At 45.2% G+C, this 144,179-nt stretch overlaps 2 protein-coding genes across 6 annotated transcripts; both read right to left on the reverse strand.

The window, feature by feature from the left end:
- Positions 1-245: 245 nt before the first annotated feature.
- LOC141917859 (E3 ubiquitin-protein ligase KCMF1) lies at positions 246-80,912 on the reverse strand. 3 transcript variants are annotated; one of them, XM_074811470.1, is made up of 7 exons: positions 80,593-80,912; positions 48,464-48,631; positions 25,025-25,161; positions 12,455-12,556; positions 9,016-9,190; positions 2,211-2,490; positions 246-866 (listed from the first exon to the last, which is right to left on the reverse strand). In XM_074811470.1, the coding sequence occupies exons 1-7, from the start codon at positions 80,606-80,608 to the stop codon at positions 614-616; spliced, it is 1,131 nt and encodes a 376-aa protein (XP_074667571.1). In that variant the 5' UTR covers positions 80,609-80,912; the 3' UTR covers positions 246-613. The 3 variants fall into 3 exon arrangements, with proteins under 3 accessions (XP_074667571.1, XP_074667570.1, XP_074667572.1); XM_074811469.1 differs by having other exon boundaries at positions 25,022-25,161; positions 80,593-80,910; XM_074811471.1 differs by lacking the exon at positions 80,593-80,912 and adding an exon at positions 46,172-46,314 and having other exon boundaries at positions 25,022-25,161; positions 48,464-48,544.
- A 4,480-nt stretch (positions 80,913-85,392) lies between these two features.
- Positions 85,393-91,283, reverse strand: LOC141917744 (endogenous retrovirus group K member 5 Gag polyprotein-like). 3 transcript variants are annotated; one of them, XM_074811162.1, is made up of 2 exons: positions 89,091-91,283; positions 85,393-86,272 (listed from the first exon to the last, which is right to left on the reverse strand). In XM_074811162.1, the coding sequence occupies exon 1, from the start codon at positions 90,767-90,769 to the stop codon at positions 89,474-89,476; it is 1,296 nt and encodes a 431-aa protein (XP_074667263.1). In that variant the 5' UTR covers positions 90,770-91,283; the 3' UTR covers positions 85,393-86,272; positions 89,091-89,473. The 3 variants fall into 3 exon arrangements, with proteins under 3 accessions (XP_074667263.1, XP_074667260.1, XP_074667262.1); XM_074811159.1 differs by having other exon boundaries at positions 85,393-86,381; XM_074811161.1 differs by lacking the exon at positions 85,393-86,272 and adding an exon at positions 86,763-87,179.
- Between the last annotated feature and the right edge of the window lie 52,896 nt (positions 91,284-144,179).

Raw genomic sequence — 144,179 nt, forward strand, 5'->3', positions numbered from 1 at the left:
CCACTGCAGAGTTTGCATTAACACGCAGGGAGAGCACATAAAAAGGTCATTGGTCATGTGTTACTCAAAGGCTACTTCACAGCCACAAACTGCTAGTGAGCATTAATCTTCTTTTTTTTTTTTTTTTTGTCACATTACCTTTGAATAATGGGAAAGCTTTGGGGTTTTACAGTTTTACTCCTTGTACGTACATTTTTTAAATGACACTAAAACCCATGCATGCTGCAAAAAAAATCATGCAGTAGTTAAGGTAAACCATCCAAGCAATTTTTATTCATTAATATTCATAAATACACACAGCAGCTTCATTAGATTTTTCATTTTTTCCTCTTCAGTTTGAATGTGGAGTATTAGAAGAGCTTTTTGCATGTCAAGCTACAGGATGCCGAGCTTTTTTCTCCGCACTGCAACTTATATTTACCTGCTAAAAGTAAAAATTGGTTAAGTGGAAATGATTATCGTATATATCTTTTCTCTCTTCCTTTGAATGTACACAATGTAACAAGAGTGACAGACCTGAAATTACAATCACCAAAACAAACCCAAGATAGTTGTTGTCCACTTTCATTGGCAAATACAGCACAGAGGACATTGTCTGCAAAGTGGGATGCCATCAAAGAGGAGGCTCATTTCCTTTATTATTCTCTTTTAAATTTAGGTTTTCTAAAGCAACATCTAGAGGCATAATATCTACACAGCCCATAGCACCAAAATCAGCAATCTCTCCCCGTTCATCCTCATCTGAGGAGGAACTTTCTTCCCGCATCAAAGTGGACAGTAGAAGCTCTTGAACAAACAAGCTGCGGTCTGCCCGCTCACTTTCCTTTGACTGACGTTCTGCTTCTGACATCTTAGGATCATTCAACCTGCATAGCATCACAGAAAGAGAAAAGACATGCTTAGTAGTATCATCAACAAAATGGGCTTTCACTAATTGCCTAAACAGCTGGACTGACACATGCTGAATAACATCTGAAAGCCATTCCTTTAAGAAACAACCTAGGTACTGCTGCACTTCTTTTGAGATGTACAGATCTGACGACACCTGATGCAAGAACACAGACATTTAACAAACTTGTTCCTAGATGCTTCAAAAAACTTTATAGAAGTAGATTCTAAGGCTGAAGGAAAAAAACAGCTATCTCTGAAGTTTCTTTCCCTTCAGAGGGGTTTTGTTTTAAGGGGTGTTAAAATTCTCTAGTCATCCCTTAAGTGCTCATTTTGTCCCCAGGACAACTTCTAAATGCAAGCATGACACAAAATACATTACTACACACATAATGCCCAGGGATTCCCAAAGCACAGTACATGATTCACTTATCAGTGCATGCACCATCAACAGAAGCAAGGAAATTACTTGCTCCAGTTCTATCCTAGCTCACAAGATAAGTGACTGACATTTGCAGATACTTTCATTAAAGTTATTCTTTTCAAAAAGTTTTGGATTGAGATATTATCACAAGTTTTGATAAAAATCAGCATGACAGCAATAACTTGTCCCAACCCAGGTTTCTAGACACAGAAACTGTTTAAATGCCTGTGCTCTTTCTCAACATGTAATTGAAAAACACCCCCCCCTTGAATCCAGAAAAATCAATATTCTAAACCTCCTAAAAGAGATGGAATGAGAGTGGGCAACTCTTCTATAGCAGAATGGACTAGATGATCATTGTAGGTCCCTTCCAACTGAACTATTCTATTCTACAGAACTCTAGGATCTAACTATACTTTCTGAAGCAGATATGTATTCTGCTTATTAATAGGACATTCCTTATTTGCTTTTTTCATCCAAAATACTTTATATATAAACCTCTATTCAACCTTCAGCCTTCATTAAAGATCCATTTCCTATTAAATAAAACCACCTTTTAAGTTCTCTCCTCTCACATTATCAGCATAAAAGTTTGAAACATATTATTGTAAAAGCTCTTGTTTTATCAGAAGTGGTAGGGTAAATAAGCACAGTTTACCAAAGTAATATCCCTTATGTTTCTCTTCAAATTGAGAAACAGCAAGTAATATTTATTCATTGCCGAGGAACAAGCACACAGCAGGGTTGAAAAGGAGATGTTACAAATGCAAACAAAAGCATTTTATCTCAACTACAAACTTCATTAGGGATCTGGCAGAAGTTTCACTGAACTCTATGTCCATAACAGGACCAAGGAAAACAGAAATGGCAGAAGAATTAAAACCACAGAACAAGTTACCTCGTAAGAAGAAACTGGAAATTCTGTATAGTCTGCTGATTGTTTTCTGTGTTAGATGTATTGTTTGCTGTTATAGATTGTGTAAGAGTGGTGGGGATGCTGCTTGTGTTAGCACGTCTAGTTGCATTGCGTGCAGATTCCAGTTGTTGTCTTGCTGCCTGTGCATGCTGTCGCTCTAACTGCAGTTGCATCTGCAGCTGCTGTAACTGAGAAGCAGAAGGGCCAGAAGAATTGAGCTGCCCTGCAGAACGTCTCACGCCTGATAACTGAGATAAAAGCTCTGCCAGAAAAGAGAGAAGTTTCTACAGTGAAATCTGCTTAAATACATATCACACAACAGCATAAGTACGTCCTGAATACCAGTATATCAATTCCTTTGCTTTCTAAAATCTTTCATCAATTAAAATAATGAACAAATTGTATTGATTTGAAAAGCTTCACGGGCTATCCATTAACAAGCATCCCATGTCTCAAAGCCCATAGGGTAAGGAAGATTAAGAATCATCTAGAGTAAAGAACTGTGCGTAAAGAAGAGTCAAAGCTTAAAGCTTTTTAAACCAATAAGAATCAGCCTATGGGGAATACCATATAAGCAATATCCTGTGCAACAATTCTCTAAAATGTTATCTGCAAGTCAAAATAGTTATTGACTAAGAAACTACTTAAATTCTGACTTCAGTTGGTGGCTTTATATCCCCCCCATGCACCTTCAATGCATATTCCAGAGGGAAGCTGTGCTGCAATAAAGACAAATATTACAGCATCATTTCAGACATTTTTAGAAAATATTCAGTTCAGAAAGGTTTTTCAAATGTTGTATTATATGAAAAATATTTGACCACAGTAGGGCTTTTCTGTGCAACTTTTGACCTCTGCTAGAAAAAAGAGACATTCTAACAATAAAAATAACTAAGTCTAGCCTGGATTCCTTTCCTCCATAGTTCAAGACTGTGACAAATTCTGTCCACGCTAAGCATTTCCCAAAATAAATGTTAATAATAAGTTATTGCTCAGTGATATACTACAAGTTATATTCCACACAAAATTTTGAGTACTACTTTGTTGTGTTTGATGCAAGGAGGGCAGAAGATTATTTTTCCCTTATCCATCCAACCCTCATTAAAGCTGCAAGTTGTTATTACAGGTCATAAAAATTTTTCTTGCATCTTACTTTCAAGATATAATCCTTTGAAACTAGGCTTTTCTTAGGGGAATAAAGAACAATGCAGTATCTTTTTGCATCAGGAACACTTGGGATGCCAACAGTAAATGCTCAAGTCACTTTTAATCAGCACACTTAATCATATCAAGATTAACTACCAATAATATTTTATTTCACTAATTACTGATAACCAACATAAGGAGAAAAATAAATAACGTTTACAGGTCTGTTACAAGCACAAGTTCTAACTTCTGGTAGTATATATTAATTATTACTCCAATACAAAGGAAAACTTATAACACTGCCAGGTAAGACAGATTCATTTATCCTCACTGTCTGTAAGTTCACTTTGAGTACAGTTTAACAGAACCCTGGTAGCAGATGTGAATTTGAGACACAGGCTTGGCATGACACAGACACCCAGCCAGGTTGCACTATGCTCTCTGAATGCAACAAACATATTACTTTCACCAAAAAAAACAAGACTCAAAGCAATACCATTTTATTACACATGCTCCTAAATGTTAAGGCCTTGTGAGGCTGAAACAAACCAAGGCAGCCACTTCACCTTTAACTCAGCTGAACTAACACCCACTGTAACAGTAAGAGTAAGTCTTCCACTCCAGGACACACAAACATCCTCCCTTCTTGCTCCAACTCTAGTGCTTTACAGACCGACAATCTAACTTAACTCATTAAGGTGACAAATTTTTTCAACTTCTTTTGCTGGGATATTTTTAGTAGTAGGAGTGCAGCCAGCAGGTCCCGGGAAGTGATTCTTCCCCTCTATTTGGCACTGGCAAAGCCACATCCAGAGTGCTGTGTCCAGTTTTAGGCTCCCCAGGACAAGAGATACATGGACATAATGGAGCAAGTCCAGTGGAGGGCCACCAAGATGATCAGGAGGCTGGAACACAGTACATGAGGAAAGAGTGGGAGAACTGGGTTTGTTCAGCCTGGAAAAGAATACTTTGGAAGATATCTTATTGCTGTCTGAATCTACTTGATTGGAAGATACAGAGAAGACGTAAGCTAGACTCTTCTCAGATGCATACAGCAATAGGATAAGAATCAGACAAGGGAACATGAGAAATTCCAATTACATCCAAAGGGTTTTGGTTTTTGTATCCCTCCCACTCCCCCCCTTTTAAAACATGAAGGTTCTTAAATACTGGAACAGGTTGCCCAGAGAGGTTGTAGGAGCTCTGTCCTTGGAGGCATTCAAAACTCAACTGAACGAGGCCTTGAGCAACACGATCAAGCTAATCTAAATAGACCTCCTTTGAGAAAGGGGTTGGAAATAGACAACCTGCAGAGGCCAATTCCAAACTAAGTTTTTATATTATTTCTCTGCCATTTCAATAAGTTAAATCAGCTCACAGGGGGCCTGAAAAGCAGCCAACACAACAGAGGCAAAGGAACTATGCCTATGGAAAGGGGATGGGTGGGTGGGGGGTGGAGCTGCAGTTTCCTCTTTCAAAAGCAATGCACTCTGAAGTTGGTTCACTGCCTCTCAAGTAATCATAGCCTCTCAAGTAATTGAAGCTCCAGTTCAAACATTCATGCCCTTCCAGGATGTGAAGCAAAGGCAGATAATAACAGGAACTTATCTAAATGCAGGAAGTTCTGAATTTTCCCTAACACTTATCATCTTTCACGATATGAGTGTAAAAATTAATGTCTTAAGATTTTAGATTAGGACAAATTATAGCTCTTTTAAAAATAAACTTCTTGGTCAATTTTTATTTTTACCTCTTTATAGAGAACTTAATTCTTGAAAATCACAAAGTTGAAAAAATACTTACAGATTATATCTGTAAATCCTAAAAACACGCCTGTGTGATAGAAGTTAAAAATGAGAGATTTTCCCTTGAAAATTCTCCTAAACCTGACCAAAATATGACAGAAATCAAAGAATGATTGGGGTTGGAAGGGACCTTTAAAGATCATCTAGTCCAAGCCCCCTGCCATGGGCAGGGACATCTTTCACTAGACCAGGTTGCTCAAAGCCCTGTTCAACCTGGCCTTGAACACTTCCAGGGAAGAGGCAGCCACAACTTGTCTGGGCAACCTGTCCCAGTGTCTCACCACCCCCATCATACAAAAATTTCTTCCTTATGTCCAATCTAAACCTACCCTCTTTCAGTTTAAAACCACTGCCCCTTGTCCTGTCACTACAGACCCTGATAAAAAGTCTCTCTTTGTCTTTCTTATAAGCCCCCTTTATATATTGAAAGGCTGCAATAAGGTCTCCCCAGAGCCTTCTCTTCTCCAGGCTGAACAACCCCAACTCTCAGACTTTCTTCATTGGAGAGGTGTTCCAGCCCTCTGATCATTTTTGTGGCCCTCCTTCAGACCTGTTCCAACAGGTCCATGTCTTTCTTGTGCTGGTGACCCCAGAGCTGGATGCACACTGGATGCAGGACCTCGCACTTGGCCTTGTTGAACTTCATGAGGTTCACATGGGCCCAGTCCTCAAACCTGTCAAGGTCCCTCTGGATGGCACATCCCTTCCCTCTAGGGAATCAACTGCACCACTCAGCTTGGTGTTGTCTGCAAACTTGCTGAGGGTGCACTCAGTCCCACTGTCTATGTCACTGATGACGATATTAAACAGTATTGGTTCCAGTATGGACCCTTGAGGGATACTGCTTGTTACTGGTTTCCACTTGGACATTGAGCCATTGACTGAAATTGTTTGGATGCAGTCATCCAGCCAATTCCTTATCCACCTAACAGTACTTCCATCAAACCCATCTCTCTCCAATTTTGAGGCAAGAACGTTGTGGGGGGACCATATCAAAGGCCTTACAGAAGTTCAGGTAAATGGGTAAATGACATCCGTAGCTCTTCCCTTCTCCACTGACGCAGTCCCTCCATCCTAGAATGCCACTAGATTAGTCAGGCACAATCTGCCCTTGCTGAAGCCATGTTGACTGTCTCTAATCACCTCCCTGCCTTTCATATGCCTTGACATAGCTTCCAGGAGGACCTGTTCCATGATTTTACCAGGCACAGAGGTGAGGCTGACTGGTCAGGAGTTCCTAGGGTCCTCCTTTTTACCCTTTCTAAATTAGGTCTGATGTTTCCCTTTTTCCAGTCACTGGGGACTTCACCTGACTGCCATGACTTTTCAAATATGATTAAGAGTGGCTTGGCAACTACATCAGTCAATTCCCCCAGGACCCTGGGATGTATCTTGTTGGGTCCCATGGACTTGTGTATGTTCAGGTCCCTCAGGTGGTCTCAAACCTGATCTTCTCCTATGATGGGAGGGACTTTGCTCCCCCTGTCCCTGCCCTGAGGTTCAGGGGCTTGAGAGATGTGGGATGAGAGAGTGCCAGTGAAAACTGAGGCAAAAAATTGTTGAGCACCTCAGCCTTCTCCACATCCCCCAGCAGGATCAGAGCCTGCAAGTATGATGCTTCCTGCAGTTGAAGAATGCTTCATCACCAGACTACCCTTGATCAGGCAGCCTGTATTTCAAAGGCAGCTCTGTGCAGTCAGTTCTGGTTTTTGTGGTGGTTTTGTTTGGTTGGTTTTTTTTACCTAGAGGGCAACTCCACCCCGCTCCTTCCTTACCTGCCCCTTCTGAACAGTTTACAGCCATCCATTGCAGCGCTCCAGTTGTGCAATTCATCCCACCATGTTTCAGCGATAGCTTTCTAGCTGCACAGTGGCTTCCAGCTCCTCCTCTTTGTTACCCATACTGCGTGCACTTCAGCTGGGCTATCAGTCTTGTTACCTCTTTAGAGGAACATGCCCTGGCTCTTGTCTGGTGCTCAAAACTCCACCCCTTTCCCCCACTAAATCTAGTTTAAAGCCCTCCTTATAAGTCTGGCCAGCTCGTTGGTGAAGACCCTCTTGCCCCACTTGGTCAGCTGAATCCCATCAGCTCCCAACAGACCTGGCTTCTCAAAGGTAGATCCATGATCATAGAAGCCAAAACCTTGAGTATGGCATCAGCCACACATCCAGGCATTCACCTGTTCAATTCGGCTCCTCCTTCCTGAACCCCTTCCTTTGACTGGGAGAATAGAGGAGAACACCACCTGTGCTCCAGATCCTTTTAACATTGCTCTGAGGGACATATAGTCTCTTTTGATGGTTCCAGGTTGCCTTGTCACAGTATCATTGGGCCCTACGTGGAATAGTAGGAGTGGATGATAATCCATAGGGTTCACCAGGCTCAGCAGCCTCTCAGTGACATTGTGAATGTGAGCTTCTGGTAGGCAGCAAACTTCTCTAGAGAAACTGTCTAGACAGCAAATGGGTGCTTCGGTGCCTCTCAGTAAGGAGTCTCCAATTACTAATACTTTATGCGCTTTTCTGGTGGCACTGGTTCTAATGTGGGTGGGTGGTTGGATCAAGTTTGTGTGGTCAGCTTTTCCTGGATCCTGTCCATCACTCATATGCTATTTGTTCTCCAACCCCAGAGTGTTGTATCTGTTACGTAGGGGCAATTTAGGGGAAGGTTCCTCCTTCTGCCCCGAGCAGAGACAAGGGTCCAGTGTCCTTCATCTTCTGAGTTTCTTGTGTCAGTCAACTCGAGGTTGAATTCAGGCTTACATTCCCCTTGTACCTTAAGGCAGGGCTGCTGCTCAGCTCTATATAAAATGCTTACTGAAATACAGTTATTTAAGAATTTTAAAAGAGTTACAAGACCTCCTAAAAATCAACAAGCCTGTCATCCAAACTGTAATCTGAAAGTAAACTGAGCATATTTTAAATGTCTATCAATAATATTCCAATATTCCAATTGAACCAATTTCATCTTGATGAACTCAAGTACAGCACTTTGTTTGCGCTAAAAAAGTTAAGATTAATCTCTAACACCTCTATGCACACGGCAAATTAAAGCTAGATGCATTGAAGTAGGTAATGGCGGTTAGAAACAATTACCTTTAAAAATACATACATATATATTATATGAGGAGAGGATAAAAGACCTGGGACTCTTCAGCCTGGAAAACAGAAGGCTCAAGGGGGAGGAATCTTATCAGTGTATATAAATACCTGATGGGAGGGAATGAAGGAAAGGGAAACAGACTCTTCTCTGTACTGCCTACTGACAGGGCAAGAGGCAATGGGCACAAATTAAAACAAATTAAATCCATCTGAACACAAGAAAACACTTTTTACTGTGAGGGTGGTCAAACACTGTAACAGGTTGCCCAGAGAAGTTGTGGAGTCCATCCATGGAGATATTCAAAACCTGACTGGACATGGTCCTGGGCAACCTGCTCCAGGTGGCCCTGCTTGGGGGAGTGGTGGTGGTGTGTTTGGACTAGATGATCTTGAAAGGTCCTTTCCAACCTCAACCATTCTTTGATACCACCTGTGGACAGGTCAGTCATGGGAATGAGCCTAGAAGTCTCTAAATTTAAAAGCACAAGCTAAAGGGGCAGTGTTTTTCATTTCAGAAGTTCCAGCTTCAATCCCTGTAGACGATCCAATTAAGGATACTTTTCATCAGTAAACACCCATCAATTACAACACTGGGAAGTGTTTTTTGGGGTTTTTTTTGTTGGTTTTTTTTTTTTTTTTTCAAAACACAGAAAAACAAGGCAACTATTATCAACCTGAATTTTCTTTCAAAGTCTATTTAAGGACTCAGCTAAAATCAGTGGTTACAGCTCTTACCAGCTATAGGATCCATGGTTTCTCTATTGCTTGGAGAATATGAACTCTGAGAAGATGAAAGCCCACCAGTGGAACTGCTAGTAAAGTGCATGTTTGATCTACGTGCACGGGGGCCTCCCAAACCCCGGCCTGGGTGAAACATTCTACGTACATGCCGAACACCGCTAGATTCATCATAACCAAGCAGTTAAGAAAAGTCTTTTGCTATCAAGTGTTAAACAGCAAGAACATTTACTAGGTGGAATAATCAGGCAACACCCTATTCCTCATTCATAAAACAATGATTCAACTTTATAAGCTTAACGCAATCATAGCTATGGCACCAGTCAGACCTACAGATCTGAATCCAAGGCACCCAGGGTTGCTTGCACTAAATTCATCTTTCCCAGGCTTTTTATCATGTCTAAAAAAATGTCATGATGGATTTCCTACCTTCTGGATTAAAGTTTTCTACTAGGTAATTTAAACTAATGATGCATATTTAGCAGAACACATTACTCAACAGACATAAGAATTTTAATATCAAAATTAGCAAAGAAAGGTATTTAAATACTGTAAATAATCTACAAAGTTTTATTGCCATTCTTACCAAGAGCACACAGTATTTATTGCATTTTATACTTTTATCCAAGGAATTTCAACCACTCCATTCTTCAAAGAATTGCAGGTCAACAGAGGATTCAGCACTTCTCTCATACCCCTTTGCTTCATCTTCCCTCTCTTTCTCCACACAAATTCCATTTGCTCCAATTATGAAAACAAGCCCTTTCACTTCCTTTATTTCCCACATTTCTTAGCAGATGTCTATAAAAGCTGTGACTTGAAATACAGGCTTTTTCATACATACTAAGAGACTATCAGCAAATCATTTAAAGATGATCTTGCCCAGAACAGTGTTAACATATGAGTTCTCCCAAGACAGTCTAGCTAAAGCTTTCTTTTATCTTAAGAAGCACTAGTGCAAGTGACTACTAAGATAGGAAATATACTTGGACATATCTTATTTTTCCAATTTCTAAATTAGTAGCTTTAGATCACCTTATCTTCAATTTTCTTATTTTCAAAAATAGCATGTTTATCACTTTTATAAAATCTATTTGTATCAGACATTGTGCCCAATGTACTTATCCCACAATGTACAATTATGGTGTAGAATTCATTTCCTCACGATATCGCTGCGTTGAGAAATTTAAGACTGAAAAATTACTGAACTTCGTTTGGCAAGTAAGAATATCCAGTTACTAATAATAAATACTTTCAGGAAGAATTGACTCTTTCAAATCTATTATACTATAGAGCATAAAACATTTCACTTCTATGGTTTAGGAAGGGGGAAAAAAATCTCCCTTGGGACAGAATACAGTTGTCTAGCACAGACTGGTTTGTTCCTCCTTTGAATCTGTTGATACTGGATACTGGTAGTGACAGAATATTGTCACTAGTATTTTACTGATTGACTACTGCTCTCATACAGTTTGGGAAGCTTTCCATAACTATATCTGACAGAAAAATGCCCCCATTCTGCGATTTTTTAAAAGTAAGCTTGGGAAATATGATAACTAGAACATCCTTAATATAAACCCTTTGAAAAATTCCAGGCTTGGTCGCATTTAGAAAAAGATCTTAGTAGCTTACTAACTGCACATTTCAAAGTGTTTTTAAGATAAACAATATTATTTAAATACTAGTTAAGAGTATATTGATGTCTCACCCAACTATGCTGGGGTTAAAAAAGCATTTGGAACTCTTAACTCATTGCAAACATACTGAAAACAACTAAGCTAGAACCATTTACATGGTCAAGACTAAAGTCATGTTTTAAACAGTAGAACAGTTGAAAATTGTTGGAATTTAAAGAGCTGTCCAGAGTCTCCAGGGATAAAGGTGATATCTTGCAGTGGCTGCGCAGGATTCTTCACAAGAAATATGTGCAGCCATTTAAAACAGCTTAAAAAACCCTTTTAACTGCTACACAGAACACAATATCCTTTCCTAAACTGCTAGCAACTGGATGGGGGGAAATCTCTCCCCCTTTTTCTTCCTTTTAGTCTTAGCTGTCAGAAGACATGAAATAGCACCCAACATGGAACAGCTAGTCCAGAAAAATTTTCTCTATCAAGTTTTGTGGACTTGGCAACACTAATTGCTAAGACAACACTGTACAGAAACTTCCACATGCGTTTTCTACAATTATTTATAACATGGTCCAATTTATAAAGCTCCCCCCCATCAGTTTTGTGATGACTGACACTGAGGCCTTACTCAGCAACTGAAAAGATTATTCTGATTTCTCTAGCTCTTATTGTAGCTAGTAATAAACACACATTTCCCAATTAAAAGTTATCTGACATCACTGATGTGGGAGGGGGAGGAAAAGCTCCGGAAGCGTGAATTCTAATCCAACCCCTCATCCACTTCAATAGGAAGTTAATTTCACTGTGTAATTGGGACTGACTATTTAAGTGCTAACAGATTTAAATGTAAATACAGATCACAACCAAAGTGAAACCATTTCCTCTAATGTTGCTAGCAGTAGATATCATGAACTTAACTTTAGACCTTTTTTTTTTTCTTTTAAGAAGCCCTGAACAAAAAAGGCACAATCAAATTACACTAGGAATGCATTTTTTTTTTAAATGAGATACAGAAAGTTAAATAATTTATAGAGATCACTTAACGAGAGTTTTTCATGATGGCCTGCACTTCCATGAAGTACCTTCTGAAATTACGTTGTAGGCATTTGTACAGCAAAAAACAAGCCACATTCCTATTCCTAAAACCAAGCAACACAAAAGAAAATTCTACTTAAAGTGTGAAGAAACTGACAGTTTGAGCTCTTCAGTCATTGAGAGTAGTTATGTCACTACAATCTGCAGATAACTGAAAGACAGCCCTAATCCCTAGAAAGTCTCCTGATAGCTCTTCTAGGTATATCTTAAAAAAAGTCAATAAATAACTACTCTATTGAAATACAGTGATAAAATGAATCAAACACTTAAAATCACTCAATTTCAAAGTTCTAAGCATTCTCTAACATATTTGCTTTTGGTGAAATTTACTGCTTTCAGTCTTGTAATTATCTATAATACGCTATTGCATCTGGATTGCTGCTTTCCCATACACAAAATGGCATCAGAACTAATGACCAAGAAGGATAAAAACTGCAGTGCAAAAAGAAGCAGCTAGGTGTGAAAAACATCTTTAAAAGGTTTTGCTATCAGGAATAAAACAAAAGCACACACCCACATTGTCAAACTATACCTAAAGCTCATTCACAGTCTGATAGATACAAATATATATAAAATATATAAAAAATTCAGACATACAGATCCCCTATAACTAAACACCAATTCTAAAAAATAAGCAAAACTGATGCAGCCACTTGAATACAGAAGTCAAAACAATCATATCCCTTTTCCCTCAACTTCAGAAAGGATATTAAATCTCTAGGAGCTCTGTGTTCCAGTGTAAGATGAGCTGCAAAGTCATCTGTGACATGATTAGGATCCCCTCCAGGTAATGCTGCACATATTGGACAGATCTGAAACAACAAAGTGAGAAAAAAACCAAACACAACCAACTTTACACAAATCACATAATTCTGAGTTGATCACTTGACATGGATTCTCATACTTTAAATATCACATTCTAATCCTATATCTAAACAGCCACAGGTTTAAAACAGTAAATGTGTTCAAATGCAACTGTTAATTTTAGTATCTTTTTAAGACCCACTTTTCCTTGTAATTATGCTTTTAATAATACCATGGAAACCAAAAAGTAAAATTTTCAAATCCTATCTGCAATGTTTCATCTTTCAAACTTGTCTTTATACATCAATTCCAGCATAGACAGTAGGTCTGGTTACACAGGGTTACTGCTTGCATGTACCTGCATGCGACATTATCAAGTTCATTTACTGCACTTTGAATCCCCAAGCAACTTCTCATTCATCTCACAAGAGAAGTGTGGGAAGGAGAATGAAATCAGATGTGAATATTTATTAAAGTATCACCACTGAGACCACCCACTGAAGTAACATGCAAGTATAGATCTGGTAGAGAAGAGAAACTCTTTATTCCTACCAAGTATTTTGTATTTTGGGAGATGGTATTACAGTTTTCTTTTTTCCTTAAGTCTAAGCACACATTTAAAAAATGTCTAGAGACACTTACTGCCATAGCAACCTTCATTTATTATTTTTATTTTTCCTCCCAATGATTTGGCATCCACCTGAGAGAAAAGTGTGCCTTAAAAGTCCTTTGCAACAGTTTTGCAGGCCAGCCTTAAAGTTTGACAGATCACAGGTTAATAAGCCAGAAAGAAGAAACTTCCACACAGTATGTTAGGTCTTAACTACTCTTCCAGGGAAATCAACCTGGACTTTGCAACTGATAAGACTGTAAACTAGGGGGGAGACTCGAGACTGGGAGGGGTGAGGGAATCAATAGAACCATACAAACTGATGCAGGGGGAAGGGGGAACAGGGAGGAACAAAGGGGAGGGTAGACAGAAAGGGGTATAAAAGGGGCTGGTTGCATGTAAAACAGAGCTGGTCAGTATGCTTGTCTGGCTGAGCCCTGAGCCTGATCACCGCAGTCTGTCCTGTCTTCACAGAATCATCTAGGTTGGAAAGGACCTTGAAGATCATCTAGTCCAACCTTTTATCTTCTTATTAAATCTTAAAAATCTCTCTGCATAATCTCACTCTCTATCCCACGTGTATGCATGCTGCAAGGACTAAGTACCAGCTACTGGTGGGACCTGTGTATGTGTGAATGAAATTTGGTGTCAGCTACTGAAGTCAGACTGGGGCTGTAGGTGCCCCTGTAGCCTGTGGTGTCAGCTACTGGAACAAGTGAGGGTCCTAGCAATAGTAGTCGGAGGGGCCATAGCTCTCTAAACCTAAGGCGGGTACTACAATCTTTATGCCTGGAGCGCTAGCTACTAGGGGAGGCTGTCATGAGTGGATTTGGTGCCAGCTACTCCAGTTGGTCCAGGAGTGCAGGCACCCCTGGCCTGTAGTGTTAGCTACTGGACTGAGTGGGGTCTTAACATCAGCTACTGGAGCAAGTCGTGGTCTCTGCCTCCAGCTACTGGGGTGGGAATGGTGCGTGTCCCAAAAAACAGCTAATGGGAGAGGACCAGCATGAGTGAGAGGTCCAGCACTGGTGGCTGGAGCAGGACCCCAGTCACAGCCCATGTGGTGCCTGGTGCCAGCTGCTGGAGGAAAGGGGGGGTGGGGCACATGTGAGAGACGAGAAACCAGGCCTGCAAGAATCTAAGAAAAACAGCCTGAGAAAGCAAAAGTTGAGGCTGATCAAAGAAATGCCTCAAACACTCGCAAGACAAAACTATGAGTCACAGGGTGCATTCTGTGGAGGTCGAAGCTGATAAGGCTGCCTGAATAACACAAGATGGGACTGGAGGAGGGAGCCCTGTGGAGACAGGACAGCTCTGCTCTGGTGCACCTGGCCAAATTTCAAGGGCCATCTGTCCGGTGAATGACCTTTGCTTCATTATCCACAAAATGCATATTAAAGTTAACACCCCCCAATATGCTAACGAGGGCTAACATGATCATGCTAATTACATCATCCCATGAAACACCTTACCCCTCCCCGTACATGGGATACGTAGGTATGTGGGTCGACCTAGGGGATGGACCCAAGGAAAGTGGGTATAAATTGAAGGTGGGGGGGGCCCGGGGGCCAGAGGGAGAGTGCAGTGAAGCGAAGAAGACGGATGCCAGCGAAAAAGACGGATGTCTCCTGTGCCTCCTGGAACCCTCGTCGGCAGGATCAGCGCAGAAACCCAGACCGGTGATCTGTATTTCCCCATTCCCTCTATCTCCCTCTTTTCCCTTTCCCATTAAGAAATGCAAGGCATATTGTATTGCTTGCCACAACTTGCTATATACTTAGCCAACTATCGCGTGTTAAATTAGTACATTGTGGGTAGTTAATAAATGTTTGGACTTGGAGACTTGTTGTCCGCTCCATTGGGGATTTGCGAATCTGAGTCACTTGTCTCCCTCGTCTGAGCGGGACGTGACATTAAAATTGGCGTAGTTGGCAGGATCCCCTTCGGTGTCGGAAAGTCTTATGAGATACTGGTTCTCTATCCGACCAACTCGGACAGGGAGAACTGGGAATTGGCCCCTCAGCTATACGCTGGGAAAGGGTCGGAGGGATACCGATTCTTTATCCGATAAGGACAGGGAGAATCGGGAAGTGACCTCTCAGCTCTAAGCCAGGAGAGGTTCGAGCAGTGGCAAGCCATGACTGGCCAGGAAATGTCGGTGCTTGACTGCTCCCCTGTTTTTGAGAAACTGAAGGAGTATAAGGCTTGTCCTCCTCCTTTAGTAGAGGTTTGGGCCCACGATAATTGGCATAATCCAGAAGCAGTGGCAAGCTATATCAGTGCGCTTGCGGGGGTGCAAGGGTCGCGACCAGGCAAAGGAAAAGCTGTAGTGTGCGCTGTATTGGGGGCAGCACTGACTGCAGCCCAAAAAGATAAACATGTTAAGAAACAATTAGAAGGGGAAATGATCAAATCCTTACAAGATCTGGTAAAAGCTCTCCAGGATCAATTGGTCGAGGAACATAAAGTTACTGAACAAAAAGCTAAACTCTGGCAAGAGCAAACTGAAGTTCTGAAAAGCCAATTAGCTGATGAGCATAACACCTCTCAGCGATTTCACATGGCTCTGTTAGATGCCTTGGACCGAGCAAAAATCTCACGGTCCGAAAAAGAGGGGAATGAACAAGAAACTTGCAACCGGACAGATCTCGGCTCTGTTCCGGATAGTGAACAGGGAGTTACGAGTCTGGCAAAAGCAGCAGCCAGACCCTTGTATCCAACAAAGGAGTTAGAGATAAGCTGAGAAACTTTTTACCCCAAAAATGAAGGGGCAAATTTAAGACCATGAATTAAAACGGAGACCACCGAGGGTCAGGGTGGAAGAGCTCCGCAGGTCACCATTCGAACTACACCATATCCAGCGACTGAGCTTGTGAAAATTCAGGAGAAATATACCAGACGAGCTCAGGAAACTGAGACTGAATACGTGTGGAGGGTATCTTTGACTGGTGGCGACCGAATCTTGTTATCAGAAGATGAGGCCCAGGGGTACTGGGGGCCAGGGGTTTTCTTAGTTACTGACGACCAGAGAGAGCCGTGGTCGTTAACTCAACGAGCTGCTTATTGGGCTGGGGGTCTGGACCCCTTGGAAAGGGGGGATCCAGTATGTATTGAGACCCCAACCATAAATCATTTGACTGAAAGTCTGCAGAAGGCTGTTTGTCTCCAATTAATGCATGACAGGCGCTTGGTTCCGCAGCAGCCTTCCCCGATGCTATTAATTGCTAACCCTGATCAAATGACTCCCCTGATTCGGGGCTTGCCGGACTCTTTGAAATCACATGCAGTACAATTACAAGATCGTTTGCGGAATGCATTAGCCCCACGAGGGGGGAGACGGGCGGGGGGAGAAGCCATGACCTGGGGAGAGATAGCTCAGGACTTAATAAATTATGGCCGGAGAATGGGCCTTACCGGGGGAACGGGTAAACCTAAGCCCTCGGTACGCAGAGTGGAACAGCAGGAAAATCCGCCTCCTTCCCCTCCGCAAGTTTTAAGAGCAAAGAGAAACCTCTTGTGGACTGAGGGAATTGGACAGGGGATTCCCCGAGAGTTAATGGACGGTATGCCTGCTACAGTTTTAGAAAAGCTCATTCGAGCCTGGAAAGACAAAAGGAAGCTGCCCCCCCCAACCGAGCGGACCTTTCGGGCAAAGGGAGGGACAGAACTGAAAACTAATGAGATGGTGGTAATTGCTTCTCAAACACCGACTGCCCCTGAAGAGGACTTGATTGATTTAGAGTCAGGAAACTGGATGCGCCATCCCCAGTAAGTGAGCCGGGGGATGGCGGGTGGGTCCACTTAAGGAGGCTCACAGAGAATACTGAAGGAGACTTGTTGATTACCTTTCCGCTCGGTCCCTTTAAAACTCCAGTTACATTTCTAGTAGATACGGGTGCTCAGATCTCAGCACTCCAAGCTGAGGTTGCCAAGCGCAATGGCATAATTGCTGACAAAAAGCAGATCTGGGTTACAGATGTTTTCGGGGACTCTAAGCCACAGCCGACTGCTCGGGTGAAATGCTGGTTACCTGGGAATGAAACTGCAACAGAGGCTATGATGATCCTGGGAAATTTCCCCACAAATATCCTGGGACTTGACCTATTGAAGGGACAAGCTTGGGTGGATTCAAAAGGAAGGGAATGGAAATTTGGGTCCCCAACTGCCTCTATAAGACTTCTACAGCAAGCGCCTGCGCTTCCTCCTTCTAAAACTGTTAATGTGAAACCTTACGCCTTACCGTTAGGTGCCAGGGAGGGGATCACTCCGGTAATAGCAGAGCTGCAGGAGCAAGGGATAATCGTTCCAACTCACTCACCCTATAATTCCCCAGTGTGGCCAGTCCGTAAACCTAACGGAAAGTGGCGTCTGACAATTGACTATCGGCGATTAAATGCCAATACAGGTCCTCTAACAGCTGCAGTGCCTAACATAGCTGAACTGATTGCAACCATACAGGAACAAGCCCACCAGATCTTAGCAACTATTGATGTGAAAGATATGTTCTTTATGGTCCCCATACAGGAGGCAGACAGAGATCGCTTTGCCTTTACATGGGAAGGCGTGCAATTTACTTTTACACGTCTCCCCCAGGGATACTGCCATTCGCCGACCATCGCTCATTATGCACTAGCACAGGAGCTTGCTCAAATCCCTCCCTCATACATAAAACCTGCTCCCCCATTTGAAACCCACCTAAAGAATGTATGGTTCACCGATGCATCTTCTAGAAGAGAGGGAAAGGTATGGAAATACCGAGCAGTAGCACTGCATGTTGACTCGGGGGACCGAATCATAACAGAGGGTGAGGGAAGTGCTCAGGTGGGAGAGTTAACAGCAGTATGGAGCGTGATTGTTAAAGAAGCTGAGACTACAGAACCAGGATTTATTTACACAGACTCCTATGCCGTATTCAAGGGGTGTACCGAACGGCTCACATTTTGGGAACAAAACCACTGGGAAGTAAATCGGGTACCGGTGTGGCAGCGTGAGAAGTGGGAGGAAATCTTAAACATTGCAAAACGGAAGTCCTTTTTAGTAGGATGGGTTGCTGCACACCAGTCAGGAAATCACCCTGCCCACCTGCTAAACAACCAGGTGGATTCAATGACTCGTTTGATGAGAACTGCTACAGAAGGTGAGGAGGAGAAATGGGAACACTTACTGGAATGGCTGCATGTAAAGCGGGGTCATTCAGGAAGCAAAGATTTGTTTAAAGAGGCAATAAGCAGGGGATGGTCCGTAACCAGGGAATTGTGCAATACCATTATTTCAGCTGTAGTCTATGTCGTACTGGGCTGGGAGAGCACAACCCTCTTAAGGACCAACCCCTACACCTAAGGGACAACAAGGGACTATGGGACACCTGGCAGGTGGATTATATTGGCCCTTTCCGGCTCTCTGAGGGAAAACACTATGTATTGGTGGGGGTGGAAATAGTGTCGGGCCTAACCCAAGCAGAAGCTGTATCTCGAGCAACTGCAGAAAATACGGTGAAGGGGTTAAAACGTTGGTTTAGCTGCTTGCCTAAGCCCAAATCGATCCAATCAGACAATGGGAGTCACTTTACTGCCGGGGTGGTTCAGGAGTGGGCTCAAGATGAAGGAATTCAGTGGATTTTCCATACTCCATACTATCCCCAAGCAAATGGGATTGTGGAACGCACCAATGGACTGTTAAAGCAGGCCCTAAAACCCCTCGAACCAGGATGGCCACAACGGGTGCCAGACGCAGTAATGAAGATAAACAGCCGGTGGGGAATTAATGGGTGCCCACGACTTACCGCATTCTGTCCTAAGCCTCTGTCCATACTCGCCAGGAAAAAAGAGACTAAAGACCCTGCAAACCCGCTCCATTATCCTGGACAACCTGTTCTAGTAGACTTGCCCACCGTGGGGCAAGTACCCCTAACCCTAAAAACTCCCATCAATATTTGTTCATGGGTGGCTGCTGATGCCCATGGGAAAGAATACTGCATCAATACCAGGTGGATTGTCCCTTCTTTCTAACCATCATTGTTTTGTCATGTATATATGTGTTTTACAGAGCATTGATCCTGGACAACAGGAGACCTATGTTACTTTTAGCACTTTCAGTGGTTGTAGGCATTATTGGCTAGTTATTATTTGTAATCTGCTTACATTATTATATAATTTGTGGAATCATACCTGCTGAGTGTGGAATAAATCATTGCCAATCAATTACAATCAACAATCCAGGAAATTTTACAGGTACATTTAATGAGTTCACCTATTGGAAGGCTAACCTGGAGTTGTGCCTTAAGTTACCTTATTGGGAATCACCTCCAAAATAAAGGAAGCCTGTGAGTCACCTGTGACTGCACACTGGTGCTTGCAAATACCAAACAGATTACAGTGCTAGCTCATATAACTGGGTGTGGTCCTTACAACATCACATCCACCAACAGCAAGATGAAGTAATCAAAGACTAGTTGAAGGGGTCTGATCCCACAAATTAAGCATTAATGAATTGTACCTGAATATTAAATTGTATTCCCATTTAAATCCTTATAGACCTGCTAATGTGATTGTGTAACCTCAAATAGCTTTAGAAAATTTAACTTAGCAATTATATGTACTAACAAGGTATGCCTTTAAGGAATTAAAGGTGCAGACCCAACAAGCATCTAAGATGGCGTTGCAGAATCCGGCTAGCATTGCTGAAGGAACATGGACTGTGCAGTGTGCTGAATCTAACTGAGGGAGAATGCTGCATCACCATCCACAATGCCACCACCTCTATAGAGGAGACCGTGCCATGATGAAGATATCACCAACGGGAACAGAGAACCTTTTTTTTTTGACTGATGGACTAGTTTGATGGATGGAACCCTGGGTCATGGGTCACATCACTGGGATCCTCAGGACTCACGGGGTGGGGAAGATGGCTTGTAAATATTAGTATTGTGATATTATGCAAATTTTTGCTTTTAATAGTATGCCTTGCAGCAATTAGCTATATGCTCTCTCACCTTCTGTCTTCCTTTTCCCTATACCTTCTGAGATCACAACGGTCAAAGAAGAACTTGGAGTGTTTGAGTCATGGGGTGGGATGTGAGAGACGAGAAACCAGGCCTGCGAGAATCTAAGAAAAACAGCCTGAGAAAGCAAAAGTTGAGGCTGATCGAAGAAATGCCTCAAACACTCGCAAGACAAAACTATGAGTCACAGGGTGCATTCTGTGGAGGTCGAAGCTGATAAGGCTGCCCCAATAACACAAGATGGGACTGGAGGAGGGAGCCCTGTGGAGACAGGACAGCTCTGCTCTGGTGCACCTGGCCAAATTTCAAGGGCCATCTGTCCGGTGAATGACCTTTGCTTCATTATCCACAAAATGCATATTAAAGTTAACACCCCTCAATATGCTAACGAGGGCTAACATGATCATGCTAATTACATCATCCCATGAAACACCTTACCCCTCCCCGTACATGGGATACGTAGGTATGTGGGTCGACCTAGGGGATGGACCCAAGGAAAGTGGGTATAAATCAAGAAGGGGGGGGGCCCGGGGCCGGAGAGAGAGTGCAGTGAAGCGAAGAAGACGGATGCCAGCGAAAAAGACGGCTGCCTCCTGTGCCTCCTGGAACCCTCGTCGGCAGGATCAGCGCAGAAACCCAGACCGGTGATCTGTATTTCCCCATTCCCTCTATCTCCCTCTTTTCCCTTTCCCATTAAGCAATGCAAGGCATATTGTATTGCTTGCCACAACTTGCTATATACTTAGCCAACTATCGTGTGTTCAATTAGTACATTGTGAGTAGTTAATAAATGTTTAGACTTGGAGACTTGTTGTCCGCTCCATTGGGGATTTGCGAATCTGAGTCACTTGTCCCCCTCGTCTGAGCGGGACGTGACAGCATACCTGCATCTTCCCCAAACCTGGTGTGTGCACGTATTGGCTAGCAAACTTCAAGCTGGACTAGCTAATGACTAAGGAGGAACCTTGAGTCTAGGCAGGAGTATGAAGCAGGCACGGGTCTGCACTGATATGCCCAGAGGGACTCGCAAATGTGGAGTGCCTGTGAGATGAGCAAATGAGTGTTTGCTAGTGAGCATCAAGCTGGACTAGCTGGCAAGTAGGAGATCTGTGAAACAGGTAAGAGTGCCTGGCATCCAGGCAGAGGTATTGGACAAAGGAGGCCATGCCCGTACTCAAGGGATCACAGTAAATGTGCATGTGCTTGTGAACCTAAAGAGTATCATGTATGTACCTTCACTAGTGACCTTCTATCTCTACCAGCTAAAGAGGAAGAAGGGAAGTTGGCTGCCCATACTTTTTTTATGCAAGTCCTTAACATCCCTTAAAATTAACAGATCGCCATATTACTTTGAATGAAATCCAGAAGATGATTAAAAAGCCTTAAGCCAGTTAGGCTCCAAACATCACAGTTGACTCAACAGTTTCTAGATCTGTTCTCTTATTACCACCACCTCCCTGTTTATACAAGTATACTGGTTTTGGCTGGGATAGAGTTAAATTTCTTCATAGTAGCCCATATAGTGCTAATGCTTTGGCTTTGTGACCAAGTGTTGATAATACACCAATGTTTTAGCTATTGCTGAACAGCTCTCACACAGCATCAAGACCTTTTCTGTCTCTCACACTGCTCCAACAGCAGGTAGACTGAGGATGTACAAGAAGTTGGGAGGGGACACAGCTGGGACAGCTGATCCCAACTTACCAAAGTGATATTCCACACCATATGCTATAGTGCACAGCAATAAAAACCACAGGGAAGACAGGAGGATGTTCAGAGTTATGGTGTGTGTCTTCCCAAGTAACCATTACACATGATGGAGCCCTGCTTTCCTGGAGATGGCTGAACATGGGAAGGAGTGAATGAATTCCTTGTTTTGCTTTGCTTGTGCATGCAGCTTTTGCTTTCCCTATTAAACTGTCTTTACCTCAACCCACAAGTTTTTGCACTTTTACCCTTCTTATTCTCCCCCCATCCCACCGGGGCAGAGGGGAAGTGAGCAAGCAGCTGTGTGGTATTTAGTTGCCAGCTGGGGTTAAACCATGACCAGCATTTTTGGCACCCAACATGGGACTCAAAGGGTTTGAGATGATGACAGATTTGACCAGAGCACATTAGAGGGAACATGTAATTATTATAGCTGTTTAACCATTGCTGACCACAATATTAAACTTATCTGTTCTTGATATTAGTTATCTGATCTGTGCCATGCTCCCTTTTTTGCTGTACATGTTGAAGACTCTTTTTAGCTTGAGAAGACACCAGAAGCAGCCCCCATGGCCAACAGAGCCAGTTCCAATCAGCTCCAAGACAGACCCGCCCCCGGCCAAAGCTGAGCCAATCAGTGATGGTGGTAGCACCTCTGTGACAACATATTTAAGATAGGGTAAAAAAGCTGCACAACAGCAGCTGTGAGAGAAGAGTGAGGAAATGCAAGAGAAACAACCCTGCAGACACCAAGGTCAGTGAAGGAGAGGGAGGAGGTGCTCCAGGTGCCAGAGCAGAGATTCCCCTGCAACCCTTGGTAAAGACCATGGTGAGGCAGGCTGCGCCCCTGCAGCCCATGGAGGACTACATCAGAGCACATATCCACACTGCAGCCTGTGGAGGACCCCATGATAGAGGAGGAAGATGTGTCCTGAAGGAAGCTGCAGCCCATGGAGAGGAGCCCACCCAGGAGCAGATTTTCTGTCAGGAACTGTGACCCTGTGGGAGACCCACGCAGGAGCAGTCTGTTCCTGAAAAACTGCAGCCTGTGGGAAGGACCCATGCTGGAGCAGTTCATGAAGGACTTGTATCCCATGGGAGGGACTCCACACTGGAGCAGGGGAAGAGCATGAAGAGGAAAGAGAAGCAGAGATGAAGCGCTATGAACTGACCGCAACCCCCATTCCCTGTCCCCCTATGCCACTGAGGGAGGGAAAAGGGAGGTAGAAGAATTGGGAGTGAAGTTGAGCCTGGGAAGAAGGGAGGGGTGGGGGAGAAGATGATTTTAGATTTTTTCTTATTTCTCATTGTCCTACTCTGTTTAACTGGCAATAAATTAAACTAATTTCCCCACGTTGAGTCTGGTTTTGCCCATGACGGTAATTGCCAAGTAATGTCCCTGTCCTTATCTTGACCCATGAGCTTTTCGCCATATTTTCTACCCATCTTGTTGCTAGGGAGGGAGGTGAGATAGAGCAGCTTGGTGGGCACCTGTCAGATAGCCAAGGTCAACCCACCCCACCTGGTCCTTTCACTTCAGTCCAATTGCTGCGTTACTAAATACAGAATGAATCCACTAAGTGTGACTGAGTAGCAGAAAACTAATGTCTTCATTCTGAAACTTGATTCAAAGATGATATCTGATGGCATTTCTTACAATTTTCAGAGCTGCAACCCTAAAAAACTTCTACCTGAATGCTGTGTTTTATTTGTTAATCAATCCACTCTACTGAAACCCAATAGCAACAGTAACAATCATCATAATGCCAGCCATGTCCATCTGCATTTGCCCTGTATTGCTGACCGTTATCCTTGATTATTTAATGGAGAAACAATAATTACTGAGGTTTTAGTTCTAAAAATAAAGAAATATATGCTAATAGTTCATATGTTCTTAGGAAAGACCAGGACACCTTTGAGTCTCAGAACAGGTTGACCAAAATTTTACCTCCTCTACTACTCATTCACATAAGGCCCTTAGTAGGCTCTAAGGAAAGAGATTCTCCTTCTCCCACATAATTTCTCAAAAAATGAAGAGAGCTTAGAGGTCAGAACAAACAAGTTCAAAATCACGAGTCATTTCTCCACAACTTATTAAGATTTTAGTAATTTTCCTCAAGCATGCACATTTTTATAGGAATCTACAGCAAAAATAACTAGACAACAGTTCCCTGAATGTCCTTCTATAATCATACATTCCTCAGGCATAAACAGTATTCACACACAAACATGAATATATCCCCCACTACTGGACAGATACCCAAACTTCTTGGTCAAAAATTTAACCTAGGATTGCTAAACACACATAACTGTTGAATTAGTGAAGTGAGCTTTAAAAATAAATACAAAACATACCCCTGCACCATAAAGGGAAATCTAAAAACAGGGCTATCTAAAAACAGGGCTACAGACTTTCCTAAAAAGAAAGTAGTCTGAACACTAAGCAGTGCAAACATGTAGTTTCTCAACACTGTAATGAAGGTTGAGAACAAACCATTTGTAATAGCATCAAAACCCAAGTTATTTATTATTTTATTGTTTACATAGCAAGAAGTCACCTCACATTTTGGAAAAATTTCAGACCTTCTGACACAAGCAACAGTAACATCTAGATATAAAAACTTGAGATCAGAACGCTTATTGACAAAAACAGAAGCAAAACAATTGTTCCAGTAGTCTATTATACAGTGTATAATTGCTCTGCACCAATTACTACTGTTGAAATCATCAGGAAAATCAAGTGGTAAAGGGGAACAGCAAGGGCCACTTTATAAAAAGTCAGTATATTTAAAAGCTATTTATTTTTACAAGGGTTTAACCCTCTCTGTAACACCAGGATTTAGTGACCTGCGTACCAATGATCCAAGGACTCAGCTGCATAACCTTGATTCAGACTGCTGAGAGCACGCTGTGAGAAAGTCTGTAGAGAGGTAAAGGTGATGATGTGGGCAGATATAGAATTGTTGAGTTGGGGACTGTTAGTAGCTCAAGAAGTCCAGAGGGAAAACACCAGCACAGTGTGTATGTATGTATGGTACATACTTTCCTAGTCAGCATTTAAATGAACACATACTTCAAGAACAAAAAATATACTAATTTTCTGGAAATTTTCATATACTTTCATTGTAATTGAAAACCAACGCTGAATTGGCTTACCACCTCTGTTGATGTTTCTGCATGTTCAGAAGCAACATGTTCTTGAAGAGATGTTTCTGTATAACCCATCTTTCCACAATAAGGACAAGTAAAGGATTGTGGCTGCTCTACAGAGAAAGCTTCTCCACCATAATACAAATCTGGGAAAAGATGATGTTTTAGGAGGGGTTATTTTCAAGCAGCATAGCTCATTATTTTATTTATATAACCTCTTTATATATACACCTATATGCATGTAATCACTGTCAAATCAATTCATTATTTAATAAAAATCAACATTTTAATTCTGCACAAAGTGCATAAGCCAATATTATAAAGCTGTTCAATGACTCAACTTCCAAAAGAATAGACAGACTACACAATTTTCACTAGCAAACAACATAACTTTCTAATATTCAGGAAGAGCAAAGTCTGATAATACTGCCAAATCATCGCTTTTCCCCCATCCTTGTTTTTACCATAGGTGAGCTTGTACTACAGATAAGATCACTGTAGATGCACTGTGCTCTCACAGCCTTACTTGCAGCAAATCTATGTTAAATATCATAATTTAAAATGCCTCAGTGACACCAGCATTCCATATGTTGATATTGGTTCCATAGCTGAACCAGCGTTTAACAATAAGGGGAAATTTTAGTGAAGCAAAAGGAGTGAGATGTTACATACCAGTTTCAATACTTCAGCACTTCTTGACTACCAAAGCAGCTGCCCCCCTTAAGCTGCTAATTTAGCAATTAACATGAGCCAAACTGATCATGAAAATTTAACAAACCATGCTAAATTCATACTAAATTGCATCGCTCCAGGAAAAGTTTCCTTCACTACTTATAGAGGAAGAGCACCAAGATGATGCTTAGGCTCAGAACCCTCTCTAAAGGGGACTTGATGGCATACCAAATTAGATTTCAAGCCAAAGGGTATTTGGAAACTATAGTGTTTCTTAAAGGAAGTGGCTTTAGGACATCTGACAATCTCAGTGAAAAAGAAAAAGAACAGTTTTGCTTCATCAACCACAGAGCTAGCACATTCTTCTCTCTGGTTGCAAACCTCCTGGCACTCATTCAGAAATACACTAGCATTCCTCAGACAAAACCAGTATTTCAAGGAGCTGATACAGAACTAAGTGTAACAATTTGTCCTTGTAGACCAAGGAGACATATTACTTTAAGAAGTTACACAGAAGACAGAGGAATTTTAATAACACTTACTTTCATACAAGTACAACTTCATTTCAATTTAATATATGTAAACTAAAAATGGTAACATCATACAAGTAATATGCTGATTTCATATTAATATTCAAACTAAGAAGCTGAAGAAACTGAATGCCGACAAGCTTTTTGCCCTCCCCTCCCCCTTTTTTTTTTTTGAGGTGGTACTTTAACACTGATCAATAAGCTTCATTAATGAGAATAGTATTACCCTTAAAGCTACTGCATCTTCTGTTTTGCTTCACATTTTCTAGCTAAAAAGCTTCCCAAGCCCTCTGGTTAGGTACCCTGCCAAAAGCATAAAGAAACAATGTATACCTCTTTATATCTCCCCCCCTTTGTAAATACTCAGATAAAGACATATAATAATATAGCTACATCATTCATATAGACTCTAACATTTTGTCAAACATCATTTTTTGTCCTGCTTTACTGAATGATGTAATCCTAACAATTAGAATTTCTATTCATCTTATTTAGAACTCTTTAAAAGAAACCTCCTTTAAAAAAAAAAAAAATGCAGCACAAGAGCCACGTTTGCTAGAGTAAAACGTTAAGTTTGGCAGAGTCTGAGAAAAGTTGCCAATTGCTTCCATATATCACATCAATATTTTAACCTTTCTGAAATATCTCAGAGCATAGCCATGTCCAGTAGCAAGAAACAGTGTGTTCTCTGTTTTAGTTCATACAAATACATCATTTTCTCAGTGTTCAGCTACAGAGCTAAGTAGTGCTTGCTGGGCTAACTACTTGAGAATTGGAAACACTGCTGGGTCTGACAGAGACCCCATGGCAGGGATTCAGTTAATTCATCCAGCAGTAGCTGGACATTCTGTTGTTGATACCACATACCAAAGTGATACCAACACACACAGGCAATGATGCAGATTACAAAGGATTTGATTTGATGCCCAGTTGTCAACACCTAATGCAGCTGTCACTACTTGACTTAGCAAGACAATGGATCATCTCCTAATAGTTTAAGACTGGTAAAGCCTCAAGCTGAATTCTAGTCAATCTATCCAGACCTCAGACTTGGCATTTTGAAGCTTAACTTCATGGAAGCAGCTCACATTTTTGCAAAAGGTAGCTGGAGGGTTTTGATCTTGTAATCTATAAGCACTTGAGCTGAACTTACACTGGGGACTTAAACAGAAGTAACACAATGTAAGTTCTTATGATTTTTCTGGAAAATGGTATTATTACTTTCTTTGTCTAGTCTAACCCCTTGAAAATGGCAGGGACAGTGAGGAAAACATGCTGCCAGATAATACAAATCATAAAGCATCCTAACAGGTTAGAATGTAGAATGTGTGGCTCGCTGCCAGCAATTCTTTTTCAGGAACAACAAAAGTGGGAAGTTTGCTCTGAACTTCTATGCTGCTCTAGCAAAAAGTATAATTTCTACAGAGACTACTAGATATGCATGTCCCTATTCTTTAAATAGACCTATTGCAATGCTTTCTGTCCTTTTCTATGGCAGCATACCAATGTTTGCGCCCATTCAGCATTTTAAAGTTTATGTCTAACAAGCATCTTTTCCCAGCATCACTCTAGGAACTGAAGAACAATACAATTGCCACTGTTCAGAATTCCACCTCCCTCATTCAGAAGAAATACTAGATTGTGCATTGACTCACAGAAGAAGTGAGCCAACTAGGCTCATAAACACAAACATGGGTGAAGCTGGAAGTCACTAGTGCTTCTTATTCATTTCCAACAGTCTCACATGAGTTCAATACTGGTCCAAGTCTCTGGAAATTCAAGGCCATGATTAAAGCCCCTCCAGGAACTTCTCATTGGTATATATTTCACAGCATTTTAAGGCTCCTAAGCACTATAATAATTGACCAGGTGTGGCAGGTTGATTTTGGCTGGTTGCCAAGTGCTCACCAAGCTACTCTCACTCTCCCCCTCTTCAACAGAACATGGGGAAGAGATAAGATGGAAAAGCTCATGGGTCGAGATAAAGACAGGGAGATTGCTTACCAGTTATTGTCATGGGCGAAACAGATTCTTACATGGGGAAAATTATTTTATTGCCAATTAAAAATAGAACAGGATGGTAAGGAACAAAGACATAACTAAAAACACATTCCCCCCACCCTCCTCCTCTTCCCAGGCTCAACTTCAATCATGATTCCTGTACCTCCTTCCCCCTGAGCAGCACAAGGGGATGGGGAATGGGGGGTTGCAATCAGTTCATAACACTTCATCTCTGCTGCTAATTCCTCCTCACGCTCTTTCCCTGCTCCAGCGTAGGGGTCCCTCCCACAGGATTCAGTCTTTCACAAACTGCTCCAACATGGGTCCTTTTCCACAGAGTACAGTCCTTCAGGAACAGACTGCTCCAGCCATGGGCCCCCCATGGGCCACAGACCCTTCCAGAAAAACCTGCTCCTACATAGGCTCTTCTCCACAGGCAGCAGTTCCTGCCAGAAGCCTGCTCTGGTGTGTGGTCCTCCACAGGCTGCAGTGTGGATATCTGCTCTGATGTGATCCTCCATGGGCTGCAGGGGAACCTCTGCTCCAGAGCCTGGAGTACCTCATTCCCCTCCTTCTTCATCGACCTTGGTGTCTGCAGGGTTGTTTCTCTCACATTTTTCTCACTCTTCTTCCACAGCTGCTGCACAGTGGTTTTTACCCTTTCTTATCACAGAGGCACCACTGGCACTGCTGACTGATCAGCTTTGGCCAGTGGTGGGTCTGTCTTGGAGCCAGCTGGAATTGACTCTATCCTACATGGGGGCAGCTTCTGGTGTCTTGTCACAGAAGGCACCCCCCTACAGCCCCCACCCCACCCTGCTACCAAATCCTGGTGTACTGGGTTTACATGGCAAGTATTCTTACAGAGTTATACAACTGCATGCTAATTTCATTAGAAGTCCAAGCTATCTCTGACACCTAGGAGAATCTACTTGGTTCATTGCCCCATCACAACCCAAAACTTGAACAAGGTTTATTCCCATTATAAAAGTCTTCACACATGCACAGCCTTGCACCTTTTATTCAACTCTGACTGCAAGCATTGCATGTGTGAAGACACATGCATTGCAATGTGTTAATTTTGTCAATGGAAATGTATTCTAGTCATCACACATCTACCTCCATTAACAGTCTTCCATTCTATGTTTTTACTTCAGATGTTTTCCTCCCAATGTTCTTTAATCTTATTTCCCACTCATACTTCCGTAGATGGCAAATGAGATCGCCATCTAGTTCTATATTTTTTCCATTTAGTTTTACACTGCTGTTTCCCTTTAACCTTCTTGTACATTTTTGTTTCATGATTTTTAGTTTCACTAGAACAGCTAACCTGACAAGTCTGAAACAAGTTTAGACTAAATTTCAGCATTAATTATATTTTTTCCTTATCTACTAAATTCCGCTATGTTCCTCTAAGTCATGTTATCTCTTTATTTATAAAATGCCCTTTAAAAAGTTACTACACCTACTCTAGACATCTGATTTTTAACCACACTGTACATACTCTTTCTTACCTTACATTCCATACAGGATTGTAATACAAGGCATAAATATTTTCAGAATGAAGTCATAAACCTTCCTAAAGCCTAAGAAGACATTTATAAACGTTCTTTATTTTACTCTGCTGCATAAATCAACAAGGTGACTTGTACTTTGGTCTTCTCTGCCATTAGCCCTTATTACAGTTCAGAATACAGTCATGTGCTTTCCTCTCATACTGTTCCAGATTTAACAAAACAAAAAGTCTTGTTGAAGGGCCAAGCTTCACCATTTTCTTCTCTTACTAACATTGGTTCTAAGGGAACAGTGTTCAAGTATTAAGCCACATGAAAATGCTAGAAGAATATATTTTTTAATTCTTCTTCCTTAAAGAAGCTATAGATACAAAAACATCTCCAATACTCCAAAGAAACCAATTTGGAAGTAGTTGTAAAATCTTTTGGATCAGCCCCCCTCCCTACTTCACTACATAGTTTCTTCCACTGTCCTGGCTTGATTCTTCAAGCAGATTGAGAATAGAATAGACAATTTCAGTTGGAGGGGACCTACAACAATCATCTAGTACAACTGCCTAAGCAATTCAGAGCTGACCAAGTTAAAGCACGTGATGCCTGCTAGCTGATGCCTGCAAGCAGTTGGTGCTAATTGCTGTAAGGGGCCTCAGACAAGAATGCACCCAAGGACATAATTTTTGCAACTGTAATGGGTACATCCTGGGGAGGGCAGAGAAACCAACAGACACCTGTGGAAACCAAAGATAAGGAAGCTGAGAATGAAAGAAAGACTCAGAGTTCATGGAAAGGACACCAAGACACACCTCTTCAGCAACCACTAGGGACCACCACTGAAAACCCCCATGGAAGCCCCTCAGAGACCCTTCCCCAAATTTTAGTATGCTTGCACAATGTATTAACATATGCATTAGATCCTCTGGAAATAGGTGTGTACTTCTCAGAAATGACATGAATATTCATTTCTTTTACTGTATATAATAAGTGTGCCCTTGTCTTTCGGCATGCACTTTGGGTGGACTGATCCCCTGTGCATCCAGTGCTGCAATAAAGAGAATGCCTGCCTTCTAAAACTTGAAATGAGGTTGTACAGGGTTCTTTTGAGACCAGATTTACAGTAACACATGTTGTTAAGGGCACTGTCCAAATGCCTCTTAAACACTGACAGGCATGGGGCATTGACCACCTCTCTAGGAAGCTTGTTCCAGTGTTTGACCACCCTCTCGGTAAAGAAATGCTTCCTGTCCTGGTTTTGGTGAGATAGAGCTAATTTTCCTTATTAGTAGCTAGAATACTGCTGTGTTTTAGATTCAGTATGAGATTTGGTATGAGAAGAATGTTGATAATACACTGATGTGTTCAGCTGTTGCTAAGAGATCAAGGACTCTCCAACTCCCCATATCCTGCCCATGTGCAGGTGTACAAGAAGCTGGGAGGGAGCACGGCCAGAGCATGGGACCCAAATTGGCCAACGGAATATTCCAGATCATCTAACATCATGCTCACTATATAGAGAAGGGTTGGCCAGGAAGCTCACTTGCTCTCTTCCAGGATTGTGGTTTTGGGATTTTCTCTCTTCTATGATCACTAGCCAGGAACATGCTGGGCATCAGTCAGTGGGTGGTGAGCAATTGCACTGTGCATTACTGTCCTGGTTTAGCCAGGATAGGGTTAAGTTTCCCCAGCAGTGGGGGGATCTCTAGCCGGGTTATTCAATACCATGCGGATGTCACATCCTGGCGCCCAAGCGCGGGAGAGTCGGTGATCGCGTGTGTTAGGCGATCTTTCTGCTCTCACTGCTGTATTGGCATATACCTTGCTCTGTTCATTGTTATTACTGTTATTGTTATTGTTATTGTTTGTGTGTTGCTATTGCACTGTTGTATTAAACCTTTCCTTATCTCAGTCTCGGGGCTTTGTATTTCACTCCCTTTGTGGGGGAGGGGCAGCGGCCGCGTGGTCTCAGACCCCAGCAGGGGCTAAACCACCACAACTTTTGGCGCCCAACGTGGGGCACGAGAGGGCTGAGATAAGGACAAAAGGAGAAGGTGTGTTAGAGCAATCTGTTAGGTGCAATTTTTCTGTCTTCATTTGTATTGTTTGATAAGGAACGATGCAATGCTGGCCAACTTGCTTGCGTGGTGGGGCTGGATTAATCCTTATATCCATTGTGCATTCCCAGTGCTGGTGTTTGTTCTCGGTGGAAAATGTATCAAGGGTCTTGTTCTGCTCTACTGGTTACTGTCTGCTTATAATGGGCTTGCATTACTGCTTGTGGGGGTGAACTGGTACCTGTTTGCTGCCTGGGCTTTTGTTAGGGGTCTCACCCCCTCTATGGGTGAGCCAGGGGAAGAGATTCTCTCGGTTTTTGAGAGTTTCAGCTATCCCTGGAGCACCCAGGCCAGTGTGTTTGCGGCACAATGCTTTCTGAATGTCTGCCAGATCTTGTTTTGGGCCATGCGGTACTTCTCCAACAATAGCACCACCCGGAAACCTGCCCCGGGGGCAGATAGTTATAAATGGCAAGGTGTGTGGGAGAAGATGAGCAAGTGCCTGAGTCAGTGGTCACCCCTAATGCTTTAGGATCTCACTGTCGAACAAGTGCAGAGTCCTGATAAACTGGTGGAGTGTTTGGAAAAGGTGTGCTGCCAATCTGACAAATCCCGGGAGACACAAATCCTTGCAATGTGCTGGGGGCTTGCCCATGCTTACCGCATCGCCCTTAATACTGATCACTGCCCTCAAGGGGGAGAAGGGGCTGCAGGGTCTGAAAGTGAGCCTGCTGGTACAGCAGCTGGGCCAGGGGGACAGGCAGTGCCAGTACCAGTCGCCCCAATACAGAAAACCAAATATACCAAAAAATCCCCTCGCAATGTACAGGGTGATGATGAACCAGGCCCATCACAAGAGCAGGAGGAAGAGCCGGAAGTAACCATCCGATCTCTATCCCTGAGTGAGTTGCGAGATATGCGGAAGGATTTCAGCCACCTTCCAGGCGAGCAAATTTGCACCTGGCTGCTCCGATGCTGGGATAGTGGAGCTGGTGTTTTGGAACTGGAGGGGAGAGAGGCCAATCAGCTGGGATCTTTGTCCAGGGAGGCTGGCATTGACAAGGCAATAGGGAAACAGGCTCAAACCCTCAGCCTTTGGAGGCAACTCCTGCTCAGTGTGAGGGAGAGGTACCCCTACAAGGATGATGTCCTACGTTGGTTAGGCAAGTGGACCGACATGGAGAAAGGCATTCTGAATCTCAGGGAATTGGCTGTGTTTGATACGGTTTATGGTGATCTGAATGATGAGCAGTCACCCATGGATCCAGATCAGGCCCCTTGCACACAGCTGATGTGGCAGAAGTTCCTGCAGAGTGCACCAGAAGCACGTTCCAAAGCATTAGCAGTAGCGTCCTGGTGGCGAGACACCCAGACTCAGACAGTGGACGAAGTGATTATCCAGGTCCGGCAATATGAGGGAAGTCTCCCTTCCTCCCAACATGCTTTGGTTTCAGCTGTAGAGGAACTGTCTCAGAGGCTCCAGAAAGTGGAACAGGACATGTCCTATGTTCCACCTGCACGGGCCAATGTCTCAGTCATTAGAAGCAGGCGCTTCCCCACCCAAGAGAAGGGCAGTGGAAGACACACACCACGGGGCACCCTGTGGTTCTTCCTCCGCGACCATGGGGAAAACATGAGGAGGTGGCATGGACAGCCCACTCCCGCCCTAGCTGCACAAGTACAGCAACTGAAAGGGAAGACCACCATGAAAGGGGAGTCTTCCGAGAGAGATGCAGCTCCAGTGTCTAGTCGGAAATCCCCCAGACAGAATAGAATGGCCAACGTTATGCCTGACCCTCTTGAGGGGACCAGGAAGTCATTCTTGCAGGAGTCACTCTTAGATCAAGTGAGTGATGGTGAGCAGGATTAGAGGGGCCCTGCCTCCAGCCAGGTGGAGGAAAGGGATAATCGGATTTACTGGAAGGTGTGGATCCGATGGCCTGGCACATCAGAACCACAAGAATATAAGGCCTTGGTAGACACTGGCGCACAGTGCACCCTGATGCCATCAAGCTACAGTGGGGTTGAACCCACCTGTATCTCCGGAGTGACAGGGGGATCCCAACAGCTGACCCTATTAGAAGCTGAAGTAAGCTTAACTGGGAAGGACTGGCATAAGCACCCCATTGTGACTGGCCCAGATGCCCCGTGCATCCTAGGTATAGACTACCTCAGGAGAGGGTACTTTAAAGACCCAAAAGGGTACCGGTGGGCCTTTGGTATAGCTGCCCTGGAGGAGGCTGAGCAATTGTCCACCTTACCCGGCCTCTCAGAGGACCCCTCGGTGGTGGGGTTGCTTAAGATTGAAGAGCTGCGAGTGCCAATTGCCACCAAGACGGTGCACCGGCGGCAGTACCGCTCTAACCGAGATTCCCTGGTCCCCATCCATCAGCTGATCCATCGACTAGAAAGCCAGAAGGTGATCAGCAAGACTCATTCACCTTTCAACAGCCCTATGTGGCCAGTGAGAAAACCTAATGGCGAATGGAGACTGACCGTGGACTACCGTGGCCTGAATGAAGTGACGCCAGCGATGAGTGCTGCAGTGCCGGACATGCTAGAGCTCCAGTATGAGCTGGAGTCGAAGGCAGCCAAGTGGTACGCCACGATTGACATCGCTAACGCGTTCTTCTCGATTCCAATAGCACCAGAGTGCAGGCCACAGTTTGCATTCACTTGGAGGGGTATCCAGTACACCTGGAATCGATTGCCCCAGGGGTGGAAACACAGCTCCACCATTTGCCATAGACTGGTCCATACTGCACTGGAGAAAGGTGGGGCTCCAGAACACCTGCAGTTCATTGATGATATCATTGTATGGGGGGACACAGCTGAGGAAGTCTTTGAGAAAGGAAAGAAGATAATTGAAATCCTCCTGAAGGCTGGTTTTGCCATCAAGCAACAGAAAGTTAAGGGGCCTGGAAGGGAGATTCAGTTCCTAGGAATAAAATGGCAAGATGGGCGTCGCCACATCCCTATGGAGGTGATAAACAAGATAACAGCCATGGCCCCACCAACCACCAAAAAGGAGACTCAGTCTTTCCTGGGCGCTGTGGGGTTCTGGAGGATGCACATCCCAAACTACAGCCTGATTGTGAGCCCTCTCTACCACGTAACCCGCAAGAAGAACGATTTTAAATGGGGCCCAGAGCAACAACAAGCCTTTGAACAAATTAAGCAGGAGATTACCCAGGCAGTAGCTCTCGGGCCAGTCCGGACAGGGCAGGAGATTAAGAACGTGCTCTACACCGCAGCCGGGGAGAATGGCCCTTCCTGGAGCCTTTGGCAGAGAGCAGATGGGGAATCCCGAGGCCGACCTCTAGGCTTTTGGAGCCGGGGATACAAAGGCTCTGAAGCTAACTATACCCTGACTGAGAAGGAGATACTGGCAGCGTATGAAGGAATTCGAGCTGCCTCAGAAGTGGTCGGCACTGAGACACAGCTCCTCCTGGCACCCCGACTGCCGGTGCTGGGATGGATGTTCAAAGGAAAGGCTCCCTCCACACATCATGCAACAGATGCCACGTGGAGTAAATGGGTTGCGTTGATAACACAACGGGCTCGAATAGGGAACCGCGACCCCCCAGGATTAGTGGAAGCGATCATAAACTGGCCAGAGAACAAAGATGCTGGGATGTCACCAGAACAGGAGGTGAAACGTGCTGAGGAGGCCCCACCATATAACGAGCTGCCAGAGGAGGAGAATCTATATGCCCTGTTCACTGATGGATCTTGTCACATTGTGGGAAAACATTGACGATGGAAGGCTGCGGTGTGGTATCCCACACGAGAAACCACTGAAGCTGTTGAGGGACAAGGTGAATCAAGCCAGTTCGCAGAGGTGAAAGCCATCCAATTGGCTTTGGAGATTGCTGAGCGAGAAAAGTGGCCGAGGCTCTATATCTACACTGACTCGTGGGTGATGGCAAGTGCCCTGTGGATGTGGTTGCAGCAATGGAAACAGAACAACTGGCAACGCAAGGGCAAACCCATCTGGGCCGCTGAAGTATGGCAGGACATTGCAGCCCGGGTGGAGAACCTCGTTGTGAAGGTGTGCCATGTGGACGCCCATATACCCAAGAGTCGGGCCACTGATGAACATCAACACAACCAGCAGGCGGACCAGGCTGCTAAGATCGAGGTGGCTCAGGTGGACTTGGACTGGCAGCGTAAAGGTGAACTGTTCATAGCCCGGTGGGCCCATGAGACCTCGGGCCACCAAGGCAGAGATGCAACATATAGGTGGGCTCGAGATCGAGGGGTGGACCTCACCATTGACACCATCGCAGAGATCATCCACGGATGTGAGACGTGTGCTGCAATCAAACAAGCCAAACGGGTGAAGCCCCAGCGGAATGAAGATCGATGGATGAAATATAAATATGGAGAGGCCTGGCAGATCGACTACATCACACTGCCACAGACCCGCCGAGGCAAGCGCCACGTGCTCACAATGGTGGAAGCAACCACTGGGTGGCTCGAAACTTATCCAGTGTCCCACGCCACCGCCCGAAACACCATCCTGGGCCTTGAAGAGTCCTGTGGCGACACGGCCCCCCAGAGAGGATTGAGTCGGACAACGGGACTCACTTCTGAAATAACCTCATAGATGCCTGGGCAGAAGAACACGGCATCGAGTGCGTCTACCACATCCCCTACCACGCACCAGCCTCTGGGAAGATCGAGCGCTACAATGGACTGTTAAAAACTCCATTGAGAGCAATGGGGGGTGGAACCTTCAAACACTGGGACACACATCTGACAAAGGCCACTTGGTTAGTCAACACAAGAGGATCTGCCAATCGAGCTGGCCCGGCTCAGTCAAAACTTCCACGTGTTGTAGACGGGGATAAAGTCCCTGTGGTGCGCATGAGGGATCTGCTGGGAAAAATGGTCTGGGTTAGTCCTGCGCCGGGCAAAGGCAAACCCATCCACGGGATTGTTTTTGCTCGAGGACCTGGGTGCACCTGGTGGGTGATGCAGAAGGATGGAGAGGTCCGATGCGTGCCACAAGGGGACTTGATTGTGGGTGAAAACACACCATGAATTATACTGTGCTTTTGTTAATTTTTCTTTGTCAATGCTAATTGCTAAATGGCAGCTGGACGTGACGCAGATAGTATAGAATAAAAGGGTGGATTATGTCCTGGTTTAGCTAGGATAGGGTTAAGTTTCCCCAGCAGTGGGGAGAAGCTCTAAACGGGTTATACAATACCATGCGGACGTCACCTCCGTGCGCTGAAGCACGGGAGTGCGGGAGAATCGCTGAACGCGTGTGTTATGCGATCTCTCTGTTCTCACTGCTCTATTGGTAGATATCTTGCTCTGTTCATTGTTATCACTGTTATTGTTATTGCTATTGTTTGTTTTGTCGCTGTTGCACTGTTGTATTAAACCTCTCCTTATCTCAGCCCCGGGGCTTTGTATTTCACTCCCTTTGTGGGGGAGGGGCAGGGGCCGCGTGGTCTCAGACCCTGGCTGGGCCTAAAGCACGACAATTACTCATTTGTATTTTCTATTATTATTATTAATTTTACTTCAATTATTAAATTGTTTATCTCAACCTTTGAGTCTCCTTACCTTTACCCCTCCAATTCTCTCCCTGGGGCAGGGGAGGGTGAGAGAACAGCTGTGTGGTATTTGGCTACCAGCAGGGTTTAAACCACAACATTCCGAATGTCCAGTCTGAACCTCCCCTGATGCAGCTTTCAACCATTCCCACACATCATGTCACTGGATACCAGGGAGAAGAGCTCAGCACCTCCCCCTCCACTTCCCCTCCTCAGGAAGCTGTAGAGAGCAATGAGATCACCCCTCAGCCTCCTTTTCTCTAAACTAGACAGACCCAGAGTCCCCAGCCGCTCCTCATAGGACATGTCTTCCAGCTCTTTCACCAGCTTTGTTGCCCTCCCCTGGACGCATTCGAGTACCTTAACAGCCTTCTTAAATTGTGGGGCCCAGAACTGCACACAGTACTCAGGGTGAGGCCGCACCAACGCTGAATACAGCAGGATAATCACCCCTTTTGACCGGCTGGTTATGCTGTGTTTGATGTACCCCAGGCTGCGGTTTGCCCTCTTGGCTGCCAGGGCACACTGCTGACTCGTATTGAGCCTGCTGTCGACCAGCACCCCCAGATCCCTTCCTGCAGGGCTGCTCTCCAGCCACTCCTCTCCCAATCTATACTTGTGTCTGGCGTTATTCCGTCCCAGGTGCAGAATCCAGCATTTGTTCTTGTTAAATTTCATGCCATTGATGATTGCCCAATGCTCCAATTTATCTAGAACCTTCTGCAAGGCCTCTTGTCTCTTGAGCAAGTCAACAGCACCTCCCAGTTTAGTATCATCAGCAAACTTGCTAATGGTGCATTCAACTCCTGCATCCAGATCACTGATAAAAACATTGAACAGGACTGGCCCTAGGATTGAGCCCTGAGGAACACTGCTGGTGACTAGCTGCCAGCCAGATGTAGCCCCATTCACTACAACCCTTTGAGCCCTGCCATTCAGCCAGTTCTTCTCCCAGCACACTGTGAACCTGCTCATCCCACAGTTTGGACGACTTGTCCAGAAGGATGCTGTGAGGGACAGTACCAAAAGCCTTACTGAAATCCAGAAAAACTACATCCACTGCCTTCCCTTCACCCACTAATCATAGAAGGACGTTAAATTAGTTAAACAGGACTTTCCCTTTGTGAACCCGTGTTGACTGCACCTGATGATTGCATTGCTCTTTAAATGCCTTTCAATAGAACCCAGTATGATTCTCCATAAATTTTTCCAGGAACTGAGGTTAGACTAACAGGTCTGTAGTTTCCCGGGTCTTCCCTCACGCCCCTCTTGTAAAGTGGAGTAATGTTGGCTAGCTTCCAGTCAGCGAGGACCTCCCCAGACCTTTGGTAGATGATCGAGAGGGATCCTGCCATAACATCCACTAGCTCCGTCAGTACTCTGGGATGAATCCCATCAGGCCCTATGGACCTGTGAACATTCAGCTGATACAGCTGGTTCCTTACAATTTCAGTGCCCACAAATGGAAAGTCACTGTTCCCACACTCGTAGTCCTCCAACTCAGGGGACCGGGCAGCCCAAGGTCTGTCAGTATTATTAAAGACTGAAGCAAAAAATGCATTGAATGCCCCCGCTTTTTCTTCAACCCTATTTGTCAGGTGACCATCTTCAACAAGCATCAGCCTAATGCTTTCTTTTGACCTCCTCTTGCTATTAATGTACTTAAAAAAGCTCTTCTTGTTGTCTGACACAACACTGGCCAGTTTCAACTCTAGTTCAGCTTTGGCCTTTCGTGCCTTGTCCCTGCATATGCGAACCACAGCTCTGTAATCTTCCTGCAAAGCCTGACCTTGCTTCCAGACATCATACTTTTTTTTTTTTTTCTTCCCTTTTGAGCCCCATGAGGAGTTCCCTGTTCAGCCAAGCTAGTCTTCCGCCCCACTTGCTTGACTTCTGACACAGTAGAATTGCCTGCTCCTGTTCTTCTAAAACATGGTTCTTGAAGACTGACCAGCACTTGTGGACTCCCAAGCCCTCAAAAGCAGATTCCAAGGGTACTCTGCTAAATAGCTCCCTGAATAGCTTAAAGTTTGCTCTCCTGAAGTCCAGGGGAGCAACTCTGCTGTCCTTTTTCTCTCATTACACTGAAAATTTTAAACTCAACCATTTCATGAATCACAGAATCGCCTAGGTTGGAAAAGACTTTGAAGATCATCCAGTCCAACCATTAACCTAACATTGACAGTTCCCAACTACACCATATCCCTAAGGGCTATGTTGGTTCTGTGTCTGAGCCTGTCAGAAGGCACCAGTGATAACACCTGTGTGCGCTGCAATCAACTGGATGACCTGCTCAGCCCCGTAGCGGAACTCAAAGAAGAGGTAGAGAGATTAATAAGTATTAGGGAGTGTGAAAGGGAAATTGATTGGTGGAGTGACACCCTAGCACCCCTAAAGCAACAGGAGCAAATGGAGGCTCCAAACGAGGCAGGTAATCCCTCATCCTCTTGCTACCAGGCAGAAGGAGGGGACCTAAGAGATGTGGGAGGCTGGAAACAGGTCCCCACTCAGGAAGGCAGGAAAATCCTCTCCCGACCTCCCTCACCCTCCATGGTGTCCCTTCACAATAGATTCGGGGCCCTGGAACTTTTGAGTGAAGAAGAGAAGGAGGAAGGAAATGAGACAAACAAGGAGGAAGACCAAGGTCCACCAAGGCTGGGTCGCTCTAGACCAGGTATTAAAACCAGTTCTAAAAAGAACCCCAGAAGAGTCATTGTAGTGGGTGACTCCATTCTGAGGGGTACCGAAGGCCCAATATACAGACCAGACCCGCTTCAAAGGGAAGTCTGCTGCCTCCTTGGGGCCCGCGTCAAGGACCTCAAGGCAAAACTCCCCGCTCTAGTGAGACCCAAGGACTACTACCCTCTCCTGGTTTTTCAGGTAGGTAGTGACGACATTACTAGGAGAAGTCCTAAAACAATGAAGAGAGATTTCAGGTCCTTGGGGAAAGCGATTAAGGGGTCAGGGGCACGAATTGTGTTCTCCTCCATCCCTTCAGTTGGGGGGATGGATGAAGAAGAATACAGGAGAACTCAACAGATGAACTTGTGGATCCAAGACTGGTGTTACCGTCAGGGCTTTGGATTTTTCACTCATGGGTTGGTATACAGGGCACCAGACCTTTTGGCATCAGATGGAATGCACCTGTCCCAGAGGGGGAAGAGGATCTTGGGGCAGGAGTTAGCTGGGCTCATTGACAGAGCTTTAAACTAGATCTGAAGGGGGAAGGGGGCAAAACACCAGCCCATCTGAAGTGCATGTATACACACACAGCATGGGTAACAAACAGGAGGAGGATATCAACAGGAGGAGCTTGAAGCCATGATGAAACAGGAAAATTATGATGTTGTGGCTATTACAGAAACATGGTGGGATGTCTCCCATGACTGGAGTGCGCCAATTGATGGCTACAAGCTCTTTAGGAGAGACAGACAAGGAAGGAGAGGTGGGGGGGTGGCGCTGTACGATAGGGACTGTTATGATTGCTTTGAGTACAAGTGTAGTGAAGACAGGGTAGAGTGTCTTTGCGTTAGAATCAGGGGGAAGGCCAACAGGGCAGATGTTGTAGTAGGAGTCCACTATAGGCCACCCACCCAGGACAGAGAGGTGGATGAAATATTCTATAGGCATTTAGGAGAAATCTCACGATCGCTTGCCCTTGTTCTTGTGTGAGACTTCAACTTCCCAGACATCTGCTGGAAATACAACACAGCAGAGCGGGACCAGTCCCGGAGATTCCTGGAATGTGTGGGAGACAACTTCCTGATGCAACTGGTGAGAGAACCGACCAGAGAAGGTGCCCTGGTGGATCTCCTCTTTGTGAGCAGAGAAGGACTGGTGGATGATGTGGTGGTTGGAGGACGACTAGGGCACAGCGATCATGAAATAATAGAGTTCTCTATTCTTAGAGAGGCCAGGAGAGGGCTAAGCAGAACTGACATCCTGGACTTCAGAAGGGCTGACTTTGTCTTGTTTAGGCACCTGCTTGAAAGGAGCCCTTGGGAGACAGTCCTGAAAGGTATAGGAGTCCAGTAAGCCTGAGCACTCTTTAAGAAGGAAGTGTTAATGGCACAGGAACAGGCGGTCCCCAGGTGCTGTAAGAGAAGCCGGTGACAGAGAAGACTACCCTGGCTGAACACGGAGCTTTAGCTGGAACTCAGGGAGAAAAGGAAAGGTTACAGCCTTTGGAAGAAGGGGCTAGCCACTCACAGTGATTACAAAGAGGCTGTGAGGCTATGCAGGGTGGAAATCAGGAGGTCTAAAGCCCAGCTGGAAATTACCCTGGCTTCAGCAATCAAGGACAACAAGAAATGTTTCTGTAAGTATGTCAGTAGCAAAAGAAAGACCAGGGAGAGCCTCCATCCCCTGCTAGATGCAGGAGGAAACATGGTAACGAGTGATGAGGAGAAGGCTGAGGTCCTTAATGCCTTCTTTGCCTCAGTCTTTAATAACAAGACTAGTACTGAAGGAATCCAGCCTCCTCAGCCAGAAGACAGAGACTGGGAGAATGACCCCCTTGCAATCCAGGAGGAGATAGTCAGTGACCTACTGCATCACATAGACACACACAAGTCTATAGGACCAGACAGGATACACCAAAGGGTGATGAAGGAGCTGGCTGGGGTGCTTGCCAAGCCGCTTTCCATCATTTACCAGCAGTCCTGGCTGACCGGGGAGGTCCCGACAGATTGGAAACTGGCCAATGTGATGCCCATCTATAAGAAGGGTCAGAAGGATGATCCGGGAAATTACAGGCCTGTCAGCTTGACGTCGGTGCCCGGGAAGGTCATGGAGCAGCTCATCCAGAGTACCATCTTACAACACATGCAGGACAACCAGATGATCAGGCCCAGTCAGCATGGGTTTATGAAAGGCAGGTCCTGCTTGACAAACCTGATCTCCTTCTACGACAGGGCGACCTGCTTATTGGATGAGGGAAAGGCTGTGGATGTAGTTTACCTTGTCTTCAGTAAGGCCCTTGACACCATTTCCCACAGCATTCTCCTGGTGAAACTGGCTGCTCGTGGCTTGGATGGGCACACGCTTTGCTGGGTAAAAAACTGGCTGGATGGCCGGGCCCAAAGAGTTGTGGTGAATGGAGTTAAATCCAGTTGGTGGCCGGTCACGAGTGGTGTCCCCCAGGGCTCGGTTTTAGGGCCACTCCTGTTTAACATCTTTATTGATGATCTAGACGAGGGGATCGAGTGCACCCTCAGTAAGTTTGCAGATGACACCAAGTTGGGTGGGAGTGTTGATCTGCTCGAGGGTAGGGAGGCTCTGCAGAGAGACCTGGACAGGCTGGAGCGATGGGCTAAGGCCAACTGGAGGAGGTTCAATAAGGCCAAATGCCAGGTCCTGCACTTGGGCCACAACAACCCCCAGCAGCGCTACAGGCTTGGGGAGGAGTGGCTGGAGAGCTGCCAGTCAGAGAGGGACCTGGGGGTGTTGATTGACAGCCGGCTGAACAGGAGCCAGCAGTGTGCCCAGGTGGCCAAGAAAGCCAATGGCATCCTGGCTTGTATCAGAAATAGCATGGCCATCAGGGACAGGGAAGGGATCTTACCCCTGGACTCGGCACTGGTGAGGCCACACCTTGATGACTGTGTTCAGTTTTGGGCCCCTCACTCCAAAAAGGCCATTGAATGACTCGAGTGTGTCCAGAGAAGGGCAACAAAGCTGGTGAAGGGTCTGGAGCACATGTCGTACGAGGAGCGGCTGAGGGAACTGGGGTTGTTTAGTCTGGAGAAGAGGAGGCTGAGAGGAGACCTCATCGCCCTCTACAACTCCCTGAAAGGAGGTTGCAGAGAACTGGGGATGAGTCTCTTTAACCAAGTAACAAGCGATAGGACAAGAGGTAATGGCCTCAAGGTGCGCCAGGGAAGGTTTGGACTAGACGTTAGGAAGCATTTCTTTACAGAATGGGTAGTCAGGCATTGGAATGGGGTGCCCAGGGAGGTGGTAGAGTCCCCATCCCTGGAGGTGTTCAAGAGGTGGGTTGACATAGCACTTAAGGATATGGTGTAGTTGGGATCTGTCAGTGCTAGGTTAACGGTTGGACTAGATGATCTTCAAGGTCCTTTCCAACCTAGATGATTCTGTGATTCTGTGACTCTACTCTTAAACACCTCCAGCCTGTCCAGGTCTCTCTGCAGAGCCTCCCTACCCTCGAGCAGATCAACACTCCCACCCAACTTGGTGTCATCTGCAAACTTACTGAGGGTGCACTCGATCCCCTCGTCTAGATCATCAATAAAGATGTTAAACAGGAGTGGCCCCAAAACCGAGCCCTGGGGAACACCACTCGTGACCGGCCGCCAACTGGATTTAACTCCATTCACCACCACTCTCTGGGCCCGGCCATCCAGCCAGTTTTTTACCCAGCGAAGTGTGTGCCCATCCAAGCCATGAGCAGCCAGTTTCGCCAGGAGAATGCTGTGGGAAACGGTGTCAAAGGCCTTACTGAAGACAAGGTAAGCAACCTCCACAGCCTTTCCCTCATCCAATAAGCAGGTCGCCCTGTCGTAGAAGGAGATCAGGTTTGTCAGGAGGACTTGCCTTTCATAAACCCATGCTGACTAGGCCCGATCCCCTGGTTGTCCATTATATGACTTTCAATGGCCCTCGAGATGACCTGCTCCATGACCTTCCCTGGCACCGAGGTCAGACTGACAGGTCTATAGTTTCCTGGATCGTCCTTTCTGACTTTCTTGTAGATGGGTGTCACATTTGCTACCCTCCAGTCCAATGGGACCTCCCCAGTTAGCCATGATTTCAGGTAAATCATGGAAAGCGGCTTGGCGAGCACATCTGCCAACTCTTTCAGCACCCTTGGGTGTAACCCATCCAGTCCCACAGACTTGCGTGCATCCAAGTGGTGTAGCAGGTCTCTGACCACCTCCTCTTCAACTGTGCTGACTTCAATCTTCTTCCCCTCCCCATCTCCCAGCTCATGAGGCTGGGTGAACCATGATCACTGGGCAAGACAGCCACCTACCATCACATCTCCCACAAGTCCTTCTCTATTCACAAATAACAAGTCTAGGAGGGCATCTTTCCTAGCTGATCACTGAGTACCTGTGACAAGAAGTTATTTCCCACAAACTTCAAGAATTTCCAAGACCTGCTGTACCGGGTCTGGCTGAGCCAGAATTGGTTTTCCCCTGTAGCAGCCCTCATGGTGCTGTGTTTTATGCTGGGAGCTGGCAGGGTGTTGATAGCACACTGGTGTTGTGGCTACTGCTGAGTAGTGCTTACACAGCACCAAGGCTCTTTCTGACATTTCCCCCCCCACAGTGGGATGCGGTGGGCAAGATCTTGGGAGGGGACACAACCAGGACAGCTGACCCGAACTGACCAAAGGGATATTCCAGACCATATGACGTCTGCTCAGTATAAAGCTGGGAGAAAGGAGGAAGGGGGTGGGGTCACCCTTGGTCCTCCGAGGCAACCACTACGCGTATTGGAGCCCTGCTTCCTGAGAAGGCCCGACATCGCCTGTTCATGGGAAGTAGAGAATAAATCTGTTTTCTTTTTTTGCTTCCGCATGCGGACCTTTGCTTCGCTTTGCTTATATTAAAATTGCTGTTGTTTTACCCACAAGGGTTGTTTTGTTTTCCTATCTTATTTTCTTTCCCTTCTTTGCCCTGTTGAGAAAAAAAGTGGAAAGGGGGGGGAAGTGATAGAGCGACTTGGTGGGTACCTGGCATTTAGCCAAGGTCAAACCACCACACCTGCTCATCACAGCAGTATGATATTCCCAGTTGATATCTGGGAAGTTAAAATCTCCTATAAGCACAAGGGCTACTGATCCAGAAATTTCTCTTAATTGCCTATAGAATAACTCATCAGTGCTAAAATCCTGGCTGGGTGATCAGTAGAAGATACCCACTAAAACATCTCCTTTGTTTTCCATCCCCTTAATCCTCACCCAGAGGCTCTCAACCACATCGTCACTAACTGTAAGGGCTGTGCAATCAAACCTCTCCCTTACATACAGTGCGACACCTCCACCTCACCTGCCCTGCCTATCCATCCATCCATCCCAGCACTCCAGTTGTGGGACTCATTCTACCAAGTCTCACTAATACCAATGACATCATAGCTCTGGGAATTGACCAATGCCTTCCAGTTCATCCCATTTGTTTCTCATATCGTACATGTTAGTGTACAAGCATTTCAGATATGCTTCTAAGCCCCCCCATGCTTCCAGGAGCAGTGTAAATGTTCCCACTAGCATTGCCACCCCCAGGTGATGCCATGCCAACCCTTGGCTTACCTTCAGCTCTCCTGTTGGTATTCCCTTCCCCACTGATTCTAGTTTAAAGGTTTCTCTATCAGCCTCGCCAGCTTATGCCCTAAGACCCATTTTCCTCATCGGGACATGTGGCTCCCATCAGGCTCCAGCATACCTTGTGCCTTGAATGCTCTTTCATGGTTTAAAAACCCAAAGTTTTGGCACAGGCACCAGTCCTGGAGCCAGGTATTGATATCGTGGGGTCACCTTGTTTCTTTTGAGGTCTCCCCCCATTACTGGGAGGATTGAGGAAAATACTACCTGTGCTCCTGAATTTTTAGCATTCTTCCCAGGGCTCCGAAATCTCTTTTGATTGACCTCAGGCTTTTTGTTGTGACATCATTAGTACCCACGTGAAAGAGCAGGAATGGATAATGGTCTGAAGGTTGAACTAGGCTCTTCAGTCTTGTGGTGATGTCCCTAATTCAGGCCCCAGGGAGGCAGCAAGCTTCCCTGAAAAGAGGGTCTGGTCTGCAAACGGGTGCTTCCGTTCCACACAGGAGGGAATCACCAGTGACCATAACTCACCGTTGTTTCTTCTCGGCGCTGGTCTTAATGCAGGTTTTGTTGCGAGGGGTTGGTCTCTCTGATCTCGGCAAGACTGCTTGCGCAGGTTCCTCCTCTTTCTCATTATGCACTTCATCTACTGTACCCAGGGCCTTGTACTTATTCTGTAAAGGTAGCTGAGAGGGTAACTTAGAGGGTAAGGAGGGTTTTTCTCTTACTACTCTGTGCTGTAACCTTCTTCCACCCCTCCTTATCCCTTGAGACACTGCCTTTCTCCTGGCACAAAGCAGACCCAGGACCTGCCTCTGTAGTGGCCACGCTGAGTTGGCTTCTATGTATCATAGATGGCAGAGTATGGCTCCATTGATCAATCTCCCTCTCAGACTCTCGAATACTCCTCAGTCTGCTCAGGTGAGGTCAGTCTGCTCCTGCAGCTCAGCCACCAAGCAGAGCAGTTCATCAATCTGGTCACACCTCCCGCAGGCTTGCTTGTAATCACTTTCCACCTCTAGGAATATTCTTTTGCACATCCCACAGCCTCAAACCTGGGTGGTCACATGCTCTGACAGGAGCTCTGTCTGTGTGGCTGCATTGGTTCTACCAGGTGCTAGAAGCTCAGGAGAAGCAGAGGATACTGCTTTTTTGCTGGGTGGTCACCATGCTGCCATGTTCCATGCACCTACCCACAGGGAATATATATACTCATCTGTTGCAATCAGCTGAACTGATTGTTTCCACCTGCTTAAATCTCCCACACTGCCAGGTGCAGGCTCTGCCCCTTGCTGTCTCTTCCAATCAGCAGGTCTGAGGTCAGTTGCTTAGGGAACGCACCCTGTTCAGACAAACCTCTACTCATCCACATGGGGTTTTTAAAATTATATGCATAGCACCCTAATCCAGAAGTGTGTTTGTTTACTTAGATGCTTTCAAAGAAAAATTTTGATGTTTCCAAGAAACAAAATGTTTTCTAGATGCACAGAACATTCACAAGATTGGTTGGAGGGACTTTTAAAAAGTTAAATGAATTGCAATAAATTTTCCCATTGTATTACATTCAAACTTTTAGCATTGAACATTACCTTATGGCTCCATAGCAAGCATACATCAGTCCTCTTTTCCCTATGAATCATGTACACTTAATGTTTATGATGATGCTGCCATTTAACCCTATATGTAATATACAAGAATAACCATCATCAGGGGACAAATAAGTTTGAACCGTATATCTTAAATAGTGACCAGAACACTGAATTAATATATACTGTTATACAAATATTTTTACCTCATGAATAAGCAAAAAAGTGAAGCCCAAGAAGAAATATCTAGAAACTTAAATGAAATTATTTAAAAAAAATATATATGTATATTTAAAATTGTCTTCCCAAACTCTGGATTCTCAGAGCACGTATTTCAAAATCATTACAAGGCAGGCTTAGGGCAAGCAACTACTTGAGAATTACACGTGAACAAGATACTTCTCAAAGAGAGCTCTGAGAAAGAAGCTGTATATTGGTATATTCAGCTGTTCTGAGCTTTAAATGCATATAGAAAGTAGCATAATGTGTATATTCAATACTTTTTTCTTTTAAATCAAAAAGGTAAAAAAATTACTAAAAGAGCTGAAAACTTCAAAAACAATATAGTTTGAATCACTACAAACAGTTTTTACTAAAACATTAACCTTGTGGGCTTAAAACAGGTATAAAAAGAAACAGGCATCCAATGTCAACATCATCTTAATGCAAGGATTTGCTATGGAAGTATCTCCTGAATTACAACACTGGTGTTATAAATATGATGTGATAGAAATGACTCAGGGAAGAGAAAACAGAAACTAGGAAACTACTTAGACCTTACCACTAGTCTTCCACATTCAGTACAACCTACTACCCCTGCTGCATTAACATCCCCATGTAACTAGAAAGCAACATTTTTCTCAAACTTTCACCACTATTTCTCCTCTTCACCATGGTACTTTCTGGTACAATATATTGGGAGAAGGAGGGGGGTGGGGTGTGCATGTAGTTTTGTTGCACCTTTTGAATTGGAAGTTAATTTAGGAGTAATCCTTTTTATCAGATATATATCTAATAGTCTGATAATTTGCTGTGTGCCAAAATACTTCACCCAAAATAGTAAAGCAGATTTCATATGATAGAACAAAAGAGAACACAAGTTTTTTATCACAGAGATAGGAACTTGCTATAATTTTCAGCATGCTATTTGGGGAAAAAAAAGTTCCTAAGTAGTGAAACAAAATACAAGTTTTTAACCATTGCAAACAGCTCTAATACAAATTATATTATTACTTACCAAAATCTACTCTTGTTAGTATGCACTGCATTGGATGGTCAGTTGTATGCCTCGTTGTTGTTGCACCACTTTCATAACAAGTTGCACACAAATCGTAATCGTAGCAAATTAAACACTTGTATCTGCGACCTCGAAAATTTCCTTTTAAACATGCATCACAGCTGACACCTGTGAACAAAGAAAATTGCTTGAAAACAACAATTTCACATTGTTTTAACAATACAGATTTGTTGCTATCACCCCCATCAACAAAAGGAATTCAGCCAAAAAGCTTTTCTACAGCTGATACACAATAAGACTCCATTTTAAGCACACTTATATCTTTAAAAAGTCAATAAGTATCCAAAGTGAAAGTCAAAATCAAAGTAAAATAAAAACCAGTCAAGCACCCAAAATGATAATTGGTTAGGCTATACATTCTTTTTAATCACTTTTTTCCCCTGTTCAGAAACTTGGTTCAAAACACTCTTGAGGTTAAGTAGTACAGTGGTTGATCTGGAAGTTTTGTGAAAACAAGCAAACAAAGAAAAAGCCCACAGCAGACCATCCCACAAGCCACACACCACCACCACGTAACACCATCCCTCCCTAGCTTCTGTGCTTATTTTTATATTTTTTAATAGTTCAATTCTGAAGAATGGCACAACCATTTTTCACAACATATACATATCTGGGAGCAGAAATTTGGGTCTTCTATTTTGAAGTACAGAAGAACTTTGAATACATCTTAATTTTATGTTGCATCAGCTCTTCAGCTTCTTCCTTTTGGAAGTTTAATCTTTGCACTGTGAATCAGTCATACTGCCTGTGTCAGAAAAAGGATTCATTATCTTCTAAATGTTTTTGCAATTTTCTCTGTGTCATTTCAGTGCTCTGCTGTTAATTTAGGTAAGGGCAAAGCATCATCATCTTTTCATCTGTCAAGGCCCACAGAAACCTCTTTCACTTGTGTTGTGGTTTAAACCTGGCAGGCAGCCACTCACCCTCCCCCGCCCCGGGGGATGGGGGAAAGAACTGGAGAGGTAAAGGTAAGGAGACTCATAGGTTGAGATAAAAACAATTTAATAATTGAAATGAAATAAAAATTGAAATAATAATGATAATAATAATACTAATAATAGAATATACAAACAAGTGATGCACAACACAATTGCTCACTACCTGCTGATCAATGCCCAGCCTGCTCCCAGCTAATGATCCCAGAGGAGGAAAAATCCTGAAGCCACAATCCCAGAAGAGAGAGAGAGAGCCCCAGCTTCCCAGCCAACCCTCCTCTATATACTGAGCATGACGTTGTATGACACTGAATATTCCATTGGCCAATTTAGGTCCCGTGCTCTGGCCGTGCTCCCTCCCAGCTTCTCATGTACCTGTGCACTAGCAGGACATGGGAAGTTGGAAAGTCCTTGATCTCTTAGCAACAATAAAAACATCAGTGTATTATTATCAACATTCTTCTCATACCAAATCCCATACTGAATCCAAAACACAGCACTATGCTAGCTACTAAGAAGGAAAATTAGCTCTATCCCAGCCAAAAATAGGACAACTTGCAATAGTAAGTTAAGGGCCTTCATGAAAATAACTAGTGTGTACAACACATGTGATATTTTGATCGAAGTCCTCTTTCAGGATCAGTTTAAACAAACCTTTCATACTTCAGTGCAAATGCAGAAAATGTTATAGAAACAATGTTATTGTAAGAAAGCACTGACATCTACTCTAAGAGGATTAGTAGAGGAAGATCATCAAGGTCTCAAAACTGCAAATATCCCAATGATCATTTCCTAACTACGATCAGATAAAAATCTAGTATTAACACAAGCCACCATTACTACTTGCAATGCCAGGTCCAGAGGACAAAATTAAATTACATAGAGAGAATTCTCTCAACATCTCTACAAGCTAGTATTTCTTCATATCACTCTAAATTACCTTGTTTTCATTTTGATAACCTGACAGCAGGTGACATAACACACTACTTTCATATCTTTTAACATAACAGGAAAATGTCAAGAAAAAAAAAAAGTCTCATACGTTCCACTCTGTTCTTTTTAACCCATACACTATGTTAATTAAAATTTTAGAAGTTTGCTTCTCTGCCCCTTCAAAAAAACCAAATCCCATGCTGAAAGATAACAGAATGGCAAACTGAACTGTATGCATCCATATTAATCTCAAGTTTTGAAGAAAAACACATACTCAGGAAGGGTTCTGTTATAAGCAGGGAAGAAAAAGCAAACAAATTAACAAGATGTAAAAATAATTCAGATTCTTCACAAAGTTCTGATTTACATGACATGTTACTGACTTTTTAAAAGCTTTTAAGATTAATTCCTATTCAATAGAAGCTGTTCTCCTGCATCTTCTCCAGAATGGCCTCACAGAAATGATTACAGAAGAGAAATAATCCAGTTTATTTTTAAATAAAGTTTCTGATGCATTTTACCTTAGAGAGTAGGAAGGAGACTTTTTCAGTTTTTCTACTATCAATTATCAGTACACAAATACACATGTAGACTGATAAACAGGCCCAAATAATGACATTTATACCAATGTACCCTCTCCTTGCAATCAGAATAACTGGGGCTACCAGGTCTAGTAAAAAAACTTGTTGCTCATGGACAAAAATGTGCTTGCTTTTTAATGCAACAGTATTCCACTAAAGGGTAGCATTGAGCTAAAAGCATAAAGATTTTTGACTCATTATACCTTTTAATGATCAAACCTCACTCCTAAAGCCAATGGTATTCTCTTCTTGGTAATATCAATCAATTTCTACAGGTAAGCATTTTGAATTTATGGATGAATCAAGAAATGCATAATAGTCCCATGAATTTTTAAAAAAAAAAGGTTGTTAGGTTGTTTTCCTTTTACACATTGGACTCACTAGTCTGGTATGTCAAGTTAACCACATTTTTCACCTCTATCATGACTGAAAATTTCAGAGAAGTTATAATAGAAACATTTTATATACAACATGCTTAATACCAATGTATTAAAAAAATATATATTTCCATATTTATTCTCATCTTCCCAATCAAATATAATTTATTCTTATGCTATAACATTTGGTTAATGCCTAATAAAAATAAACAGAAGAGCTAAGTATTTATCATATTAAGATGAACATCTGATCTAACATCAGGAAAAGGAGGAGAATAGTGCTGAACAATATCAGGGTTCAAAATACCACCTCACACTAGGATTAATTTTTAAAACTACAAACAAAACTCAGGTGTGAAATTTAATAATCTGAACATCCAAAATGAAGAAATGAGTAGCCTTGCATAAGCAGAAATAACGACTTGTTTTCTCTCTGAAGAGTAAAAGACAATCCATGGTCGCCGAGGCCGGTGCTGGCACAATCCGCAGCAGGGCGCTCTAGCGTGGCACACATGGGGGTTTCCTGAACCGGAAAACCTCAGGGGGAGCTAAGAGCACCACCAGGAGCCCGCAGCTTGCGCCACAGTGGCTGAGGAGACCTGGGCGGGGCCAGCAGCCAAGTCCCCACACCTATAGAAGCAGCCCCTAGGGAGCGCTAGCAATCAGGGCAGGCAAACAGGGTATGGCACAGCAGTTTGCACAGGACATGGAGAAAGGGCTCTGCTGGCCCGACCAGGAAAACAATGGTACCTACCCAACAGAAGGCCACGGCCTCTCTAAACTCTACATCCACCATGACTGACACAGCTTCCCAGACAGAGCTCCTATGGGGGCACACTGCTACCCAGGTGTCAGGCTGCAGAGTGTGCCCTATTCTTATGCCAGTACCAGATGGCAGTAGTGAGCACACCTGTGAGAGATGTGCCCAGGTAGAGGAACTCCTCTGCTTAGTGACAGAGCTCCAGGAGGAGGTGAGTAGCTTGAGGAGCATCAGGGAGTCTGAGAGAGAGATAGACTACTGGAACCGCACCCTACCTTCCCTATCAGGCAGATAGAACAAATGATACAGAGGATTCCCTATCCTCTCTCCACCTGGCAGAACACAATGACTTAAGGGATAGAGGGGAATGGTGACAATTTCCTGCCTGGCACAGCAGTCACGTCTCCTCTGTGACTACCTCACCTCCCCAGGTGCCCTTGTATAATAGGTACAAGGCTCTGCAAGTAGAACCAAACAATGACAACGATGATGGTTCATCTAGGTTGGAGGTGTCACCAAGGTTAAGTCAGCATATGCACTGTGTCAAAACCACTTCAATAAAGAAAAAAAAGAGAGGTCATTGTCATAGGAGACTCTCCTCTGAGGGGAAACAGAAGGCCCAATTTCTTAGGGAAGTCTGCTGCCTTCCTGGGGCAGCTTAAAGATGTGACAAGGAAACTTCCTACTCTGGTACAGCCCTTGGATTATTATCCATTATTACCTTTTCATGTAGGCAGCAATGAAGTTGCAATAAGAAGTCTAAGGGCGATCAAAAGAGACTTCAGGGACTTGGGACGACTGCTTAAGGGATAAGGAGCACAAGTAGTGTTCTCCTCTATCCTTCCAGTTGCAGGGAATAATGAGGGAAGAAGCAGGAAGAGCCAGCAGATTAATACCTGGCTCCAAGACTGGTGCCGCCAGAAGATTTTTGGTTTTTTTGATCATTGGTTGGTCTACATGACACCAGGCCTGAAAACAGGTGGGGCACACCTTTCTCAAAGGGGAAAAAGAATCTTTGCACAAGAGTTACCAGGTCTCACTGAAAGAGCTTTAAACTATATTTGAAGGGGGAAAGGGACAAAATCAGGCTCGCTAGTGATAAGCCTGGGGGCAGCACACCAATGTTTGAGGGACAGTGTGCTAGTGAGGTCCTTCAGCCTGCTCCACAATGTGCTAAGTACACTGGAGCACATTTGAAATGTCTCTGTACTAAATCATGCAGCACCCTAGCCATCTCAGTGGGGGTAGGGGATGGAGATCCACGCAGCAGCAAATACACAAGGGTTGTTGATGTGTTAGAAACTGAGAACAGTCACATAGGAATTAGGGCTTCTCCCCCAAAAAAGGTGGCGGGATCAATAGCCCAACTGAAGTTCATCTACACCAATGCACGCAGCATGGGCAACAAATAGGAGTTGGAAGCCACTGTGCAGCTAGAAAACTATGATATAGTTGCAATCACAGAAACATGGTGGGATGACTTGCACAACTGGAGTGGTGCAATGGATGGCTATAAACTCTTCAGAAGGAATAGGCTAGGAAGGAGAGGTGGTGGGTGGCCCTGTATGTTAGGGAGTGTTTTGACTGTCTAGAGCTTGACGATGGTGATGAAAGGGTCGAGTGTTTATGGGCAAGAATCAGGGGAAAGGCCAACAATGCAGATATCATGGTGGGAGTCTGTTATAGACCACCCAGCCAGGAGGAAGAGGCAGACGAAATATTCTATAAGCAGCTGGGAGAAGTCTCGCAGTCGCTAGCCCTTGTTCTCGTGGGGGACTTCAATTTACCAGATGTCTGCTGGAAATACAACACAGAGGACAGGAAGCAGTCTAGGAGGTTCCTGGAGTGTGTGGAAGATGGTAACTTCCTGACGCAGCTGGTGAGCGAGCCAACTAGGGAAGGCACCCCGTTGGACCTGTTGCTTGTGAACAGAGAAGGACTTGTGGGTGATGTGATGGTTGGAGGGTGTCTTGGGCATAGCGATCACAAAATGGTAGAGTTTTCGATTCTCAGAGAAGCAAGGAGGGGGTTTATCAGAACCACCACCTTGGACTTCCGGAGGGCAGACTTTGGCCTGTTTAGGAGCCTGGTTGACAGAGTCCCTTGGGAGACGGTCCTGAAGGGCAAAGGAGTCCAGGAAGGCTGGGCATTCTTCAAGAAGGAAATCTTAAAGGCGCAGAAGCAGGCCGTCCCCATGTGCCGAAAGATGAGCCAGCGGGGAAGAAGAAAGGCCTGGCTGAACAGAGAGCTTTAGCTGGAACTCAGGGGAAAAAAAAATAAAAAACACAAACCAAACCAAAGAGAGTTTATGACCTTTGGAAAAAGGGGCAGGCCACGCAGGAGGACTACAAAGACATCGTGAGGTTATGCGGGGAGAAAATTAGAAGGGCTAATTAGATTAGAATTTAGAACTACAACTTGATCTGGCTACTGCCATAAAAGGCAATAAAAAAAGTTTCTATAAATACATTAATAACAAAAGGAGGGCCAAGGAGAATCTCCATCCTTTATTGTATGAGGGGGGAAACATAGTGACAAAGGATGAGGAAAAGGCTGAGTTACTTAATGCCTTCTTTGCCTCAGTCTTTAATAGTAAGACGAGTTGTCCTCAGGGTACCCAGCCCCCTGAGCTGGAAGACAGGGACAGGGAGCAGAATGAAGCCCCCGTAATCCAAGGGGAAATGGTTAGTGACCTGCTACACCACTTAGACACACACAAGTCTATGGGGCCGGATGGGATCCACCCAAGGGTACCGAGGGAGCTGGTGGAAGTGCTCACCAAGCCACTTTCTATCGTTTATCAGCAGTCCTGGCTAACCAGGGAGGTCCCAGTTGACTGGAAGTTAGGAAATGTGACGCCCATCTACAAGAAGGGCCGGAAGGAGGATCCAGGGAACTACAGGCCTGTCAGTCTGACCTCGGTGCTGGGGAAGGTTATGGAGCAGATCATCTCGAGTGCCATCACACGGCACGTACAGGACACCCAGGTGATCAGGCAGTCAGCATGGGCTTATGAAAGGCAGGTTCTGCTTGACTAACCTCATCTCCTTCTATGACAAGGTGACCCACTTAATGGATGAGGGAAGGCTGTGGATGTTCTTTACCTGGACTTCAGGAAAGCCTTTGACACCGTTTCCGACAGCATTCTCCTGGCGAAACTGGCTGCTCATGGCTTGGACGGGCATACTCTTCACTGGGTAAAAAACTGGCTGGATGGCTGGGCCCAAAGAGTGGTGGTAAATGGAGTTAAATCCAGTTGGTGACCGGTCACAAGTGGTGTTCCCCAGGGCTCAGTACTGGGGCCAGTTCTGTTTAATACCTTTATCAATGATCTGGACAAGGGGATCAAGTGCACCCTTGTTAAGTTTGCAGATGACACCAAGTTGGGTGGGAGTGTTGATCTGCTTGAGGGTAGGGAGGCTCTGCAGAGAGATCTGGACAGGCTGGATCAATGGGCCAAGGCCAATTGTATGAGATTCAACAAGGCTCAGTGCCGGGTCTTGCAGTTGGGTCACAACCACCCCATGCAGCGCTACAGGCTTGGGGAGGAGTGGCTGGAAAGCTGCTTGGCAAAAAAGGACCTGGAGGTATTGGTCGACAGCCAGATGAATATGAGCCAGCAGTGTGCCCAGGCGGCCAAGGCGGCCAATAGCATCCTGGCTTGTGTCAGAAATAGTGTGGCCAGCAGGACTAGGGAAGTGATTGTCCCCCTGTACTCGGCACTGGTGAGGCTACACCTTGAATACTGTGTTCAGCTTTGGGCCCCTTACTACAAAACAGACATTGAGGTGCCCGGTGCATGTCCAAAGAAGGGCAATGAAGCTGGTGCAGGGTCTGGAGCACAAATCTTATGAGGAGCAGCTGAGGGAACTGGGGGGGTTTACTCTGGAGAAAAGGAGGCTGAAGGGAGACCTTATTTCTCTCTACTACTACCTGAAAGGAGGTTGTAGCGAGGTGGGTGTTGGTCTTTTTTCCCAGTAACAAGTGATGGGACAAGAGGAAACGGCCTCAAGTTCCACAAGAGGAGGTTTAGACTGGATATTAGGGAAAGTTTCTTCACTGAAAGGGTTGTCAAGCATTGGAACAGGCTGCCCAGGGAAATGGTTGAGTCACTATCCCTGGAAGTATTTAAAAGAGGTGTAGATCCAGGAGGATCATGGAGCAGATCCTCCTGGAAACTATGCTAGGGCACATGGAAAATAAGGAGGTGATTGGTGACAGCCAACATGGCTTCACTAAGGGCAAATCGTGCCTGATGAATTTGGCGACCTTCTACAACAGGGTTACAGCATTGGTAGATAAGGAAAGAGCAACTGATGTCATCTACCTGGACTTGTGCAAAGCATTTGACACTGTCCCGCACAACATCCTTGTCTCTAAATTGGAGAGACATGGATTTGATGGATTGACCACTCGGTGGATAATGATTTGTCTGGATGGTCACACTCAAAGAGTTGCAGTCCAAGAGGAGAGCAGCGATGAGTGGTGTCCTCAGGGGTCGGGGTTGGGACTGGTGCTGTTTAACATCTTTGTTGGCGACATGGACAGTGGGATTGAGTAGCAAGTTCACCAACGACACCAAGCTGTGTGGTGCGGTCGACGTGCTGGAGGGGAGGGATGTGCCATCCAGAGCGACCTGGACAGGCTGGAGAGGTGGGCCCGTGCAAACCTCATGAAGTTCAACAAGGCCAAGTGCAAGGTCCTGCACATGGGTCAGGGTAATCTCAAGCACAAATACAGGCTGATGAATGGATTGAGAGCAGCCCTGTGGAGAAGGACTTGGGGGTATTGGTGGATAGAAAACTGACTATGAGCCAGCAATGTGCGCTCACAGCCTAGAAAGCCAACTGTATCCTGGGCTGCACCCAGAGCAGTGTGGCCAGCAGGTCAAGGGAGGGGATTCTCCCCCTCTGCTCCACTCTTCTGAGACCTCACCTGGAATACTGCATCCAGCTCTGGGGCCCCCAAGATAAAGACATGGATCTGCTCGAGTGGGTACAGAGGAGGCCACGAAGATGATCAGGGGGCTGAAGCACCTCCCCTGTAAGGACAGGCTGAGAGAGTTGGGGGGGGGGGGTTCAGCTGGAGAAGAGAAGGCTCCAGGGAGACCTTAGAGCGGCCTCCCAGGACTTAAAGGGGGCTACAGGAAAGATGGGGAGGGACGATAGGACAAGGGGTAACAGTTTTAAACTCAAAGAGGGTAGATTTAGACTAGATATAAGGAAGAAATTCTTTACTGTGAGGGTGGTGAGGCACTGGAACAGGTTGCCCAGCGAGGTTGTGGCTGCCCCCTCCCTAGAAGTGGGCCAGGTTGGATGGGGCTTTGAACAACCTGGTCTAGTGGAAGGTGTCCCTGCCCATGGCAGGGGGGTTGGAACTAGATGATCTTTAAGGTCCCTTCCAACCCAAACCATTCTGTGATAGATGTGGCAGTTAATGACATGGTTTAGTTGTGGACTTGGCAGTGTTCAGTTTATGGTTGGAGTCTATGATCTCAAGAGTCTTTTCCAACCTATACAATCTTATGATTCTATTTCAATTAGCATGACTTAAAGCAGCCATGTGAAGGATATTTTCAAACCACATGAAAGATGTCTCGAAGACGAATTATCATCTGAAGTAAAAAGCTCAAGATCTAAGCTGTCAAAACTATAAAGCAGTGCGAACTTCACTCATCAATAGACTAAGTCAGGACTAGAACTCAGTAGCTAGTTTTCATATGAAGAATGCATGGTCAAATGGAATCATACAGTGAAACTGAAATATTCAGTTGTTTTTTGCTCTCTGCCTCAAACATTATGAAGCACTGCACATTTAGCAAAATTTTGGGATGCATATTTAACTTCAAGAAATACCAAAGGGAGAAAATATTATCCCCTAATCACTATAAAACATGGACATGAAACCTGCATCTGAGGTATTCAAGTAGAAAATGTTCCTGGCTAAGAAAGCTCAATGAGGACAGCAAGATTTAGCTGTGGATACAGAACCATATCTCAAGGTTAGAAAAACAATTTAGACTAAAACTCTTTAGTTTTAGCAGAACACTGAAGCAATGCGATGTTTGTGTGTAGTTTCACTAATGTAACATTCCAGTTAAGTGTTCAATAACTAGCCTTCTGGACTGTAATTTGATTACAGTCCTTCCTTCAGTAACACACAAAGTAAGGATTACCAAATCCTTTTGGTATCCTATGTACATACAAAACTAGCCTAACAATGATCTCTTTTCCAGAAGTGACAGTTATCTAAACTTCTCTTCCTAACTTATATGGAGTGCTAAGCAGGTTGATCCTTCTCAAAGAGTAATGGAATTACATGCAAGAATACCACTGAATTTCAACATGCAACACCATCCTGCAGCAGCATGGAAAAGGAAACAACCAGATGAAATTGTTTCAAAACTTAATTGGTAGGGCTGAGGCTGCAGCCAAAGGCAAGGTAGATTAGTACTTGAATAGAAAGGAGGAAAAAAACCCAGGCTATACTAGGCCAGAATGGCAGAAGAGTTATTGTTCTCCAGATGAGACTTCTTCTCCCCCCCACCCCAACCTGGAGTAGAAGCAGATCCCCAGATCTTGTTCTCTCTCTGTTATCAACAAACTTGTGGAGTCCACTGCTACAACATCTGATACTTGGATTGACCCTATTCTAAAGATATGAGCACCATCCAGTACTGCTGAGCCAGTGAGTTTCAGCTCTGCTCATAATACGTATGAGTGTAAACACAATGTTAAAAAGAGTGTTTCACTTTGCTTTCACACTCCAGATTCCAGAAGTTACACATAAAAAGTGCAAGTCATCTAGAAAGCAAGTAACAAATGATTAATAAGCACCCAATAAAGTTTCACTTGCCCAACACTCTACAATAGAGATGTGGCAGAGGTACAGTCAGTTCTCCACAGCAATATCTTAAACATGAATCTATCTCTATCGTTTTCCTTCCTGAACTTCCCGACACACATGCCAGCTCTTTCAAGAAAAGCAGCAATGATGATTTTTTTTTTTTTGGGGGGGGGGGGGGGGGGAATCGTCTCCCTTGACCTGCTGGCCATGCTTACTTTAATGCAGCCCAGGATACTGCAAGCACACATTACTAGCTCATGTCCAATTTTTCATCCACCAGTATATCCCCAAGTCCTTCTCTGCAGGGCTGCTCTCAATCCATTCATCCCCAGTCCGTATTGATACTGGGGATTGCTTCAACCCAGGTGCAGGACCTTACACTTGACCTTGTTGAACTTCATGAGGTTCGCAGGGACCCACTCCTCAAACCTGTCAAGGTCCCTCTGGATGGCACATCCCTTCCCTCTAGGGAATCAACTGCACCACTCAGCTTGGTGTTGTCTGCAAACTTGCTGAGGGTGCACTCAGTCCCACTGTCTATGTCATTGATGAAGATACTAATCATAGAATACCAGGTTGGAAGGGACCTCAAGGATCATCTGGTTCAACCTTTCTTGGCAAAAGCACAGTCTAGACAAGATGGCCCAGCTCCCTGTCCAGCCAAATCTTAAAAGTGTCCAGTGTTGGGGAATCCACCATTTCCCTGGGGAGATTATTCCAATGGCTGATTGGTCTCATCGTGAAAAATTTTCCTCTTGTGTCCAATCAGAATCTCCCCAGGAGTAACTTGTACCCATTACCCCTCGTCTTTTCCATGTGACTCTTTGTAAAAAGGGAGTCTCCGTCTTCCTTGTAGCCACCCTTTAAATACTGGAACATGGTGATACGGTCTCCCCTAAGCCTTCTCTTCTCAAGGCTGAACAAACCCAGTTCTCTCAGCCTTTCCTCACGTGGCAGGCTCCCCAGTCCCTTGATCATCTTTGTGGGCCTTCTCTGGACCCTCTCCAGCCTGTCCACAACTTTTTTGTATAGCAGGGACCAAAACTGAACACAGTATTCCAGGTGCGGCCTGACAAGCACTGAGTAGAGTGGGGTAGTGACTTCTTTGTCTCTGCTGATGATGCCCTTGTTGATGCAACCCAGCATCCTGTTGGCTTGCTTTGCCACTGCAGCACGCTGTTCACTCATATTGAGCTTGTTGCCCACCAGAACCCCCGGGTCCCTTTCCACAGAGCTGCTCCCCAGCCAGGTAGATCCCAGCCTGTGCTGTACTCCTGGATTATGTTTTCCCGGGTGCAAGACCTTACACTTGTCCTTGTTGAACTTCATAAGGTTCTTGTTAACCTACTCTTCCAACCTATCCAGGTCTTCCCGCAGGGTGGCTCTCCTTTCCAAAGTGTCCACTTCCCCTCTCAGTTTGGTATCATCATCAGCAAACTTCATCAGGATACACTTGATCCCATCATCCAGATCACTTATGAAGATATTAAACAGCATTGGGCCCAATATTGATCCCAAGGGGGACCCCACTTGTGACAGGTTGTCAGTTTGAAAAAGAGCTATTTACCACCACCCTCTAGGTGTGGCTTGTCAGCCAGTTTCCCCACCCACTACACAGACCACTTGTCTAGACCCTGATGCATCAGTTTCTCTAGGAGGAGGCTGCGGGGAACCATGTTGAAAGCCTTGGCGAAATCCAGGTAGACAATGTCCACCACTTGCCCCACATAAGCCAAGCAGGTTACTTCGTCGTAGAAGGCAATCAGGTTTGTCAAGCAGGATTTGCCCTTGATGAATCCGTTCTGGCTTTTCCCAATCACGTGCTTCACTTGACTCGAGATAGCCCCCAGGAGGATTCGTTCCATAACTTTACCAGGGACTGAAGAAAGACTGATGGGTCTATAATTTCCTGGATCCTCCTTTAAGCCCTTCTTGTAGATGGGTGTGACATCAGCCTTCTTCCAGTCTTCTGGGATGTCCCCCGATCTCCACGACTTCTAAAAGATTATGGAGAGCGGCCTCACAATGACATCAGCCAGCTCCCTTAACACCATCAGGTGTATAATGTCAGGGCCCATCGATCTGTAGGGGTCAAGCTCCTATAACAGTTTGCATACCAACTCTTCCTTCACTGATGGCAGGTTTGTGTTTGCATTGACCTGGATTTTTGTTCCCAAACAAAACAGTATCGGTCCCAGTACGGATCCTTGAGGGACACCACTTGTTACTGGTTTCCACTTGGACACTGAACAGTTGACTAGAACTCTTTGGACGCAGCCATACAGCCAATTCCTTATCCACCTAACAGTACTTCCATCAAACCCACCTCTCTCTAGTTTAGAGGCAAGAATGTTGTGGGGGGACCATATCAAAGGCCTTACAGAAGTTCAGGTAAATGGGTAAATGGCATCCGTAGCTCTTCCCTTCTCCACTGACACAGTCCCTCCATCCTAGAATGCCACTAGATTAGTCAGGAACAATCTGCCCTTGCTGAAGCCATGTTGACTGTCTCTAATCACCTCCCTGCCTTCCATATGACTTGTCTTCCAGGAGGATCTGTTCCATGATCTTACTGGGCATGGAGGTGAAGCTGATTGATCAGGAATTCCTAGGGTCCTCCTTATTACCCTTTTTAAAATGGGCATGATTTTTCCAGTCACTGGGGACTTCACCTGACTGCCATGACTTTGAAAATATGATGGAGAGTAGCTTGGAAGCTACATCAGCCAGTTCCCTCAGGACCCTGGGGTGGATCTCATTGGGTATGTTCAGGTCCCTCTGGTGGTCTTGAACCTGATCTTCTCCTATGATGGGAGGGACTTCATTCCCCCAGTCCCTGCCCTGAGGTTCAGGGGCTTGAGAGATGTGGAAAGAGAGAGTGCCAGTGAAAACTGAGGCAAAAAGAAATTTTGAGTACCTCTTGAGTACATCTATCATACCAGGAGAGGGCATGCCACAACTAACACCAATGCTACAGGCCTAAGAATAATCTTGCAACCCAAGTATAAACACCAAGTGCTTAATTTTTCCCTTTTATATCACTGAAACAGTTTCACTACAACCCTAGATGGAACAGTCTGTTGCCCAAAGTTGTTTTCTTACAATCCTAGCTGGATGTCATAACATAGATTACTAGTAGACCCAGGGAATGTGGTTTACTTTTAAATGTATTCAATACAAGGTTACATTCAAACAAGTTCACTAAACTTTGTGGGTCCTCCCCCAACCCCACAAATCACTAAACTACTGATGTTATCAAGTTGATTATCACAAGAACCAAGCCACGAGAGGATTCAACACAAATACTTCTATGGAATAAAATATAAACATTACCTATTTACACTGCAGTAGACCAGAATAGGTTCTATATCAAAACACTCTAGGTATAACTTGGATCAGTTTCTGCCAATATTAAACATATACTCTCAATATGCCAAGAAGATAAATCAGTTCTAAGGATTTACACGCATATCTGCAGATGCTTTCAGCTTTTCAGGCATACCTCTGGGACACCAAGCACATGAATCAGAGACTCTAGTTAGACACTTTTGAAAATTGGACCTGCTCTCTAGACAGCATTTGACACACATCCCCACAAAAAAAAAAAAAGAAAAATCATTATATAGCCTACAATCTAAGCCAGGATAAACACTTCCCAGTCTCAGCTCTAGTGAAGAGCAAACCTTTATCCACTTCAAAGAGAAAACACAGACAAAAACTGGACACCCTTATGCTAAACTCAGAAAGCAACCACGGATGAAATGACAATTTTAATATGTTTATAGGATTCCCAGGCAACTCCATCTAGATAAGATAAAACAGCTGCAGAAAACTGTCATCTCAAGAATGCTTCAGTTTTTTTAGCAACATGAAATTACTTAATTCACATTATCAGAAAAGAGCTGTTATTGTTGAAACCTCCAAGAACAACACTTCTATTTGCTGCCTTCTATACATTTTTCGCTAGCTTTACGACTTCCAGAAAACACTACGAGACATACCACGTTTTTCAGTTAAATAAGCAAATAACTTTATGTTGATAATACTGACCATCCAAAACTTATACTTTATGTCTGATGCCCTAATCAGTCTCTGTGATTGTAGTCTACTTTTCTCCAAGTTAAAGAACTATTGATAAAGCACTTCCTCCTACAGCACACACATATGCCTGTATTCAAACTAATATGGACCTTTGCATTTAAGTTAGGTATCTTCTCAAAATATTACATATCTAAACATTTAGAAGATAACAGAAGTCATAGGCTGTAAGCAAAACTTATTTACAATAAAAGGTTTTTTTCATATCTAATAACTTTATAAAATAGAATTACAAATTCAGTGGACAATGCAAGGACTTTAATCAAGCAGACTTTGTTTTAATTATCTGATGTTTCTCAGTAGCCTTATCTTTCAATTAAGATAATTTAGTCTTCAAACACCATCACAACATGAAAGTTTGTTTAACTACTATAAATACAGTAATTTAAGTAAGCAGCAATGCATTGTACCAGCACAGAAAGACTTACATGGCAGCATAAGAATTGGCACTGTGCATGGTCTTACTTAACATTTCTGTTAGTTTAGAAATTGGTAAACAGCATATGGATTCTATGAACAGAGAATACTTGAGCTGAGGAGAGCTCTAAACAGTAACAAGTGCAAGAAATTATTAATAGCAGCACCCTAACCATCAACATTAAAATCAATTGTGAAGTTTCTTATTTAATAGCATGGGATCAAGGTCCTGAGGTTTTTGTAGTTGTGGAAAGGACAATACACAGCTTGGGAGAACACAGGCTGGGGGGAGGGAGAAGAATCACCTGAAAATTAATTTTATAGTTAGAGTGTAAAGAGAAGGAACACAGAAAATTCTAAGGGTAGACAAAACAAAAATTAAGAACTGACATTTCTCTGTTGAGTCCTGCAAGGCTTAGGGGTTGTCTTCTTGAAGGAAAGCTTTGAAGGTTTTTAAGAACTCGCCTTAACACACAACAAAACACACAGAGAAGACTGACAAAACAGGACAAAGCAAACAATGGGAACAAGCAATATACCTGATCAGGCTTCAGAGAATTAATTAGTATGGCTCAGCTGAGCAAACAAATTGCCTTCACCTTAACTCATACCATAGAATCCTAGAATGGTTTGGTTTGGAAGGGACCTTAAAGATCATCTAGTTCCAACCCCCCTGCCATGGGCGGGGACACCTTCCACTAGCCCAGGTTGCCCAAAGCCCCATCCAACCTGGCCTTGAACCCTTCCAGGGAGGGGGCAGCCACAGCTTCTCTGGGCAACCTGTTCCAGTGTCTCACCAGCCTCACAGTAAAGAATTTCTTCCTTATATCTAGTCTAAATCTACCCTCTTCCAGTTTAAACACGTTCCCCCTCGTCCTATCCCTACCCCCCTGATCAAGAGTCCCTCCCCATCTTTCCTGTAACCCCCTTTCAGTCCTGGGAGGCCGCTCTAAGGTCTCCCTGGAGCCTTCTCTTCTCCAGCTGAACGCCCCCCCCCCCCCCCCCCCCAACTCTCTCAGCCTGTCCTTACAGGGGAGGTGCTCCAGCCCCCCGAGCATCTTCGTGGCCTCCTCTGGACCCACTAGAGCAGGTCCGTGTCCTTCTGATGTTGGTGCCCCCAGAGCTGGACACAGCACTGCAGGGGGGTCTCACGAGAGCAGAGCGGGAGAATCCCCTCCCTCGCCCTGCTGCCCACACTGCTCTGGGTGCAGCCCAGGACACGGTTGGCTTTCTGGGCTGCAAGCACACATTGCTGGCTCATAGTCAGTTTTGCATCCACTAATACCCCCAAGTCCTTCTCCACAGGGCTGCTCTCAATCATCAAATCATCAGCCTGTATTTGTGCTTGAGATTACCCTGACCCATGTGCAGGACCTTGCACTTGGCCTTGTTGAACTTCATGAGGTTTGCACGGGCCCACCTCTCCAGCCTGTCCAGGTCGCTCTGGATGGCACATCCCTCCCCTCCAGCACGTCGACCGCACCACACAGCTTGGTGTCGTTGGTGAACTTGCTACTCAATCCCACTGTCCATGTCGCCAACAAAGATGTTAAACAGCACCAGTCCCAACCCCGACCCTTAAGGAACACCACTCGTCACTGCTCTCCTCTTGGACATTGAGCCGTTGACTGCAACTCTTTGAGTGTGACCATACTTTTATAGACTTAACCAAGCTTTTTCTTTCAGCCACTGATTGATTACTTAACATATCTGGCAATAGTACAACTCAATTTTCCTTGTAAACTCTTACCTTTATAGAGGCTAGGTGGAAACTGGCTATTCTAGTTAAAAGGTACACTCTGTTAGGAGGTGCTGAAGCTGGTAGTTCATTAAAGACAAGGCTACCACAGTGCCATGCCCCCGTGTCCAAAGAGTAACAAGACTGAGTGATCATGTATTTCCAATAGGCACACACACATATCAACACTGACAGAAAAATACAGCAGCACTCTCACAAACAGCACCAATGGCCCGTTCCTGTTCCTCTCTCTGGCTGATCAGGCTGAAAGCCCATTAATGAAAAATACATACATATGTACAGTATGAATTCCTCCAGTAGCTGGCCCCTAGATCCCTAGTCTCCCCCATTCTTGGCAACTGGGCATGTGAACTCCCAAGGCCTGCAGCCCCACTCCAGCTGCTGGTACTCAGACTGCATGCATGCATACACACACACATACAGTGGATTCCTCCAGTAACTGGCCTTAGACACTTAGTCTATCCAGTAGCTGGCCCCTGGATCCCCTAGTCTTGTAGTTGCCTCACACAAAGACACACATACACACAAATAGGTCTCTCCAGTAGCTCATCAGGACTTACGACCTTTCTAGTAGCTGTCTCTCAGACTCTCTGGTCTCTCCAGTAACTGACCCAGACTTACAATCTCTGCAATACCTGGCTCCCAAGCCTCTCATCCTACTTTCTGGATAGTCCAGCTTGAAGTTTACTGGCTATTACATGCACCCACACAACTGGAAGGCACTCCAGTTGCTGGAACCTCAGGCTCATGAGCCCCTGTAATTCCATGGCCCCTTTTCCAGTTGCTGGCATTTAGACCTCCATACACACACATGCACGCAAAATAGAGAACCTCCTCACCTAGGAAAAATAGTTAGGGAGTTTAATAAGACAGGACAGACCGCACTGATCAGGCACAAGGCATAGCCAGACAAGCGTACTGATCAGCAACCTGTTTACATGTGACTGGGCCTTTTATCTCCTTATCCCTCTATTTTCCCATGCTTATTCCTCTCCGATCCACCTCGATACCTCCATTCCCTTGCCTTTGGGCCTTCCCCTAAATACCCCATACTAAGTCTTGCACAATCCCAAAATGCTCTTCCCCTGCATCCTACGTCCTATATCCCTGAAGGCAGAACACACACCCCCCCCATCCCCCAGAGTCTGCACAGTGATATAAGGAGAGCCTCTCTTGTTGACTCCTCTCAGTAGGTCTCACACCCTGACAATGGACTGACTTGCAAAAATAAGGGTTTCTTTGAACCCAAAATAACACAAGTGTACTGAAAAAAATTATAGTAGAACATAAAAAAAACTATGCTGGATCACTTAAATATTACCCATGTTATACCTTGAGGAATTCTCAAACATTTTCTTACAACGGAAACATAACAAAGAATGGCTTCACAACCACTCCCACTCACCGCCACAGAGAATCTCTCTTTTCACTCAGATAACACACCCACAGAAACTACAATTGCTTACAAGGAAAAGCAGTATTAGGAAAGCACCGTCTTTAATATGGGAATTGTACAATCTTTATAATAAAAAGCCTCAAGAACTTTCATGCCTACTTCAGTCAAGCTTTAAACTTGTTCTGTTTCTCTCCCCCCCCCCTTTCACTCACCACTGCACATGCTTCTTAGCTATTGGCTTGTACTTTCCCCAAATACACAATCCAAACATCTGCCTGCCATACCACACATCCATCTTGTTTTCTCTTGGTCTCATAAGCAAGGGTCACCCCATTGGCTTCACGATTCAAAGTTTCTAATTTCTCTCCTGTTGGCATACACAGGAAGTATCCAAAATACACCACAATATGATCCCCTTCCAATCTCGCATCATTTTTACATGCCTAAACATTCCTCCCTAACAGTACATGAACGCAAGGAAAGTAGTAAAAACAAATGACAAAACAACTTTACATACACCAATAAAGACTTTAAGAGCCATCACTGACCTATGGATCACAATTGATCCAAACTTATGTGGGAAGGGACTTCTGAAGGTTTCTGGCCTAACCCTCTACTCAAAATAGTGCCAATGAGAGCAGATTGCACAGGGCCTTGTCCAGCTGAGGTTTGAATACCTCCAAGGATGAAGATACCACAACCTCTCTGGGACCCTGTTCCAGCATTTAACCACCCTCCTGGGGAAAAAAGTTTTTCCTTATGTTTAGGATTTCCCCCGTTGCCCATTTCCTCTTGTCCTATCCTCGCACACCTCTGAGAAGAGACTGGCTCTATGTTCTCTACTTCCTCCCATTAGGTAGTAGCTTTAGGCAGCAATGAGGTCTCCCCGAGCCTTCTCTTCAAGACATCTGGGTTTATTCAGCCTCTTCACATATCACATGCTCCAGTCTCTAACTACCTTGGTGGCCTCTGCTGGACTCACTCCAATGTGTCACAGAATCATAGAATGGCTTGGGTTGGAAGGGACCATTAAAGGCCATCTAATCCAACCCCCCCTGCCATGGGCAGAGACATCCTCAACTAGATCAGGTTGCTCAAAGACCCATCCAACCTGACTTTGAATGTTTCCAGGGATGGGGCATCTACAACTTATCTGGGAAACCTGTTCCAGTGTTTCACCACCCTCATTGTAAAAAATGTTTTCCTTACGTCCAACCTAAACCTATCCTCTTTTAGTTTAAAACCATTACCCCCTTGTCCTATTGCTACAGGCCCTGGTAAAAAGTCTCTCTCTATCTTTCTTACAAGCCCCCTTTAAGTACTGAAAGGCCACTATAAGGTCTCCCCAGAGCCTTCTCTTCTCCAGGCTGAACAAACCCAACTCTCTCAGACTTTCTTCACAGGAGAGGTGTTCCAGCCCTCTGATCGTTTTTGTGGCCTCCTCTGGACGTACTCTAACAGGTCCATGTCTTTATTGTGCTGGGGGCCCCAGAGCTGGATGCAGTACTCCAGGTGGGGTCTCACAAGAGCAGAGGTAGAGAGTCACTTCCCTCGACCTGCTGGCCATGCTTCTTTTCATACAGCCCAGAATACGATTGACTTTCTGGGCTGCAAGCATACATTGCTGGCTCACGTTCAACTGTTCATCCACCATTATCCCCAAGTCCTTCTCCACAGGGCTGCTCTCAATCCCTTCATGCCCCAGCTTCTATTGATACCAGGGGTTGCCCTGACCCAGGTGCAGGACCTTGCACTTGGCCTTGTTGAACCTCATGAGGTTCACGTGTACTCACTTCTCTAGTTTGTCCAGGTCCCTCTGAATGGCATCCCATCCCTCAAGTGTGTCAACTGCACTGCATGTCCATTTTGGTCTCGTACTGAAGAGCCCAGAACTGGACACATGAGATTACACCTGGAGTCCCAAGTGCTGAACAGAAAGAAAGAATCTCTTCCTTCAACCTGCTATTACACTCTTGCTAACACAGCCCAGTATTTGGTTGGCCTTCACTACAAGGGCACACTGCTGTCTCATATTCAACTTGTCCACCAGGACCCTCATGTCCTTTTCTGCAAAGCTGCTTTCTAGCCAGTTGGTTCTCAGCCTGAACTGGTGTGGGATGTTATACCTACCCAGGTGCAGGATTTGGCATTTGTCCTTGTTGAACTGCATGAGGTGCCTGCCAGCCCATTTCTCCAGCCTGCTGAGGTCCCTCTGAATAACAGCTCAGCCATATTGATTTATCCCCACAATTTGGTCTTATCTGCAAACTTGCAGAGAAGGGACAAATTTGCATTATTCAGTTGTTAATAGACATTAAACAGTATTGGCTCCAATATCCATCTCTAAGAGATACCACTAGTAATTGGCCACCAGTTGGACTTTGCACTGCTGATCACAACCCTCCAAGTCCATCAATCCAGCTAATTTTTCACCCACCTTATCATCCACTTCACCAAATTTGTGAGGTATGGAGACGACGTCAAAAGCCTTTCTAAAGTCAACATCCACCGTTTTCCCCCTTGTCCACATAGCCAGTCATCGCAGAGAGGGCAATCAGGTACAATTTACCCTTGGTAAACTCATGCTGGCTGCTTGCAGTCACCTTCTTGCACTTTATGTTCTCAGACATGACTTCCAGAATGATCCATTACTTAACTATTCCAAGGACTGAGACAAGGCTAACTGGCCTGCAGTTTCCCAGATCCTCCTTCTTGAAAATGGGAGTAGTGTTTGGTATTTTCCTCCCCGAGTCATCAGGAACCTCTCCCAATCACCATGGCCTTTCAAAGACAATAGAGTGGGCTCAAAACAACATAAGCCAGTTCCCTCAGCACCCTCAGATGAATCCCATCTGGTCCCATGGACCTGTGAATCTACAATGGGCGTAAGCGGTCCCTAACTTAATCTTTGTCTACTGTGGGCAATACTTCACTCCCACAGACTGTCACTAGGCTCTGGGACCTGAGAGGTGTGGTGGTTTAGCCCCTGCCGGGGTCTGAGACCACGCGGCCGCTGCCCCTCCCCCACAAAGGGAGTGAAATACAAAGCCCCAAGACTGAAATAAGGAAAGGTTTAATACAACAGTGCAATAGCAACACAACCAACAACAACAATAACAATAACAGTAATAGTGATAGCAATGAACAGAGCAAAATAGCTACCAAATACAGCAGTGGGAAGCACGATGTACAAAACCACAAGTGCACCGCGCTCCCGCGCCAGGAAAAATGTGACCTGCCAGGATGTGACCACCGCATGGTATCTGAATAACCCGGCTAGAGCTCCCCCCCCACTGCTGGGGAAACTTAACCCTATCCTGGTTAAACCAGGACATAATCCACCCCTTTATTCTATACCATGTGCGTCACATCCAGCTGCCACTTAGCAATTAGCATTGACAAAGAAAAATTAACAAAAGCACAGTATAACTCACGGTGTGTTTTCACCCACAATCAAGTCCCCTTGTGGCACGCATCGGACCTCTCCATCCTTCTGCATCACCCACCAGGTGCACCCAGGTCCTCGAGCAAAAGCAATCCCGTGGATGGGTTTGCCTTTGCCCGGCGCAGGACTAACCCAGACCATTTTTCCCAGCAGATCCCTCATGCGCACCACAGGGACTTTATCCCCGTCTACAACACGTGGAAGTTTTGACTGAGCCGGGCCAGCTCGATTGGCAGATCCTCTTGTGTTGACTAACCAAGTGGCCTTTGTCAGATGTGTGTCCCAGTGTTTGAAGGTTCCACCCCCCATTGCTCTCAATGGAGTTTTTAACAGTCCATTGTAGCGCTCGATCTTCCCGGAGGCTGGTGCGTGGTAGGGGATGTGGTAGACGCACTCGATGCCGTGTTCTTCTGCCCAGGCATCTATGAGGTTATTTCGGAAGTGAGTCCCATTGTCCGACTCAATCCTCTCTGGGGTGCCGTGTCGCCACAGGACTCGCTCTTCAAGGCCCAGGATGGTGTTTCGGGCGGTGGCGTGGGACACTGGATAAGTTTCGAGCCACCCAGTGGTTGCTTCCACCATTGTGAGCACGTGGCGCTTGCCTCGGCGGGTCTGTGGCAGTGTGATGTAGTCGATCTGCCAGGCCTCTCCATATTTATATTTCATCCATCGATCTTCATTCTGCTGGGGCTTCACCCGTTTGGCTTGTTTGATTGCAGCACACGTCTCACATCCGTGGATGATCTCTGCGATGGTGTCAATGGTGAGGTCCACCCCTCGATCTCGAGCCCACCTGTATGTTGCATCTCTGCCTTGGTGGCCCGAGGTCTCATGGGCCCACCGGGCTACGAACAGGTCACCTTTACGCTGCCAGTCCAAGTCCACCTGAGCCACCTCGATCTTAGCAGCCTGGTCCGCCTGCTGGTTGTGTTGATGTTCATCAGTGGCCCGACTCTTGGGTATATGGGCGTCCACATGGCGCACCTTCACAACGAGGTTCTCCACCCGGGCTGCAATGTCCTGCCATACTTCAGCGGCCCAGATGGGTCTGCCCTTGCGTTGCCAGTTGTTCTGTTTCCATTGCTGCAACCACATCCACAGGGCACTTGCCATCACCCACGAGTCAGTGTAGAGATAGAGCCTCGGCCACTTTTCTCGCTCAGCAATCTCCAAAGCCAATTGGATGGCTTTCACCTCTGCGAACTGGCTCAATTCACCTTGTCCCTCAACAGCTTCAGTGGTTTCTCGTGTGGGATGCCAAACCGCAGCCTTCCATCATCGATGTTTTCCCACAATGTGACAAGATCCATCAGTGAACAGGGCATATTGCTTTTCTTCCTCTAGCAGCTCGTTATATGGTGGGGCCTCCTCAGCACATTTCACCTCTTGTTCTGGTGACATCCCAGCATCCTTGCTCTCTGGCCAGTTTATGATCATTTCCACTAATCCTGGGGGGTCGCGGTTCCCTATTCGAGCCCGTTGTGTTATCAACGCAACCCATTTACTCCACGTGGCATCTGTTGCATGATGTGTGGAGGGAGCCTTTCCTTTGAACATCCATCCCAGCACCGGCAGTCGGGGTGCCAGGAGGAGCTGTGTCTCAGTGCCGACCACTTCTGAGGCAGCTCGAATTCCTTCATACGCTGCCAGTATCTCCTTCTCAGTCAGGGTATAGTTAGCTTCAGAGCCTTTGTATCCCCGGCTCCAAAAGCCTAGAGGTCGGCCTCGGGATTCCCCATCTGCTCTCTGCCAAAGGCTCCAGGAAGGGCCATTCTCCCCGGCTGCGGTGTAGAGCACGTTCTTAATCTCCTGCCCTGTCCGGACTGGCCCGAGAGCTACTGCCTGGGTAATCTCCTGCTTAATTTGTTCAAAGGCTTGTTGTTGCTCTGGGCCCCATTTAAAATCGTTCTTCTTGCGGGTTACGTGGTAGAGAGGGCTCACAATCAGGCTGTAGTTTGGGATGTGCATCCTCCAGAACCCCACAGCGCCCAGGAAAGACTGAGTCTCCTTTTTGGTGGTTGGTGGGGCCATGGCTGTTATCTTGTTTATCACCTCCATTGGGATGTGGCGACGCCCATCTTGCCATTTTATTCCTAGGAACTGAATCTCCCTTCCAGGCCCCTTAACTTTCTGTTGCTTGATGGCAAAACCAGCCTTCAGGAGGATTTCAATTATCTTCTTTCCTTTCTCAAAGACTTCCTCAGCTGTGTCCCCCCATACAATGATATCATCAATGAACTGCAGGTGTTCTGGAGCCCCACCTTTCTCCAGTGCAGTATGGACCAGTCTATGGCAAATGGTGGAGCTGTGTTTCCACCCCTGGGGCAATTGATTCCAGGTGTACTGGATACCCCTCCAAGTGAATGCAAACTGTGGCCTGCACTCTGGTGCTATTGGGATGGAAAAAAATGCGTTAGCGATGTCAATCGTGGCGTACCACTTGGCTGCCTTCGACTCCAGCTCATACTGGAGCTCTAGCATGTCCGGCACTGCAGCACTCATCGCTGGCGTCACTTCATTCAGGCCACGGTAGTCCACGGTCAGTCTCCATTCGCCATTAGGTTTTCTCACTGGCCATATAGGGCTGTTGAAAGGTGAGTGAGTCTTGCTGATCACCTCCTGGCTTTCTAGTCGACGGATCAGCTGATGGATGGGGACCAGGGAATCTCGGTTAGTACGGTACTGCCGCCGGTGCACCGTCTTGGTGGCAATTGGCACTCGCTGCTCTTCGACCTTAAGTGACCCCACCACCAAGGGGTCCTCTGAGAGGCCGGGTAAAGTGGACAATTGCTCAACCTCCTCCAGGGCAGCTATACCAAAGGCCCACCGGTACCCTTTTGGGTCTTTAAAGTACCCTCTCCTGAGGTAGTCTATACCTAGGATGCACGGGGCATCTGGGCCAGTCACAATGGGGTGCTTATGCCAGTCCTTCCCAGTTAAGCTTACTTCAGCCTCTAATAGGGTCAGCTGTTGGGACCCCCCTGTCACTCCGGAGATGCAGATGGATTCAACCCCGCTGTGGCTTGATGGCATCAGGGTGCACTGTGCGCCAGTGTCTACCAAGGCCTTATATTCTTGTGGGTCTGATGTGCCAGGCCATCGGATCCACACCTTCCAGGAAATCCGATTATCCCTTTCCTCCACCTGGCTGGAGGCAGGGCCCCTCTAATCCTGCTCACCATCACTCACTTGATCTAAGAGTGACTCCTGCAGGAATGATTTCCTGGTCCCCTCAAGAGGGTCAAGCATACTGCTGGCCATTCTATTCTGTCTGGGGGATTTCTGACTGGACACTGGAGCCGCATCTCTCTTGGAAGACTCCCCTTTCATGGTGGTCTTCCCTTTCAGTTGCTGTACTCGTGCAGCTAGGGCGGAAGTGGGCTGCCCATGCCACCTCCTCATGTTCTCCCCATTGTCGCGGAGGAAGAACCACAGGGTGCCCCATGGTGTGTACCTTCTACTGCCCTTCTCTTGGGTGGGGAAACGCCTGCTTCTAATGGCTGAGACATCGGCCCGTGCAGGCGGAACATAGGACATGTCCTGTTCCACTTTCTGGAGCCTCTGAGACAGTTCCTCTACAGCTGAAACCAAAGCATGTTGGGAGGAAGGGAGACTTCCCTCATAGTGCCGGAGCTGCATAGTCACTTCATCCACTGTCTGATTGTCTCGCCACCAGGATGCTACTGCTAATGCTTTGGAATGTCCCTCTGGTCCACTTTGCAGGAACTTCCGCCACATCAGCTGTGTGCAAGGGGCCTGATCTGGATCCATTGGTGACTGCTCATCATTCAGATCACCATAGATCATATCAAAGACAGCCATTTCCCTGAGGTTTTGGATGCCTTTCTCCATGTCGGTCCACTTGCCTAACCGACATAGAGCATCATCCTTGTAGGGGTACCTCTCCCTCACACCGAGCTGGAGTCACCTCCAAAGGCTGAGGGTTTGAGCCTGTTTCCCTATTGCCTTGTCAATACCAGCCTGCTTGGCTAAAGGTCCCACCTGCTTGGCCTCTCTCCCCTCCAATTCCAAACCAGCAGATCCAGTATCCCAGCACCGGAGCAACCAGGTGCAAATTTGCTCGCCTGCAATGCGGCTGAAATCCTTCCGCATATCTCGCAACTCACTCAGGGATAGAGATCGGATGGTTACCTCCGGCTCTTCCTCCTGCTCTCGTGATGGGCCTGGTTCATTATCACCCTGTACATTGCGAGGGGATTTTTTGGTATATTTGGTTTTCCATATCGGGGCGACTGATATTGGTACTGCTTGTCCCTCCGGCTCAGCTGCTGTGCTGGTGGAGGCGACCGGTACTGGCGCTGCCTGTCCCCCTGGCCCAGCTGCTGTACCAGCAGGCTCACTTTCAGACCCTGCAGCTCTTTCGCCCCCTTGGGGGCAGTGAACAGTGTTAAAGATGACACGGTAGGCATGGGCAAGCCCCCAGCACATCGCAAGGATTTGTGTCTCCCGGGATTTGTCAGATTGGCAGCACACCTTTTCCAAACACTCCACCAGTTTATCAGGACTCTGCAGTTGTTCGACAGTGAGATCCCAAAGCATTGGGGGTGACCACTGACTCAGGCACTTGCCCATCTTTTCCCACACACCTTGTCATTTATAACTATCTGCCCCCGGGGCAGGTTTCCGGGTGGTGCTATTGTTGGAGAAGTACCCCATGGCCCAAAACAGGATCAGGCAGACATTTAGAAAGCATTGTGCCGCGAACACAGTGGCCAGGAGGCTCCAGGGATAGCTGAAACTCTCAAAAACCGAGAGAATCTCCTCCCCTGGCTCACCCATAGAGGGGGTGAGACCCCAAACAAAAGACCAGGCAGCAAACAGGTAGCAGTGCACCCCCACAAGCAGCGAAACGAGCCCATTATAAGCAGACAGTAACCAGTAGAGCAAAATACAGCCCTTGACACATTTTCCACCGACAATAAATGCCACTACTAGGAGCACAGAGTGGACATGAGGATTAATCCAGCCCCACCACGCAAGCAAATTGCCCAGCATTGCAAACATTTCTTATCAAACAATACAAGTAAAAACAGAAAAATTACACCTAACAGATTGCTGTAACACACTTCTCCTTTTGTCCTTATTTCAGTCTTCTCCAGCCTCACGTTGGGCGCCAAAGTTGTGGTGGTTTAGCCCCTGCTGGGGTCTGAGACCACGCGGCCGCTGCCCCTCCCCCACAAAGGGAGTGAAATACAAAGCCCTGAGACTGAGATAAGGAAAGGTTTAATACAACAATGCAATAGCAACACAACAAACAACAACAATAACAATAACAGTAATAGTGATAGCAATGAACAGAGCAAAATAGCTACCAAATACAGCAGTTTGAAGCACGATGTACAAAACCACGAGTGCACCGCGCTCCTGCGCCAGGAAAATGTGACCTGCCAGGATGTGACGTCCGCATGGTATCTGAATAACCCGGCTAGAGCTCCCACCACTGCTGGGGAAACTTAACCCTATCCTGGTTAAACCAGGACAGAGGCCAGAAGGCAGACCTTACCAGTGAAAACCAAGTCAAAGAGTCATCTAGTACCCAAGTACCTCAGCCTTTTCCATGTTCACTGAGCATAAAACTGGACCTTTTGCTGCCAATGTAACCCTTCCTGCTATCCTCCACATCCCTCTCTAGTTATGAGTGCAGCTGATCTCAGGCTTTCCTAACTCCATCCCTGCATGCTTAGACAATTTCCTGGGCTCCCCACAGCTCTATAAAAACTCTTGATACACTCAAGATCACCCTAACAATATCATTTGTGCCCACATGCATGAGCAAAAAGGGGTAATATTCCAAGGGCCAGATGAGTTTCTGCTCTTTCTGCAGTTGCCCAAATCCAAGCCCCTGATAAGCAACAAGTCTCTCAAGACTGCAAGTCAGGCTGGCAGATGGGTGCATCAATCCCCCACAGGAGGCCTCAAACTATCATCACCCATCACTTCTTGGTGAGAAATGTTTCATAAATCAGTTTTTCACTATAAATTAACACTTAATTGAAAATGCTATGCTTTTCTAATTAGTGTATGCGTGAAAACCCATCCTCTGAAAATAAGTGATCCACAACAAAAACATTATGCAGCTTCAGTTTTAGTCTAATGCAACTAGAAGAGACATCACTGACTACAGTTGAGAAAAAGCAAATTCATAATTCTGTCAACATAAGATAGCAATGAATCAACATACTGTAGAGAACAAATAAGAAATATAAGTTTATCAGCCTCACTATTACAGTGCCATACAATCCAAATCATATTCGTAAATTTCATGACAAGAAGAAAGAATTCACTTTTGTTTCTACAAATCAGAAGAATCACATGCAATTTAAAAATTAATTTATTTCTGCATGTCTAGAAACCGAAAATGCATTAAAACCATTACTTAGAGCACTTATTTTTCTTTGGGGACAATGACTCCAAAGTAGTTCCCTTGAAATATTCACTGTGGTCTTATGCTCAACATAAACCCCTTTCAAAAGGCTTAGCACAAGATCCCAAATTTAGTAATTGACTAACTGAACAAGACATATAAATCAAGTTTTAAAAATCAGAACATTAAACCTGAAGCACAAAAAGCTTTTTTCCTAAATTTAAGTGATTCTATGCTACAGAGATGTTTTCCTTTATTTGCTGAACTAGTTTTCTGAAAATACAAACTTTATTATACTATTATGTTGAAATATTGTCCTGGTTTCAGCTGAGATAGAGCTAATTTTCCTTCTTAGTAGCTAGAATAGTGCTGTGCTTTGGATTCAGTATGGGATTTGGTATGAGAAGAATGTTGATAATACACTGATGTTTTCAGTTGTTGCTAAGAGATCAAGGACTCTCCAACTCCCCACGTCCTGCTAGCACACAAGTACACAAGAAGCTGGGAGGGAGCACTGCCAGAGCACCGGACCCAAATTAACCAATGGAATATTCCAGATCATGTAACGTCATGCTCAGGATATAAAGGAGGGGTGGCTGGGAAGGAGGGGGTTCTCTCTCACTTCCAGGATTGTGACTGTGGGATCTTGGTATTTCAGGATCACTAGTCAGGAACGAGCTGGGTATCAGTCAGCAGGTAGTGAGCAATTGCAGTGTGCATTAGCTGTTTGTACTTTCTATTATTGTTATAGTTTAATAATTGAAATAAAATAAAACAGTTTTTATCTCAACCCATGAGTCTCCCTTTACCCCTCCAATTTCTCTCATCCCCTGGGCGGAGGGAGGGCAAGCAAGCGGCTGTGTGGTGTTTGGCTGCTGGTTGGGTTTAAACCACAACAAATATATGATGCAACATTGTATTTAATAAATCATTGCATCAACACACATGTATCTCACTCCATAGATTGAGACACAAGCAAAGAAAGCATCAAAATCCAGGTCTCGTGATTCCTAATTATATACTCAGACCACAAGGTGCAACTACAAAAAGAAAAGGCACAAAATAGTATAATATTATTTAATAATATTTTAACAGGCGGGGGGGGTGTCAACTATATTAAAACAAGTTTGACAAATCTTTGCCAGGACAATTATGATTTCAGTGACCTATTAGAAAACTTTACAAAATGCTTGAGAGTTCGGAGATTTTAAGTAAACCTAGAAACAGATACTCTGCCAATTATATCTTTTATATGATGCAGAGTCACATTCAGAAAAATCACAATTGATTAGGTAAGATTCCCCTTGATCTTTAAGTCAGTATATATCTAAAGGAATTGGATAACAACCGAGATACAGTCAGCACTTCAGACTTTTAAGTCTGCTAGGTGGCAAAATAAGACCAAGTAGTTCTGATAAATAACAGGAAAGAATATAGATTTGATTGAGACTCACAACTAAACAATAAATAGCAGTATGGTAAAAACTGCCTGTAGAAGCTAGGATATGAAAATATTGTGATCTCTGGATCTGCATAGAAAGGTAAGAGGAAAGACAATGCTGTAAGTTAGTTCAAAAGAAAGATCCAGTGCTCTCTTGCTGCAAGCATAGTATGTTTTTACATGTATTGACCACTAGAAGTAGAAAGAAAATCAGATGCTCAGGAAGAAAACCTAGATAATAAAGGGAGGGGGACACTGAAAACACAGAAAAAAACATGAGGCAACAATATAGAAGTATCTCAGGGAAAGAGATATAGCAGCTGAAACACTGAAGAGCAAACAGCTCCAACTTTAAATTTCAAAGAACTAGTCTATAAGCCCTGTCTTGTTTTCTATTGAGCTTCACTCAAATGCCATTCAGAAGGGTCATTTTTGCTCAGTACATTTATGAGCAATCTGAAATCAGCAGGTGCCTGTGAGGAAATGCTCACACTCACATGAAATAACACCTCCAGTAGTTAGCACCTTCTTTAAAAACATAAGATACACATAAGATGTCAATGGCTCAATATCCAAGTAGAAACCAGTAACGAGTGGTGTCCCTCAAGGGTCCATACTGGAACCAATACTGTTTAATATCATCATCAGTGACATAGACAGTGGGACTGAGTGCACCCTCAGCAAGTTTGCAGACAACACCAAGCTGAGTGGTGCAGTTGATTCCCTAGAGGGAAGGGATGTGCCATCCAGAGGGACCTTGACAGGTTTGAGGAGTGGGTTCATGTGAACCTCATGAAGTTCAACAAGGCCAAGTGCAAGGTCCTGCACGTAGGTTAGGGAAATCCCTAGCATCAATACAGACTGGGGGATGAATGGATTGAGAGCAGCCCTGCAGAGAAGGACTTGGGGATACTGGTGGATGAAAAAATTGCACATGAGCCAGCAACATGTTCTTACAGCCCAGAAAGCCAATTGTATCCTGGGCTGCATGAAAAGAAGCATGGCCAGCAGGTCGAGGGAAGTGATTCTCCCCCTTTGCTCTGCTCTTGTGAGACCCCACCTAGAGTACTGCATCCAGCTCTGGGGCCCCCAGTAAAAGACAGGCATGAGCCTGTTAGCACAGGTCCAGAGGATGGCCACAAGAACAGTCAGAGGGCTGAAACACCTCTCCTCTGAAGAAAGGCTGAGAGAGTTGGGGTAGACCTTATTGCAGCCTTTCAGTACTTAAAGGGGGCTTATAAGAATGACAGAGAGAGATTTTTTACTGAGGCCTTCTAGCACATTGCTTTCAAAACATTAAATAAGGATATCTCAATTTCTTTTAAAAATATTATTTTCACAGCTCTAGGAGAATCAAAATTATGTATGGAGAGAGGTGCTAAATTTAATTCCTAACAGAGCAAAAAAATTATCCTTTCAAGATACAAGGCAGAACTTCTACAGAATATTTTATACTAGTGCAACTACTGGTAAGAAGAAGTAGAAAACCAAGCAAGTTTCTTTACAAATATCACACACCACTTCTCTCTACATAAATGCCCTTCTTTCATTTTCTCTCAATTCTTCTCAATTTTTTTTATTAATCCTTAACTATCCACTTACCCATAGCAGAAAAAAAATAGTAAAAGAAATACAGAGGGACAAGGACAAACACACAAAATAATTGTATGATGACCTCTCTACAAAAGCTGTAGTACATTGGCATGTTTCCTCTTTTAAAATACAAAACTAAAAGAGAATATATTACTTCTGAACCTGCCAAAGCTACCAAAATACAAACTACACCTGAACAAGGCCGTGAAGACTGCATAAACTCTTTCTCCCAATGCCACAGCCAATTATGTACATGAGTTCCTTCTACACCTACCGTGCAACCCCCCACATCTTCATTATACCAAAGCAGACCACACCCTAATCCACCTCCCCTGCATGCCAGACCTCCTTGAAATACCTCCCTTCAAGCACTACTCTCCCCATGCCTTGTACCCTACAGTCCCTTCTCCTCTTCCTCCCTACCCTAAAAAACCTGGGGGTACTTCCCCTCACAGGGAGCATATCATGCCAAGCCTGCCTCCCCTTCCTCTTCTGCACCCCTTCTCCCTTCATATCGCGCCATTCACAACTCCCGGGACGCATCAGCAAGCCACCCTAACACACACCTTCCCCTCTCCTTACGCTTTCCTCCTTTCCCCCAAAACAGATTCCTCCAGGCCCACCCTTCAAACAGTGAAGGGGAGTGAAAATGAACAGCTCTCCTGTCTCCTCCCCTCTATTATCTGCCTCGGACACACTCCTTGTCCAGGGTGAGGCAAGTCCCGAGTCGCAGGCTAGTGAGGGGTGACAGAGACCAGGCCCACTTCAAGCTGCAGCAGGCCCTTCCTGAGCGAACACAGGCCCGGTATGCGTGCTTAGTGGCGACAGAAAAGAGACTCAGGGCCTATCCATAACAGACACGGCCACCACCTCCCCTCCCGCGATAGTGCAAAGTGAGGCCTGGCCACCGCCTTCCTCCTCCCACCATGACCACTTTCCGCGACCGACTCCACAGGCCCTGCTCTCAGCGACGGCGCCGCCATGTTGACCCACCTCACACGGCGGCATGAGAGGCCCTAACGCCGTACAAGGCTCAAGGACATCTCTTCCCCGCCCCCCCCCCCCCCCCCCCACGCACCCCCGCGCGGCCTTGGGTCTCTTACCTTCATGTCGGGACATCCTAGTTTTGAGGCTGTAGCCCAGGCCTGTCCCTAGGCTCCCGCTGGGCTGCTCAGGCGTTGCTTTAGCCTACGTCCCTCCCGTCTTACGCACTAACCCCCAAGCGCGAAGCGAACAAGCAACAAAAAGGCAAAAGAAATGGGGGGGGGGGGGGGGGGGGGGGTGAAGCAAAGAGGTATCTGAAGAGGTATCTGTTCTAACGGCCCCGGCCAGCCAGCCAGCCAGCCGGCCGGCCTGCCTGCCTGCCTCACTCACACTCTCTCTCCCTCCCTCCCTTAGAGGGGCGGATCCACCAGCAGTGACTTCCTAGGCGCCGCGATACAGTGAATCTTAGGCCCCTCTTCCTCTTCCGCCGCTTTAATCTACACCCCTCTTTTCCTGAGTCTCCACCTCTGTTCTCTCTTCTATTGTTACTGCAAGAACACTGACTCCTTCTTGCACACCTCAGCTCTTTCCCGTCCTAAGACCAAGGTCTCACAGTTTCTTTCCTTCTCCACCTGTTTTGTGGGGTTTTTTTAATTCTTTCTCTCTTTTTTTCTTTCATTCCTTCTCTGTCCAATAGCCGCTGCTACTGCAAACAGGAAGGAAGAGGAAATACATAGCCAATGGAAAGGAGGATCGGTACCACCCAATGCTGGGAAAGCCGCAGGGTTGAGCGTAGCTTACACGTACTGGTTGGGGCTCCCACTTTTTCCTCCAAACTAGGAAAGACTGCTGCCTTCAGGCATTCGCCAGAGATACAGCCTCCTCCACCATTTCGACCTCCCATAACTGTCCCGCGTGCCGCGGGAGGCAGGGAGAAGAGTCCCCCCACTCGCCCCTGTTGTAGAACACCGCTGTAGCGGTGTGGCTGCGCCTTTGCATGTGCACGGAGATCTATCTCCTCCCTCGTCCCCTAGTAAGGGCGCCAGAGAGCAAGGAACGGCAGCAACTCGACAGCAGCCTTGAGGAAGGAGACAAGTTCAGCGAGGTGGTTCATGGTACTTCCCATTCCCTCTCCTTTCCACTGTGGCTTGCAAAACCCTCTCTATATTCGGGGAGGTGTAGCAAGCAGTGATGAATCTGACACATACCCTAATACTTCCTGCCCTGTCCTAGCTATCTGACTCCTGCAATGCTGAGGGTGCTCAGATAACTTCTTAATCAGTCGAGAAAGGTAAATGCCAGCCTGTCTGCAACAGGTGCCATATTCCACACACGTGAGTTTTACCTGGTCATGATAATTCTGTGTTTCTGCTTAGGCTGTGAAGTGCTGAGAGGTGAAGAGAGGGCAACCTTGTGGCTACAGTAACATACTGATTTGTCATAAGCGAACTAAGCCATTTTAGTGGGATATTCCCATACTTTTCCGTGATTTTTTTTTTTTTTTTCATTCTGCCTCTTACTAGTGTTAGGCTCCAAAGGATCGGGGTGTCTGTTTCAGAATGGGGAGGGGGAGCTCCAAACCTTGTACAGCTCCTGGCTGCTGTAGGAGCTTTCCCATAAGAGATTTAAGATAGCAGCAGCATACCTGATTACTGTGGCAGACGTGTCCCGAGAAGTGAGAGCCACATAGTTGGAAAGGGGGGAGGCAAAACCTTATAAAGAATGATGAAAAACCAAAAAGTTTGTGACTTGCAAAAATTTATTTAGTTTTCCTGCATTTTTTTCCCTTTTTCCTTTTTGTCTGTTGCAAAAAGACGTTAGTCTAGAGAAGAAATTGTAAAACACCTATCATAGGAGGGGAGAGGGAGATGGGAGGAAGGGTAGTACAGGGGAAGGAAGGAGGGGGTAGGGAGAGGAGCAGGGAAGGGGGGAGGGGTAAGAGGAAGAGGGAGATGGGGAAAATGGGGAGGGGGACAGGAAGCGAGAGGGAGGTATGGGGAGGGGGGAAGGAGGGAGAGTAGGTAAGAGGGTAGGGGGCACAGGGGTGTGGGGTTGAAGGGAAGGGGAAGAGGGGAGGAGGAAAGGAGAAGTGGCTTGGGGGTAAGGGGGGCGAGTGTGGGGAGGTGGAAAGAAGGAGGGGGTTGGGGGAATAGGGATTCGGGAGTAGAGAGGGAGGAGGTGTTTTGCACCAGGAGGCGCTGGTTCATGATGATCTCGGTAAGAAAGGCACTTAGGCTCTGTAATGTATCATTTAAAATGCTATTTATTAGAGCTAACACTATAAAAGAGAGGATAGTATAGATAATGTTATGTCCCTTCAGACACTGGGAACCCTGAGTTGTGCAGCATTGAATGGGCCTCTGATCAGGGTGCAGCACACCATGCAGACCCTGTCTGTAGAAAGGGTTACCCCATTTTGGTCACTTAAACTCTTATAGGGTTTTCTTACAAGAAAACAACTCTGTTCATTTCTACTGTCAAACAGAAAGGATGTTTACGTGAGAACTCACTGCTTTACTTTTAGATCAAGGCAAGGAAATGCAGGGGGTGTAATCACTGGTACCAGGTGGGAGCTGCCTGCAGGCTCCTCTGTTACAATAAGCTGGCTAAGTTTATCCTGTGGCTAATGGATATGTGCAGCACAATGAAGGCCTGGGCTTACTTAGGTTAGTTGTTGTGTTGATCACTAACTCCTCGATGTACAATTGTCTTCTGGTTAGGATCACTACATCACCATGCACACGTTCTTTTGAAGTTTGCATTTTGTTCTGGGTTTCCATTTTAGTGGACAGTGTTGCCTGTGTCTTGCAGCACAGCACAAAGCTCAAAGGCTGCCCCAGTAATACTGCATGGTTGTCATGGTTTAACCCCAGCCAGCAACTAAGCACCACACAGCTGCTCACTCACTCCCCCCCAGCGAGATGGGGGGAGATAATTGGAAGGGTAAAAATGAGAAAACTCGTGGGTTGAGATAAAAACAGTTTAATAATTGAAATAAAATTATAATAAATTTTAATGAAAAGGAAAATAACAAAGAGAGAGAGAAATAAAACCCAAGAAAGACAAGTGATGCAAGTGAAAACAATTGCTCACCACCAACCAACTGATGCCAAGCCAGTCCCTGAGCGGCACCCCCCTGCCGCCAACTTCCCCCCTAGTTTTATTGCTGAGCATGATGCCATATGGTCTGGAATATCCCTTTGGTCAGTTGGGGTCAGCTGTCCCAGCTGTGTCCCCTCCCAACTTCTTGTGCACCCCCAGCCTATACACTGGTGGGGTGGGGTGAGAAACAGAAAAGGCCTCAAGCACTGCTCAACAATAACTAAAACATCCCTGCATTATCAACACTGTTTTCAATGCAAATCCAAAACATAGCCCCATACTAGCTACTATAAAGAAATTTAACTCTATCCCAGCCAAAACCAGCTAATTCTCCACCCTTTATTCCATACCATTTACATCATGCTCGGGTCCCACACTATCCAATACATCCTCATTAACCACTACCCCCCTTCCCATCCATTGATATAATACACAGACGTTCCCTTAGTCTATGGGCCACCCCTGTTAAATGTCCACAAAATGTCCATTGAGTACATTTAGTCCATGACTTTGGGCTCCATCCATTATGGTGGTCACTCAGGACAGGAGAGGTGGTGTGTTGTGTGGAGTTATTGGGCACCAAAGCCAGCTCAGGTCGGGTCACTGCTGCACTTGCACTGCTTCTTGTGAGGCTTGTCATCCATTGGTTGAGGTGGTTCCTGCTATAGTAATTCCTATAACATGCAACTCAAATCATGGGTTACAACAATTTAAAGGTATATCCATTACAGTCCCTACCCCTGGTCCCTTTGGACTAGGCCTTAAATTTTAACACTGCAATGAATTCCTCCTCTTGCCTCTAGCTTGGCTAGCAGTGAGAGGTTCCTGCTATAATACCTTTGACATATGGCAGTTACAGCAGTGGTGACATACAACATCATGTAACACCGGCATCATACAATTCAAATCATGGGTTATTTTCACCCAGGACTAAATCATCTTGAGGTACACATTGGACTCCCTGTTGTGGTTTAAACCCAGAGGGCAACTGAGCACCATGCAGCTGCTTGCTCACTCCTTCCCCCTCAGGAATAGGAAGGAGAAAACTAAAACAAAAGACTCGGGGATTGAGACAAGAACAGGGAGGGATGACTCACCAATTATGGTCACAGTCAAAAGACAGACTCGATTGGGGAAGAAAAAAACCATCAATTTAATTTGAACACCACCACCACTAATTTACCAATCAGAGTAGGACAGTGAGAAATACAACCACATCTTGTGTGCACTTGCACATGGTGCTTGCCATGGTGGGTTTGTGATAGTATAATAATCAATCTGCCAGGCTTCCTCATGTTGATATTTCAGCCATCGTCCTCTATACCCAAAAGGCTTTAGCCACTAGGCTTGTTTGATTATGGCACACATTTTACATTCATGGATTACCTGTGCAATGGCATCAATGGTCAAGTCCACCCCTTGATCACGAGCCCATTTGTATGTTGCATCTCTTCCCTGATGGCCTGATATGTCATGGGCCCACTGAGCTATAAATAGCTCACACTTATGTTCCCAGTCCAGATCCACCTGAGCCACTTCAATTCTAGCAGCCTGGTCCACCTGTTCATTGTTTTGATGTTCTTCAGTGGCTCAACTCTTGGGTATGTGAGCATCTACATGATGTACTTTTACAACCAGGTTCCCTACCCAAGCAGCAATATCTTGCCACAATGCAGCAGCCCAGATGGGTTTATCTCTGCGCTGCCAGTTGGTCCGCTTCCATTGCTGTACCACCCCACATAGCATTTGTCACTATCCATGAGTCAGTATAAAGTACTGACTGTCGCAGTAGAGACGGACACGACAAACATCAGATTGTGTGAAATGACCAAAATGGCTGCAAAAGCACCTTTATTGTTCTAACAAGCCTTTTTATAACCTTCTTCAAAGTAGGTGTTCATACAGGATTGGTTCACTTTAGTAACTAACAGTTCACGATTGGGTGATAGTTTCTCGCCTGAATCGTCAGGACAGTTCTTCTTATCTCAGTTCTCTAATCTTGTTTCCATGGCACTTCTCGGGACTTTCCGGCCTCTCATGGATACACTGGAATCTTGTCAAGGTTAAATTCTTCTTCAGTTAGACTAGAGGCAGACCCGCTGCCTCCCCCGACAACTCCCCCTATTTGTATTTGTGCTGGAAATATTGCGAGAGCAGTCTTCTGCAGGGCCCTTTGCAGAAGACTGACAAGACAGGGCAACATTAAAAGCACGGTCACAATTATCAAGATCACTACCCCCACAGTTTTGACCAGAGATATCAACCATCCAGAAAGTCCCCAACCTTTAAACATCCTTGTTAACCAATCTAATCCATCATCTTCTGTTAAACGCTTGACACCATCCTTTAGTTGCTGTATGCTTTTAAAAATAGATTCTGAGTGGTCAGACAAATTCATGCAACACATTCCATCAAAATCTTCACATCCATGTCCTTGCACTAAAAGCAAAAAGTCAATAGCAGCTCTATTCTGTAACGTAGCATGTCTAACACTATCAACATCAGTTAAAAGGCCACTTAAAGCTAAAGAGGTAGCATTAGTTTGTTTGCTAAGCCATCACCCTAACTTTGTTAGTTTTTTCAATGCAGAGTTACCCAGACATTCTGCTTGGGTTGTGGAACTACCCATCCTTCACCCTGATGCAGGTTCCAGCACAGGCCGAACACACCGAGCAGGAACCCAGCGAGGGCCGGCATCTGTAGAGACACAAGCATAACCCCTGCCCCAGGTGAATAGCTCACATGGTCCACTCCACTGACCAGTAATTAGATCTCTGACATGCACTTTGACGCCCTTTTGCAAATCCTGTTTTGAAAAAAGAGAAGAGAAGAGAAATGCTGAAAAAGAGGAGGCAGAGAAGAATTATCCCCATAATGGAGAAGTTAAGAACATAAACTGCTTTATCTAAACATGCCTGTGGTGGTTCCCCAATCATTCCCCCTTTTTGTTTTTGAAGCTGCCGCTTCAACGTGCCATGTGCACGCTCAACAATTGCTTGTCCTGTCGGGGAATGGGGAATTCCTGTAACATGAGTAACACCCCACAAATTAAAAAATGTTTGAACTTTCTGTGAAACATATGCTGGGCCACTGTCCGTTTTAATTTGGCGTGGCACCCCAAGCATAGAAAAAGCCTTTTGGAAATGTCAAATGACATCTTTTCCTGTTTCTCCATTATGTGCTGTTGCTACTAAGGCATGAGAATAAGTATCAATAGAAACATGAACATATTTCTGTCGGCCAAATTCATTTATATGAGTAACATCAGTTTGCCAAATCTGTAAAGCCTGCATACCTCTAGGATTAGTACCAAAATACACTGGTGTGTGAGTTCCTTGGCAATCAGGGCAGGCAGCCACAATGGAAAGAACTTCAGTAGGAGACAAGCTGAACTGCCGTTGTAAAGCTCGATATCCTTGGTGAAAAAATTGATGTGATAATACAGCTTGTTGCTTTATGTTAGGAACAGTACTCAGAGTCATAGCAGAAACAAGAGCATCCGCTCTGGCATTACCTTCTGTATAAACTCCTGGTAAAGTGGTATGACTACGGATGTGCATGATAAAATAAGGTTCTGTCTGTAGTTGGATACTTTTCCAGAGTTCTAGAAGTACATCAAATAATAATTGATTGTCTGACATGGTCAAAACCACTTTGTCCAGTCGAGAAACTAAGTTAGCTACATACGCTGAGTCTGTTACAATATTTACAGGAGTGGAAAAAATAGAAAAAACAACAGCCATTGCACGCAGCTCTACTACTTGTGGAGAACCATTTTGATATACTACTTTGTTGTTCCAGTTGTTGTTTTCATACCATACTACTGCTGCTTTACCTGTTTTTCCTGAGCCATCTGTAAAAACAGTAAGGCCGTTCACTGGTTCTGGTTGGCTTAAATTTTTCTGACCAAATGGTATTTCTCGAGCAAATTTCAGCAGCGGGTGTGATGGCAGGTGATATGATCTCTGTCCCTGAAAGCCCGCCATGGCTGCTTGCAGCTCATAATTATTCGCCAAACACCGTTCAAAATACCAATTTTGAACAGGTAAAACAATCATAGCTGGGTCACGCCCTGTTAGTTCTGTACATCGTTTTCTGGCTTTTATGATTACATCAGCAATAAGCTCAAACAGTCCGGGAGCAGTTTTTCGTGGTCGGAATGACAGAAACATACATTCCAAAATATGTAATGGGTCATCCCACTCAGAATTCCACTGCACTAAAGCACCAAATGGCACAGTTCTGTCAATTAGTACAAAGAGTTGTACCAATTGAGACAGATCTATTCGAGAAACAAATTTCTCGTGTATAGATCGTTCCACCATGTGAATTACACTTGATGCTTCCTCAGTTAATATTCTGGGTTCTGTTGGATCATTGGAATTTTTTAATAATTCCCATAAAGGTTGCAGTTGCGAATTGGTCAGTCCGAGATAGGGCCTAATCCAATTCAGGGATCCCATTAATTTCTGTACATCATTAAGGGTTTTAACTTCAAGGTTAAGTTTCACAGGTTGAGGTATTACCTGCTTACCTGTAACTGTCATTCCTAGATATTTCCAGGGTTCTACTTTCTGCACCTTTTCAGGGGCAATAACTAATCCATATTGTTGTAACGAATCTCTGGCTAAATTCTCCATGTCATTCAACTGCTCCTTGCTGTGTGATGCTAACAGGATGTCATCCATGTAATGGTAACAATAGCTGGTAGGGAATTTCTCCCTTACAGGTGACAAAGCTTGTGCCACAAACCATTGACAAATTGTTGGTGAATTTTTCATGCCCTGCGGCAGAACTCTCCATTGATATCTTTTTGTGGGTTCTGCATGATTGACAGAAGGCACAGAGAATGCAAATTTTTCTCTGTCTTGAGAGGCTAATGGTATTGTAAAAAAACAGTCCTTAAGGTCCATGACAATGATTTCCCAATCTTGAGGGATCATGGCAGGTGAAGGCATGCCTGGTTGCAGAGCCCCCATCATGGCCATGACAGCATTGACTTGCCGCAAGTCATGCAAAAATCACCATTTTCCTGATTTCTTTTTTATCACAAACACTGGAGTGTTCCATGGGCTCTGAGAGGGTTCAATGTGTCCAGCAGCTAGCTGTTCTGCCACCAATTCTTGCAGGGCTCTTAATTTCTCAATTGGTAGGGGCCACTGATCCACCCACACAGGGTTATTCGTTAACCAAGTTAAAACAAGCGTGGGCTGTCTGACACCCTGCAGCACAGTGGCCCCCGTTAAAAATCCGTGGTAATTCTCACCCCCCAGTGCGACAAGCAATCCCTCCCCCATAAATTGAGGGGAGCTGCCGTCACATATGGTTTGACAACTGCTTGTTGGCCCTCAGGATTGGTAATCAGAACTGCTGTGGCTGCCATCCTTGCTCGCACGGATCCTCCCAGCCCCACTACCCCCGCACCTGCATCCTCTGTTGGCCAGGTGGATGGCCACAGATAATCAGCAATAATAGTCACATCAGCAACGGTGTCCAGGAGCCCCGCAAGCCTTACTGTGGTCAGCGATTGTCCGTGATTCGACAGCGTGCACGTCATATGTGGTCGGGATGATGAAACAGTCTGAGACCAGCAAACTTGAGGGGGTCCCGTAGAGCCGAAGCCTCCATTGCATCGCAGTCGCTGTTCTGCTTTTGAAACACAACTCGGAAAAAGAATAAGTTGAGCAACGCGAGTACCTTTTGGGATTGTTACTGGTGGGTAGGGAGCTGAAACCAGTGCGCAAATTTGACCTGTAAAATCAGCATCAATAACGCCTACATGCACAATCAGTCCATTTAACGTGCTACTTGATCTTCCTAGTAGCAATGCACTCAGTCCTCGTCCTATAGGACCCCTCGCATCAAGAGGGACCTTAACAATGTCTTTGGTGACTATAGTTACTGTGTCAGCGGTGGATACATCCAACCCTGCTGAGCCAGTTGTTGCGGCTGATAGCTGTTCGCAGAGGGGAGTTGGCCGGCTGTCGGGAGGGGATTTGTTGTCCTCACACGCCCTTTCGCGCTCTTTTTGTGGTTTCCCTGTAGTGGCTGCCCGTTAACATGAAATTTGGAACGACATTGTTTTGCAAACTGTCCCAGTTTTCCGCATTTGTTGCAATTAGTTCCCGGTGGGATGTTCACCGATTGTTTACTCGGTGATGTTCTGTTTGGACAAGCTACCTTCATGTGCCCTTCTTTGCCACACCCAAAGCATTTCCCTGAATTTCTCATATTCATAGCAGTAGCTAGGGCGGCCACTTGCGCTGCCATCTGAGCAGCCACCTTATGTTCCACTGTCCCAACCTTAGAACACGCAGCCACCATGTCAGGAATGGAAGGATCTCCTGGTAAAGACTGTATTATCTTTTGACAGTCCTCATTAGCATTATCTTTTGCTAACTGTTTGCACAACATTTGCCTTAACGTCTCATCTTCTACCTGTTTATCCAGCGCAGCAGATATTTTTTCTACAAACTGTAAAAAGGGCTCTCTGGGGCCTTGGCGGATAGCAATGTATTTTTGTTTTGGAGCTGCCATTTCCATGGTTCGCTTTAATGCCGTAATTCCTATATGTTGTGCCTGTTCAAGGACAATTGGAGGCCATGTAGCTTGCAGTTCAGGGTTACTAAACGGCCCCTCACCAAGCAAAGCATCCTCTCCAAGTCCTAGCCTCGGGTCATCCTGTGGCAGTCGTAAATTATTCTGCGCAGCTGCGCGTGCCATCTGCCTCCAAGTAGATTGAAACACGTGTAATTGCACCGGCTGAAACAGCACTTGTGCGAGATGCGTAACGTCATATGGACACAGCAAATCTGTGCTGATTATTCGAATAAGTTGCATCACTTCAGGAGAATTGATTCCAAATTTCTGCGCTTTATTCTGCAAATCCTGCACCACTTTCCAGCCAATTGGATTGTGCTCATTGTGCTCGTTTGTGCCTGCAGCAGCTTTGTAAACAGGGAATGCACCAGGAGCCTCTGCTGCTATATCTACAGGCTTTGGACATGCCGGGGTTGGAGAGTACGGGCTGAGGCGTTCAACCAGATCCCAGTTGCCAGCTTCGGCAGCATACTTCCTAACTCCCTCCCAAAACCGATCAGGGGATCTTGGGACTACAGTTATTGTGGATGGAGGGAGAGTCCATGGCTGGGCTTTTTTCACTATGGGTTTATCTGTAATATGCAGAGCTCGCATAGCGGCAGTTAAAGCTTCTTCTCCCTCACTTTCATTTTCGCTCTCACTTTCCAGCTCTGTGTTATTCGCCGGATTCGCCGTATTTTCCTCCTCGGGAGGGGCCGATGGAGTCACCCCTTCTGCTGCTGCACCGCTAGGGGCCGCCGCTGCACCGCTAGGTGGGGGGGCCCCTCATCGCCCGCAAAATATTTAATGGTGGAGGAGGAGGAGGTGGGCGAGGGCGTGATCTGCTTTTGCCCATGAGGGGTTTCCTGCCTGCTATCGCCGACGCTGAGGCATCGGCTTCATTTGCCCCTTGGCCACAATCTCTCCCCTTCCTGACATTTTCTGGTTTCTCATCTTTCTTTTGCTCATCATTCGCCGCACATTCTGCTTTCCATTCCTTCAGGGTCTCGCTTAATAGACGCCATGTGGTTGCCAACTCACATGCCCCTTTTTGTCCTTTAGAGACCTCATCCCATAGTTTCAATCCTACTGCTTGCCATGCACTCACACTGAATGCAGTAACTGTTGTGGCTTCAAAGTCTTGCATCATACTCCATATCAAAATCTTTTTCAGGCTTTGTTCTGTGGTTTTAACCCATTTTCTTTTTAATAGGGCTTTCCAGGTAGACAAAATCGTCTCCTCTTCTTTTGTTAATTGCTGCCCCATAATTACAGTCCCGTTCCCGGTGGCTCACCTTTTTAGGTGTCGAAGTTCAGGTCCGGACCAAGCAGATTCCCTCTGCTCTCAGCTACACCGGGCTCCGTCTCCGCAGCTCTTCCCGCCGCCGCTACACTTCTCCGCAGCTCTCCCCGCCTCAGAATACGTCACCTTTAAATGATCACTTCGCCCGATCACGTCGGGGTCACCATTTGTCGCAGTAGAGACGGACACGACAAACATCAGATTGTGTAAAATGACCAAAATGGCTGCAAAAGCACCTTTATTGTTCTAACAAGCCTTTTTATAACCTTCTTCAAAGTAGGTGTTCATACAGGATTGGTTCACTTTAGTAACTAACAGTTCACGATTGGGTGATAGTTTCTCGCCTGAATCGTCAGGACAGTTCTTCTTATCTCAGTTCTCTAATCTTGTTTCCATGGCACTTCTCGGGACTTTCCGGCCTCTCATGGATACACTGGAATCTTGTCAAGGTTAAATTCTTCTTCAGTTAGACTAGAGGCAGACCCGCTGCCTCCCCCGACACTTCTCCAATAATAGCACCACCCGGAAACCTGCACGAAGGGCAGATAGTTATAAATGGCAAGGTGTGTGGGAAAGGATGGGCAAGTGCCTGGGTCAGTGGTCACCCCCAACGTTTTGGAATTTCACTCCCGAACAAATGCAGAGTCCTGATAAAGTGGTGGAGTGTTTGAAAAAGGTGTGCTGCCAATCTGACAAACCCTGGGAAACACAAATCCTTGCGATGTGCTGGGGACTTGCCCATGCCTACCGAGTCATCTTTAACACTGTTCACTGCCCTCAAGGGGGAGAAGGGGCTGCAGGATCTGAAAGTGAACCTACTGGTACAGCAGGTGGGCCAGAGGGACAGGCAGTGCCAGTATCAGTAGCCCTGATACAGAAAACCAAATACACCAAAAAGTCAGCTCGCATAGCAGGGGATGGAGATGAGCCATGCCCAGCACGAGAACAGGGGAAAGAGCCAGAGGTAATCATCCGATCTCTATCCCTGAGTGAGTTGCGAGATATGTGGAAGGATTTCACCCACCTTCCAGGGGAGCAAATTTGCACCTGGCTGCTCCGATGCTGGGATAGTGGAGCTGGTGTTTTGGAATTGGAGGGGAGAGAGGCCAATCAGCTGGGATCTTTGTCCAGGGAGGCTGGCATTGACAAGGCAATAGGGAAACAGGCTCAAACCCTCAGCCTTTGGAGGCAACTCCTGCTCAGTGTGAGGGAGAGGTACCCCTACAAGGATGATGTCCTACGTTGGTTAGGCAAGTGGACCGACATGGAGAAAGGCATTCTGAATCTCAGGGAATTGGCTGTGTTTGATATGGTTTATGGTGATCTGAATGATGAGCAGTCACCCATGGATCCAGATCAGGCCCCTTGCACACAGCTGATGTGGCGGAAGTTCCTGCAGAGTGCACCAGAAGCACGTTCCAAAGCATTAGCAGTAGTGTCCTGGTGGCAAGACACCCAGACTCAAACAGTGGATGAAGTGATTGGCCAGTTCTGGCAATATGAGGGAAATCTCCCTTCCTCCCAACATGCCTGGGTTTCAGCTGTAGAGGAACTGTCTCAGAGGCTCCAGAAAATGGAACAGGACATGTCCTACATTCCACCTGCAGGGGCTGATGTCTCAGCCATTACAAGCAGACATTTCCCCACCCAAGAGAAGGGCAGTAGAAGGTACACACCACGGGGCACCCTGTGGTTCTTCCTCCGCGACCATGGGGAAAACATGAGGAGATGGGATGGACAGCCCACTCCCGCCCTAGCTGCACGAGTACAGGAGCTGAAGGGGAAGACCACCATGAAAGGGGAGTCTTCCGAGAGAGACGCAGCTCCAGTGTCCAGTCGGAAATCCCCCAGACAGAATAGAATGGCCAACGTTATGCCTGACCCTCTTGAGGGGGCCTGTGAGTCATTCTTGCAGGAGTCACTCTTAGAACAAGTGAGTGATGGTGAGCAGGATTAGAGGGGCCCTGCCTCCAGCCAGGTGGAGGAAAGGGATAATCGGATTTACTGGAAGGTGTGGATCCGATGGCCTGGCACATCAGAACCACAAGAATATAAGGCCTTGGTAGACACTGGTGCACAGCGCACCCTGATGCCATCAAGCCACAGCGGGGTTGAATCCATCTGCATCTCCGGAGTGACAGGGGGGTCCCAACAGCTGACCCTATTAGAAGCTGAAGTAAGCTTAACTGGGAAGGACTGGCATAAGCACCCCATTGTGACTGGCCCAGATGCCCCGTGCATCCTAGGTATAGACTACCTCAGGAGAGGGTACTTTAAAGACCCAAAAGGGTACCGGTGGGCCTTTGGTATAGCTGCCCTGGAGGAGGCTGAGCAATTGTCCACCTTACCCGGCCTCTCAGAGGACCCCTCTGTGGTGGGGTCGCTTAAGGTTGAAGAGCAGCGAGTGCCAATTGCTACCAAGACGGTGCACCGGCGGCAGTACCGCACTAACCGAGATTCCCTGGTCCCCATCCATCAGCTGATCCATCGACTAGAAAGCCAGAAGGTGATCAGCAAAACTCATTCACCCTTCAACAGCCCTATATGGCCAGTGAGATGGCCAGTCTAATGGCGAATGGACACTAACTGTGGACTACCGTGGCCTGAATGAAGTGACGCCAGCGATGAGTGCTGCAGTGCCGGACGTGCTAGAGCTCCAGTATGAGCTGGAGTCGAAGGCAGCCAAGTGGTACGCCACGATTGACATCGCTAACGCGTTTTTCTCCATTCCAATAGCACCAGAGTGCAGGCCACAGTTTGCGTTCACTTGGAGGGGTATCCAGTACACCTGGAATCGACTGCCCCAGGGGTGGAAACACAGCTCCACCATTTGCCATAGACTGGTCCATACTGCACTGGAGAAAGGTGGGGCTCCAGAACACCTGCAGTTCATTGATGATATCATTGTATGGGGGGACACAGCTGAGGAAGTCTTTGAGAAAGGAAAGAAGATAATTGAAATCCTCCTGAAGGCTGGTTTTGCCATCAAGCAACAGAAAGTTAAGGGGCCTGGAAGGGAGATTCAGTTCCTAGGAATAAAATGGCAAGATGGGCATCGCCACATCCCAATGGAGGTGATAAACAAGATAACAGCCATGGCCCCACCAACCACTAAAAAGGAGACTCAATCTTTCCTGGGCGCTGTGGGGTTCTGGAGGATGCACATCCCAAACTACAGCCTGATTGTGAGCCCTCTCTACCACGTAACCCGCAAGAAGAACGATTTTAAATGGGGCCCTGAGCAACAACAAGCCTTTGAACAAATTAAGCGGGAGATTACCCAGGCAGTGGCTCTCGGGCCAGTCCGGACAGGGCAGGAGATTAAGAACGTGCTCTACACCACAGCCGGGGAGAATGGCCCTTCCTGGAGCCTTTGGCAGAGAGCACATGGGGAAACCCGAGGTCGACCTCTAGGCTTTTGGAGCTGGGTATACAAAGGCTCTGAAGCTAACTATACCCTGACTGAGAAGGAGATACTGGCAGCGTACGAAGGAATTCGGGCTGCCTCAGAAGTGGTCGGCACTGAGACACAGCTCCTCCTGGCACCTCGACTGCCGGTGCTGAGATGGATGTTCAAAGGAAAGGCTCCCTCCACACATCATGCAACAGATGCCACGTGGAGTAAATGGGTTGCGTTGATAACACAACGGGCTCGAATAGGGAACCTCGACCCCCCAGGATTAGTAGAAATGATCATAAACTGGCCAGAGAGCAAAGATGCTGGGATGTCACCAGAACAGGAGGTGACACGTGCTGAGGAGGCCCCACCATATAACGAGCTGCCAGAGTAAGAGAATCTATATGCCCTGTTCACTGATGGGTCTTGTCACATTGTGGGAAAACATCGACGATGGAAGGCTGCTGTGTGGAGTCCTGTCGGGTACGACTTGAAGGACTCAGACAGAACGGCCTGTACTGCTCCGTTGTTAGAGGGGGACGTACTGGAACTTGTAGGCTACAAACCTTGGGAGGCCTGATAAAGGGAAGAGAAAAGCACTGGGAAAAGTGCTGATATGGTGACGAATTGCTAACCTGTGAGTCATGCTTGATAAATGGCCGAAGACGGTGCAGACAGCAAGGAATTTAGAGTTTTTTATAGGAGCGGCTTAGTTGCTATTAGTCCAGTTGCTAAAGTTTAAGTAGCTACCAATTAGCGCTCACTGATAAGAATTCTGAAGCATAGCAACCAATCAATTTAACGCATGCATCTTCTGATTTTCTATAAAAATGAGTGTTACATGTAATAAAGTGGAGAACTTTGCTTGCATCAAGCCTGCCTCCCGTCTCTCGATCACGGCAAATTGGTGACCCCGACGTGATCTGCGTCCGGGACGCGATCGGATCCAGGAACCGCCTATCTGCGCGGCAGGCTGCGAGTCCCACGGAACGTTGAATGAGCTGCTGAAAGGAAGCAGGAGCCGGCCGGCCTGAAATCCCTCTGGAGTAGAGAGGTGAGCTGTGGGAAACATGGGGAATCAAGCGTCTTCCCCGGAGAGAGACGTATATGAGCTTATGAAAGCTCTTCTTCAAAAGCATGGGAAAGTTATCTCTGGGCACGACCTTAAAGCCATGCTTAAATGGGTACAAATGAAGATACCCGCTGTAACTGCTTCTAGTATTTTTACGCGGGAACTTTGGGATGATGTGGGGGTGAAGTTGTGGGATTCTGCCACATCGGGGAATGTAGAAGCACAGCATATGCTCCCGTGGTGGAGGATCATTTTTGAAGCTTTAAAAGCTCAAGAGGAGAGTAATAATGGCGACATAAAGACTAAAGGGAATACCCCCGCTGCCCCGACCGTTACCCCCACGGTCCCTTCTCCGCCTTCGGAAAGTCAAAGTTGCTGAGGACCCCCAGAGGTCGGCGCTGCAAATTATCCTGCAGGGGAGGACTCCTTTGATTCGGGGCCGGTAGATCCCGAGAAGGAGCTGGACTTATGTTCCCCTGACCCACGCGACGCATGGGCTAATATAAAACGCCAAGCCTTAAAGGAAGGGGATCTCGAGATTGCAAAAATGATAGTTGCTCCTGTGATTTATCAGGGCCGGGGGGCACAATGGGAAGCCTTATCTTTCTCTGTAATTAAGGAGTTGCGCCGTACCGTCACTGAGCACGGGCTTTCCTCTCCTTATTTCGCAAGCCTGTTAACTTCGGTTTTTGATACCTATGTAATGACTCCTCATGATTTAAAATCCTTAGCGCAATTACTGTTAACTCCGACTCAGTTTTCGTTGTGGGAGTCGCAGTGGAGGGGAGGGCTCCAAGTACTTCTCTGTGCATTTGCAGGTCATGCTAATCAAGCTGTGGCTGCTTTAACTATAGAGCATCTTACCGGCACGGGTCAGCACACTGATCCGGTAGCCCAGGCTCGGGATATCCCTCGGGAAGCTCTTGAAGTGATCCGTGAGGAAGCGAAAAAGGCCTTTTTTAAGGTCCCGGACACACAGAAGCCACAGAAAGCTTTTACAACTATTACTCAAGAACCTCGAGAGCCCTATATGCAATTTATTGATAGATTAAAGCAGGCTCTGGAGCATCAGATAGATAATGTGGAAGCGCGGGACATTCTGTTGCTGAAACTGGCTGTTGAAAATGCTAATGTGGATTGTAAAAAGCTCCTGAAATCCCTTCCTAATCCGAATCCTACACTGGTTGAAATGGTGGAGGCTTGTAATAGAATTGGCACTGTGGATCATAAATTTGAGGCCATGGCTGCTGCCCTTGCAGCCATGCGTGGTCCGTCAAGCTTGGGAAATTGCTATGGCTGTGGTAAATCAGGGCATTTTAAAAAGAATTGCCTGACTATGAATGCGGGGGCTAGGCACCAAGCCCCTGGGGTTTGCCCTAGATGCCGAAAAGGGCGTCATTATGCTAATCAATGTCGGTCTAAGTATGATTTTCAGGGTCAACTGATACAGGGAAACCGGTCGCAGAGTGCGGGGCAGCGACGCGCGCAGACACAAATGCCGCAGCCGACATTCCAGCCGCAGCCAGCATTCCAGCCCTCACAGAGAGAAGCAGCAGCGTCTCAAGTCTTCGTCCAGCAACAGCCGGGAGTGCAGGATTGGACCTGGCAACCGCCCACACAGTAACATTACTTGATTGCTCAGTTCACTTGCTGTCGACAGATATCTCGGGACCCTTACCCCCTAAAACACAAGCGCTGCTGTTAGGAAGATCATCTACTACATTGTCAGGGCTTTTTGTGTTACCAGGGGTCATTGACTCTGACAGTACTGACGAAATTAAAATTATGGCATGGACCCCGTTTCCTCCCTGCACGATACCTAAAGGTAGTCGTGTAGCGCAATTAATATTGATTCCTGCGGGGACGAACTCCCCTGCTCCTAGTCAATCTTATCAAAGGCGGGGAGGATTTGGGTCTACAGGGAACCCACAAATTCTATGGGTGCAATCTATTTCTCAGAAGCGACCTGTATGTCAATGTACCCTTATTCGTGGAGAGCAGAAAGTAGTACTAAATGGAATTATTGATACTGGAGCTGATGTCACGATAATATCTCTGGCTAAGTGGCCTCCACAATGGCCTCTGGCTAATGTTTCCCACACGTTAGCTGGAATTGGAGGAACTGGTAACAGCCGTCAAAGTGTGGAATTAATTCAGATTCAAGGTCCAGAGGGGCATATAGCCTCTGTTAAACCTTTTGTGTTACCTGTCCCTCTGATCCTGTGGGGACGTGATGTGCTGTCCCAGTGGGGAATGTCCATTCGGACCCATTTTTAGAGGGGGCCATTGAAGCGCGCGACACCTTTAAATTGACATGGAAGACCGATACCCCTATTTGGGTAGATCAATGGCCCCTACCACTGGAAAAGCTTCGCGCCCTCCAAGAATTAGTTACAGAGCAATTAACAAAAGGGCATATTGTGCCTTCTACCAGTCCTTGGAACTCGCCTATTTTTGTCATTAAAAAACAAACCGGCAGGTGGCGCTTGCTCCACGACCTCAGAAAACTTAATGACGCTATGGAAGACATGGGGGCCCTCCAACCAGGACTCCCGTCCCCTACTATGATTCCTTGAAATTGGTATTTGACTGTCATTGATCTTAAAGATTGCTTTTTCAATATCCCACTGCACCTTGATGGTGCTCCTAAATTTGCCTTTTCAGTTCCAAGCGTCAACATGCAAGCCCCGTTGCAAAGATACCAGTGGGTTGTGCTGCCACAAGGAATGAAGAATAGTCCTACAATTTGTCAGTGGTATGTAGCTAAAGTACTTAGTCCTGTTAGGGCCACGATGCCTAATGTTTTGTTATATCATTATATGGATGACATCTTGGTGGCCACACAACATCACGAGGTCATGGAGGAAGCTGTAGCCCTTGTCACGGCTGCTGTCAACTCGGCAGGCCTCTGTATTGCGCCGGAAAAAATTCAAAAAATATCACCATGGAAGTACTTAGGTTGGCGCATCAGGGCTCAGACTATAGTTCCTCAACCCTTACAGATACAGACAGACATTAGAAACTTGCACGATGTACAGAAATTGTTGGGAACAATCAATTGGGTCCGACCGCTGTTGGGAATTTCTAATTCAGACTTAAGTCCTTTATTTGAACTGCTTAAAGGGGATACTGACTTGTGTTCCCCTCGCAGTCTCGGCTCTGAGGCTGTTGCCTCTTTGCAAAAGGTTGCCACAGCGATCGCCAACAGGCAAGTTCACCGGTGGGCTCCTGAATTACCCTTTCATCTCATTATTTTAAATCCTGCTCGACAGCCTCATGCACTGATTTTTCAATGGGACTCTCAGAAGCCAGACCCATTGTTAATTATTGAATGGATTTTTTTTCCAAATCAATCTACAAAAACTATTTCGACACAGCATGAGATGTTTGCTTCTTTAATAATTAAAGCCAGACAACGCTTACTAACTTTATCAGGGGTAGACTTTACTCGTATCTGCCTACCTGTGACAAGCATGTATTTACAATGGCTTTATCAGCAATCAGATGTTTTTAGTATGGCACTGGCAGACTATATGGGTCAACTCACATCCCACCCACCTTCGCACAAACTGCTTAATGCCAATATTCACTTGATATCCAGGCCAAAAAGAAGTGACCAGCCGTTACAAGCCCTTACTGTATTTACGGACAGGTCTGGGAAATCGCCCAAATCAGTCATCTTATGGTGGGACGACCAGCACGGACGATGGGACTCAGACATAGAGACCGTTCCTGGTTCTCCCCAGATAGTGGAACTGGCTGCAGTTGTTTGAGTTTTTTGGAGGTGGTCTACACCACTTAACCTTATTACTGATTCAGCTTATGTTGCAGGGATTGTTGAGCAAGCTGAAGCATCTGTATTACGTGATGTCTCACATTCTGAGCTGTTTGTTTTATTACAAGAGCTTATCTTTCTTTTGGATTCTCGCCCTCATCCCTATTTTGTTATGCATGTCAGATCACATACTTCTTTACCTGGTTTTATTGCAGAAGGAAACCGACAAGCAGATATGCTGACATTACCAGTACAGGTATTGCCAGATCGCATAGCACAAGCTAAACTCAGCCATTCCTTTTTTCACCAGAATGCTGGAGGTCTCAAACGACAGTTTGGACTTACCTCCCAACAAGCATCTAATATTATCGCCGTGTGTCCTGACTGCCAAAGGCATTCTTTCCCATCGATAGCAGGAGGGGTTAATCCTAGAGGTCTACAAAGCTTACAACTATGGCAAACAGACGTTACACATTATCCAGAATTTGGTAAATTGAAATATGTTCATTCTTCCATTGACACCTTTTCAGGCGCTTTGTTTTCTTCCTGCCACACAGGAGAGAAGGCGCGTGACGTTTGGAAACATTTAATGCGTGCTTTTGCCACCTTGGGCATACCTTCTCAGATAAAAATGGACAATGGTCCTGCATATGTTTCAACTGCAACAAAAACCTTTCTTGACTCCTGGGGTGTAATTCACACTACTGGCATCCCTCATTCCCCTACAGGTCAATCTCTAATTGAACGCTCTCACCAGTCTTTAAAGCGCTTACTACAACAACAAAAAGGGGGAGTAGGGGCTGCCACCCCTGAGGAACGACTACAGAAAGCTTTGTATGTTTTTAATTTTTTGAATTGTTCTTTGCTAGATAACAATCCTCCGATAGTTCGACATTTCAACGCGAATACTTCATTCGAGACACGAGTTAAAGCCCCAGTGTTGGTTCGCGACCTGGAAACAGGTAAAATAATGGGACCATATCCTCTTGTCACGTGGGGAAGAGGTTATGCTTGTGTCTCTACAGAAAAAGGCCTCAGGTGGATTCCAGCAAAGAACGTGCGTCCTTTCCGTGAATCCCTGCCTCGAGCGCCTGACGAGCCCAGCAGGGACTCTGCTCAACCTCCAGATCATCCTCCGGAACAACTTCCTGACCTTCTTGAGGCTACGGAGGACACCTACGGAGCTTCATAAACTGGGGATCGTTAGATGGGCTGAAGTAAAGAAGCATTTGTGGCGGACATTGTCTGCACTGTATGTGGATATTGTAAACCCTGGGTCCTGTGTGTATGTTATAGCTGTGAAAAGGAGTGGTGGCGTAAAGCAACCCTAGCCCGCCGTTGGTGTGACGAATGCCTGGAAAAGGAGGTGGACGTTGGTAAAATTGTACTTATCACCGGGCATGTGGAACTAGGCAGTAATGAGCATTGGGAGTGTTGTCAGAATTGGGCACAACTAGTGTTCCAACGAGCGAAAGAAGTTTTGATCAGTAATATTGAGTGCAATAAGCAAAACTTTGTACCCTCTATTTGGGCTGTTCCTAAACAGGCCTGGGAGGGGACCAAAGAAAAATGCAGGAAGCGATTTGCGTGGAAGAGAAAAGGGGGCAAAAAGAATTCTTTAAAATAATATCTGTTTTCCTGGCGCTCATGACAATAGCGCAGGGCTATTTATTTCCCCCTGCACTCCCTAAGGTCAATGTATGGGTCACGCTAGCAAATATAACTGGACAAGACACTTTGAGTCTTGCCACCGCCTCACCTAACAACCCCTTTTCCACATGCCTCGTGGGTCTGCCACTAGATAAGTGGCCAATACCTGAGAGTGTAAAATATGCTTTTCCAGCTCTGTCACCAAATTTAACGAGTGAATGGGATGCATGGGTCTCCTTTCTCCCACAGGCTACTCTGGAACCACAAGAAATTTAACTCCTTGGATCAGTAAAAATGGATTTTTGTGTTAAGTTTAACTATACCGGAAAGAATCAGTCTAAAGCATGGGATGTTTCTCCTGCTCATCCTATCTTTAAAAATGCTAGTGCCTGGTGTAATTACACAGCAACAAACCTGTCTAAATCTAGCAATGCTCCTTTTTTGTTACCGTTGGGGATATTCTTTATTTGTGGGGACAGAGCGTGGCCTGTTATTCCTTCTCATATAAAGGGAGGTCCATGTAGCCTCGGACGCCTCTCTGTCCTGACTCCTAATACATCTATGATTTTACAACATCGCTTACCCTACAGGGCAAAGCGTGGCTTTCATGCATATACCCCCAACTGTGACGATAATACAGAATTTTGGTCTTTTAGTCACCGCTTTTTTGCTTCTTTTTTGCTACCAGGAGCCACTGCTGGGAAAGCATTAGCAACATTAGATAAGCTTGGCTGCTGGCTTGCTAAACAGACGAATGCCACTAGCAAGGCATTGTCTGGTCTTCTGTTAGATGTACATAGCATTCGCCATGCCACATTGCAAAATAGAGCTGCTATAGATTTTTTGCTTTTAGCAGAAGGCCATGGTTGTGAAGACTTTGAAGGTATGTGTTGTATGAATCTCTCTGACCACTCAGAATCGATTCATGCCAGTATTCAACAGCTTAAAAAGGGAGTCTCTAAACTCCGACAAGATGATCGGTGGGATTGGTTAGACAAACTCTTTGGAGAGTGGGGGCTATCAGGGTGGATAAGAAGCTTAGTGAAGACTATTGTTTATGCTTTAACTGTTTTTATTCTCTTATTGCTTTTTTTACCCTGTTTGTTACAATGTCTGCAACGATTGATGGAACGCTCCGTGAAAAAGATTCTTTTTGTGCAAAAGGAAGGGGGAGATGTCGGGTACGACTTGAAGGACTCAGACAGAACGGCCTGTACTGCTCCGTTGTTAGAGGGGGATGTACTGGAACTTGTAGGCTACAAACCTTGGGAGGCCTGATAAAGGGAAGAGAAAAGCGCTGAGAAAAGTGCTGATATGGTGAAGAATTGCTAACCTGTGAGTCATGCTTGATAAACGGCCGAAGACGGTGCAGACAGCAAGGAATTTAGAGTTTTTTATAGGAGCGGCTTAGTTGCTATTAGTCCAGTTGCTAAAGTTTAAGTAGCTACCAATTAGCGCTCACTGATAAGAATTCTGAAGCATAGCAACCAATCAATTTAACGCACGCATCTTCTGATTTTCTATAAAAATGAGTGTTACATGTAATAAAGTGGAGAACTTTGCTTGCATCAAGCCTGCCTCCCGTCTCTCAATCGCAGCAGAGGTGGGCGAGGGTGTGATCTGCTTTTGCCCGTGAGGGGTTTCCTGCCTGCTATCGCCGATGCTGAGGCATCGGCTTCATTTGCCCCTTGGCCACAATCTCTCCCCTTCCTGACATTTTCTGGTTTCTCATCTTTCTTTTGCTCATCATTCGCCGCACATTCTGCTTTCCATTCCTTCAGGGTCTCGCTTAATAGACGCCATGTGGTTGCCAACTCACATGCCCCTTTTTGTCCTTTAGAGACCTCATCCCATAGTTTCAATCCTACTGCTTGCCATGCACTCACACTGAATGCAGTAACTGTTGTGGCTTCAAAGCCTTGCATCATACTCCATATCAAAATCTTTTTCAGGCTTTGTTCTGTGGTTTTAACCCATTTTCTTTTTAATAGGGCTTTCCAGGTAGACAAAATCGTCTCCTCTTCTTTTGTTAATTGCTGCCCCATAATTACAGTCCCGTTCCCGGTGGCTCACCTTTTTAGGTGTCGAAGTTCAGGTCCGGACCAAGCAGATTCCCTCTGCTCTCAGCTTCACCGGGCTCCGTCTCCGCAGCTCTTCCCGCCGCTGTTATACTTCTCCGCAGCTCTCCCCGCCTCAGAATACATTGCCTTTAAATGATCACTTCACCCGATCACGTCGGGGTCACCATTTGTCGCAGTAGAGACGGACACGACAAACATCAGATTGTGTAAAATGACCAAAATGGCTGCAAAAGCACCTTTATTGTTCTAACAAGCCTTTTTATAACCTTCTTCAAAGTAGGTGTTCATACAGGATTGGTTCACTTTAGTAACTAACAGTTCACGATTGGGTGATAGTTTCTCGCCTGAATCGTCAGGACAGTTCTTCTTATCTCAGTTCTCTAATCTTGTTTCCATGGCACTTCTCGGGACTTTCCGGCCTCTCATGGATACACTGGAATCTCGTCAAGGTTAAATTCTTCTTCAGTTAGACTAGAGGCAGAGCCGCTGCCTCCCCCGACAACTAACCATTTTTCTTGTTCAGCAATACCTAAAGCCAGCTGGATGGCTTTCACTTCTGCAGACTGACTTGATTCACCTTTTCCTTCAGCAGCTTCTGTGACTTCTCGTGTAGAACTTCACACAGCAGCTTTCCACCTTTGATGTTTTCCCACAATACGACAGGATCCATCTGTAGACAGGGCATATTGCTTTTAATTTTCTGGTAATTTATTATACAGAGGGGCCTCTTCAGCACAAGTCACTTCCTCTGGCAACACTCCGAAGTTTCAGCCCTCCAGCCAGTCCATGATCACTTCCAGAATTCCTGGGTGGTTGGGGTTTCCCATTTGAGCCGTTATCAGTGCGACCCACTTACTCCATGTAGCATCAGTTGCACAATGCATAGAGGGGACCCTCCCTTTGAATATCCAGCCCAGCATAGGCAATCGAGGTGCCAAAAGGAGCTGTGCTTCAGTACCAACTACTTCTAAAGTGGCTCAAATTCCTCCATATGTTGCTAATATCTCTTTTTCAGTTGGAGTGTGACAGACTTCAGATCCCCTATATCCCCAGCTCCAAAACCCTAGAGGTCAACCTCAAGTCTCTCCAGGCGCTTTCTGCCAGAGGCTCCAGGTGGGGCCGTTATCCCTGGCTGAGATGTAAAGCACGTTTTTCACATCTTGTCCTGTCTGGACTGGCCCAAGTGCTACTGCATGAGCTATCTCCCATTTAATTCGTTTAAAGGCTTGCTGCCACTCAGGGCCCCATTCAAAGTTGTTCTTCTTCCAGGTTCCTCGATGGAGAGGGTTTGCAATCAGACTATAACCTGGAATATGCATTCTTGAAAATCCCACAACACCTAAGAAAACTTGTGTTTCTTCTTTGTTAGTTGATGGAGACATAGCTGTTATTTTATTAATCACATCCACTGGGATATGACGACACCCATCTTGCCACTTTATTCCTAAAAACTGGATTTCCTGTGCAGGTCCTTTGACCTTACTTTGTTTTATAGCAAAACCAGCTTTCAAAAGAATCTGGATTATTCTTCTTCCCTTCACAAACACAATAGTCATTCTGGTGGTTTGGGTCTGGCTGTGAGGGCCTCTTGTTTCAGCTCACAAGATTAGTCTCTTCCCCAGGGCAAGAGTTAGATGGATGCCCCTAGGAGGGGTCTATAGCCCTTGTGAATGTTCAAACTTCTTTGTGTCTCTCCAATCCTTTTGTCACACCCCATTCTCTTAAACTTCTCCTTACAGAGAACACAGAGAACAACAGATCGAGCAGGGGCACAGAGGGACCAAGCACTTCAGAATAGAAATAATGCTCTGGGCACTGGTGAGGACAAACAAGACCCTTTGGGGGATTCATCAGAGCTAGGTGAACCAAAGCCTTGTGTCTGCACAAAGGAGAAAAGTCATGTGATAAATACTGGAGACTCCTTCTTGCAGGTGATGGAGGCATCAATCTGCCAACCTGACCTGATGTCTCAGGAGGTTTGTTGCTTGCCAGGAGCTAGGATCCAGGATATTGCAGAGGGACTGCCAGGGCTTGTCTGGACCTCCGACTATTACCCCTTTCCTGTTCTTCCATGTAGGCAGGAACGGTACTATCAAGGGTATCCCAAAGTATATCAAGAGTGACTACAGAGTGTGGGAGACCGCGGCCTGTCAGCCTTGCACAGCCTCTGAGAAACAGACAGGCCTTGATGAAAAACAGGCCTTGGGAGAAAGATAAGAAACTGCCGAGTTGTGCCAAGGTGGCAGGGAAAAACAACGGACAGCTGCGACACTGAACCGTGGAAAAGTACTGAGCTGTGAGAAGTTACCGCCGCGTGAACAAGAAGTTGATTGGTCTGCACAGCACGTGTTAGAGTGGTCTTATGCTGATAGGAGAAAAGGTTGATAGCTGTCTAATTGCTGATTTGCTAATTATGAAGTAAGAGCTTTGGCGAGAGCATAAGTATGTACTATTGGAAAAATAAACGGCTTTGCTGGATATAACTCTCGTAGAGTTGTGCAGGTCCAATATCCTCCCGCAACAAATGGTGACCCGGATGTCCCAGGACGGAGCGCAGAAGACGTCACGGGAGGATCCCCGATTGGAGGTACTGTCTGCAGCGGGGTGTGACAAGGAGGATGGAAAACGGTCGATCGACGGAAAATCACCCGGGAGAGGGGATCAATTGGGGGCAGCATGGGGCAGAACATGCCCGCAGAGGAGACGGCCACTGTCAGACTTCTGCTGCATATACTCTGTAAGAGAGGGATAACTTATACTCTAAGAGAGGGATAACTTATAACGAAACTTCTGTGCGAAGGTTACTTAAATGGTGCAGAAACCACGGCTCTCCTGCCGATACCTCACAGCCTTTGAACCAGCAAAATGGGCTGAAATAGGTGAACGGTTGTGGGATGCCATTTCCAAGGGGGATCAGCATGCCAGTGAGCTCGCGACCACTTGGAAGTTGGTTTCGGACACTCTTAAAGCACTGAGAGCTGAGCGAAAGGTCGCTCAGCAGGCTAGCATGGCTCTGGAGCAAACCCCTGTAAGCCTGGCAGGCGAGACTGCAAATTCCGCCTTAAGACTATCAGGGGATTGTAAAAATGAGTGCCCGCATTGCCCTTCAGATTGCCCTTGTGTTTTGCTGATCAGGGATATTAATTAAACTCAGACACCAGAGTGAAAAGAGCAGGTGTATTTTACTAGAAATAACTAAATAATATAACAGAATGATATAGAAAACATATAGGAAGAAAAGACAGAATAGTGTATTTAAATAAATAGGAAAATACAGTGTAATGTATTAAATTATTATTACCTGAGAGAGAGAACAGTGATTAAGAAAGATCCATCACCACTTGCATACATTACCATCATCCAGATCCGCAGTCGCTGGGCAGCCCCGGTTACAGCGAGGATTTGGAGAACCTTTCCCTGCAAGTGGGAAATCCTACGCGGTGCATCCACCCGTAGGTGAGGTTTCCAAAGTCGCTGTGAGCGGGTCCAGCCTTATATATCTGAAATTAGTAAGTCAGAATAGTTGGTACCTTTTGTTTTAAGTGGAAATATCTGAAGTCAGTCTCATATTAGATTTTCCCAGAGCCTGGCTGGGGCTCAGGGAAAAAACTAAGGGAGTTTTCCCAGTTTATCTAGGTGATTTATGAGTAAGGTCACACACCAGGTCACAGGGCTAGACAATTGTCTCTGTGGCCCTGTTATTGTGGCCTTGTTACCTTGTTTACACACACAAAGAAGGATACATATTTTATGATGTTTAAGTCACATTTTTTATATATATCTCACTAATGACTACATACTGAGTTAGTAATTTTGGTTCAAGACTTATTGTTTAGGTTTCAATATTCCCACCTGTTACATCCGGACAGGTGGTTTGTTATAATTTTAGTATAATACCTATTGATACAATGTTTGTCAATTATAAAACATACAGAATTCATCTATAGGTCAACTCTGGCTTGGGCTTATTGTCCAAGCCTTAGCACTTCATTTGGTCTTTTGACCTATAGGTGAATCATGGTTGTCAAATCACTTCTATGGTTAGTGACATTAGTTTTTGTTTATCACTTGATGATATCTTGTTAGGTACAACTATAATTTGTATTTCTGTTATGGTGTGTTTAATCAACTGTATACCACAAGGGATTAAGCAAGGAATAAACACTAGGCTAGTGACAGCACAAAGGAAAAAGAAAAGGGTACGTTTGATCCAGGGACCCCCGGGTAGTCATGAAAACGGATCCAGGTTCAAGTCTTTCCATGTTTGGATCGGTACGTGAGCTAATTTTCTCATTTCTTGAGTTATTTGTTTTACTACTTTTCCATTGTCATCAATTTGTAAACAGCAATTGGATTCATTTAATTTTCCACAAACCCCACCTTCTTCTGCTAACAAATAATCTAAGACCATGCGATGCTGAAAAATTGTACTCCTCATTTGAGTGGATTGGTCAGCCAGAAGGTCAAGAGTTATAGTTATTTGATTAGTTATTATTTCTAAAACAGCTTGTAATTGAATTATGCGATTTAAGTTATAAATGGGTTTCCTGGTATCTGAAATTATTTTGTTAGGATTCCAAGAAGTTGGTCCGTAATATTCTATGATTTTTTCAGGTGGTCATTCATCCTGTTCCTATTTTTGAGTACTTTCCTTCGTTATCGAAGTGTCAATGGACTGTTTTTCTTTAATCAAATTATCATATACTTTGACTCCAAGTCTCTTTCTCTGATTTTGTGACAGTAAAAAGAATAGGGGTCAGATGTATCTTATATAACATATTCCTGACTAATTTGGGGGTAGCCTCCGATAAGCATGTTGGTCACAAATCTAGTAATGTTCTTTTAAAGCTTAAGTTTCATTGGTAAAGGGATCTTCCCAGGTTTCATCATCAATTGGTGGGTCAAAATATAATGTGTTTCCTGGGTTTAGTGATCCTCCGACCACAGTTGATGTATTATAAGAATCACAATAGGTGCATCTCCAGGCTCCCACAGGGGATTTCCATTTACAATTGCATCCCCGAGCTGTTTTGTTAGATTTGGACCAGAATGTACTAAAATGAGTTCGGGTGCCATTTTGGTGTTGCCACTTTCACTGATAATCTCGGACAACATGAGTTTTATTTGTAGAGTTATCTCTGGGACAGTTCAGAAATAGGTGGTCAAAGAAACCGTCCTGTCCTACGGCTTTACAGTCTTCAAAATCTTGCTTATATTTGTGGTAAGAACATCTTACCCAGCTACCATTAGTGAGTTTAATATGTGTTTGATTCCATTTGTTTCGATATTTAAAACAATTATAAGGAGGACAATTAGGAGTCTAACAATCAAAACTTAGAGACAAGGTCCATTCACAAACACTTTTCCCCATTTGAACCCCATGTTCTCGTGTCCGATTGAGACAAAAAAGACCTTTTCCGGGAAAATGCAGTTGCCAAGGGTCGCTGTTATTAGTCTAAAATCCTGTTGTTTCGTGTACGTTGCTTTGTGTGTTGATCCACCATCTAGGTGACACCGGTTGGGTTGTCCAGGGCCAGTTTTCAAATCTGTCTGGGCCCCCACAGACCCAACAGTTGTGCAGGTCGAATATTTTTGCTATTGTTTCTCCAAGGGATAAAAATTTATTTTCCCAATTTACAATTTGATTATAATAACAGTATTTAATTAGTAATACTAACAACAATTTTATTGTCTTTATGTCTTCTGTTCTTCGAAGATCAGTTTCTTAGATTAGGTGACATGGATAATATCCTCTCCCGAAGGGGTTGTTGTGGTAGACAGGTAGATTTAATTGTGTAGAATTTATAAAATAAAATTCTATATTATCTAGTTATTCTCGCAAATAACATTTTGTTGCAGGGACATATTTCCATTTTTCTTGCCCAGGTTTCATAATCAGAATGGTATTGTCCTTCCCCGTGGCTATTATTTCAGCTGTTTTAGGGGGGCCACTTGGCCTTTGGACCTATACTTTGGTTCTATTATTAATATCTGTTGATCCAAACCCCTTACTTTCTTGGATTGTGGTGACTGGGGGTGGATCCCTTTTCTTTACCCCTGCTTGTAAAACCGGTAGTATTAATAATTGTGTTACTCGGTCTTGGGGTTGAATAGTTAAATCTTGATTACTGTTGTTTAACAAGATTACTTTAATTTCACCTTGATAATCTGCATCAATCACCCCTCCCATGACTTGAACACCTTTCAGGGCTAGGCTCGAGCGAGCTGTTATTAGTCAAAAATGTCCAGTAGGAATCTGAATTCCTACACCAGTATCTATGACCCTTATCTGTTTTGGGGTCACTTTTGTCAATTTTAATGCATAAAGATCTAACCCTGCAGCTTCTGGAGTGGCCCGATAAGGGGCCAGGGCACCTGGGACAATTTCCCAGTAAGTTAAAGTCTTATTTACTGTCAAAGGTTTTATTTGTAGATTAGGTGTAGTCATACGTATTAAGGGGGTTTCCATTTCCCCAATAGGCCTGTTGTTGAGAATATGCAATGCATCTGTGAGATGGGTCCTCCATCGGGATAGGTTTCCATTCCCCAATTTTTTTAATTGTTCTTTTAGTAATCCATTCATTCGTTTAATCAATCCAGCAGCCTGTGGGTAATATGGTATATGAAAAACCTATTGAATATTCTGTTGTTCAGCATATTGCTGTACAAACTTGTTCTGAAAATGAGAGCCATTGTCAGTTTGAATTTGTAGGGGAATTCTATAGTATAAGATTATTAGGTCTATAGTACAAATAGTACTATGATGGGTGGCTCTCTTACAGGGATGAGCAATCAAATATCCAGAGTAAGTATCTACAGTTGTGTAAATGTATTTACACCCTCGATCTTGGGGTAGGGGTTTAACATAATTTATTTGTTAAATTTGTCTTGGTAACTTCCCTCTCCCCAGTTGTCCCTTTATCACATGTGGTACCGGGCGTTTATGAGTGTGCTGGTATACAGGGCACTGAGTAATTATGGTTTTAATTATATCAAGTGACATTGTTATGTCACGATCTTGAGCCCACCTATAAGTGGTTTTTTCTCCGAGGTGTTCACACTTTTGGTGTGCCCATTTCGTCAAGTCTTCATGATCCTCCTTCTGAGGGAACTCCAATCCAGCTTGGGAAATCTTTGTCTGGTTATCTGTAACAGAGTTATAAAGTTTTTCTAGAGTGTCAGTGTTACTATGAGTATTTACGTGAAACATAGTAACTTTAGTTGTTTGTATTATTTTCCAAATATCTTTCCACAGTTTTTTTTCCCAAACTTCTTTGGAATATATTTTCCAGTCCTTTGCTACCCATGTCGGCAGCCAAGTTGTTAATCCATTAGCTACTGACCAAGAGTCAGTATATAGATGATATTTACCTAGGTTTTCTTGTCTTAAAGTCATATACACTGTATACAATTTAGTATACTGACTGCTTTTTCCTTCTCCTGTAGTTTCTAAAAATTTTTCTGAATGAGGATGATAGGTTACTGCTTTCCAAAACCTTTTCCCTCCTATGTATTTTGCTGATCCATCAGTAAACCAGGTATGTTCCTTTGCAGAGGGTTCTAATTGGTCCAAAGCCTTTCCCCACTGTACTGGGGATTCCTGTTCAGCTGTAAAATCAGGGTTTATTTCCTGATCCCTTGTGGGAATAGTAGTCACTCGCTCATGGAGGGTGGCTATTTCACCCACTCCTATCTTTGCTCTATTTTGAATATATTATTTCCACTTTATAATGCTTGATTCTTGAGTATGTCCAATTTGATGAGTTTTTGGAGAACTTTTAACCCATTGCATGATAGGAATCTCAGGACGGAGAGTCACTTCATGGCCTATTGTGAGCTGTTCCGTTTCAACTAATGCCCAATAACATGCTAATAATTGTTTCTCAAAAGGAGTATAATTGTTTCCTGCCTCTGGCAGCTTCCTGCCCCAAAATCCTAAAGGAATTTTTTTCTTTCCCTGTTTCTGTCACAGACTCCAGTTAGTATGTGATTTATTTACTGACACATTCAACTCTACCTCCCCTTCCTGCAGGGGTCATAAATTTAATGTCTTTTGAATGGCTTCTTTAGCTAATTCAAAAGCAGCTTGCTGTTCATCACCCTATCCAAATTCATATTTTTTCCTTGTTACCTTATATAAGGGGGTTAAAATTTGTCTTAAATGGGGAATATGTTGTCTTCAGAAATCAAATAACTCAATAAATTTTTGAGTTTCTTTTTTATTTCGTGGTACAGCAAAATCCAAAATCTTTTGTCGGGCTTTAGGCAGTATTTCTCGATGCCCACAGTGCCACTGAATTCCCAGAAACTTCACTGTCTGAGATGGTCCTTGGATTTTTTCAGGGTTAATTTCCCAACCCTTCTGTTTCATATGATCTACTATTAATTCAAGAACTTGTTGTACTTCCTCCTCATTATTTCCTTGAATCAAAATATCATCTATGTAGTGACTTAATTGTGTGTGAGGAGGCAGCTGTATTTCATCTAAGTGTTCAGCTACAATTCTATGGCAGATAGTGGGGCTGTGCAACCACCCCTGTGGTAATCTGGTAAAAGTGTATTGCCGGCCCTGCCACGTGAAAGCAAACTGGTCCCAGTGCTCTTCTGCAATTGGGATAGTAAAAAATGCATTAGCTAAATCTATTACATCATACCAAGTTCCTGGATGCTTCTGCACCCTTTCTATTAAAGTGACAGTGTCTGGCACAGCTGCTGTGAGCGGTGGAGTGTGTTTATTTAACTCGCTAAAATCCACCGTCATTCTCCAGGATCCATCACTTTTCTTGACAGGTTATATTGGATTGTTCTAAGCAGTGGTGGTTGGTTTTAAAACTCCTACATCTAATAAATCTCTAATTGTCTGTGATATCTCTTCATGTCCTCCTGGAATTCTATACTGCTTCATTGTAACCAACTTAGTTGCAGCCAGGATCTGCACAGGAGGTATTTTTACTTTGCCAACTGTAACAGGTCTGGCACTAATGTAGGATCTGACTCCAAATTGATACTGACCATCAGAGAGATTTAAAGTCAGACCTTTTAAAATGTCTATACCAATTATATATTCAGGAATAGGAACAATCATTACCGGGTATAATCGCTTTGGGAGGTTCCCTATTTTCATTTCTATTTTTGTTTGCACTGCTTCAATTTGTTTTCCTCCCAACCCAGTAATAACTACAGGTTGTCCCCTATACTTCTTTGGGTTTCCAAAAATTAAAGAGGCCTCCGCTCCAGTGTCAATTAAAGCATTTACAGTTTGTGGGGATCGGTTGTTCCAGAAAATTTTAAGCTCCACATGGGGCCGTCGGTCCTTTCGTACCCACTGCACTGGAGCTTGGCCATTAATTCATTTGTGCTGATCATAATGTTGACTCACCTCCCTTGCCTCCTGTAAAGGGTACAAGTCAGAGAACAGTGCCCAATCCTCTTTCGCCCCCGGAACCGATGATCCACTCATGGGGGGCCCTCCGTGAGCAGATGGAAGGTCCCGTTGAGGGTCAAGAGGTGGCGCCGTAGGCTGAGTTGTCCCTGCCTTTTTTGCCTGTGAATATTGCACCTTTTTGCCGGGTTTATTTAACCCTCTTTGTTTATATATTTTCCACATTTCTGGAGTTGAAATTTCATCTATTTTTTCACGGGACATACCATCTTTTAGTAAAGTAGTAAACATTTTCTTATGAGAAATCCTGTTTTCACTGCTCTTGGGGCTGCCTCGAATGTCCCGATTCCCTGCACTCCCTCGGGGGCCCCATTCTCCAAGGTCACGCAACTGTTGCACCTTTTCAATTACTTAATTGAGGGGGTTCCCCGTTTCATTAATGAGGAGGGTCATAATTACATTTTTATATGCTGGTGGAGCAGTTTTAATCACTCTGTTTCTCATAGTGACCGACAAAGGATACTGCATCAAAAGGTCAGTGTTTCCTAAAAATATAGCTGCTTTCATCCCTTCCTCTTTCATTCGCTGTATACAATCTCTCAAAGTATACCACTGACGGTCAGATGCCGGCCAATCATTTTCTGTAGGATATTTAGTAGCACATCCCAGAGCAGCCAATGCTAACAAATGGATACCCTGATGGTTGTTTCGAAATACATCTTGCACAAATGAATCTGAACTTAAAATCAAAAACTTTTTAGCATCTCTTTCATCTAGGGTTATCCCTGCAGCTCCCTGATCATGCAAACGCACCATCCAAGAGAGTAGGGGTTCCCCCGGTTTCTGCTTAAATCTCTCAATTATATCATTTACTTCATGCTGTGTATAATCCTCTATGGTATCCTTCCTCACAGATTGCATAGTATTAGGATCCACTTCTATCTTTCGCCTCCACACAGGTTTTGCATCTATAAATTCATCTGTGGAACCAGCCTCATCAGAATCTGTAGAATCCCAAATATCACCATCCCATTTCTCTGGGTCCCATTGCACACCTGCATCTGCAATTACTGCATGCACTTTCTTATGATTCACTCGCCCTCTCCTTTTCTTGTACTTATATTGTGCTACTCACACCGCAGCTTTCTCCGCCACTGTCTGATAAGTATCCAGCTTATCAGCAAGCAATTTATTCTGGCATTGCAACATCACTATTTGACTCTGCAAATCACATCTCTGTCGCTCCATCTGGGAGCGCTCTAACAGTAGCCTCTCTTTACTCTGGTGCTGTTTTCTGTATGCAGTTAACAAAACCCATCCCCATTTATTTGAATTTGTAATTTCTTTTCCTTTTTCAATAGGTATCTTTTTCATACAATTTAAAACATCTAATGGCTCGGCTTCTTTCAGCCAGCTCTCCCATTGTTCGCACGGTCCTCCGACCCTAGCCCACTCCTGAGCCAGCGAACTATAGGGAGAATTTTCCCAGCCAGGGATTTCTGGTGGACTTGACAAATTACCTTTAAATTTAAATAACGGCATTTTTTGTCGAATTCCACTTCTGACACCAATTTATGTTTTGATGATCAGGGATATTAATTAAACTCAGACACCAGAGTGAAAAGAGCAGGTGTATTTACTAGAAATAACTAAATAATATAACAGAATAATATAGAAAACATACAGTAAGAAAAGACAAAGTAGCGCGCTTAAACAAATAGGAAAATACAGGGTAATGCATCAAATCATTACTACCTGAGAGAGAGAGAGAATAGTGATTAAGAAAGATCCATCACCACTTGCATACATTACCATCATCCAGACCCGCAGTCGCTGGGCAGCCCCGGTTACAGCGAGGATTTGGAGAACCTTTCCCTGCAAGTGGGAAATCCTACGCGGTGCGTCCACCCGTAGGTGAGGCTTCCAAAGTCGCTGTGAGCGGGCCCAGCCTTATATACCTAAAAATCAGTAAGCCAGAATAGCTGGTACCTTTTGTTTTAAGCGGAAATATCTGAAGTCAGTCTCATATTAGATTTTCCCAGAGCCTGGCTGGGGCTCAGGGAAAAAACTAAGGGAGTTTTCCCAGTTTATCTAGGTGATTTATGAGTAAGGTCACACACCAGGTCACAGGGCTAGACAATTGTCTCTGTGGCCCTGTTATTGTGGCCTTGTTACCTTGTTTACACACACAAAGAAGGATACATATTTTATGATGTTTAAGTCACATTTTTTATATATATCTCACTAATGACTACATACTGAGTTAGTAATTTTGGTTCAAGACTTATTGTTTAGGTTTCAATATTCCCACCTGTTACATCCGGACAGGTGGTTTGTTATAATTTTAGTATAATACCTATTGATACAATGTTTGTCAATTATAAAACATACAGAATTCATCTATAGGTCAACTCTGGCTTGGGCTTATTGTCCAAGCCTTAGCACTTCACCTTGTCACCCGGGTAACCGTAAAAACCAAGAAGCGTGTACCGTACCAAAAAAGCCCCCGCTGAACCCCCCCCACAGTGTGCGTACCGATCGCGTGGAGCCCAGTGCCCCACCTGCTGAATCGCTGTATCCACCGCTGCCGGATGATAGCGAGGATGAGTGGCCTGACCCCCCCTCTGATGGAAATCAAATGTTTCATTCCAATGATAACGTGTTTGACGACCGTAAAAAACAGACATTAGCACAGAAATGTGTGGGTTGTGATCCAAGGAATAGATGGACAGATATATACAGAAAAGCAATGAGTGAGGGGGTCATTTTACCATCCGTCTTCCCGGTTACTGTGACCCAAGGTCAGCCAAATAAGTGGGTTCCGTTTCATTGGGACATGATTAAAGAGGTTCGTAAATCAGTACAGAATTACGGTCTAATGGCCCCGTTTACGCAAGCTCTACTCGATAACATTTTGGGGGCACAGCTGTTAACACCATATGACTGTCAGCAAATGGCCAATATGTTGCTCACCCCGACCCAGAGACTGCTATGGAAGGACAGGTGGCATAAATTATGTGCCGATGCTGCTCTGGCAAATTTAGAGCGGCAGCAAGGAGATCTTCTGTATCTGATTGGCTTTGATCAGTTGACGGGAACCGGAGCTTTTCTTGATATCCAGTTACAAGCCCAGCTGCCAATAGAAGCTTTACGGACAACTGCCCATTTAGCTCTAAAGGCTCTGATGACGCTGCCCGAGGAAGGACGGGCGCAACGGTCCTACACACAAATGCGACAGGGTAATCAAGAGCCATATATGGCTTTCATTGATAAACTGAGGGACACACTTAATAGACAATTTGCTAATGAAGAAGCAAAAATGGCTATACTTATGAACCCAGCAATTGAAAATGCCAATGGGGGCTGTAAAAGGATTTTATTGGCATTACCGAGAGATGCCTCCTTAGTGGATATGGTGGAGGCTTGCAATCGCGTGGGTTCAACAGCTCATCAGATGACAGCACTTGCAGAAGCTTTTGCGACTGCAATCAAACTGGACATGTCTGATAGAAAATGTTCTAATTGTGACAAAAAATGTTATAATTGTGGAAAACCTGGTCATTTTAAGGCTCAATGCCGGACAAAGTTAAAGAACAAACAGCCTTTGAATACGGTAAAACAGCAGGGGGCCGCAAAAGTGGTCTGTCACCGATGCCATAAACCGGGACACGTGGCTTCGGTCTGTTGTTCCAAGTATCATCAGAATGGGTCATTTTTGGGAAACGGCCAGCAGAGCGCGCCGTCGCACCGCGCGTTGACACAAATGGAAGCGAACAATCAGGCAGCCTGGCAAGCGTCAGTGCCAGCACAGCAGGGAGTGCCGGAGTGGAGCTGGCAACAGCAGTAGAGGCCACCCTCTGGGACTCTACAGTGCACTGTATTCTAACGACCACATGTTACAGAGGCTCCCAAATGAGCAACCAACCACCAAAAATAAAAAATTAATTATTAATACAGTTAACTAGCTCTCCATAAATTACAGGTTCGAATGTCTGTGAGAGGAGAACAGAACAACTTTCTAGGGTTTAACAGCAACCCAAAACACATAACAAAGAACTCTATGGGGTTTAAGGGCAACCCAAAACGCATAACAAAGCCCCACTCCCTAGGGTTTAACGGCAACCCAAAACACTCTATCACTCACCTGAGAAGTGAGGGCTCTCAACCTCGAGGACCTGCTCAGGGCAGCGTCCCGACCCAAGGCACCTCGAGGAGTTTCCTTGGGCAGCGTCCTGACCCAAGGGGAGAGTCCTCAACCGCAGTGTGCTGCTCCAGGGGACGAGCTCAAAATGGCTCCCCCAGGGGACTCCATTTATACCCAGGCCGAATCTGACCTGTAGTCAATAGCGGCTCCCATTGGCCAAAGGCCCCAATTACCACGAAGCCCTGAGAACAAAGGCAGCCAGGAGCTGCTGCACTTCAGCAGCCAAGAAGCTCTGCTTTCATTGGGCGGATGCACCTGCCACAATCCACCCCGTGACTACAGTCATGATTCAGCTGGTTTCCTTGAAGTGGTGGTGCAGTCACCTCTTGCCTCCAAGGTTAAAAGGGAGTGCGGTCCTGGTGAGTCTCCATACTCATTGTGGGTTGTCATCCCTAGATGATTATACAATCAAATCTTAAAAAACCCACAACCCTCCAACCGTACAATGTATTACAATCAAAATTGAAGGAAGCTGATTAACCATTCCAATTAGGAAGATTCAAACATATCCAGTTAATGCTTAATATAGCAACAATTGCCTCAAGTCTCTTGCCACTTTCTTCATTTTTTGACCTAAAGTGACATTAACACAACAGCACCAAGTCCAATCACATTCTTCTGAATGCTGCCAATTTCACAAGATTCATTCACCACCACGTCGTCATCCAAGTCTTGATTGGACATATGGATCCCCATGGCCAAGCAGGACGTCGAAGTCATCTGTTCCTTCAAGATCCTAACAAAAAAACAGAACTAGGCCTCGGAACAGAACCCGGGCATCAAGTTAAAAATTAGTAATTATCTATTGGGTGTGATAGATAGTAACCTATTTATTCATCAAATTCAATTAAAAACAATGGAGAAGTAAATCACCACATGAGCTACGTAAAGCTAATATTGCTACATTGTATAAAACTAACCGACTAACAGCAAGCGCTTAGCTGAACTAACATAATAAATCAAGGCTGTGTAGGGGGTAGGTAGAAGATATAGTGGTGCGTCCTTATCAGAGCTTTAACAGAGACATGTAGAGACAAGAGGCATGCAGAGACATGTCAGAGAACTACGGAGGCTGCGCAGAACCTTGGGGTGAAAAGTTCAACGGTGAGGAAGAGGAGATGCTTCATCTCTACGACCACTACTCAGGACTCTGCGACCACCGCCCAGAACTGTTGAAGTTTACTGCGCAGACGCAAGTAGGAGGAAACCTCATTAAAATATGAAGCAGGGGTAGGCGGGGATAGATTATGAATATATATGAGAGTCTCATTAATATACATCACTTTGTAACACATAAGCAAGACGAAAAAACTTCGAAGGTGCGCGCCGTTGGTGGAGTTGAACTCCCCGGCCGCCCAGCGCTGTTTTGCATGTTGCCGCTTGCTAAATAAACAATTGGAATTTTTATTGGCCCTGTCTCACATCAATTTGAGAATTTATTTATAACAAATTGGTGCCGTGACTCGGATAGAGGCAATCTGGTGGGAAGCCCCATACGGGAAGGCGCCCCGCTGAGTTCAGCGGCCCCGGCTGAGTGCTATCCTATCACGCCTCTACCGACGAACTCCAAAACTCGGCAATAAGCAAAAGAATACCGGTAACCCCATAATCTTTGTGCACGAAGCCCCGGACGAAGACGCAGGGTTGTGTGAGTATAGGCCGGTTATCCGTTCGGTTGGGATTGGGTTTCCTGGAGCGTGGTGCGTGAGACGCCCAGCAGGGCGAAGCGAGCGCGGACCCCTCAGTAGTGCATTTCCCATATCCCGCGAGGGACTGGGTCACGAAAAGGGGGAAGCGAATTGTGTGAGTGTGTGAAGGCGCTCCGGAAGATGGGACAGAAGAAAAGCAAGCCTTCTGATCCCATGGGTGATTTGGGACCCGAGGTGAGGTACCCCCAAATACCACCAGATAGCCCTTTAGGCTTGATGTTAAACCATTGGGAAGATTACCCCTCTAGGCGGGGTAAGGACAAAGCAAAAATGATTTATTATTGTATGGAAGTTTGGGGAGGGAAACAAATCAGAGGCGATCATCTCTATTGGCCTGTTTTTGGGTCCTTTGAAGAATGGGTCTGCCAAGCCCTAAACATTTATGTCAACTCAAAGGAACCCTTTAATTTGGAGGAAAGTAAATATGCACAGGTATGGATAGTATCAGATACCCGAGTAAATCTATATCCTCTAAAAGAAAAAGTTAAGAAAAAGAAGGTACGTGATGAGGACGAACCTCCTACCTCTCCTCCTCCTTACATACCTCCACCCCCACCTCCGGCGCCTTCACCTCCTCCGACTGCGCCGGAGGACCCAGAGAATTCAGACTCCCCACCTGAATCCCCGAAAGATCCAAAACGAATAACCCGTAGTCAAACTAGAATGGGGCGGGGTGACAGCAGCTTGTACCCCCTAAGAGAGGTTGCGATGGGAGGACCCCAGCCTGGCATGGGATATGTGACCGTCCCTCTTAATTCAGGGGACGTCAGAGAATTTAAAAAAGAGATGGGGAGTCTATTGGAGGATCCTCTGGGTGTGGCAGAGCGGGTGGATCAGTTTTTAGGACCAAACACCTATACCTGGGATGAAATACAAGCCATAATGGCTATACTATTCACTGCCGAAGAAAGGGACATGATCAGGAGAGCAGGAATGAGAATTTGGGACCAACAGCATCAGCAGGGTCCGGCAGCAGACGTAAAATGGCCTCTAAATCGACCTAACTGGAATAATCAAAATGAAATTGATAGAGGCCATATGCAAGACCTGAGGACGATTGTAATCCAGGGTATAAGAGAATCAGTTCCTAGAGGACAAAATATAAACAAAGCCTTTAGTGAACATCAAAAAAAGGATGAAACCCCTACTGAGTGGTTAGAGAGACTGAGAAAAAATCTTCAACTTTACTCAGGACTGGATCCTAATACACCAGTGGGACAGGCATTGTTAAAGACACAATTTGTGGCAAAAGCATGGACAGATATTAGAAAGAAGTTAGAAAAAATAGAAAATTGGCAGGATCGGGGATTGGATGAATTACTGAGGGAAGCACAGAAAGTATACGTCCGAAGAGAGGACGAGACTCAAAAAAGACATACCAAAATGATGGTAGCTGCGATAAGGGAAGGACAGAGAGTGAACGGTGCTGGGAGAAAAAAGGAAGGTCAAAGGCCAGGCTATGAATCACAGGGACCGGAGAGGGGAAGAGAGAGAGGGAGTATTGTCTGCTTTTATTGCAGAGGAAAAGGTCACACAAAGAAAAGCTGCAGAAGGAGAATGATGGATGAAAGAATGTTTAAAGAAGATTAGGGGTGTCAGGGGCTCTATCTGCTGGGGACCCGAGAACGAACTGAGCCCTTGATAAAGTTAAAAGTAGGTCCTCAGCAACAGGAGGTAGAATTTTTAGTAGATTCAGGAGCGGAGAGATCTACCGTTCAATCATTGCCCCAAGGGTGTAAGATTTCATCGGAAAAAGTACAAGTAGTTGGGGCGAAAGGAGAACCATTCGGAGTACCGGTAATTAAAGATGTACTCCTTGAAACAGATTCTAAATTGGGGATGGGATCCTTGTTGTTAGTACCTGAGGCAGATTATAACCTACTGGGGAGAGATCTAATGATTGAATTAGGAATTAGTTTGGAAGTAACAGAACACAAACTTGAAATTAAACTGTGCCCCCTACGGGTTGAAGATGAGGCTAAAATCAACCCTGAAGTATGGTACACTCCAGATACGGTGGGAAAATTGAATGTTGAACCTTTTATGGTAACCGTCCGGGATCCTGAGGTACCGGTGAGGATTAAGCAATATCCCATACCTCTGGAGGGAAGGCAAGGATTGAAACCAGAAATTCAGAGATTAATAAAGCAGGGATTATTAGAGCCCTGCATGTCCCCTTTTAACACTCCCATTTTACCTGTCAAGAAGGCGGATGGGGGGTACAGATTAGTCCATGACCTAAGGGAAATTAACAAAAGGACTGTAACTAGATTCCCCGTAGTAGCTAACCCACACACTCTCTTAAGTCAGTTAGGCCCGAACGACCGGTGGTACAGTGTAATAGACTTGAAGGACGCTTTCTGGGCATGCCCCCTAAAAGAAGAATGCAGAAACTATTTTGCTTTTGAGTGGGAGGACCCAGATACCCACAGAAAAACTCAACTCCGATGGACGGTCCTACCCCAAGGTTTCACCGAATCCCCAAATCTGTTCGGGCAAGCCTTAGAACAAATTTTACAGGATTACCAGATAGGAGATACCCTTACCCTAGTTCAGTATGTAGATGATCTTTTAATAGCAGGGGAAGATGAGGAAATAGTACGGGAAGAAAGTATCAAATTGTTAAATTTCCTGAGCTTGAAGGGACTAAAAGTGTCAAAATCCAAATTGCAATTTGTTGAAAAGGAAGTTAAATACTTAGGACATCGATTAAGTCAAGGAACTAAGAAATTGGATCCAGAAAGAGTTAAAGGGATCCTTTCCCTACCAAGTCCAAAAACCAAGAAACAAGTCCGGCAGCTACTAGGGCTATTTGGATATTGTAGGCAGTGGATCGAAGGGTACAGTGGAAAGGTAAAGTTTTTATACACCAAAATAACTAAAGATGGATTATTAAAATGGACTCAGGAAGATGATCAACGGTTAAAAGAACTAAAAACTGAATTAGTAAATGCTCCCGTTCTGAGCTTGCCCGACCTAAAAAGACCATTTTTCTTATTTGTCAACATAGAGGAAGGAACTGCATTTGGAGTATTAGCCCAGGAATGGGCAGGAAAGAAGAAACCAGTAGCATATATTTCAAAATTACTGGACCCCGTAAGTCGGGGATGGCCTACGTGCCTACAAGTCGTGGTGGCAGCCGCTTTGTTAATTGAGGAAGCGCATAAAATAACTTTTGGTAGTGAGTTAAAGGTACTATCACCCCATAATATCAGAGGTGTGTTACAACAAAAAGCAGAAAAATGGATAACCGATGCTAGACTGGTAAAATATGAGGCAATCCTTATTGCATCTCCCCACCTGACCCTTGAAACAACATCGTTACAAAATCCAGCCCAATTTTTGTACGGAGAACTTAGTCAAAATCTTTTTCATGATTGCCTCCGTAACATTGAGGAACAAACTAAGATAAGACCAGATTTGGAAGAAGAGGAATTAGGGAAAGGAGAGAAGTTATTTGTAGATGGATCCTCTCGGGTGGTAGAAGGAAAAAGAAAATCAGGGTATGCCATAATTGATGGAAAAACTTTTAAGGTGATAGAATCAGGACCCTTGAGTCCCAGCTGGTCAGCACAGGCATGCGAATTATATGCAGTATTAAAGGCTTTACAATTACTAAAAGGAAAAGTGGGAACTATATACACCGATTCCAGATATGCCTTCGGAGTAGTACATACCTTTGGGAAAATATGGGAAGAGAGAGGCCTAATCAGTTCTCGGGGGAAGGGCCTAGTACATCAGGAGTTAATATCACAAATTTTACAAGCTATACGGGGGCCCAGCGAAATTGCGGTAGTACACTTAAAGGGACACCAGAGGGGGCTAAATCCTTTAGTACGGGGGAATAACCTTGCTGATCAAGAGGCAAAGAGAGCAGCGCTATTAGCACTGCACTTGGATGATCCGATAGAGGACAGAAAGCGGTGTGTTAATTGTGGAGATAATTACCTCCCCTGTTATGCTTGCTGGAAAGATTTCGGAGTAGACGGCATAGAATGTGTATGTGAAAGACCAGGGTTTAAGTGGTGCTTTTTCCATGGAAAATCCTATGAAATTTTAAGCTTTACTGTTCAAGAACAAGCAAAATTAAATCAAATGGGGATTGAACAGAAAGCTAATGGAAAATGGGAACTCCCGGATGGCCGAGAAGTTCTCCCAAAACCCATAGCTACTAAGGTAATACAGCAATTCCACAAGAACACTCATTGGGGAACTCAGGCATTAGTGGATCAATTTGCAACTAAATACATGTGCATTGGGATATATGATATAGCCAAACGAGTGATAGGAGAATGTCTCGTTTGTCAAAAAGTAAATAAACATCAAATAAGAAAACGAGTATATGGGGGGCGAGAATTGGCTCATAGACCTTTTGCAAGAATACAAATAGACTTCACCGAATTACCAAAGGTGGGGAGGTATAAATACTTATTAGTAATTATAGATCATTTAACTCAATTCGTAGAAGCCTTTCCCACAGCTCGAGCCACAGCTCACACGGTAACAAGGATATTACTTGAAGAAATTATACCTCGGTATGGAGCAATAGAAGCAATAGACTCAGATAGGGGTCCACACTTTGTATCCAGAGTAGCCAGAGAGACTTTGGCTGCCCTGGGTACCCAGTGGCAATACCACACCCCATGGCACCCACAGAGCTCAGGGAAAGTTGAACGTATGAATGGAGAAATAAAAAAGCAGCTTACCAAGTTAATGTTGGAAACCAAAATGTCATGGGTAAAATGTCTCCCCTTAGCCTTGTTAAACATCAGAACCCAGCCCCGGACCGATGTAGGGATCTCTCCCTTTGAAATGCTATATGGGATGCCCTATGATTTGGAGATGCCCCCGGATCACCCCCAGCTCGAAGAATTAAGAATAAAATCCTACTTGATACAACTAATGGCAAGGAGAAAACAATTGCAGGCCCGGGGGATGGTAGTACAAAGGCCTCCCTTAGATATAGCAATGCATCGAATTCAACCAGGAGATAAAGTATTAATTAAATCATGGAAAGAATCCTCTTTGACTCCCCGCTGGGAAGGACCCTATGTCGTTCTTATCACTACAGAGACTGCTGTTCGGACTGCTGAGAAAGGGTGGACACATGCAAGCCGCGTGAAAGGACCCATACAAGATCCTTCCTGGAAGGTGACCAGCTCTCCCGGAGATCTACGAGTCACCCTTCGAAAGACTTGAATGAACACTGTAAACATCACAGTACAGGATTTCCCAAAAGGACTCGATGAGTGAGACCCTAATGTTTTACCCAATTGAAACCTGTATTTGTTTCCGTTTGTATACATAGAGTGTAACATATGTAAAGAAGGTTGGTGGGTCCACAACACATTTGGGGTAAATCTCCGATCTAGTTGTAACCAGTGTTACCAACAGGAACGGAGACTAACCAATCAGACCTTAAAAATTGGAGTAAGAACGGGGAAAATAATTGAAGACTCCAAAACTTGGTAGGAAATATTTACGAGGGGAATAAATCCCGAAGGGGAGTGCACTCACCCTAACTGGCTCACAAAATACCAACCTCGGATTCTAGGGGCAGTCTGCAGAAAGCAGATCCCTTGGATTCCCTGTCAGGGACCTGAGGTTAAAGCTAAGAATTGGGAGGCCTATATATATCCCAGAGTAGAGGTAAACGTACCCCTGAAGAATACGACTGCTGCCGAGAAGATGGAACACCCTGCTGCTCTAAGCAACAGAGTAGGCAGAGGAGGCAGAGACGTACAAAGGTGGGAAAAGATTCTCTACCCTACTCTAAAGGGAAAGAGGCTCCTGAGAAATAAAGGCCAGAAAAGAGTGCAGAGCACATTGACACCAAAGACACAAAGTCCCCCTTATATAGAAACTATGAAAACTTTCAGAGTCCTACCAACCTTCTATTGGATTTATTGGACTATCTGGATAACAAAGAAATGGAGTTTCCACCCTTCTCGATACATTCTGAGCGTACTACTCATAACACATATGCCACAAGCATGGGCTGGACTGAACCACCAGCCCCATCAACCTTTTGAATGGACCTTAACTATTGAAGGGGGGAACCAGAAGCAAATACAGACTATAATAACATCAGGGGCACCATCATTTACGAGTCCCCTGTGTACCCTAATACCCGTAATACCTTGTATACAGGACACAGGATTTTATATCTGCCCCAGTTCCAATCCAGGAAGAAACTATTGTAGCTATCCTGACCACTATTATTGTGGCCATTGGGGATGTGAAACTATAGCCTCAGACTGGGAACCACAAATTAAGGACAAATTTTTGAAATCAGGATGGGTACCATGTCCAAAACGCAATAAAAAGAGAACAGTAGCGAGAGGTAATCGAGTTGGAGTTTCCGCGCTCCCTGAACACTGCACAGACATTTATTTAAATGTAACCAATCCTTGAGATCCTAGTTGGCTTGTGGGAAAAAGTTGGGGAATTCGACTTTATGAGTCAGGACGGGATAGGGGCAGTTTTATTCAAATAAAAAAGAAACCAGTCCCAAATGATCCAATACAGGTGGGGCCCAATCTGATATTAACTGATGAATTGACTAAGAGAATAGAGGAAATCACAACAACAATTCCAAAGATAAATAATAGACGAATTCCAAAAATGAATAGTAACCTGATCACCCAAATTCCTAACAAAAATCTTGGGGATACTTCCCTCTGGAAATTGATGCAGGCTAGCTATCTAGTATTGAACAAAACTAACCCAAACCTCACTGAACATTGTTGGCTGTGTTATGGAATAAAACCACCCTTTTATGAAGCTGTAGGAGTAACGAAAAAACCCAGACGTGTGAATGGCACTAACCCAGCGCAGTGTATATGGGGCACAGAGAAACAAGGAACTACATTGACCCAAGTAACAGGAAAGGGCCTGTGTGTAGGAAAAATTCCAGAAAACAAGAAACAATTATGTACCAATAACGATAGGAATAAATCGAAGGGACCTGAAAGACCTGCAAGGTGGTTATTACCTGCTAACGGCACCAAGTGGGTCTGTTCTACTATAGGAGTTACACCCTGCCTGTCATTAGAACATTTCAATGAATCCTCAGACTATTGTATTCAGGTAGCTATTGTCCCTAAAATTTTTACCACCCCGAAGAGTTTGTCTTCAATTCACAAATCACCCAGGAACACCATTTGTCTAAACGAGAACCCTTTACAGCACTAACAGTAGCTACTCTAATGATTTTGGGAGGTGCGGGAGTAGGCACTGGAGTAGCCTCATTAGTACAACAAAGCAAAGAATTTAAAGCATTAAGAATAGCTGTAGATGAGGACCTACTAAGAATTGAACAATCAATAACTGCTTTAGAAAAATCAGTCAGATCCTTATCAGAAGTAGTACTACAAAACAGAAGGGGGTTAGACTTGATGTTTTTACAACAGGGAGGACTGTGTGCTGCACTCCGAGAAGAATGTTGTGTATATGCAGACCACACTGGAATAGTGAGAGATACCATGACCAAGTTACGGGAAGGACTAGAGAAAAGAAAGAAAGAACGGGAAATGCAACAGAGTTGGTAGGAATCCTGGTTTAACTATTCACCGTGGCTCACCACCCTGCTATCTACGATAGCTGGACCCCTAATCTTGGTAATTTTAGGTTTCACGTTCGGCCCTTGTATTTTTAATAAGATATTAGAGATTGTAAAGAACAGGTTAGAAGCGACCCATCTAATGCTTATCAAAGCCAAATATGAACCACTAGACAACAGCCCTGAATTAGAAGGAACCTTCATTTTAAGCCAACAAGAATTACGACGATTTGATGAACAAAATGATAAAAAGAAAAAGGGGGGATTGTGATAGATAGTAAAGTATTTATTCATCAAATTCAGTTAAAACAATGGAGAAGTAAATCACCACGTGAGCTATGTAAAGCTAATATTGCTACATTGTATAAAACTAACCGACTAACAGCAAGCGCTTAGCTGAACTAACATAATAAATCAAGGCTGTGTAGGGGGTAGGTAGAAGATATAGTGGTGCGTCCTTATCAGAGCTTTAACAGAGACATGTAGAGACAAGAGGCATGCAGAGACATGTCAGAGAACTACGGAGGCTGCGCAGAACCTTGGGGTGAAAAGTTCAACGGCGAGGAAGAGGAGATACTTCATCTCTACGACCACTACTCAGGACTCTGCGACCACCGCCCAGAACTGTTGAAGTTTACTGCGCAGACGCAAGTAGGAGGAAACCTCATTAAAATATGAAGCGGGGGTAGGCGGGGATAGATTATGAATATACATGAGAGTCTCATTAATATACATCACTTTGTAACACATAAGCAAGACGAAAAAACTTCGAAAGTGGCGCCGTTGGTGGAGTTGAACTCCCCGGCCGCCCAGCGCTGTTTTGCTTGTTGTCGCTTGCTAAATAAACAATTGGAATTTTTATTGGCCCTGTCTCACATCAATTTGAGAATTTACTTATAACAGATGTTAAAAAGCCTTTTCAATTATTTATAACTACCTCAAATCAAACTGCTTATGGGGTTCTGCCCCAAGATTAGGCTGGAAGTAAGAGACCAATTGGATATTTTTCAAAATTATTAGATCCCTTAAGCAGGGGCTGGCCAACATACTTACAGTCTTTAGTGGCAGCAGCCTTACTGATTGAAGAGGCACGAAAGGTAACTTTTGGAGCGATTATCACAGTGTTTTCCCCTCATGATTTGCGTGGGGTACTGCAGCAAAAGGCTGAGAAATGGCTCACTGATAGTCGGCTATTGAAATATGAAATATCTTAATGGAAGCACCAGAATTAGAACTGAGAGTAACCGGTGCTCAAAACCCTGCTCAATTTTTATATGGAGATCCTAGGGGTGAATTAAGTCACAGTTGCATTGAAGTAATACAATTACAAACAAAGATAAGACCTGATCTAGAACAAACTGAATTGAATTCAAAGGTTGTTTATATGTAATGAAACAAGAAGTAGATTATGGGAAAAAGATATATAACCCTCAGGAGTTAACCGAGATTCAAAAATTGGGGACCACTGTGGTGAATGGGAAGTGGATCCTTCTAGACAATAGGGATACAAGGAGAATTGCAGAGGACTCTGCAAACCAGACCAGAATTGAAATGAAACTTTTGGGCGATAGGTACAGTGTAAAAGAGATTAATGAAAACCAGTTAAGTATTCGAGCCACAGACAATAAGGAAGATCTTGATAGCTGTTCAGTGCATACCATTAATGGCACATCATGGATAAAAAGCAGGCACTCTGATCTTCTACCTGGTGACACAAATGTTAATGAATATGACCCTAAAATCAATATGTTTGAGAAAACGGAATGTATGTCATGTATTTCTACCAGCAAAACAATTTCTGCAATGAATGAAAGGATCCAAATAGATTTCACAGAACTACCGAAAGTTAGGAGATGCAAATATTTACTGGTAATAGTAGATCAATTAACTCACTGGATAGAAGCTTTTCCTACCACCAGAGCGACTGCCCAGTCAGTAGCTAAAATAATATTGGAACAAATTATACCATGATTTGGAATTGTAAAAGTGTTTGATTCGGATCAGGGTACTCATTTTACATCAAAAATTATAAAGTTAAATACAGAAGCTCTGGGCATCACTTGGGACTATCACACTCCATGGCATCCACAAAGTTATAGACGGGTAGAGCGAATGAATCAGACCTTGAAACAACAGTTACCTAAATTAATGATAGAAACCAAATTCTCATGGATTAAATGCTCACCCTTAGCCTTACTTCATATTAGGACTATGCCAAATTCAGAGACAGGCCTCTCACCTTTTGAGATGTTATATGGGATGCCATATTCCCTAGGTATGCCTTTAGGGCATCCATTAATAGAAGACATGAGGATTCAACAATATATTAAAACTATTGAGAAAAACCTAAAAGAATTAAGAATAAAAAGAATGTTAGCCCAGATAACTCCTTTAGGATTTGCAGTACACAAAATACAGCCTGGAGATAAAGTAATGATCAAAACTTGGAAGGAGGAAAGCTTATCTCCTAGATGGGAAGGACCATTCCTGGTATTATTGACTACGGAGACAGCTGTAAGAACTGCTGAAAGAGGATGGACTCATATTTCCAGGGTAAAAGGACCAGTTACAGGTGAACCCAATTAGAAGACCGTGTCAGCACCTGGAGATCTGAAGCTTCGAATACGATGGAGCTAAAATAAGACTGGACTTATTAAAACAGACCGAGTGACACCAATAGTAGTGAGATCCTGAATCGTCTACATGAACCCTGTGTGTATGTACATATGTTAAAAAGTTGTAATATCTATGATTTTCGGTTTTAGACTGTTTTGCATAAAAACATAAATCAGTTGAACAAAGGAATTAGAAAGAAAAGAAAAGAAAAAAGTAAAAGGGAGTGAGGGAAAAGCTGAGGAGAAGTCCAAGTGAGGGCAAGACCGGATTGGCCTCCATTTTTGCTGTTAAGAAGACACGAACCCGACCGTTGGCAGCAACCCAATGGGTCCAGGGGTAAACAGAAAAATGTGCCATACCGGACCTCACTATGGTAGCTGGCTTTTTCTCCTCAATGTGTATGTTAGCCTCATAATAGCTAAAAGGAGTCAAAATGCTACCAACTCATATGACCCCTTTGAAAATAATGAGTTTGTTTTATTAACAAAGACTATAAGTAAAACCTTCAATTTAAGTCACTGCTGGGTTTGTGGGGGGCCTTTGGGATTATCAAGCTGGCCGTGGGTCTCTATACCGCCTCCCCATCACAGATAGCAAATGTGGAATGGCTGGAATGGCAATCTATGGTCCTGGTTACCTGGAACACCGTGGGTAAAACAGCTTTGATTTTATCTGTTGTGTACATTTGCTGCCCTAATGTTTATACCATGTGTGATTCCATGTTTTATTAAATTGATTCATTCAGTCATTCAGGGGATGCAAATCTCTACAATACCAATGGATCCTGAATTGGCCAGAGGAGAAAAGGTACACCCACTAATGATGGTTAAAATAAAGAAAACAGAACACCCAAATCCCATACAACAAACCCTAGCACGTTTTGAAACCCAAACACGAATCAATTTAATAAAATAAAAGGCGAAGGATTGTGAAGAATATGGTGGTGATTCGTGTTAAAAATATAGTGACTTTAATGTGAGGAGCAGGTATGCTGCTGGTATTTTGCCATGTACATAAGTTAAAGGAGATTTACTGTGGTTCTGTTGTTAAAATGGTTCGGAGTTCTTTTTCTGTAAACACAGACTCCTATGGACTGCTATTGCACAATGGAAAAGTACTGGAGGGACCCCTGTCAGAAGCCCCCAGCAACACCAGAAAGCCCGGGAAAGTTCGAGAGACTCTACTGTGCATGTGCGGACTGGGGAAGAACAAGGATGTCAAGATACCACCTACTTTCTCTACTGTCTCTGGTAACCATACAGCTTGTCTCTCACGACGGAGTGGGAAGGCTACTAGATTTGTGGGAGAATTCAACTTGTGCACAAAAACCTTGAATGTGGGTAACGATGGTGCGGGAAACTACTCAGCATTAAGTATCCCCAGAGCAGACCTGTGGTGGTATTGTGGAGGAGAGACCCTGCGACCCATTCTACCAGCAGATTGGAGGGGAACATGTGCAGTTGTTCAATTGGCCATCCCATTTACCCTGGCATTTGAAAGAAAACCAGAGCCATCAGGTAGACGAGCAAAGAGCAACCTAGGAGTCTCATTTGATGATCAAATATACATTGACTCTATTGGAGTTCCTCGGGGGGTCCCAGATGAGCATAAGGCAAGGAATCAAATATCAGCAGGGGTTGAGTCCTTCTTATTTTGGTGGGTAACTATAAATAAGAATGTAGACTGGATAAATTATATTTATTATAATCAACAGAGGTTTATAAATTATACCAGAGATGCATTAAAGGGGATTGCCGAACAACTAGATGCCACAAGTAGAATAGCTTGGGAAAATAGAATAGCTCTAGATATGATATTAGCTGAGAAAGGAGGTGTATGTGTAATGCTGGGGAACAAATGCTGTACCTTTATCCCAAATAACACAGCCCCTGATGGGACTGTCACCAAAGCATTACAGAGACTTACTACCTTGACAGACGAACTAGCAGAGAATTCAGGAATAGACAGTTCACTAACTGGGTGGTTGGATTCCTGGTTTGGGAAATGCAAGGGAATGGCTGTATCTATCCTCACTTCTTTGATTGTACTAGCAGGTGTCTTAACAGCAGTAGGATGCTGCATAATCCCTTGCGTCCGAGGATTGGTCCAGTGTCTCATTGAAACTGCCTTGTCAAAACAGATGCCTCTGGAACCACCCCCCTATCTTGACAAGATGCTGTTACTAGAGGAAGAGGGAGATGAAGATGCAAGAGGTGACTTGTCATCAGAGAAAAGATGTAAAATCATGTTGTCAACACTCGAAAAATGTTCATAGAACAATACTCTGAGAATATGCAAAAAGCAACAAGAGTATAAATAAAAACAGGGGGGAATTGTAAGGGAAAGAATGTTGTTTTCGCATAATAAGCCTGATGGGAAGGGCAGGAGGGATTCACCAAAGCAATCAACAAGAGCAATTCACAACCACTGAAATCCCTGGCCTAGGGCTAGAAGACAAGTGGTCTTTTTGTCAACTGTGATGACCCAGTACTTGGAACTGGCTTTAGATGGATGCAGATACCGAAAGACTTGGGGAACCTGAATTTCAAACTTTTCCGTCTTAGTACGCTTGCGTGATGAGCTCATGCATATTAACTTCTCCGCCCTGGAGAAAGCCAAGGTTCATTCCCATGAACATGCGACGTATGAACACATACATGAAGGGGCGTATCGGTAGGCGGTTCGGGAAGTCTGTACACCCTGTAGTACTCAGCCAATGAGGAATCAGGGGAGGGAACTGGCGGTTGGGAGAAAGGGATATAAACCATTGCACGATGGCTGGTAGGTGCGTCCACCCGATGGGGCGCCCGGTCTTGCAAGAACGTAATAAAGAGTGCTTCACACCGCATCCTGTCTGAGCTGTTGATAATTGGCAACTGAGCGTTTCTCACAACACCATCAAGCATGATCCAGAAGTTCAGGGCTGGGCGATGTGTAGAAGAATACAAATTTGTTAATTTAGATCAGGTATGATTTCATGAAGCTTATGAAACATTTGTTTGGGAGGTAGAGCAAAGTTTTGACCACTTAGGACACCTGTTTGAACCTGGTGATTATGCTCGGCTCTGTCTTGAAGCTGTCCGCATGTGTGACTCTGTATACTTTCCTACTGTCAATTTAAGCAATATGAATGCTGTGAAGTTTTTAGACTGGGCCAGTACTCTCCTGCAAAGTAAGAGTGAGCTGTGTTTTGATCAGACTTTCCGCCTGGCTATCTTTATTGTAAAAGCCGTTGGGGGTTGGGATATGCTGAACCCTGCAGTCTACCTCCCATTCCAAAATTGTAGACAAAAAGTGGCCCTATTTAATTCATCTAAATAACGATGACAATAATCTCTGTTTTGCTGGAAGTTCACAGTGCTTACAGCAGCAAGGGATCTGGCAGATACAGAAAAAAAGAGCTACATGTCAAACTGGGGTGGTCTGTGTACGGGAAGGTTATGATGAGTGAGATCACCTTGTTTGACAACTTGCTACATGTTAATATACATGTCATCCCTCCTATCTGAGGGTAAAAAAGGCTGGGGGATTTTTAAAGTCAAATGATGGGCTTGAATATCCCAAGACCTCTCTCCTTCTTTTACATGATGAACGTTATTAGGTGTTAGGGACATCAGGAAAGTATCCGGAGTGGGTGAGAAACTTTTGTGAGCTTTGTCATATGTCGTATAATCACATCCATAGCTGTAAATATTATTGCTGGCTCTGCTAGTCACACGACTGTGCATTTAGCATGGGTATGGGAATAAGGTGCCCTAGGCGCAGACTGCTGTGCAGGTCCGGGGAATGTACAGAGAGGCACAAGGTCCCGGCTATTAAAGAACAAACTGATTGTAGAAAAGCATCACGAATGCAAAGGCTGGAAGGGTGGAATGTGCTATGAACAGATCTGTAATGCACCAGATGCAGGACTTGGCATTTGTCCTTGTTGATTTCATCAGGTTCCTGTTGGCCCATTCCACCAGCCTGCTTAGGTCCTCCAAATGGCAGTCCTGCCCTCAAGCATATCAACTGCCCCCACGCCCCTCAATTTCATATCATCTCCAAACTTGATGAGAGTACACTCTGTCACTTCTTCTAAATGATTGATAATGATGTTAACCAGGGCAGGTCCCAGGATAGACCCCTGCGGTATTCTACTTGTTACCAGCCTCCAGATAGAGTACCACTACCCTTTGAACCTGACCATCCAACCAGATTTTTACCCATCAAGTTGTCCATCCATCCTGACCATAACATCCTAACTAGGATATCTTTAGTAAATCCAGAAATGTATTCCAAGAAGACTTGCTCCATGATTTTCCCAAGAACCAAAGTGAGGCTAACCTGTTTATAGTTCCCTGGATCGTCCTTGACTGAAGATCTTATGGTTAATGATCAGAGGATAGACCAACATGCCTGATGCTGTGGAAGGCATCTACTACAGACTCCCTAACCAAGAAGAGGAAGACAGCTCTTTAAATAGCTGAAACAAGCCTCTCGATCACAGGCCTTAGTACTCATAGGAGACTTCAACAACCCTGATATCTGCTGGAATGGAAATATGTCTGAGCACAAACAAGCCAGGAGACTTCTGGAAAGTGCTGAAGACAATTTCTTGATGGAAGTGTTCAGGGACTGCATAGGGACTGGAGTGTTGCAACGGATGGATACAGGCTCTTTAAGAAGGTAAGACCAAAAAGGTGAAGAACAGGGGTTGTGCTCTATGTAAAACACATGGCTTGAATTCATGGAGCTTTGCCTTGGAGCAGGTGATGAGCTGGTTGGCCTGTCTGCCAATCCTTATTCAGAAGCTCTCAACACAGATAACATGTGTCTAGAGCTTGATGATGGTGACGATAGGGTTGACTGTTTATGGGTAAGAATCAGGGGGAAGGCCAACAAGGCAGATATCATGGTGGGAGTCTGTTATAGACCAGGATGAAGAGACAGACGAAATATTCTATAAGCAGCTGGGAGAAGTCTCGCAGTCGCTAGCCCTTGTTCTCGTGGGGGACTTCAATTTACCAGATGTCTGCTGGAAATACAACACAGAGGACAGGAAGCAGTCTAGGAGGTTCCTGGAGTGTGTGGAAGATGGTAACTTCCTGACGCAGCTGGTGAGCGAGCCAACTAGGGAAGGCACCCCGTTGGACCTGTTGCTTGTGAACAGAGAAGGACTTGTGGGTGATGTGATGGTTGGAGGGTGTCTTGGGCATAGCGATCACAAAATGGTAGAGTTTTTGATTCTCAGAGAAGCAAGGAGGGGGTTTATCAGAACCACCACCTTGGACTTCCGGAGGGCAGACTTTGGCCTGTTTAGGAGCCTGGTTGACAGAGTCCCTTGGGAGACGGTCCTGAAGGGCAAAGGAGTCCAGGAAGGCTGGGCATTCTTCAAGAAGGAAATCTTAAAGGCGCAGAAGCAGGCCGTCCCCATGTGCCGAAAGATGAGCCAGCGGGGAAGAAGAAAGGCCTGGCTGAACAGAGAGCTTTAGCTGGAACTCAGGGGAAAAAAAACCAAACCAAAACAAAACAAAGACAGTTTATGACCTTTGGAAAAAGGGGCAGGCCACGCAGGAGGACTACAAGGATGTCATGAGGTTATGTGGGGAGAAAATTAGAAGGGCCAAAGCCCAACTAGAACTTAATCTGGCTACTGCCGTAAAAGGCAATAAAAAAAGTTTCTATAAATACATTAACAACAAAAGGAGGGCCAAGGAGAATCTCCATCCTTTATTGTATGAGGGGGGAAACATAGTGACAAAGGATGAGGAAAAGGCTGAGTTACTTAATGCCTTCTTTGCCTCAGTCTTTAATAGTAAGACGAGTTGTCCTCAGGGTACCCAGCCCCCTGAGCTGGAAGACAGGGACAGGGAGCAGAATGAAGCCCCCGTAATCCAAGGGGAAATGGTTAGTGACCTGCTACACCACTTAGACACACACAAGTCTATGGGGCCGGATGGGATCCACCCAAGGGTACCGAGGGAGCTGGTGGAAGTGCTCACCAAGCCACTTTCTATCGTTTATCAGCAGTCCTGGCTAACCAGGGAGGTCCCAGTTGACTGGAAGTTAGGAAATGTGACGCCCATCTACAAGAAGGGCCGGAAGGAGGATCCAGGGAACTACAGGCCTGTCAGTCTGACCTCGGTGCTGGGGAAGGTTATGGAGCAGATCATCTTGAGTGCCATCACACGGCACGTACAGGACACCCAGGTAATCGGGCCCAGTCAGCATGGGCTTATGAAAGGCAGGTCCTGCTTGACTAACCTCATCTCCTTCTATGACAAAGTGACCCGCTTAGTGGATGAGGGAAAGGCTGTGGATGTTGTCTACCTAGACTTTAGGAAAGCCTTTGACACCGTTTCCCGCGGCATTCTCCTGGAGAAACTGGCTGCTCATGGCTTGGAGTGTTGATCTGCTTGAGGGTAGAAAGGCTCAACAGAGGGATCTGGACAGGCTGGATCGATGGGCCGAGGCCAATTGTATGAGGTTCAACAAGGCTCAGTGCCGGGTCTTGCATTTGGGGCACAACAACCCCATGCAGCGCTACAGGCTTGGGGAGGAGTGGCTGGAAAGCTGCTTGGCAGAAAAGGACCTGGAGGTATTGGTCAACAGCCAGCTGAATATGAGCCAGCAGTGTGCCCAGGTGGCCAAGAAGGCCAACAGCATCCTGGCTTGTGTCAGAAATAGTGTGGCCAGCAGGACTAGGGAAGTGATCGTCTCCCTGTACTTGGCACTGGTCAGGCCGTGCCTCGAACACTGTGTTCAGTTTTGGGCCCCTCACTACAAGAAAGACATTGAGGTGCTTGAGTGCGTCCAAAGAAGAGCAACGAAGATGGTGAAGGGTCTAGAGCACAAATCCTATGAGGAGCGGCTAAAGGGACTGGGGTTGTTTAGTCTGGAGAAAAGGAGGCTCAGGGGAGACCTTATCGCTCTCTACAACTACCTGAAAGGAGGTTGTAGCGAGGTGGGTGTCAGTCTCTTCTCCCAAGTAACAAGCGATAGGACAAGAGGAAATGGCCTCATATTGTGGCCAGGGGAGGTTTAGATCGGATATTAGGAAAAATTTCTTCACCGACAGGGTTGTCAAGCATTGGAACAGGCTGCCCAGGGCAGTGGTGGAGTCACCATCCCTGGAGGTATTTAAGAGACGTGTAGATGTGGCACTTAGGGACATGGTTTAGCGGTGGACTTGACAGTGTTTGGTTAATGGTTGGACTCGATGATCTTAAAGGTCTTTTCCAACCTCAGTGATTCTATGATTCTATGATGGTGGGTGTCTGCTACAGACCACCTGTATCGGGTATATATGGCAAGGTTTTGGTAGCAGGGGTGGCTTCTGTGGGAAGAGGTAAGGGGCTGCCCCATGTCAGACACAGCCGGTTCCAGCTGGCTCGGCAGCAGACCCACCACAGGCCAAAGCTGAGTCCATCAGTGAAGTTTGTGGCACCTCTGTGAAAGCATATTTAAGAAAGGGCAAAAAAACCCTCCAGAGAGAGAGAGAAAGAGGGAACAAAAAGAGTGAGAAACAGCAAAGGGAACACCAAGGTCAGAGAAGGAGGGGAAAGAGGTGCTCCATGGCACCACAGCAGATATTCCCTGCAGCCTGTGGAAGACTCAACACCAGAGCAGATTTTCTTGACACGAACTGTGGCCTGTAGAGAACTCACTGCCCTAATCTATTTTAATTGGCAATAAATTAAATTCATTTTCCCCAACTTGAGTCTGTTTTGCCCGCAACAGTAACTGATACGCAATCTCCCTGTCTTTATCTCGGCCCATGAGCTTTCTCATCCTATTTTCTCCCCCTGTCCTGCTGAGGAGATGGAGAGGGAGTTTGACCCTTAGCCAAGGCTAATCCAACAGACCACCTGATCAAGAAGTAGATGAGTCTTCCTCCAGTTGTTTAAAGGAGTCTTCATGTCTGCAGGCCCTGGTACTCATGGGGGACCGTAAACACCCTGATATCTGCTGGAAAGGCAATATGGCTGGGTGCAAGCAATCCAGGAGACTTCTTGAGTGTGCCAAAGAATTTCTTGATGTAGATGATCAAAGAGCCAACTAGGGGAGATGCTCTGCTGGATCTGTTACAAACAAGGAAGAGCTGGCTGGGGATGTGAAGACCAAGGGCAGCCTTGGCTGCAGCAACCATGAGATGGTGGAGTTTAAGATCCTGAGATGAGGAAACAAGGCAAACAGTAGAATCACATTCTTGGACTTCAGGAGAGCAAATTTCAGCTTATTTAGGGATCTGCTTGACAGGGTCCTATGGGAGACTGCCATGGAGAGCAAAGGGGATGGTTGATCTCAGAGGAGAACCTCCTCAAAGCACAAGAATAGTCTCTTCTGACATGCAAGAAGTCTGGCAGCGTGGATGAACAGGGAACTCCTGACTGAAATCAAATGCAAAAAGGAGGTACACAAAAGTTGGATGTGGGTAATGGGCTACCCAACAGTACACAGGGATGGAGTTAGGATAGCCAAACCTTAGCTGGAGTTGGAACTAGTGAGGGATGTGAAGTGCAACAAGAAGGGCTTCTCTAAGTATATTGGCAGTAAAAGAAAGACTAAGAAAAAATGTGGGCTCCAACTCAATGGGGCAGGGGACCTAGTGAATGAGGACATGGAAAAGGCTGAGGTACTCAATAATTTCCTTGCCTCGGTTTTCATTGGTAGAGTTTTCCCTCGGGTCTCTGAGTCTACTGGCAGAGTCTAGGGGGAGTAAAGCATTACCCACAGTAGAGGAAGATTGAGTTAGAGAGTACTTAAGACAACTGAACATACACAAGGTTTATTAATAAAGTCAAAGTGTTGCTATCACCGATCAGAAAGCAAGAGGGCAGCAGTCTCCAGTTTAACTTTGAATGCTGTTAACTAGAGAGAAAGGTCCATTAATAAACGTTTCAATTTGCAAATAAAATTGCCAAAACTACGGTCCGTGTTGTAGCACAATGGTGCTTTAATGACATTCCTTCCATCTGTGACAACTCTCAGCATAAACTTTAATTCTCTGACTTGAGACATTTGACAAATATTTAAGATTAACAAAGTAAAGCACTCTCCCTAAGATTCAGATTTAATTGAGACTTTGGATGTGTTTGAATGTAAGTTTAAAGCTTATGACCAAAGCTGAGGATACACCACAATTGTGCATTTAAGATGTCAAAAAACACACATCATGTATGCTCATATCAATTGGAAGCCTGAAAATACAATGCTAGCTGTTTTTAGATGAGTGCAAATATGTCAAGCAATTGCATGAACCTACCTTGGAAAATCCAAATCGTTGTTAACTCACAAAACAAAAATATAATGGCTCAACTCACTGCGAATATGCTAACCAAGATAGATTTTAACAATTAGACCATGCAATACCCATAGAGATAATGGCATAAGCAGTGCTTGAATGTTGCTGAGTGAAATTAGCTGACAAGAAGATAATTTACTAACAAACTGCATGATTGGTATTGCTGAAGGCAAAGACATCTGAGGGCACATGCCACAGTAGTATGTGGGTGACATCCTAAAAACTAAAAGCTAAGAAACTAGCAATGCTGCTGCTTTGGATACAACACAGCTATCCTTTCATGGAGCACTATCCATTCACAGCCCTGGCTATTAAAGAACAAACCGATTGTTTGGCTATGATTTTCTGAGAGAAGTGCAAGGCCTATGTAGAAAAACATCGCGGATGTAAAGGCTGGAAGCACAGAATGTTCTACGAACAGATCTATAATGCACCAGTGCTTCATGCCCATGACCGAAACTGCAGAAGCAGAGCAAGACTATATTATCTATGGCATGGAATGTATGCAAGAAACCGGGACACATATCCCGAACTATGTTTTTGCCATGGAGTCAGCTCCAGATGCCCTTTGGGATGAAGAAGAAGAAGGGGTGGAAAGGAAAACTGAAGGAGGATGGGAGTTTTAAGGGGGACACATGTCTCATGGACTTTATTCAGTTGTTTATGGGCACAGAGTTTTGGGGCTACACTTTCCTAGCACATAATACCAAGGGCTACGATGGCTACTTCGTTATTAGCCGGCTTCTGAAAGGAGAGATGGATGTGCAATTCATCACCCAAGGTGGTAAACTCGTGTACATAGAAGTACCCAGCCTGAGTATACATTTAATAGGCTCTTTACAGGTTTTTTTTACCCATGAAACTAAGCAGCCTTCCCCAAGCACTGGGAATTGTGGGCTGCAAAGGTTATCCCCCCCATTTTTTTGACACCGCTGAAAATCAAAGTTATGTAGACCCTCTTCCACAGCTGGAATATTATGGGGTGGACAGCATGATGCTTGCAGAGAAAAAAACATTCTTGGCATGGCACACAGCTAATCAGAAGAGGATTTCTGACTTGCAAAAAGGATTGGGTCTGGCTGGGGTGGACTTAACTTTCCCCATAGCAGCCCTCATAGTGCTGTGCTTTGTATTTGTAGCTAGAACAGTGTTGATAACACACCAATGTTTTGGCTACTGCTAAGCAGTGCCGGCACAGCATCAAGGCTGTCTCTCCAACCCCCACCCCAACACCAAAGGCCAGTAGGGCGATTCACCAGGGATTCACCTGACCAAGTGGGGCAAGAGGGTCTTCACCAACAGGCTGGCCAGACTTATATAAGGAGGGTTTTAAACTAAATTTAGCACGGGAAGGGGATGGAGTTCTGAGCACCAGACAAGAGCCAGGGGCTGCTGAGGCATTAGGAACCAACAGGGAGGAGGAGCTGGAAGCCACTGTGCAGCTAGAAAGCTATGATCTAATTGCTATTGCTGAAACGTGGTGGGACAAATTGCACGACTGGAGTGCTGCAATCGATGGCTATAACCTGTTCAGAAGGGACAGGCAAGGAAGGAGGAGCGGGCAGGTTGACCTCAATGTAAAAGAATGGACTGACTGCACAGAGCTGTCTTTGAAAAACATCAAAGAACACGTTGAGAGCTTATGGGTAAAAATTAGGGGCCAAGCCAACAAAGGAAACCTCGTGGCTGGTGTTTACTACAGAATGCCCAACCAAGGGGAGCCTGTGGACGAAGCGTTCTTACTTCAACTACGGGAAGCTTCACAATCGCAGGCCCTGATCCTGCTGGAGGACTACAATCACCCTGACATCTGCTGGAAAAGCAGCACAGCAAGGTGTAAGCGATCCAGGAGACTCTTGGTGTGTGTCGAGGATAATTTCTTAATCCAGGTGATAGACAGCCTGACCCGAGGAGAAGGGTTACTGGACCTCTTGCTCACCAACACAGATGAACTAATTCGAGAGGTCAAGACCGGTGGCAGCCTGGGCTGCAGTGATCATGCCCTGGGTGGGATTCACAGTCTTGAGAGCTATGGGCCAAGTGAAGAGTAGAGTCAGGACCCTTAATTTTAGGAGAGCAAACTTTCAGTTGTTTAAGGAATTAGTGGATGTGACCTCCTGGGAAGATGCCCTCAGGGACAAAGGAGCTGAACAGAGCTGGACATTTTTCTTAGCGCACAAGAGCTATTGATTCCCATGTGCAAGAAATCAGGCAAGGAAGGCAGGAGACCGGCATGGCTCAGTAAGGCCCTCCTGGCCAAACTAAAGTGTAAAAAGGAAATCCATAGGCAGTGGAACCAGGGACGTGTAGCCTGGGAAGAATATAGGGACGCTTCCCGGATGCTTAGGGATGGGACAAAGACAGATAAGGCAAAGCTGGAGATGAGTTTGGCAAGGGATACAAAGAATAATAAAAAGGGTTTCTACACGTACATTGGCCAGAAAATGAAGGTTAAAGAAAATGTACCCCCTCCCCGATAAGTAAGACGGAAGAACTGGTTATGACTAATGTGGAGAAGGCTGAGGTACTCAACAATTTTTTTTAGAATAGAATAGTTCAGTTGGAAGGGACCTACAACGATCATCTAGTCCAACTGCCTGAACAATTCAGGGCTGACCAGAAGTTAGAGCATATTATTAAGGGCATTGTCCAAATGCCTCTTAAACACTGACAGGCATGGGGCATCGACCACCTCTCTAGGAAGCCTGTTCCAGTGTTTGACCACCCTCTTGGTAAAGAAATGCTTCCTGATGTCCAGTCTGAACCTTCCCTGATGCAGCTTTGAGCCATTCTCATGGTCCTGTCACTGGATACCAGGGAGGAGAGCTCAGCACCTCCCTCTCCACTTCCCTCCTCAGGAAGCTGTAGAGACAATTTTTTTTAACCCTTTGTTCTGCTGTTCCTTCTGGTACTTACACACACATTTCCATTCATACATACTGCATTCATGCCAACCTTAATAGTTCTGTTACAAATCTCCAAGTAGAGGGACTTCTTATCAACTTGAAATTTCCAACATTTGTCAATACAGGCTATGAAGGCTCGGGTAATTAATATTATTCATGGCTAGTACTCAGCTAGAGCTAACAAGTCCTGACTGGATTCCATTTGGCTCTGTGCAGGTGGAAGAGTGCCTCTGTTCTACACTCCCTAGTCTGTTAGAGCCTGACACGCCCCCTCCCAGACCACACCCCACCACCTTCCTTTAGGAGCTGCACTCAAGGCCAGCTTGTTCTCTGATAAGAGCTGTGGTAGAGGAAGAGCTGCAAAACACCTCAGTGTGGGGTTCCCCCATCCTACCCTTGGGAGCTGCTTTTAAGCTGAGGCTCTTGCATTTGGTCCCTGCCTGAGCTATATTGCATCTTTGTTGCAGCTTTGGCTGTGCCCAGTCTTGTACCTCCTTGATTCTGATCCTGACCCGCTGACTTGACGTTCTGGCTAGGCCTTGGACCTGCCTCACCACAACAGACTTGCTGATCACTGTGATCATTGTGATCACTGAACTGAGGTTGACCCTGATCACTGTCTCCAGACCTGGTCCTGACTAAAATAACTTCCTTCCCCCTTGTTGATGAGGTCGCAGCCCCTGCCTGCCTTGCTGTCACCTTTGGGTCCTGGCTCACCTGCCCTTGCTGTTCCCTGACATTTAACTCAAGCCATTTCTAACACTGAACCAAGCACCATGGGGCCTGGCCCTCAGGCTGACCAGGAGCTTGCCCTTGTGACACCTTCACAGCTCCAGGCTGACCTCCAAACTGTGCAGGAAGCTATGGTCAACATGCAGGCACAGATCATGGCCCTGCAGGCTTCTTTAACATCCCCTGTACCCAGAGCAAACCCTGCTCCCCAGGTTCCCCAAACCCTTCAACAGGGGTTGGGCCAGGGTACAGGGATTTATTAGTCAGATGCAGCTAATCTTTTCCACCTCGATCCCTGGGAAGGTGATAGAGCAGCTAATCCTGGGAACCATTTCCAGGCACATGGAGGACAAGATGATGATCGGGAGTGGTCAGCATGGCTTCACCAAGGGGAAGTCATGCTTGACCAACTTGATAAGCTTCTACGATGAAATGACTGGCCTGGTAGACAAGGGGAGAGCAGTGGATACTGTCTACCTGGACTTCAGTAAGGCCTTTGACATTGTTTCCCCATAAGATCCTCATAGACAAGCTGTTGATGTATGGGCTAAATGAGCAGACAGTGAGGTGGACTGAAAACTGGCTGAATGGCCGGGCCCAGAGGGTGGTGAACAGCAGCACAAAGTCTAGTTGGAGGCCAGTAACTAGTGGTGTACCCCAGGGGTCAATACTGGGTCCAGTCCTGTTCAACATCTTCATTAATGAGCTGGATGAGGGGGCAGAGTATACCCTCAGCAAGTTTGCAGATGGCACAAAAGTGGGAGGAGTGGCTGATACGGTGGAAGGTGATGCTGCCATCCAGAGTGACTTCAACAGGCTGGAGAAATGGGCTGACAAGAACCTCATGGAATTCAACAAGGGGAAGTGCCAAGTCCTGCCCCTCGGGAGGAACAACCCCACGCACCAATATATGCTGGTGGCCACCCAGCTGGAAAGCAGCTTGGCAGAAAAGGACATGGGGGTCCTGGTGGACGCCAGGCTGAACATGAGCCAGCAACGTGCCCTTGCCGCAAAGGCGACAAATGCTATCCCTGGGCTGCATTAGACAAAGTATTGCCAGCAGGTTGAGGGAGGTGATCCTTTCACCTCTGCTCAGCACTGGTGAAAGGAACTGAAGGAAGTAATGCCTCAAACATTCATCGACACAGAAAACCTCAAGGACAAATTGTGGCCTTTGTGATTAGTCTAAGGAATTAATTATCTGCCCAGGGAAGCACAGGGTGTATCGAAGGGTGCACAGCTCTGCTCCCCTGCAGTTGTATAACCAAATTCCTTAGATAAGCCTTGAAGGGAGGAGACGTAGACTGAGTAAAACCATATGTTCGGGTTAAGGCCTACACTTTAATTTACGACTATAGCCTCGAAGAAGAGCTAAAAGATTGATAAGAAAGATAAACAACCGACACCAGATGGAGCTAATGACTGGATAATTGCCCAAGAAACAAAAACTGAGGAAAAGGTAAAGGTGGTAGGGGGAGATCGCGACCGCTGACTCAATTGGACAAAAGGGTTAATGTACCCCATCCCCCCCCCAACGCATGCGCAGAACCCCTGCTCCACCTTTTTCCTCATCTCTCATGGAAATGAGTTTGTAGAACACCTGCCTCTCTTTGTCTAGTATGCTAATCAGCTGATAAGATGAACTTAAAAGGCAACAGAAAACTTTCTGCGGGTGCACCCACCACCCAAGATTACTGGACCTGAGACAACGCTGGATCCTCGGGTGGTGATCGGGATTTCTTTGACTCTCTTACTCTCCTTTCTTTTTCTTTCCTTTCCTTTCTTTTCTTTCTTATAGATTTATAAGAGACCACATTGCTTATTATCCTTTTCCAAGTTTAAATCGTTTTCTACCGCAAGTCGTTTGGTGTCGTTTCACCTTAATTTAACCCGAGGGGATCACAGAACCACTGCGACCCTTTGGGCTTCCAGTCCGGGTCGTGACAACTGGTGAGGCCACAGCTGGAGTCCTGTGTCCAGTTCTGGGCTCCCCAGTACAGGAGAGACATGGACGTGCTGGGAAGAGTCCAACAAAGGGCCATGAAGATGATTAAGGGGCTGGAGCATCTCTCCTATGAGGAAAGGCTGAGAGAGCTGGGGCTGTTTATTCTAGAGAAGAGAAGGCTCAGGGGGGAATTTCGTCAATGTATATAAATACCTGAGGGAGGGTGCAAAGAGGACGGAGCCAGGCTCTTTTCAGTGGTGCCCAGTGACAGGACAAGAGGCAATGGGCACAAGCTGAAACACAGGAGGTTCCGTCTGAATATCAGGAAACGCTTTTTGACTGCGAGGGTGACCGAGCACTGGCACAGGTTGCCCAGGGATGTTGTGGGATCTCCCTCCTTGGAGAT

Source organism: Strix aluco, chromosome W (assembly GCF_031877795.1).
Source record: "Strix aluco isolate bStrAlu1 chromosome W, bStrAlu1.hap1, whole genome shotgun sequence".
Classification (NCBI taxonomy): Eukaryota; Metazoa; Chordata; class Aves; order Strigiformes; family Strigidae; genus Strix; species Strix aluco.

Coding starts and splice junctions, on each gene's coding strand:
- LOC141917859 (XM_074811469.1), bottom strand. Junction 25,162..48,463: donor ACTAACAAGAGTAGATTTTG/GTAAGTAATAAT, acceptor ATCTTTTCCCAG/ATTTGTATTATGGTGGAGAA. Junction 12,557..25,021: donor CAGAAACATCAACAGAGGTG/GTAAGCCAATTC, acceptor TTGTTGTTTCAG/ATCTGTCCAATATGTGCAGC.
- LOC141917744 (XM_074811162.1), bottom strand. CDS start 90,769: ATGCGAGCTCTGCATATTACAGATAAACCCATAGTGAAAAAAGCCCAG.